The following is a 144,179-nucleotide window of genomic DNA, read 5'->3' as shown; positions in this document are numbered from 1 at the left end:
TGGGGAAAATGATCTTCCCCAAAGTGACTAAGACAGAGAACACCCTTCAGGGAGTCTTCACCTTGGTGGTCAGAGGTGTATAAGAATTGTTCAGGCGTCAAATAACTGGGGTGGGTGAGAGGCATGGTAAATTCTTATAGATGGAGAAAGGGTCTTCCTTTGCATGTGACATTCAACTTCAAAGAAATCCTTGTATGATGCGTGCCAAAGTAGGAGTCATCCCTGAAAGTGGTAGTATGCTAACACCAATAAGAGCTTTGGTATTAAGTGCAGAAAAGATGTTGGTATTTTTGAAGAGAAATAGCAGAATTTTATTTCTGGGACTAATGGTGTCACCTTGATCAGAATCTGTGTGGATTTAGCTAGGTCTGAGGAAACAGTAATCATGTAAATACAGTAGAAAAGGGGCCAGTGGAATTATGACTTATTTGACTTCTAAGACCCCTGAAAAATGGCAGAGGAAATAGCCATCTGGAAAGTGTCCTCAGTGAGACAAAAAAAAAAAAAAACCTTAAGAAAACCTCTGGACGACAGGGTTACTGGGGACTGAAACAGGTTTACTCCTTCTCTGATTCCAAGCTCCCAAAGAGCCCACAGTGCTCACCCTCAGTGTGCTGTGCCGATCTCAACTTTCTGGGAAAGAACAGCCTCTAAGGTGACAGTGTCGCCTCTGAGCCTCTCTCTTTTCCTGTCTTTTTCCCTTGAAATTTATTGTATTTCTTTTTGTGGCCTTGGGTCTTCACTGTTGTTCCTGCTTTTCTCTACCTGGGGCAAGGGGGCGACTCTCTAGTCATGGTGTGCAGGCTTCTCACTGAGGTGGCTTCTCTTGTTGCAGAGCAAACTCTAGAGTGCTTGACTTTCAGCATTTTCGGCTCCCAGGATTTAGAGCACAGACTCAACAGTTGTCTCAAACGGATTTATATGCCTCATGTCACATGGGATTGTCTTAGACCAGGGATCAAACCTATATCTCCTGCATTGGCAGTCAGATTTTTTACAACTGAACCACAGGGAAGCCTTCTTTTACTATCTTAATATCACCCAGAGTAACGTATTTAAATTTCCCTGTTTCTCAAAATATAAAAGTGGAAAAGAAACCTTTATTTTCCATTGTTGGGATCATTCATGATGTCCCTTTAGGAATGCTCAGCCCCAAACTGTCCAGAACCACTCTTACTCTCACTGAGGTTTTGACCTGTTCACCTTCAGAGAAGGCTTGGCTTAGGCCTGGAAAACCAGTCACATCCCCCAGTGCTCTTCCCTTGTTTCCTGGATATGCTCAGAAGCTCCTGTGTTTCCTACCTAATACCTGCGTTAAAATCTCATACAGGAACGAGTGTATTGTGTTTTCTTTGATGACAACACCACTGTTTTCATGAAGTTGTTTTAGTTCAGGGATATTTTGCTAATTTTGACTTGACCAGATTTCCCCCAACAATGATTCTGCCAACTTTTGTTCTTTCTTGTCCAAGGGCAATAATCCCTTTCATGCTTGACCCACAAGAATATAACTGTTCATAGTAGTGTAATACAGTCAATATTTGTGAAGTGAATCAGTGAATAGGTCCTTGATTCCCTGACCACCCCATCACTCTCTGTTTGGTGATGTGTATATGATTCAATCAACTAATCTAGAGAAGTATGATGATCCAATCAGGGTCAATCCAATGGTCCTCTGTAATCTAATCAGATACACTATTCCAGTTGGGTTAGCAGTGGGGCAGAGGGATGATAGAACCAGAAAGACTTATAAAAGTCTCAAGCACTGGAGAAGAGGTGCAGAATTTCCTGGCTCTGAAGACATCAGAGGGGTTCTCACAGGGTTTGAGGTGTGAGCACCCCACCAGTCACATTAGAGCAGTAAGTTACCACCCTTATATAAGGACGCTCTTCTCTTACTATTGGTTAGCTAATCTTGAAGGGTGGAATGTATCTTTAGCACATGGAGAGTTATTGAAAAATCAGTTCTTTCTGATGAACATATTACAGGTTTGATATTGCCTCCCAGTGTAGCTTTGCCTGAACTCAAACATTTTAATTAGTGCTTTAACTTCTATCATTTAAAAATATCTTTTAAAGACATTTAAAGTATGTATTTAAAATATCTTTTGGAATTTTGTTTCATGAATTTAAAATATATAATTCTTACACAAATGGCATTCACATTAGGGGTAACTGAGAATGGAGGCTGTGTTGGTGCACATGGCCTTCCTCTTCTTATTGATTTAGGGCTCTAAATGATGCTCTGACATCATCCTCTCATGAAGATTGGAGTGAGTTTTCAGTCTTCCTGCTACCCACTTCCAGGTGGGACTTGGATTAGTCAAAGCAGTGTATGGAACCGAATGGGCTGGAGGTTGCCTTTCCTCTGGATTGGTACTTGTCAGATGCTTGTTCTGAATGCAATAGGGAAAGAGCTATAGCTTTGTGCCCATTGAGGCCTGAATGGCATGTGGCTTAACTGAGGCACATCCACCCCTGCCAGAGCAGTGCCTTAGTCCTGAGTAGGTTCCTCTGAAGGGTTGGGAGATTGTCTTAGGTGTGCTCCTGCTTGGCCTGACATGGATGATATGCTTATTGGCATTTTCCACAGGATTCCTCCTTAAGCAGAATCAGGATGAGTGTCCGAAACCCCCGTAGGCTCCTGGACCTTGAGGGAATCCACCTGCTCAGGGAAGATGCCTTGGTCTATTCTTATCTGGAGTTTCTGCCCAGGGAGCTCTTCCCACCCCTCTTCATGGACGCTATCCAAGGGAGACACATCAAGACCTTGGGATCATGGTGCAAGCCTGTCCCTTTGTCTGCCTGGCTCTGGGGGGCCTCCTTGCCCTGCCTCATGTGGGACCCTTATGAGCAGTGCTGGAAGCACTTGATGTCCTGCTGGCCCAGAAGGTCCACTCCAGGTCCAGAGATCCAGGGAGCTTGACAGGGTCCTGGGCATCCCGGAGGAGACCTCTGGGGTGGGCCAAGGGGGTGACCCAGGGACGGAGCTGAGGGTGGCAGTGAAGCAGCTCGGATGCCTGGGATCACCATGGGAAATGCCTCCTGATGTGCAGGGGTGCCTGAGACACAAGGGCAGTGAGAGAACACGCCGTGTCTCCTTCCCGTGAGCCTAATCCTACTAGAAGCAGAGACCTGGGGAGGAGAGGGAGAGAAAGGGAGCTGAGACAGAGGCTCAGAGGGGAGCCGGCGAGGCAGCAGGTGAGGAGAGAGACCTGAGGTAAACACAGGGGGCGGTCTGTGGTCTATTTCTGAGGCTGTGGCTGCAGTCTGTGTGGATGGTAATGCATCCCTGTCAATCTCCTGTTCCTCATAGGAGGTGCAAACTGCAGGTGCTAGGTTCACAGAATACTGGCCAGAATTTCTGGAGCATGTGGGCTGGAGCCAGCACTCAAGGGTGCTCACACTCAGGAATGGCACCAGTGGTGGAGCAGAGCTCAAGGACACACCAGGCCTTGGCTCCCTTAAAGGTAAACAAAGAACGTTGCCTGAAGAAAAGGACTCTGGATAACTTCCTCCCTTACCTCCCCACGTGGGTGGCGCAAAGAAAACCCTGCACACACCTGTGCTGTAAGAAGCTGACGATCTCTGCAATGGCCCTGGACAGTATCACAAAGGTCCTGAATATGCAGCTGGACTGTATCCAGGAGGTGCAAGTGACCTGGATCTGGCATCTGTCCATCCTGACCACGTTTGCTCCTCTCCTGGTCAGACAAGCAATGTGCAGAGACCCCGTCTCTCCCGCATTCACGGTGTGCCCGTGAGGAGCAGCAGCAGGAAATGGTCCAGTTTCCCCCTCAGTTTCTAAGCTCACCGTCTCCAGTCTCTCTATCTGGACTCTCCCTCCTCGTCTGAACCTGCCTGGACCAGACGCTCAGGTGAGGGTGGACCGCTGCCTGGGAAACAGTGAGCACAGCACTGGCACGTCAAGCACACCGGGTCCTCCGTGGCTCTGTCCTGCGCGGTGGTATCACTTCACCTCGGAAATCAAGGGGGAGGAGCAGAGACAACACACGAGAGATCTCTGGGTGGGGCGGTTTGGATCCAGTGAGGGCGGGCGTGGGTTCTTCCTTAGGAAGGGAAAGCTATGTCAGATGACTAAGAACATAGGTAAGTGAAGAGGGCATTAAAGAAGGACACCACCTCAGACCCCAGCAATTTGAAAGAAAAGGTCTGAGGGATTCCCTGGTGGTCCAATTGTGAGGACTCTTCTCTTTCAGGGCTGAAAGTCCAGGTTTGATCCCTGGTGGGGGAAGAATTTTCACAACCTATGGGTTGTGGCCCGAAAAGAAAAATGAAAAGAGAAAATTCGGGATAGAGACAGAGAGAAAAGCTCTGTGCTTACCAGATTCCTGAACACAATGAACTTGTCTCAAATCACCAGTCCCTAAAAGATTGCCTTTTGCTCCTGATAAGTTAGTTAATAATTAAGAAATGCATAATTCTGAGAGGATTGTAGGGGAGCAGGAGCCAGAGATCATACAAAGCTGCAGGTGCTTTGCAGGTGATGCAGAGAGGAACTGCCAGGCCAAAATGAGACGGGTCATTCTGGGTACTGACCTTCAGGAGGCGGTTAGTAGGATCTTGTCTATGGGCAAATCCCCTATCTGACAACTTTAGCTCAGCTGCCACCCTGATTTCTCAGACCTAATTGCTTGCTTTCTCTCCAGATGCCCAAGGACCCCCTTAGCCCACCCGGCAGTAACTAACTGACATCTTACAGAGTCAGACTTGCCCCATCTGTCCCAGAGCCCGACATGCATCAGCTCAAAGGCCTGGATCTGAGTGCAGTCACTATGACAGACTTTAATCCTGAGATCCTTCACATTCTTCTGGAATAACTTGCAGCCACACTCCAGGAACTGAACCGGTGTTGGATCACAGAGTCCCAACGTGAGTCCATCTTGAGTGAGCCCATGCATCAGGAATGGAAAACCAATCCATGATTCAGACATCAGCTCAACGTGAATGGAAAGGAAAGATGATACTGCGGGGGTGCAGGACTGCAAGGGGAAATGCAGACTCTGGTTGGTGATGGGAACTTCAGAGACATGGGTTTATAGCATGACAAACGTGAATTAATTTCCGGAAGGAAATCTTGTATGCACATGTGGCATTACCCTTGGGTGGGGACTGGAAATAAATGCTCACAAATAAGGAAACCTGCATTGTATTTGTCTCCAGTGCCCTTCAAGATACATTATCGTGTTTGTCTGTTTTCACCTCAGGAATCTCCAGGTAGTGATGAAAACAAACACACAGCGTTGTCTATGCTCAGAAATCCCACTATTCCCACTAGTTTTCTATTCTGTCTTGGACATCTGCCACCTCCTAGCTTACTGCAGTGGCTGTTCAGTGGCTTGCTGCTCACACAGCAAGGGGAACATACTCAGTGGCCGAGGAGTCATTGGAGTGAAGAGCTCTACATTAGGGTACCCATGGCCCTGGACGTGAGCTGGGCCCAGGGTTCTCCTGGTGGGTCCATAGGTCCCAGTCCTTGACCTTTGTGTGCTAGGAAAGGGCCTCACCACACAAATCAAGACCCTCCCTCCTAGAAGCATCATCCACACTGCAGATGAGCTCAGTCTCTTGTCCTCACCAACCCATCCTTGTCAAGCGTGTGTAGTGGTCCTCCTTGAATAAGCTATAGTAAACATATACAGTAAAGTTATATAATTTCTTTTGAGCATAATACTAAAATCATACAGGCATATAGCATGGCTTTAGTATTTCTAAGCTACATTAAGAAAATGCATCCTTTTGTGGGAGTAGGTCATGTCTTTGGGAGAGTGACATTATTCCCGTAACACCTACTGTCTCTCCCTATTCAGGGGAGAATAGCAGCATGTTTTACCATCAACATACCAGCCTGTTGTCAAAAACACTCCCTATATACATTTTATAATTCATAGTCAACTCTCCCTACACTCACTTCCACATCCTAAGACTTAAGCACCTGCAGATGGGGTACGTTTATTCTAGAAAAATGTCCTAGAGTAAGAGAATCTGAGCAGTTCAAAGGTGTGCTGGTCGAGAATGATGTGTATATGCATTAGAAGGGATTATTATGGGAAGGGGTTCAAACAGGGTACAGTGATGGAGTCTCATGATCTGCTTTCTCTAAAGGAGAGGACCAGCAAATCCACTTTGATAATTCAGGCCAATGCTTAGGACTGAAAATGGGGGGAGCTTGTGATATAACTCCAAGCGGGAGACTAAAGGCCTGAGAACCCAGGCACCACTCGGGTATGTCCTGGAGTCTCGTCTCAAGAGCCAGAAGTGGCTATGTCCATGGGCAGGAAGAGAATGAGGGAGAGAAGACAGTACCTTGTTCCATTTAGGCCCCCAGGAATTGGATGAAACCCAACTGTGTAGGTGAGGGCGGATGTCTTCACTCATTTGATGGGTTTAAATGCTGGTCTCTTCCTGGAACATCATGTCAGAAACACCCACTCTTAATATCACTTAAATATAACCAACACAGAGATAATAAACAAAAGAGACCCAAATGAAGGTTCCTGCTGAAGATTCAAGAGCTGGTATTCTTGGCTCTGGGGATGGAGTGGATGTTGGGCTGGGGAGAATACAGCAGTGGGTTGCTATTCCCTTCTCCAAGGGATCTTCCTCATCCAGGGATCGAACCCGGGTCTCCCACATTGTAGACAACTTCTTTATCGTCTGAGTCACCAGGAAAGTCTTATCCTGGAAATCAATAAGATGAAACATGTTAAGGTCTTGGCACTGGACCTGGTATACAGCATGAGCTCAATAAATGAGTACTTGCCTTCTTTTCCCTTGCTAGCAGATACCCCTGGGAGTCTTCGTTCCTCAGGCTCACTCTATGTTTCTATGACAGGAAGGAAAGAAGGAGGGCTCAGCATTACATGAGGCCTGAATGAATCAGAATTCCCCCAAGCTGCTTTAGTAGCCCTCACAGGAAGGGGCAGGAGTTGGTCATAGGAAACATTCCCCTCCTCTCTGGGGACAGACATCCTGAGCCTCAAGACTCCGAGGCGACCTGCTGGTACATCAGCCCAGAGGACATGACCTAATGTTGCAAGCAGGGCTGTGGGGCTCAGCATCCTATAAACATCTGCTGTAATGTCAATGCATTTCTTCTGTGATTTTATATAAACATAAGGACTTCCCTGAAGCTCAAATGGTAAAGAATCTGCCTGCAATGCAGGAGACCACGGTTCTATCCCTGGGTCGGAAAGATCCTCTGGAGAAGGGAATGACAAGCCACTCCAGTATTCCTGTCTGGAGAATCCCATGGAGAGAGGAGCTTGTTGGGCTACAGTCTATGTGGTTGCAAAGAGTTGGGCATGACTGAGCGACTAACACACATAGTATAAACATAGAAGATATACAGTGTCTTTTAAAATTATAAAGAAAATTTAGTGAAAGGATGCATGTGGATTTGGAGTCTCCAAAGAAAAATATCTTTAAAATGGATTTCAAAGATCCTTCAAAAAACAGTTTAAAAATATTTAGAATAAGATTTCAGAACTGGATTGCAATTATCCTTTTTAAAGTAGACTTTACATTGAAGAGCAGTTTTGTGTTCAAAGTAAAATAGAGGACATGGTGCAGAGTTTCCACTAAATCCTTCTCCCTCCACACACATCGCCTCCCCAGCTGTCAAATTCCTCACTTTACAGTATATTTGTTATAACTGATGGGCCTACATTGACATATCATCATCACACAAAGTGAAGAGCTTATATGTCACTTCCCTCTTGGTGTTGTGTGTTCTATGACTTCTAACAAGTATATAAGGACATTGTAAAATCACACAGAGTATCGCTCTGCCTATCCCTCCTCCACCTCTACCCCTAGAAAAAATTCTGATTATTTCATTGCTCTCTAAGTCTACCTTTTGTAAAATGTCATGTAGTTGGGCTCACTGTTTGTAGGCTTCTCGGATTGGTTCTTTCACTTAGTAACAGACATTGTGATTTCCTCCATGACTTGTCATAGTTTAATACCATTTAATTTTCTGTATATATCACAGTCCATTGGTTCTTTCACCTACTAAAGGACAGCTTGGTTCCTTTCAAGCTTTGGCAATGAGGAATAAAGCTGCTCTAAGCTTCCATGTGCATGTGTTTGCATGGACAGAATGTTTCAAGTCATCTGAAAGGAGAAAAATTACTGGATTGTAAATTACCAATATGTACTAATTTTTTTCTTTTTCTTAACAAACTCCCAAGTTAGATGTTGTCCAATAAATGGTAAGGAACAGTGTCCCTGTGGTCTCATAACTGATCACAGAGACTGGCAAAGCAGTAAACGGTTACAAATGCATGGTCCATTGAAAACTTTATCATCAGTCTTTGGTGAAATATTATTATTTACTAAAATGCCAACTTGGGGAAAATCAATGATAGCCCAGGTGCCAATACCACAAATATAAACATATAGAAGAAATAACTCTTCTGGTCAATATAAATGTCCATGAAAATTACTTATGAAAGAAAACTCCATTTTTTCCCCATACCTTTTTAGTTTTTCCCAAATAAAAACACTTTCTAATGCTACAGATAGAAGAAGCATCTCTCCTGAACTTCTTTCTCATTAAGTATGTGTGTGTGTATATATATATATATATATACACACAAACATGTATATATGTATTATTATGCCATGAAAAGAAAGATATCCTACCACATTCCACAAAGCAGGATGAATTCTGAGGGCATTATGCTAAGTGAACTATGTCAGAGAAAGTAAATACTGTATATTCTTCTTTAACTGTGAAATCTAAATAACTGAGCTCCTCTTTCTCTTTCTTCATACGAGCTGCTTAAACCCTGTCTCTATTTCTCCAATTCATTGTATGTTTGCTCTAGATTTTCTAAAAAGGATTATGCCTTTATTTTCAATGCTGGTCATGGAAAAGAATCTGATAATAGAGAATATTCAATAAAATACAGAAAGTTGAGTGGCAATACAATAAAAATTCCCAGAACTTTGTAATCACCAGTGTTTTCATCTTAATGATGACCCTCTGGACATTTCAGCATGCTGATCATGATGCTCACAGATGTGAATTTCCATCTTTATGGTAATTACAATATCTGTTACTACATCTGTTTCATTTTCCTGAGAGTGAGCAAGAAAAGCAATAAAGTTCTGAGGTTTGACGAATAGATGAGGCTTCTTGGACAGAAAGCTATGGCAAACCTGGTCAACATATTAAAAATCAGGCACACCACTATGGCTACACCACTTTGTATACTCAACCTGTGATTTTTCCAGTAGCCATATACATGGCTATGTGAGAGCTGGGCCATAAGAAAAGCTGAGCACTGAAGAACTGACCCTTTCAAACTGTAGTACTGAGGAAGACTCTTGAGAGTCCCTTGAACAACAAGGAGATCAAACCCATCAATCCTAAAGGAAATCGGTTCTGAATATTCATTGGAAGGACTGATGCTGAAGCTGAAGCTCCAGTATTTTGGTCATTTTATGCAAACAGCTGACTCATTGGAAAAGTTCCTGATGCTGGGAAATATTGAGGGCAGAGGGAAAAGAGGGTATCAGAGGATGAGATGGCTGGATGGCATCACCAGTGGAATGGACATGAAACTGGGCAAAGTCTGGGAGACAGTGAGGAACAAGAAAGCCAAAGAAATAAACAAAGGGTTAAGAGATGCTCTTAACAGAAGAAAGAAAGTGCAGGAATGGTAAAGTTTTGGATCATAAACAACACAATGCTTTCTTTTTAAAAATCAGTAACTGGAGATTGCTGAGGTATAAGCTGAAAAAGAGTACTAAATCAGGGAAGGCAGCAGTTGGTTTTCAATGAAAGTTTCTTTATTTCTGACAATTGCTTTACAAACATCTACCCAGGGAAAATGCCAACATGTGGGTCTCAAACCCACATGCACCTGCAAAAATTGAGGTGCATATTTGATTGTATAAATACATATCCCCCAAATTTGCAACACCTCCCAGAGTCTACATTTCCCATTGCAATCCAGCCTCCCTGCAGGATTGTCTTTCCTTTCTGTTTACGTTGAGCTGATGTCTGAAACCATGGATTGGTTTTCCATTCCTGATGCATCTACTGCCTAGATTTTAGTTTGCAGGTGACCAGAAGTAAATTTTGACAGATGCATCCAGCTAGGAGGAGGGTAACAGTGCTATAGACAGGGCTCCTCGGGATAGAATCTCTCATTGCCTCAGTGAGGACACAGGCTGGAGCTAAGCCAGATGGACCTTGGATGTCCTAAATCCCACATGATCTCAACGAGTTTATCTTGAGCTGGAATGAGTCAGCCCAGGTGGAGGGCTCCAGGAGGGCTGCAGCTCTCCTAAGGGGCAGGATCACACTCATCACTTAAGTTGCTCAGCCCAGAGGTGTGACTCAGAAGCTTCTCCAGGATGGCTAAGAGGACGTTCCAACACAGACTGAAGGTCCCAAGCTTGAACAGCAGCTCAGGGCAGAAAGGATGAACTCATATTGGGACTCTGTGATCCCACACCGCTCTAAGTTCAGTTCCTGGAGTGTGGCTGCAACTTATTCCAGAAGAACATGGAAGATCTCAGGATTTAAGTCCATCATGGTAACCGCACTTAGATCCAGGCCTTTGAGCTGACGCATGTTTGGGTGCTGTGACAGATGGGGCAAGTCTGACTCTGTAAGCTACCACTTAGTTACTGCCGGGTGGGCCAAGGGGGTCCTCGGGCATCTGGGGAGAAAGCAAGCAATTAGGTCTGAGAAATCAGGGTGGCAGCTGAGCTAAAGTTGTCAGATAGGTGATTTGCCCAAAGACAAGGTCCTACTAACCGCCTCCTGAAGGTCAGTACCCAGAATGACCCGTCTCATTTTGGCCTGGCAGTACCCCTCTGCATCACCTGCAGACCACCTGCAGCTTTGTATGATCTCTGGCTCCTGTTCCACTACAATCCTCTCAGAATTATGCATTTCTTAATTATTAACTAACTTATCAGGAGCAAAAGGCAATCTTTTAGGGACCGGTGATTTGAGACAAGTTCATTGTGTTCAGGAATCTGGTAAGCACAGAGCTTTTCTCTCTGTCTCTCTCCCGAACTTTCTCTTTTCATTTTTTTTTCCTGGCCACACCACACAGGTTGTGAAAATTCTTCCCCTACCAGGGATCAAACCTGGACTTTCAGCCCTGAAAGAGAAGAGTCTTTACCACTGGACCCCCAGGGAATTCCTCAGACCTTTCCTTTCAAATTGCTCGGGTCTGAGGTGGTGTCTCTTCTTTAATGCCCTCTTCACTTACCTATGTTCTTAGTCATCTGACATAGCTTTCCCTTCCTAAGGAAGAACCCACGCCCGCCCTCACTGGATCCAAACCGCCCCACCCAGATATCTCTAGTGTGTTGTCTCTGCTCCTCCCCCTTGATTTCCGAGGTGAAGTGATACCACCGCGCAGGACAGAGCCACGGAGGACCCGGTGTGCTTGACGTGCCAGTGCTGTGCTCACTGTTTCCCAGGCAGCGGTCCACCCTCACCTGAGAGTCTGGTCCAGGCAGGTTCAGACAAGGAGGGAGAGTCCAGATAGAGAGACTGGAGACGGTGAGCTTAGAAACTGAGGGGGAAATCAGACCACTTCCTGCTGCTGCTCATCACGGGCAGACCGTGAATGCAGGAGAGACAGGGTCTCTGCATGTTGCTCCTCTGACCCAGGAGGGGAGCAAACATGGGCAGGATGGACAGATGCCAGATCCAGGTCACTTGCACCTCCTGGTTAGAGTCCAGCTGTACCATATCCAGGACGTTTGTGATACTGTCCAGGGTCATTGCAGAGATTATCAGCTTCTTACAGCACAGGTCAATGCAGGCTCTTCTCTAGTCAAAGCAGTGGTTTTTCTAGCAGTCATGTACGGATGTGAGAGTTGGATCATAAAGAAGGCTAAGCACTGAAGAACCGATGCTTTCAAACTGTGGTGTTTGAGAAGACTCTTGAGAGTCCCTTGAGCTGCAAGGAGATCAAACCTGTCAATCCTAAAGGAAATCAACCCTAAATATTCATTGCAAGAACTGATGCTGAAGCTGAAACTCCAGTACTTTGGCCACCTGATTGGAAGAGCTGACTCATAATTAAAGACCCTGATGCCTGTACACCCATGGCTGATTCATGTCAGTGTATGCAGACACCACTACAATATTGTAGGTAGCCTCTAGTTAAAATAAATAAATTAATTAAAAATTATAATAATTAATGATAAACACCATTAAATATATACCATTATGCAAAACAAAACAAAACAAAACCCTGATCCTGGGAAAGACTGAGGGCAGGAGGTGAAGGGGTTGACAAAAGATGAGATAGTTGGATGGCAGCACCAACTCAATGGACATGAATTTGAGCAAAGTGTGGGAGATGGTGAAGGACAGGGAAGCCTGGCATGCTGCATCCCTTGTGGTCACAAGGAGACAGACAGGATGGAGCACCTGAATAGTAGCTCAGTCTACTTCCAGTCTTCTCCGAAGCTTTTGCTTGGGGATAGATATTTCACTTGTCATTTCAGTAAACAAAGGATGTTGCAGCAAAAGGCTGCTATCCACTGCAGTGCCCCCAGGACAGTGTGCCCTGAGGGGAATTCAAGGAGAGGAAAACAGGATGGTGTCCTGAGGGAGTTAAGATGCATATCATAAACATGACTTCAATAAACCCAGACTCTTGCCTCTTTTCATAGAGAAAATCATGAAAAGGAACTTCCCTGATGGTCCTGTGGCTAAGAATTCACTGGTCAGCACCAGGGATACAGGTTGGATCCCTGTCCAGGAAGACCCCACAGACTATGGAGCAACTAAACCCAAGCACCATGACTACTGAGCACCTGACTGGAGCCTGGGGGCCATGACCACTGACACCCACACCCAGGTCCCACGCTCTACAATGAGAGATGTCGCCAAAAGGAGAAGTCAACACATTTCAACTCGAGAGTAGCCCCTGCTCGCCACATCCAGAAAAGGCTGCGCTCAACAAGGAAGACCCAGCATAGCCAAAATAAGCAAACAAATAAGATTATAAAAATAAATAAATAACAATTGTTTAAAAACATGAAAATCATTAATTTGAGATGTATCGTGTTCATAATCTGCAATAATCTTTTGATGCTTTCTGAATGTTTTTTCAGCCCTTGACCTTATGTACTCTGGCTCTCCTTTTTTTGAACGGTTCCTCAGAGACACCTGAGAAGACCCCTTTCTGGCTACCATCTTCTGTAAAATCACTGAAGAAAGCATATTTGCATGTTTTAGTTTGTTCATTTTTTTGTCATTTGACCTGCTCTTCCAAGACCTTTTCCCAACCCACAGAGTCTTGCCCCCACTCACCTGAGTTCCAGGGATTAGATGAAAACTGTCGACTAAAACATGAGTCACCACCTGAAAGCAGAGTCATTTTATTTCATGGTAGTATTTAAGAGTGAAGCCCAGGCTTCTTCGGTGGCTCAGAGGGTAAAGAATCTGCCTGGAATGCAGGAGATCTGGGTTTGATCTTTGGGTTGGGAAGATCTCCTGGTGGAGGAAATGGCAGCCCACTCCGGTATTCTTGCCTGGCGAATTCCTGGAAAGTTATCTGAGTGTCCACACAAAGACAATCCACCTGTAGCAGATGGGGGAATGCTGGAAGACCAGCCCTAAACTCAGCAGGGAGCTGCTCACGGGCCCTTCCTTCTGAGAGGACAGGGAACCTGCGGGCCTTTCCAGGGCAATCCCCGGTCCCAATCCCCTTCCTTACCTCTGCAGGAACTCAAACTTGGACAACTCCACATGGTTTTCTCCAGAGAGGGAGCTTTTCTGTGAGGCCCCAAGAGGGCACCCGTACTTGGAGAATTGGTCGGGAAAGCACAGAGCTCCTCTCTGTTCAGCCAGAAGTCAGCCTTGGAGGCTCTGTGGGGAGGTGTGGTGGGCGAGCCTAGCACTGTCCTTCTCTCCTTTCTTTACAGGGTCTGCACCCCTCATCGCCAATGTCCCAGGGGTCCTGGGGGATGCCAATTCCAGACAGAGCTGGCAGAATTCTTAGGAAGAAGTCTAGGGTCCAGAAGTTAAAGAACTCCTGCCCTTCATTGAAAGAGAAGCTGCAGACAAGGAAAGGGGAGACCGAGAATCCTGAGAGGTGAGTCCCTGACCCCCGCTTTCCTCCTGCTGCTGCCCCGCACCTGTCCTTCTACAGTGAAGGGGTCGGAAGTGCAGGCTGGGCAGGTTCTGAGAAGGAAGGTTTAATGACGTGGAGCAGCTGGGTCCCACAGCCAAAGAGGCAGACACATCTCTGGGGTTGAGTTGCTAGATTCCTGGCTTCAATCCCATTTCTAGAGTGAAAAGGAGAAGCTGTCTGGCAGGCAGTGAGCAGTGCTTCCTGCTTTCCTCCCTGAGTCTTTTCAACCAAAAAATATGTTTAGATTTTCCTAAAGGAAAGAAATCCACTTCACATTTTGCGGGTGTGAATGAACTGTGAGCAAGTCGTTTTGGAAGCACTAAATCTAATCTTAAATTAGATCCTCTAAGGCTGGAGTTTTATTCCCAGTTCATTTATAGCTGAAGCAACAGATAAATACATATTTTAGTATTTTAACCAATGTTGTCTTCTTCTATTAGAAAATTCAGAATTTTAGCCTATATTCATCAAGTATGTGCATTTTCTGGCCTGTTTCTTTAAACAGTTTTTATTTGTATTGCAGTATAGCCAGTTATAATTCTGTGGTAGGTCTTCCCTGCTGGTCTAGTGGTTAAGAATCTGCCTTCCCATGCAGGGGACATGGGTTTGATTCCTGGTTCCAGAAAATCTCAAAGGCGCTGGAGCACCAAAGCCCATGTGTCAAAACTACTGAGCCACTGCTCTAGGGCCCTGCCCCCAAATCAGGGAAACCACCCCAGGGAGAAGCCCGAGCACTGATTTGCCCCAGGCCCCGCAACTGGAAACATCCCCTGCATTGCAAGAACACGAAGCTCAGTGAAAACCAAGTAAATTAATCTGTTTAAAAAAAAAAAAATGAGAGAGAGAAGAGAGAAGTGATACTATTGTGGTAATGTCAGGTAAAGAGCAAAGGGGCTCGCCGTAAATATACTTGTGTCCATCCTTTCCCACACTTCCCTCCCATCCAGGCTGCCACACAAAATTGAGCAGAGTTCCATGTGCTTTACAGTAAGTTCCCAGCTGTATATTCATGAAGAATAAAATATTCCACTAAGACATCGTGGATGAAGAGGAACTCTCCAAATTCAACACTTTTCATATACAAGAACAATACTTGTATGATACTAACTGTCCATGAGAATTAAAAAATGAAAATAGCCAGGGAAGTTTAGAAAAAAAAAAAAGTTTAATGAGATGGCAATAGCTTTAAATACACTTTCAAATACATCAATAAACCAAAATAAAAATGTGTCATAGTGGTAGATGAATTCCCAAACTGTTTAGTAAGTGTGAATTAAAATATTGACACACAAATATATAAGTCATAATATAATACAGTTTGAGTCTGTGGTAAAAACATGATTCACTTACAACCTGGAGCAGGAAGAAGGGGTTGGGACAGAAACCTGCAGAAATTCAGACATGGCCTGCAAACTCAGGGCCACTGTGTCAAAGGAGGCTGGTTTTAAGGAAAAGCTGATTCAGGTGGAGGGTTACACATTTTTAATTTCGAGGTTTTGATCAGTGAGAAATCTCACAGGCAGTTAACGGGATGCACACACACATGGAAATGCTGCTGCCCACATGCTGGTCCCACTTCCAAGGTAAGGAAGGGCCAGCTCCTCACCTCAGAGAGACGGGGCAGAGACATCAGGTCCGGACAGTTTTCTTTAAGGCAAATCTCCTACTTCCAGTCAATCAGATCTTCCCTCCCCAGCTCACTGCCTGAGTCCTGAGGGACAAGGTCACAGAGAAGGGGGCTCACAGACCCTTGGAGCCCCTCACATGTCTGGTAGGCAGAGGGTAAGGAGAGCAAACCTTTCCAGTTCAGGGAGCTCAATCTAGTCCAGGGTGCCTCGCAGCCCTGTCAGCTCAGGGTTAATTTCAGGGGGCGTCATTGCATTGACTTTCTCTCGGGGTGAACTTGGGGTAGATGGAGAGGCCAGAAATTACAGCACAAGATGCCTTCTTTCCAACAGGTCCCACTTTGTATGAAGAGGGAAGGAAAGAAGGAAGGCAATGAAAAGGCATAGAGAGAAGAGCCGATGAACTTTTGCTGAAAATTCTGTCCATTCAGGTTGTGAACTAAACTCAGTCGGAATCCGAGTCAGAGGAGTCCCCTGAGGATGAGGAGCTGGAGCTGCGCTCCTCTGGCTCAGAATCTCCATCTTCATCCTCACTGCTGGGGGCTGAGGAGCTGTCTTCCTCCTCTTCCTCATTTTCTTCTGATCTCCCTGAGGCAGGAGAATGTTCTCCAATCGTGTCTGATGATGCCAACTCTGCAGCCTGAAGCCCCGGGTCCTCTCTAAGCATTCCTTGAGGATTTCCTGATGATGGGGACTGCAGACCCATCCTTCTAATCTTGGGGTTCGGGCCCCCCGTCATGCTCATGTTCTTACGCTTAGCACAGGTCGCCTCTCTGTAAGCAGCATATTCTTCAGGAGACAGAGTCCTGAGCCAGAGATCAAGGTCCACCTTGTACTGTGTCTGCAGTCCCTCCGCCTGCTTCTTATAAAGCTCCTTCTGGTCCTGGGGGACCCGCTGCCAGCGTCTACTGATCTCCACCATGCGCTCCCTCGGGGGCACCACTTTCAGCTCCCTGCTTGACCAGAGATCCTGGTGGAACTTGTGATAGCCATTCATCGGGGGCTTCTTGGGCTCTCCCTGGAATTTCCACTTCATGGGTAAACTTTTTTCTTGGGGAGACTTCACTTTTTCAACAGTCTCCTGAAACTTCTCTGGCACTTTCATTTCACTTCTTTGGGCGACACCAGATTTCTTGGGGTTTGGGACTAGATCAGGGTGCTGTTCTCTGAACAGAGCTATTTTCTCCCTAAAATCCTTTTTCTCTTTCTCAAGATCCTGAGTGTGTTTCACCCTCAGCTGCTCAGTCACCTTCCTGTGTTCCTCAGACAGATCCCTGGTCAGCTCCTGGTTGCTTATCTTGGGGTGTTTTTGGATGTACTGGGGTCGCATCACTTGGGAAATGTGGCGGTAAGCTGTCAGGGACTTCTTGAACAAATAAGCTTGCTTCTTGTGTTTTCTGGTGTTTTCTTGTGTTTTCTGTGTTTTTTTGTGTTTTTTTGAAGGATTGCTAACATTTTCCTTAGCTTCCAGGACTAATTCTTTCAGTGTGCGAAACTTTCTCACCTTATGGGAAACCTCTAACCATTTGAGTTTGCACATTTCCCCAGAAAAATCTTTAAAAGCTACTTTTTCCCAGTCCATCACTGACTGGGTTTTTTTGAACGTGTGCCCGTCACTGGATGGAATGTTTTTCTCCATACATTCCAGTAACTGCACAATGTCTTCCTTGGACCAGTCATCTTGGCGTTTAGGCATCGCCATTTCTGGGTCTTTGGGACACTTATGTGATCCCAGCAGTTCGGACACCTCAGCAGAATCTTCAGCTTCTTCACTCTCAAGATTCAGTAGGTGAGTTATTTCTGAAGTCCTGCAATGTGTGCGATCCTCCGTTTCTGTGGAGAAAGAAAAGGGAAGTTACTCTCCTATGTGACACAGGCGAGAAGCACCGCCCGCCTGGCATACGTCCCTTCTGTCATTTCATTTACCCTCAAGAACGTAAATGAAAACCCGCCCAACCTCTGAGTTGAGAGTCCTGTGAGCATTATGAAGCTTCTTTTCACAATTGAAAATCCTCAGGCCTGACCCCAACTTGCCTTCCAGTCTCACCACAGTGGGTTTTACATAGAAATGAACAAAAGCTTGGGGACTCACTCAAGGGACAAAGGATGAGAGAAAGGGAAGGGAAGTTAAAAATAAAAATGCCTGACAAGCAAGAGGGCTTTAAAATAGCAATGAGATACCACAGCACATGGACAAGAATGGTCAAAATCCCCAAGAAGGACCAAGTGCTGAGAAGTTGGAATATCAGGAAATTTGATTCGTTTCCTAAGGCGATGAAAACAGTGTACACCTTCTGAAAGACAATAAGGCAATTTGTGACAAAACTAAATATCCTCCTACCACGTAAGTCAGGACTCATGCTCCTTTGTATTTGCCCAAATCTTTTGAAAACCTATATCCATTAAAACAAGAAAAAGACCTGCAATGGGATGTTTATAGCCACATTGGTCATAATCACAAAACCTGGAAACAACCAAGATGAATGGATAAACAAACTCTGGTACATCAAGGCCAAGAAATAGTACTCAGGTCTAAAAAGTAATGAGCGATTAAGCCAGCAAGAGACTCAGAGTGTTCTTTCATTCATATCTCTAAGTGAATGAAGATAAGCTGAAAAGCATACATGATTTATGAGTCCAACTATAAGACATTCCAGGAAAGAGGAATATATGGAAAAAAAGAGAAATATATGAGGACAGTGAAATAAACTTTGCTTCCCAGCAGTTAGGGTGACGGGGCTGATGAATAGGTGATCAGAAATGACTTTCAGCAGTCTAACACTTCTGGATATTATAAAGCTAGATATGTGTCACTGTGTATCAGTGAAAACTAACAGAATACACAACACCAAGAGTGAACACTAATGTGAAACCATAGACTTTGGGTGATAATGAAATGTCAGTGGAGGTTCCTAAATCATAATAAACACACGACTCTGAGACATAATGTGATAATGGGGGCGGGGGGGGGGGTGAGGGGAGAGGGAAACACACGCTTATTCTGGGGAGGCAGGATGTAGACAGGAATTCTGTACTTTCTGCTCAGTGTTACTGTGAATGCCATCTTCTCTAGAACAGTAACACTCCTTAGGATTCTGAGCATCGCTCCCTTCTAAGAAAAGTCCAAATGACCATAGACTGAATGTGCAGTTGAGATGATGATACAATTCATCTAAGAAACACGTAATAGATATAATTCATCTAAGAAACCGGCCACATAAGTACAAAGGGAAGATGAAGAGAAGGGTAAACACATGTATATAAGGATTCAAAAAGAGTTTAAGTGGTCAATATTTCATTTCTGGTGAGGTCAATAGACATTATAATAAGGCATATTAAATACAACTCTATACAACAAGACCCTATCCTTGTGACTCAGCTGGTAGAGAATCCACCTGCAATGCAGAAGACCTGGGTTTGATTACTGGGTTGGGAAATACCCTGGAGAAGGGAAAGGCTACCCACTCCAGTATTCTGGCCTGGAGAATTCCATGCACTGGATAGCCCATGGGGTCACAAAGAGTCAGACACGACTGAGCAACTTTCACTTCACTACTTCACAATAAGCCGAGGACTCTCTGTTTTGGCTGAGATATAAAGATGACAAAACATGTCTCATTGGAAGCTCATAGAAATGAACAAATAGGAACACTGACCTATGGAGGAGGTGCAGGTACTTCAGGTGCTGGCAGGGGAAGCCCTTCTCTGCACGTGTCTCCTGCACTCACACAAGAAGAGTCTTCTTACCGCCTCTGACAGAGCAACCTGAGAAACAATGACATACCACAGACAGTTTATCACACACAATGTATCTACACTAAACAAAGGTACTTACGTTCAATGTTCTATTTTATTCTATTAAAACTCAGTCCCTTCTATCGCTAAGAAAAATGACTCTTAAGCATAAAAGTAATATTTCTTTAACTACAACTTTCAGTTCTGAGAACTCTCCAGGGGCCCTTGAAACCCACAGATTGAACCTGTGTCTCCTGCAGGCAGCTTCTTTTCCCCTGAGCCACCAGGGAAGCCAGCCATCTAATATACCGTGCTTCAAAATAAATGACTGAAGTTAATAAAAGTTTTCACTTCCATATCAGAATGAGTGCAGAATTTCTTTTTCTTTCAGCTATTTTGGTGTGTTACTGATGTTGTTTTGAGAGCCATCATCAGGTCTGGGTTGCTATTGGACAATTTAAAGGCGGAAATCCCAACTTTTCCTTACAAATATATTACTCTTCATGCTCTATAGCACAGTTTCTCAATCAAATTTTAGGTATCATGCTAAATGGATAAACTGTCTAGGACTTCCCATCAAGAAATTCATATTTTCCTTTTATATCATGAAATCATAAGTTCATAGAATCACTCATGTTCATTCACAAATTCCAATGATTTGAAGGTAAGCCTGTAGTTTCAGAGTGAATTCTAAGTAATAACATAATCTTATTAACTAGTGGTTTTCATTTGCTTAAAACATTCTTAAGTTTGCTACTGCTAAATTAAAATTATTATTTTTAATTTTTGAGGGAAAGAAATATGAATCCATCTACTCAGAAAAATTTACTCACCAGAAAGTTGTAGATTTGGTCTCCTCAATGCTGTTACAAAATCAGTCCCGTTCAGTCAGGAGTTCTATGTTCTTTGGACGGGTCAGCAGCTGTAGCTTTCAGAACTGTCCACGGTCCAGCCAACTCAGAACTAACTGTGAACAGAAGCAACAGTGCATCTGAGATCCACCTATCAGGACCCTGAGGCCCCTTTCTGATTAGATTACCACAGTTCCCTTGGATAAACCCAATCAACACTAAATGCACTAAATCTTTCTAATCTCTATATGTTAATGGAATCCACAACTGAAGTCCCAGTCCTCATCACGGATTTTTATATTGAATGCCCATTCCTCTCTGATTTTAAAGATCTTGCATTCTCCTTAAAATCCCTCCATATTTGATTATAGTTTGCTAACATATTTCAATATGTATCCTTCCATGATTTGATAATTTCTGCCCTTTATTCACAAGCTCTAAGGTCTAATAACATCAAATTTACAATGGTCATTAAAACCCCTTCAGTTCTAATCCAAATTCTACCAGTGTATAGAATAGATAAAAATATAAATAATTATTGTAGATTAATTTGGGAATATGAGAAAAAGAGGCTCCAAATTCTGGCATCCATGATTAATTTAATTCTGATTTTAGAGTGATTAAACAGGAACATTGCATTTATTTTTGTTGTTGTTGTTTTGTTTTTTTTTCCATTTATTTTTATTAGTTGGAGGCTAATTACTTTACAATATTGTAGTGGGTTTTGTCATACATTGACATGAATCAGCCGTGGAGTTACATGTATTCTCCATCCCGATCCCCCCTCCCACCTCCCTCTCCACCCGATTCCTCTGAGTCTTCCCAGTGCACCAGGCCCAAGCACTTGTCTCATGCATCCCACCTGGGCAGGTGATCTGTTTCGCTATAGATAATATACATGCTGTTCTCTCGAAACATCCCACCCTCGCCTTCTCCCACAGAGTTCAAAAGTCTGTTCTGTACATCTGTGTCTCTTTTTCTGTTTTGCATATAGGGTTATCATTACCATCTTTCTAAATTCCATATATATGTGTTAGTATGCTATAATGATCTTTGTCTTTCTGGCTTACTTCACTCTGTATAATAGGCTCCAGTTTCATCCATCTCATTAGAACTGATTCAAATTAATTCTTTTTAATGGCTGAGTAATATTCCATGGTGTATATGTACCACAGCTTCCTTATCCATTCATCTGCTTATGGGCATCTAGGTTGCTTCCATGTCCTGGCTATTATAAAAAGACAGTTGCTTTGTTGAGAACAATATGATTCAACCCAACATGGTCAAAAGTATATCTAGCTTGAAATGACTAGTTATTAGGCCAAAGAATGTTTTCAATAACAAATTTCATAACTGTCTTAAAATTGACTTCTTCCATTTCCAAAATTAACTATCAATATACTTTGCAACTAGTACTTGTGACACATGTAACAGTAGGATATTATTTGGAAAACCTAAATCAGTGAAATATTTTGATACTTAGATTCAAAACACAGTAAATAATTATGGCATCGTTTTGGGTATAGACTTTTACTTATGGATGTGCACAGGCAAAGCTGAAATCACATATCAAAACATACACTGGACTGCTCATCTTTCTGGAGGATTCCATGGTAGTTAGTAGAAAGGATTTGCTAAAAATAAATGTTTCATCTCTCTATATATAAATCATAGCTTTTGATGAATCACTCTTTAAAAAGCACAGCTAGCCTACAGACAAGCTTTTTATAGTAGGCACAAATACTTTTTAGGGAATGCAGCAGATATAAGTAAATATATGCATGAATAAGGTTATTCACTCTGTAATTTCTCTCCTGTCATTCTATTATATTGGTTAAGAAGAATGGTCTTATATATGCTATTGGGCATAATGTTGCAGAATAGTTCAGGCTATTTCCATATTAGAATCAACTGTTCTATTGAGCATAGCTTCTTTCTTTATTTTCTTTTCTTTTTTTTTTACTAAGCAGACACACTGTGATTACTTGATGAAACCATAAATTAATTATTACAGAGAATCAATTAAATTCGTCTGTAATTAAAAGTAACTTTAAAAAAAATCAGTCATTGTGAGTTTATTTTGACTTTAATGCAAGAACTTGATTTAATGATGTAAATAACTTTGCTTACTATTGCAAAAGAATTAAAAAAATTGAAACAAAAAATAAAAATAAAAAGCACAGCTATTTTTATTACATATATGACATTCACATGAATAGTTTGCAGAGGTCTGTAGTTCTAGTTAGTTTTAATATAATATTTTATCATCCATAAAATTTAAGGGAATCAATAAATGTTGCATTATTTATAATACAAAAATAAGATTAAATATTAGTAGATTCACTATTAGAGAAAATAAAAAATTTCCAAAATGTTCAGGTTCCAAATAGGGAAAGGAGTACATCAAGGTTGTATATTGTCACCCTGCTTATTTAACTTATATGCAGAGTATATCATGAGGAACTGTGCTAGATGAAGCACAAGCTGGAATCAAGATTGACAGGGGAAATATAAATAACCTCAGATAAGCAGATGACACCACCCTTTATGGCAGAAAGCGAAGAACTAAAGAGCCTCTTAGATGAAAGTGAAAGAGGAGAGTGAAAGAGTTAGCTTAAACACAACATTCAAATAAGGAAGCTCATGGCATCTGGTCCCATCACTTCATGGCAAATAGATGGGGAAACAGTAACAGACTTTTTTTTTTTTTCTGGGCTCCAAATCACTGCAGATGGTGACTGAAGCCATGAAATTAAAAGACACTTACTCCTTGGAAGAAACGTTACGATCAACCTAGACAACATATTAAAAAGTAGAGACACTACTTTGCCAACAAAGGTCCGTCTAGTCAAAGTGATGGTTTTTCCAGTAGTCATGTATGGATGTGAAAGTTGAACTATAAAGAAAGCTGAGCTCTGAAGAATTGATGATTTAGAACTGTGGTGTTGGAGAAGACTCTTGAGAGTCCCTTTGACCGCAAGGAGATCCAACCAGCCGATGGACTTTAGGATGTTTTGTATATATGCATTCAAATCCTTAAAAAGTATATTTGCCTTTGACCCAGTAATTCTAACCTTGAAAAAACTTCAAAGGAATTCACTGGACAAAACCTCACAAATCTGAAACCTTGCTTTAACTATTTCTCTATTGCATGGAATCTACATACAAAGCAAAGAAAAAATATTGAGGTTTTTACTCCCCCCAGCAAAATCTGAGACTCTTGAATTTAGGACAACATTCTTTCATTCTGTTCTTGAAGTAGAAAGTTAATGTGCCTATTGTGTTAGTTGCTCAGTCGTGTCCGGCTCTTTGTGACCCCATGGACTGTAGCTGTCAGGCTCCTCTGTTAATGGGATTCCTCAGGCAAGAATACTGGAGTGGGTTGCCATGCCCTTCTCCAAAATGTGCACTCTACCCTCTCCCAAATTATGTCCAAATCCCAACAGCCAGTATCTCTGTGACTTTATTTTTAGAATAAAGTCTTTACAGACATAATAGAGGTGAAGGTACCATGATGAGACCATCCAGGGTAGAGAGTAGACCCCAAATCTGCTGGCAGCTGTCCTGATGAGAGAAAGAAGAGGGATGTTTTAGATGCAGCAGAAAAGGTCCTGAAAGGAGGCAGAGATTCAAGTTAAATGTCATAATTTGAGGATTGCCAGGATCCACCTGGCACTGAAAGAGACAAAGACAAATTCTTTTAGAGCTTTTGGAAGGAGTACAACCCTGCCAACACCTTGGTTTCCAGCCTCCAGATCTGTCAGAGAATACACTGGCTTTAAGCCACCCCGTGTGGGGTCGGATGTCATGGGAACCCTAGGAAACTGATAAAAATAGTGATCTCCAGGGACAATGGTGGCAGAAGGAAGTGGCAACCCACTCTAGTACTGTTGCCTGGAAAATCCCATGGATGGAGGAACCTGGTAGGCTGCTGTCCATGGGGTCGCTAAGAGTTGGACACGACTGAGTGACTTCACCTTCACTTTTCATTTTCATGCACTGGAGAAGGAAATGGCAACCCAGTCAAGTGTTCTTGCCTGGAGAATCCCAGGGACACGGGAGCCTGGTAGGCTGTCATCTATGGGGTCGCACAGAGTTGGACACGACTGAGTGACTTAGCAACATCAGGGACAATGGCTAGGCCTTCATTTTCTCAACTTTGAGGTCCTTCACCACCCCTTCAGTTCAGTTCAGTCGCTCAATAGTTTCTGACTCTTTCTGGACTGCAGCATGCCAGGCTTCCCTGTCCTTCACCAACTTTGGGAGCTTGCTCAAACTCATGTCCATTGAGACTTGGATGCCATCCAACCATCTCATCCTCTGTCATCCCCTTTTCACCCTGCCTTCAATCTTCCCTGGTGTCAGAGTCTTAACTAATGAGTGAGTTCTTTGCATCAGTTGCCCAAAGTATTGGAGCTTCAGTTTCAACACAAGACCTTCCATTGAATATTCAGGATTGATTTCCTTTAGGATTGACTGATTTCATCTCCTCTCAGTGCAAGGGACTCCCAAGAGCATTCTCCAACACCACAGATCAAAGGCATCAATTCTTCAGCACTCAGCTTTGTTTATTGCCCAACTCTTACATCCATACATGACTAGTGGGAAAACCATCGCTTTGACTAGACAGACCTTTGTTGGCAAAGTAATGTCTCTGCTTTTTAATATGCTGTCTAGGTTGGTCATAACTTTTCTTCCAAGGAACAAGCGTCTTTTTAGTTCATGGCTGCAGTCACCATCTGTAGTGATTTTGGACTCCAAGAAAATAAAATCTGTCACTGTTTCCATTGTTTCCTTATCTCTGTGCAATGAAGTGATGGGACCAGATGCCATGATCTTCATTTTCTGAATGTCGATTTGTAAGCCAGCCTTTTCACTCTCCTCTTTCTCTTTCATCAAGAGGCTCATTAATCCTTTACTTTCTGCCATAAGGGTGGTGTCATCTGCATATCTGAAGTTAGTGATATTTCTCCAGACAATCTTGATTCTGGCTTGTTCTTCATCCAGCCTGGCATTTCACATGATGTACTCTGCCTATAAGTTAAACAAGCAGGGTGACAATATACGGCCTTGACATACTCCTTTCCCAATTTTGAACCAGTCCATTCAATGTCTGGTTCTAATTTTTGCCTCTAGACCTGCATACAGGTTTCTCAAGAGGCAGGTCAGGTGGTCTGGTATTCCCAACTCCTTAAGAAATTTACACCATTTGCTGTGATCCACACAGTCAAAGGCTTTAGTGTAGTCATGAAGCAGAAGTAGATATTTTTCTGGAATTATCTTACCTTTTCTATGATCCAATGGATGTTGATCTTTTGTTTCTCTGCCTCTTACAAATTCAGCTTGAACCTCTGGATGTTGTCGGTTCATGAAGCCTGGCTTGGAGAATTTTGAGCATTACTTTGCTAGCCTGTGAGGTGAGTGCAATTTGTGTGGTAGGTTGAACATTTTTGGCATTGCCTTTCTTTGGAATTGGAATGAAAACTGATCTTTTCCAGTCCTGTGGCCACTGCTGAGTTTTCCAAATTTGCTGGCATATTGAGAGCAGCACTTTAACAGCATCATCTTTTTTTTTTTTTTTTCCAGCATAATCTTTTGAGATTTGAAATAGCTCAGCTGGAATTCCATCACCTCCACTAGCTTTATTTGCAGTGATGCTTCCTAAAGTCCACTTGACTAAGCACTCCAGGCTGTCTGGCTCTAGGTGAGCGATCACACCATCATGGCTATTAGAGTCACTAAGATATTTTTTTGTATAGTTCTTCTGTGTATTCTTGCCACCTCCTCTAAATATCTTCTGCTTCTACTAGGTCCATACCATTTCTGTCCTTTATTGTGCCCAACTTTCCATGAAATGTTCCCTTGATAGCTCTAATTTCCTGAAGATTTCTACTTTTTCCCATTATGAATTTCCTCTATTTCTTTGCATTGATCACTTAGGAAACCTTTCTTATCTCTCCTTGCTATTCTTTGGAGCTCTGCATTCAGATGGATATACCTTTCCTTTTTTTTTTTTTTTTTTCTTTGAGTTTTGCTTCTCTTCTTTGCTCAGCTGTTGGTAAGAAGTGACCATGTTTCTGTAGAACTATTGATGGAAGTTCATAACATTGTACAGGAGGCAGTGGTCAAAACCATCCCCAAGAATACTGGTTTTAGGCAATGGATTAATTCCTGTTATATGAATTAACCATTTTAGTATTCTCAGCAATATTCATTAATTTTTAACCCCAGTTTATAAACAGGATACTTGACATACTGCGGGTAAAATGTTACTTGTCTAAAAATCAGAGATGAATTCTTTTTAATTGCCGAGTAATATTCCCTTGTGTGTATGTACCATAGCTTCCTTATCCATTCGTCTGCTGATGGACATCTAGGTTGCTTCCATGTCCTGGCTATTATAAACAGTGCTGCAGTGAACACTGGGATACACGAGTCTCTTTCGATTCTGGTTTCCTCAGTGTGTATGCCTAGGAGTGGGATTGCTGGGTCATATGGAAGTTCTATTTCCAGATTTTTAAGGAATCTCCACACTGTTCTCCATAGTGGCTGTACTAGTTTGCATTCCCACCAACAGTGTAAGAAGATTCCCTTTTCTCCACACCCTCTCCAGCATTTATTGCTTGTAGACTTTTGGATAACAGCCATTCTGACTGGCATGTAATGGTACTCATTGTGGTTTTGATTTGCATTTCTCTGAGAATGAGTGATGTTGCTTGCATATTTTTGAGATTAATCCTTTGTCTTTTGTTTCATTTGCTATTATTTTCTCCCATTCTGAAGGCTGTCTTCTCACCTTGCTTATAGTTTCCTTTGTTGTGCAAAAGCTTTAATGAGATGAATGAAACTGGAGCCCATTATACAGGGTGAAGTAAGCCAGAAAGATAAACACCAATACAGTATACTAATGCATATATATATGGAATTTAAAAAGATGGTAACGATAACCCGATATGCAAAACAGAAAAAGAGACACAGATGTATAGAACAGACTTTTGGACTCTGTGGGAGAAGGCGAGGGTGGGATGTCCTGAGAGAACAGCATTGAAACAAGTATACTATCAAGGGTGAAACACATCGCCAGTCCAGATTGGATGCATGAGACAAGCGCTCAGGGCTGGTTCACTGGGAAGACCCAGAGGGATGGGGAACACATTTAAATCCATGGCTGATTCATGTCAATGTATGGCAGAAATCACTACAATATTGTAAAGTAATTAGCCTCCAACTAATAAAAATAAATAAATAAAATAAAATAAAAATAAAATAAAACTTCTCATTCTGTAAAAAAAATAAATAAATAATAAAAATCACATATGGGACTAATGTTTGCTTCAGGGCTTAAAAATACATATCACTGGAAGACCAAAAAAAATTAGCTTTTCTATCCATGATTACCATTAAAGTTTCATTTTTAACTGAACATAGCACAAATTCATCATACCTGGATCAGAACTTACCTCATTACTGTTTCAGAAGTCTTCTCTCTTGTTTAGTAAGTAACTCTGTTAAATTCAGTTCAGAGTTTAGGTGCTCACTTCCTGGTGGCAAACAGGATCAAGTCTCCACAGTCCAGTCAATTCCAAAGGCAACAGCTCTGGGCTCTGGAGAAGAATGAGCTTGGATCTTTGCTGGATGCTTTATATATCCTCTGAAGGCCAGGTCCACTTCCTCAAAGTGATAGGGTTATCAACCCTGCAGAAAGGTATAGGAGCACGTGATTAGATTTTTCAAGAATTGTAAAGACATCTAGATGCTAAGGATTGAAGTCCAACCTTCCAAAATTTACTTAATCCAATTACCATAATCCAATCTCCGGTAAAGAGTCACAGATTGAGTTCACATTTCCAATCCATGAAGTTTGGTTAATAAATCAACTCCCCAATTATAAATTTCATATCTTCATTTATAGAAGTTTATTATAGTCCTAATTGAAGTGACCCACTAGTTTCGGTTACCTGTCTGAATTTGCCTGGATTACTTCCTGGATATTTCTTCAGGAAGAGGAATTCTTCACATCCTGTTCTTCAACCCAGAACAGTCAAGCTCCCCAGTAGGTAAGCTCGCCGCTTACTACTCTTGCCTTCTGCTGTTTGATGGATGTCCTCAACCCTTCAAAACTAAAGTCTCTCAAAACTAAATTTTACTCTTTTCTTTCAGTTTTCCATGAAATTCTTCCCTCCGAGGCTCATTTTGGTTACACACTATTGTTTTGCTCTGGCTATAATTGCACACAGAACAGCGGTTGGTGGTTATTCTCTAAGACTCTGTTCCTTTTAGACATTCCCTGAATATCATCTCATACACTTTCATTCTATTATTCAATATGTATGTACTTTTGAAATACTGATGCTAGATTGTGAAGTTAAGAATTATTGCTTAGTTGTACACTGCAGGATAGACTAAAGAAATCATAGACTATCTGTGAAAGAAATGTGATGCTGTCTATGACTTTTGGACACCTATCTTTTAAGATTTCTTTATTTTGACTCTGTTTGCATTCTATTCCTCAAAACATTTTCCTATTTAACCTAAGATGGGTCATAGTGCCCCACTCAGGGAAAGATACTAGACGGCAAAACTTCTTTACTTATTATTTTTTTTGAAATATAAAGTTGATGTACAATATTGTATTCATTTCAGGTTTATAGCAAAGTGAATCAGATATCAGTTCAGTTCAGCCGCTCAGTCGTGTCTGACTCTTTCTGACCCCATGTATATATATATATATATATACTTATATCTATACTCTCACCTCTGTTTTCCATACTGTTCATGAGGTTCTTGAGGCAAGAACGCTGAAGTGGTTTGCCATTCCCTTCTCGAGTGGACCACGTTTTGTCAGAACTCTCCACCATGACTCGTCCATCTTTGGTGGCCCTGCCAGGTATGATTCATAGCTTCCTTGAGTTACACCAGGCTGTGATGCATGCAGTCAGTGCAAGAAGGCAAAGTGCTTGTCTGAGGAGACCTTACAAATAGGTGGGAAAACAAGAGAAGCAAACAATAGAGAAAGGGAAAGAGATACCCAACTGAATGCAGAGTTCTAGAGAATGGCAAGGAAAGGTAAGAAACGCAAAGAAACAGAGGAAAATGGGAAAGACTAGAGATCTCTTCAAGAAAATTGGGGATACCAAGGGAACACTTCTTGCAAAGATGGGCACAATAAATAACAGAAATATCAAGGACATAACAGAAGCAGAGAGATTAAGGAGCAGTGGCAAGAATACACAGAAGAACTATACTAAAAAGGTCTTAATGACCTGGATCACCACAATGGTGTGGTCACTCACCTAGAGACAGACATCCTGGAGTGTGAAAAAAAGTGGGCCTTAAGAGAGATTACTAGGAACAAAGCTAGTGGAGGTGATGGAAGTCAGGCTGAGCTATTTCAAATCACTGAAGATGATGCTGTGAAAGTGCTGCACTCAATATGTTAGCAAATTTGGAAAATGTGTAGTGTCTATGGGACTGGAAATGGCCAGTTTTTCTTCCAATCTGAAAGAAAGAAATGGCAAAGAATGTTCAGACTACTGTGCAACTGCAATCATTTCACATGCTAGCAAGATTATGCTCAAAATCCTTCAAGTCAGGCTTCGGAAGTTTGTGAACAGAGAACTTCCAGATGTGCAAGCTGCATTTAGAAAAGGCTGAGGAATCAGAGATCCAATTGCCAACATCTGTTGGATCATAGGAAAAGTAAGGAAATTAAAAAAAAAAAATTACATGTGCTTCATTGACTACTCTAAAGCCTTTGACTATATGAATCAAATAAAACTGTGGAAAATTCTTAAAGAGATGGGAATACCAGACTACCTTACCTCTTTTCTAAGAAGACTGTATACAGGAAAAGAAGCAAGAGTTGTAACCAGACTTGGAACAAGAGAGTGGCTCAAGATTGGGAAAGGAGGATGTCAAGCCTGTATATTGTTACCCTGCTTCTTTAACTTATATGCAGAGTACATCATGCCAAATGCCAGGCTGAATGACACAAGCTAGAATCAAGATTGCTGGGAGAACTATTAACAACCTCAGATATACAGATGATACCACTTTTACAGCAGAAAACAAAGAGGACTTAAAAGCTTCTTGATGAGGATGAAATAGGAGCGTGAAAAAGCTGGCTTAAAATTCATTCAAAAAATGAAATCCTGGCATCTGGTTCCATCACTTCTTGGCAAATAGATGGGGGAACCTGTGACAGATTTTATTTTCTTGGGCTCCAAAATCTCTGCAGCCAATAACTACAACCATGAAATTGAAAGCTGCTTGCTCCTTGGAAGAAAAGCTATGACCAACTTAGGCAGCATATTAAAAAGCAGAGACATCACTTTGCCAACAAAGGTCCCTATAGTAAAAGCTATGATTTTTCCAGTAGTCATGTGAGAGTTGGATCATAAAGAAGGCTGAGTGCCAGAAAATTGGTGCTTTCAAGTTATGGTGCTGGAGAAGACTCTTGAGAGTTCCTTGGACAGGAAGGAGATCAAACCAGTCAATCCTAAAGAAAATCAACCCTGAATGTTCATTGGAAAGACTGAAGCTGAATTTGAAGGTCCAGTACTTTGGCCACCTGCTACAAAGAGCTAGCTCATTTGAAAAGAACTTGATGCAGGGAAAGACTGAAGGCAGGAAAAGGAGGTGAAGGAAGATGACACGGATGAATGGCATCATTGACTCAATGGACATGAGTTTCAGCAAACTTCCGGAGATAGTGAGGGACAAGGAAGCCTGGCGTGCTGCAGTTCATGGGGTTGCAAAGAGTTAGACAGGACTTATTTCCTGAATAACAACAATAACTCTTTTTTAAGATTTTTTTTTATACATCATTCCCAAGTATTCACTTGAGTTTCCTGTGCTATACAGTAGGTTCTTATTAATTACTTACTTCATATAAAGTAACATGTATGTGTCAATCCCAGACTCCCAATTAATCCCTCACCCCTTCTTAGCCCCAAGTTACATGTTATTTTTTCTACACCTGTGATTCTGTTTTTTTTTTTTTTTTTTTTCAGTTGTGTGGTTTTCTTTTTCATTACTGCATGCTTAAGCCACAGGTCTGGTGTCCCTTCTGTGAGCACAGGTCTCAGCCCCGCTCCCTGTCAGGGGCTCCGGGGGCCATCCGCCGGGCCGCCTAGCTGTCGTACCAGTCGAGGAAGAGCAGGGAGCAGGAGCACATCACTAGGAAGAAGAGCACCCACACCCGGAAGCCGGCGTTGTTCTTGATGGCCTCTCTGATGTCTTCATCGCCCTCCTTGATATTCTCAGTTGCTCCAACTACTAACTGGTGAATACTGTCAATCTCGGCTTCCTGCTGTAAAACCTTCTCTGTGAAGATCTCTTGGAGTCTGGAGATTTCAACCACTTTCCCTTCTATTTGCCTCACTTCGTCAAACAGACTGTTCATTTCACCAATCAGGCGCTGATTTTCTTGTTCAAACATTTGTATTTCTTCTGAGGATAACTCATCTTCACCTTTGCCATCTCCCCAGTTTCCCAATTCAGGTTGTGCTTCAACTGGAATCTTTTCTGTATATTCTTCAGGGACAGGTGTTTCTTCAGAGTCTTTTGATGGGCTCTGTGAAACTTTCTCAGAAGACATGGATTCTCTTGTCTTTGCGTTTGGTTCTGGTTCCAGTTTAGACAATCTCTTCTTGTCCACCACTCGCTTGACTCGGATGGCTCTCACTCAGTATGAGTCTCCAGTTCCTTGCATGTTGCCACACATGGCATTTTGGTTCTTTTTCTGGCTGAGTAATATTCCATTGAATATATGTAACACATTTTCTGCATCCATTCATCTGTCTTTGAACATTTAGGTTCCTTCCATGTCTTGACAGTTGCAAACAACTTGTCAATGACCATGGAGGTGCATGTATCCTTTCGAACCTCAGTTTTCCCTGAATATTTGCCCAGGAGTGGGATTGTTGGATCATATGGTAGCTTTATTTTTGTTTCTTAAGGACACTTTAACTGTTCTCCACAGTGGTTCACCAATGTATGTCCCCATGAATAGAGCAGGAAGATTCCTTTTTCTCCACACTCTAGAGAGAGTTAAAGCTTAGGCAGTCCAGGTTGCCTTTAAGGAGGAGGTGAACACTCTCACTCATGCTTTCCTTATGTCTTGTGCAACAAGGTAACTTGCCTGAGAACTGGCCTCTCTAGTTACTAATGATCACACAGCACATCTTACTGGTGGAAATGCTTTTCTTAGGTTCTGTGTTAATGATTATAATTTTAACAGATCTTGCCCAGGAACCTGTTTCTCAAGACTCGTGCCCCTGAGCCATTGCCAAGTACTGTTCTCCCTGGCTAATCTTGTGCTGAATTTTCTCAGGATGTGTGCCTTGGGAAAGGCTCTCATGGAACTCTTACAACCTTGAGGTCTTCTTTTTATCTATTCTCAGCAGCCAGCTGAGAAATACATAAGGTCCCACTTAAACTAGTGAGGCAGCCACTCTTCTCTCTCCTCCAGTGACTTTGCTGGAAGCTTTCTCCAGCAAGCTTTCACTGTTACTGTAATAAACTTTATTGCACAAAGCGCTGAGTGACTGGACCTGCGTCTTTTGGTCCAGGGCTGAACCCATGTCTCTGGAGGCCACGATCATACACGTGTTAGCAGTCTCAGCGCTGAGCTACCACTCTTCCCAGCATTTACTGTTTGTAGTAGCTTTGATGATGGTCATTCTGACTTGTGTGATGTTAGATCTCACTGTAGGTTTGTATTTGCATTTCTCCAATAAATATTGATGTCAAGAATCTTTTCATGTGTTGCTTGGCCATTTGTATGTTTTCTTTGAAGAAATGTCTGTTTAGCCCATCTGCCCATTTTTTACTTTTTTTTAATGAGCTCTTTATAAATTTTTGGAGACAAATCTCTTGTTGATCTCATCTTTTTCAAATATTTTCTCCCATTCTATAGGTTTTCTTTCTGTTTTGTTTACAGTTTCCTTTGCTGTGGAGAAGCTTTTGAGTTTAATTAGGTTCCATTTGTTTATTTTTTTTAAATTTCCTTTACTCTAGGAGAAGGCTCAAAAAAAAATCTTGCTATGATTTATGGTAAAGAGTATTCTGTCTGTGTTTTCTTCTAAGAGTTTTATAGTACATAGTCTCACATTTAGGTTTTTAACCCATTTTTAGTTTATTTACATATATCATAGCAGTCAATCCTAAAGGAAGTTAGCCCTGAATATTTATTGGAAGGACTGTTGCTGAAGATAAAACTCCAATACTTTGGCCATCTGATGCAAAGAGCCAATTCACTGGAAAAGACCTTGATGCTGGGAAAGACTGAAGGCAAAAGGAGAAGGGGGCAGCAGAAGAGATGGTTAGATAGTACCACTGACTCAATGCATATGAATTTGAGCAAACTCTGGGAGACAGTGGGGGACAGTGGAGCTTGGTGTGCTACAATTTTGGGGGGTTGCAAAGTGTTGGATATGACTTAGCGACTGAATGGTTAAAGAATGTTCTATTTCTTATTTTCACTTGGAGCTATGTGTTCTCCCAGAACCTCTTGTTTAAAAAGCTGTATTTCCTCCATCTAAAGATATGAAGATATTTTAAACTGGTAATTTAGGCTAATATATGTTTGTGTGTGTATAAGCTGCTATTTATTAACATTTTGAGACTAATACATTTATTGAAAACAATGGGAAAAAATGACTTCATACACTAAAGATTATAAAATTGAAGATTAAAAGGCTGATGTAAGTCAAGTTCACATAAGGTGATTTAAGATGCTAACATTTCATTTATTATCATTGCTAGCATTTCCATATCATTGACATTGAAATTAGAAATGCTTACTAAAATGATGTATTTATTGAGAAGCAAAGTGCATATTCCAGTCATTTTCAGAATAGGCAATCACTTATGTAAGCAGACAGTAAGAGAATATTTATAATTTTATGCCAAATGGCATGTGGCCTTGTCATATATTTTTTTGTTACATCTGAAATAAGGACAGCAAGAAGAGATTAGCTGGTTAGTTGGTTCTAAACAGAAACTTTAGTTGTCAGTGTAGCAGTCCATCATGTAAGTTTATTCAGTTTATTTCGTTTCTGAAATTTTAAATATGGCATTGCTTGGTTTTATTTGTTCTCTATTACTGTTGTATTTGTTATCCATTGTACACAAGTATTTGTTATTTTTTTAATTACTAACATTTGAGAAAATAGATGAAAATTGTCTTAGGCAGAATAAATGTAATGCTGTTCAGTTCAGCTCAGTTCAGTCACTCAGTCATGTCTGACTCTTTGTGACCCCATGAATCACAGCATGCCAGGCCTCCCTGTCCATCACAAACTCCCGGAGTTTACTCAAACTCATGCCCATTGAGTCGGTGATGCCATCCAGCCATCTCATCCTCTGTCGTCCCCTTCTCCTCCTGCCCCCAATCCCTCCCAGCATCAGGGTCTTTTCCAATGAGTCAACTCTTCACATGAGGTGGCCAAAGTACTGGAGTTTCAGCTTCAGCATCAGTCCTTCCAATGAACACCCAGGATTGATCTCCTTTAGGATGGACTGGTTGGATCTCCTTGCAGTCCAAGGGACTCTCAAGAGTCTTCTCCAACACCATATTTCAAAAGCATCAATTTTTCGGTGCTCAGGTTTCTTCACAGTCCAACTCTCACATCCATACATGACACTGGGAAAACCAAAGCCTTGACCAGACAGACCTTTGTTGGCGAAGTAATGTCTCTGCTTTTTAATATGCTGTCTAGGTTGGTCATAACTTTCCTTCCAAGAATCAAGTGTCTTTTAATTTCATGGCTGCAGTCACCATCTGCAGTGATTTTGGAGCCCCCCAAAATAAAGTCTGACACTGTTTCCACTGTCTCCCCATCTATTTGCCATGAAGTGATGGGACCAGATGCCATAATCTTAGTTTTCTGAATGTTAAGCTTTAAGCCAACTTTTGCACTCTCCTCTTTCACTTTCATAATGCTGTTAGATAATATCAAAACAACAGAAAGGCAAGGGGTATGTGAACATGGCTTGTCAGAACACCCACTCAAAAGCTTTCAAACAAGACATGGATGAATTTCTCTCAAATATTTATATTTTGAAAACTTAAGAGGTAGTGACTATAGTCCCCAAAGTACCCATGTAATAGTAAAGTGCTGTTTATATATTAAATACTATTAAAGACATATAACACAAATATATTTACTAAAGTAGTGAAAAGATTAAATTTTATGTGTTCTTGAAGCAAGCTGTCAAGATTTTGACATTGCCAGATTTCACAGAGTTCATGATATATCTGTATTTTTTCTTTACTTTTTCTACATGATTTGAGGAGTTTCCATATGCTATAGATAAAATAATAGCTGTTGTTCTTCATAGAAACACTTGTTTGAACTCCTTTTTGTATTCATTTCCTGTTTTCTTGGAGGAAAGAAAATGAAGACTCATTGTGTAGAGAGCCTCTACCTCTCAGGACACGGAAATCTCACATGCTGATCTGATTTTTGCCCTTTCTGCAGTGGATAATGTTCTGAGTCAGACAATGACCGCTCACAATATAAGCCTTTCTGAGATGACTGCCATGGCCTGTCCAGACAGCCCAGGGTGGAGAGACTCTTGTGGTGTCTGGAGCTCAGGCCTTCCACTTCCGGGAGGCAGTACTGAAAGGCGGATGTGATCCACTTCTCCAACTGGATTGTGGGAATCTGTACAAACAGCTTGACAGGTGATACGGCTATCAGTATTGATTCTGAAGCAGCATTTCTTCTATTTTCTATGAAGGTGAATAATTGTTAGTTTCTGCCCCCCAGCATCCTACCCATAGTTCAGTATGTGAAAAGGCCTCTGGATTGGATTGGAGTGTTTCTGGATCATGACAATGGAGCTGTGAACTTCTGGTGTTTCCCGAGGATCCCTCATATATAGCTTCCTTCTATCCCCCTTCTCCTCCCATCTGGAGCTTTCGGTTGTCTTAGGTCTCCATGAATTGTCAAGTTCTGTGATGGTTTATTTGATGACCTTCTTGTCTGAGGAAAATACAGCCCTGAAACACCACCTGCGGCTACAGGATGATACCTGACTTGTCTCTGATCTCACTGTGATTTAATGGAACATTATGACAGTGTGTTTATAAAGAAGCGTAACCAGGTTGAAAGTATAACTTTGTTAATTAAATTATCTATTAATAAAACTCTTGTGGGGCATTTCTGGAATATAATTAATGGATATTCTGTTTACTTTTAATAGTTTTATCAGAATACAATTTGCATGCCATAAGTTTCATGTTCACTTAAAGAAATGTGTCTTCCTTGCATAGTTGAATCCTATTTGAGAAGAAGAATGAAGTGGTATATATTGCAGCCTCATAAACTAAACAAACAACTCAGTTTTTCTTCAAGTGTGACCTACTTGTGTGGATTCACATATTGACAGACATTGTGAAACCCTTTCTTCTTGTCAAACATTTAGACTTTCTCTAAACCTAGTCATCCACCATATCATAGATCATGAACAGCTTTTACAGGAAGCTTTTCCTGACTCTCCAGGCCAGTTTGCTTTCTATTAAAATATACCCTCTGGTCAGATACCATTTCATCATAATATTCAACATAATCTCTTTAAATAACTAGGTGCATTTTACTAGGAGAATGCAAATTCTGAGAGAATAAGAACAGTCTTTGCCTTATTTACTTCTCTATTCCCACTATCCAGTTCAGCACTTAGAACATGCCACACAATAAATGTAAGACAAATGAATAAAGAAATACATGAGTGAAAGAGTTAAAACTCTGAAATATTACTCTATGATTATTAAAGTTTTCCAAAATCTGCCTAACATATTACACATAAAATACTAATGAATAATGTCTTCAAGAGACAGGAAATTGATTTTCAGAGTCATAACCAATAAAAATGTCATTAGTTTGAGATTTAAAATGTCTATCGTGTAATATTATTATATGGGGCTTCCTAGGTGGCACAGAGGTAAAAAATTCGCCTGCTAATGCAAGAAATACAAAAGATGTGAGTTTGATCCTTGATCAGGAAGATCCCTGGAGAAGGAAACAGCAACCAGCTCTAGTATTCTTGCCTGGAAAATTCCATGGACAGGGCTGCCTGGCAGACTAGAGTCATTGGGGTGTCAAAGAGTCATAGATGACTGAACCCGTGTGTGCACATGCGTGTGCACACACACACACACATACACACATGTGCACACACACATATACACACATGTGCACACTCGTATACACACACACTGAACATTGCCTCAGATGATGAAAGAGTCACTCGTGATGTCCCTTTGTTTGAAGATCTGAGATGTCTGTCGGCTTGGTTCTGATCATTCTGGTGTCGACAGATCTCCACCAAGATCTAACTATGTTCTTGCCTGGGGAGCTGAGTCATTTACTTCAGGTCAATATTATTGGGAAGTGAACATGACGGGCTGTTGTAAGTGGGCTATGGGATTTTGTAATGGTTCTTGATCCTGGGAGAATGACATGGTCCTTGACTCGGAGGGAATTTTTCTGTTTCTTTGTATCAAAGAGAACACTCAGTGCAGGCTATTACCCCCTCCCCACAAGCATCATCACAATCTGTCAGAAGACCTCTGGGCCCGGTGGGGGTGTTCCTGACATATGATGGTGGTGCTGTGAGTTTGCCTGTGTGTCCAAGAATTCCCTCATTTGCAGTTTCCTCTACTGCTCCTTCTCTTTTCCTCTCAAACTTTTTCTTTTCTCTGGACACCACTGATGAGGGAGAGGTCAAAATTCTGACCTCAGGGGCAGGAATTCAAATAATGGAGATTGTTAATTTAGTGCTCACTTGAATTTCTGTAACTTCACCGTCTTTTATGAAATTCATTTTTAATGTAATATAAGTATACAAATTTGTTTGTTTTCTTGAAATAAGTGTAATCTCTCTGGAAATATTTTGCAATTGTTATTCTGTCTTGTCTGTTCATTTGATTCCTAAGATAGCTGGAGGTCAAAGCATATCACTTACGTTTCCCCAGCTTAATGGGTTAAACTAGCAACACAGATTTTTCTCACTGGCAGATTTAGAATTTTCTTCTCCGTGCTATGCATCTCCAACATCATCTTCCTTCAGCATGTCTAAGTTTGAAAGTCATTATTTCACAGATTTATTTTTAAAGTTACTGACTGAATGAGATCATTTTTTTGGATAGACTTGGCACATCTCGTATTTTTTTCTGTTTAGTGCTCACAACCTAATATTGGCCATCCCATTTAGTTTACCTATTAGAAGAACATGTGTATCTACAGTCTGTACAGATAAATTCTACACAAGTAGCACAAATCTATCTGTCTAAACTATATGTGTTTGAGTAAGTTAATAGAGGTAGCAGGTCATATATAAAAACATAATCTACCAATATATTTTTAAAGTAACTTAGTTTTATTTTCTGCTGTAACCAGCACTGAAGCATCCCACTCCTCAAGCAGCCCGGAAACAAAGCAAGCGAACCAAGAGATACCGAAGGCCAGTGCAGGCAACAAATGAGACTCAAACAACGAGGTGGCGATTCCTCTTCAGTGTGAGCTCCCTGTGTCCCCAGAGCCGGGGACAGGATCAGGCCTCAGCCCCTTTCCCCAGCCTCGGCTTCGGGGAGAGGGGAGCCCCAGGCGCCGAAAGTTCCGGATCACCAGGGAAAGCTGATGGAGGGACGGCTGATGGAAATGCAGAAGAAAGCAAGGCCTTCAGCATCCACCGACACTCACATCACGGCCATTCCCTGTAAATTCCTCGCGATCACTCCTCGGTTGCCGTGGGCGGCTGGGATCAGAGATCTGTGCCCTCGTCCACCTCCAGGGACGGGAAAGGCGCTGAGTGTGAGCTCTGGTCCACGTCCCGGCCTGATGGCCGCGGCGCCGCACCTGCACCAGGCCAGGGCCCCGCCCGCTCCCCGCTCGAGCTGCAGCGGCTCCGCCTCCTCTGCGGGCCCCGCCTCCTCTGTGAGCCCCGCCTCCTCTGTGAACCCCGCCTCCTCTGTGAGCCCCGCCTCCTCTGTGAACCCCGCCTCCTCTGTGAGCCCCGCCTCCTCTGTGAGCTCCGCCTCCTCTGTGAGCCCCGCCTCCTCTGTGAGCTCCGCCTCCTCTGCGGGCCCTGCCTCCTCTGTGAACCCCGCCTCCTCTGTGAGCCCCGCCTCCTCTGTGAGCCCCGCCTCCTCTGTGAACCCTGCCTCCTCTGTGAACCCCGCCTCCTCTGTGAGCCCCGCCTCCTCTGTGAGCCCCGCCTCCTCTGTGAGCCCCGCCTCCTCTGTGAGCCCCGCCTCCTCTGTGAGCCCCGCCTCCGGGGCCGGACCGTCCTCACCCTCAGCCGCTCCAGTGGAGGCGCCCCGGAGCCCAGGGTCACCTCGGCCTCTCCCCCGGGCCCCCCTGAGGCCGCAGGGACCGCAAGGCTCCTCCGGACACCACACATCATCCACTGACTTTCAAACCTGAGTCAGCAGGAGGCATCCGGCTCCCTGACCTCAGACTATACTAGTGATCAGGAGAGCAGGGTACTGACCCAGAAACAGAAATGCAGATCAAGGAGACAGGGCAGAAATCCCAGAGAAAACCCACACACCTATGGTAACCTTACTGTTGACAAAAAAGGCAACTATATATGGTGGAACAGACAGCCTCTTCAGTAAGCGGTGCTGGGAAAACTGGACAGCTAGCTGTAAAAGAATGAAATCAGAGCACGCCTTAACACCATAAACCAAAACTCAAAATGGATTAAAGACCTAAATGGAAGATCATACTCTATAATATTCTACAGGAAAACATAAGCAGAACCTACTTTGATGTAAATGGCAAGATACTTTTTGACCCACCTCCTAGAGTAATGAAAATAAAAACAAAAATCTTGAAAGTTTTAATGAATAGTACCTTCCTACCACATGGTCCTGAATTGGCATACTTTCCCTCAATTTCACTTCTGGGTCTTTATTAGGAAACAATCAAACAGACTACATGAAAAATATATATGCACTCCAATATTCATCATAGTGAATATAATCTCCTGTGTCTTCTGGGCTCCTTTTTCCTGTGGCCCTCTTTTGTTGCAGTGGTATCTTTTGAAGGCTTCAAGACATAAACTGCTAAACATTTGCTACCTATGCTTTTAAGATTCAAATTCATAAACTTCTTCAAGTTTGTAGGCTAATTTCCCCCAGGTTGTAGGTAATAGAGGCAAGTGCCTCTGAGAGTCAGGACAGTGGAAGCAGACAGGAAAAAAGAAAAATTAGGAAGATTTTCTAAGAATGATACAAATTCACCTGATGTTTCTGCCTGATTCATATAATATGAGAAAAAGTTCTGATGAACATTTTCAGCTTAATATGTGTTAGTAAACACTGCTGAAGCCTGAGGCACCAAAAGAGGAACTCGTTGCTAATCCTCACCGCAGTAATGAGTCAGTCTTGCTGTCCTGTGACCCCGGAGCACATTTCAGGAGCCATCACTGGGCGATGGTCAAGCTCAGCTGCTTGCTGTGAACTTGCAGCAATACACAGGTCACAACTTTCCTGTGCCGTGGAAAGTAATCAGAAAAACGTAGCTATGATTTCCCTATCCTTTATAATCTCAGAATTTTTACAGTATTTCCCAGTTTCTCCTGTAGATTTGCTGGTTTGGCTTGATACTGATATTTTATAGTCAGAACTACCAGAAAGTCATGGCCTGTTATTTTTTTCCAGAAAGAATGTAGGTGAAGGCTGTTCTATGAGAGAAAATTTTATTGTTAAAAAGGATTTTACTGGATTCTCCTCTGGTTTCTGTGGTGTAAAGTTCTGAACAGTACAGGCCCGCGCCCTCACCTGGGCTCCTGCCTCTATGTCATCTGAAAGTGGAAGTCACTCAGTCCTGTGCAACTCTTTGCCACCCATGGACTATACAGTCCATGGAGTTCTCCAGGCCAGAATACTGGAGTGGGTAGCCATTCCCTTCTCCAGGGGATCTTTCCAATCAAGGGATCGAACCCAGGTCTCCCACATTGCAGGCAAATTCTTTACCAGCTGAACCACAAGGGAAGCCCAAGAATACTGGAGTGGGTAGCTTATCCCTTCTCCACTGGATCTTCCTGAGTTAGGAATCGAACCGGGAACTCCTGCATTGCAGCTGGATTGTTTACCAACTGAGCTATCAGGGAAGCCCCTATGTCATCTAGGTTTTTGGTTTATTTTTCTTCTCCTGATGGTTCAGTGGGTAAAGAATTCACATAAAATATAATGCAGGGGACACATGAGACACGGGTTTGATCCCTGATTTGGGAAGATTGCCTGGAGGAGGAAATGACAACCTAGTCCAGTATATTCTTGACTGAAAAATTCAATGGACAGAGAAACTTGGTGGGCTACAGTCCAAAGGATCCCAGAGTCAGCCATGACCAAGGACACATACACTGTGCACACCAAACAAGTATTTGAGAAACTTTCTTAAATTTCCTAAACCCTCCATGGCAATTAGTTTTTAACTCCAATACATCTGATTAATTCAAGCTTCTCTTACTTTAAAGAACTGTGGTCAATTAAGCAAAATGAAACTTGGAAACTAAGACAAAAATCTCTTAAATCTTCCATTACAGAGCTGTAACTTCCTAGACAACCTGCTCATGTTGGTGGTAGGAATGGTACAGACAGGAAACTGAATGAGAGAGTGGAATTGTTGGAGGAAGAAAGGAACGGGACCAGCGTGGTTTCAAATCTCACTAGACCCCTTTGATACAAATTCCTCTCATGTGTGTATACACATACACACACAAAAGTATGCATACATATATACATACACATATGTGTGTGTATTTCATATATATGTCTTTACATATTTCATTCTGGTGAAGTCACACCATGGTTTACCCTTGTTATCCATGAAGTTATTGTTTGGAAATAATTCAACTCCCCAAATATGAATTTCATACCTTCATTTCATGAACAATATAATAGTCCTAATTTCATTGACCCATCCAGGCTCATCACCCACTAGATTTAGTTGTCTGTCTGAATTTGCCTGCATTCACTCTGTGACACTTCTTCAGAAAGCAGAGTCCTTCAGATTCCATTTTTCAACACGGGACACTCAGTCTCCCCCAAATACCACTGACTGTGCTGAGATAGCCCTCTAGTCTCTGATAGGTATTCTCAACCTCATCTGAACTAAAATTCTTCACATTTTATTCTTTTCATACAGTTCTGCATGAAATTTTACCTTAAGAATATTTTTTATTTGCTTTTTTTTGTTGTTATCCTGTTTAGGTTACACACTATTGCTTTTTCTCTGTATGTCTGTAACTCCACACACAATAGCTGTTGGTGGTTTTTGTCTAAGACTCTATACCTATTCCTCATTCTTTGCATATGACCTTATACCTTTTCATTCTATTATTCAACATGTATGCACAGTGGAAATATTGATGCTAGGTTGTGGAGTTAATGATTATGTCATTGTTTTGTACAATACAAGACTGACTAGAAAATAATAGACAATTTGTGAAAGAAATATGATATTGTCTGTTGAGTTTGGGCAACTGTCTTTTCAGGTTTTCTTTATGATACTGTGTTGGCATTCTAGTCCTCAAAACATTTTTCTATTTATTCAATGATGGGCCATGACACTTCGCTCAGGAAAGGTTACTAGATGAGAAAATGTATTTATTTTTCAATTTTCTTTAGAATATCCTTGATTTTCATGGTTGTGTTAGTTTCTCTTGTACAACCTGGTGAATCAATTATATAAATGTGTGTATCCACTCTTTATTTAAAGATTTTTTTCCCATACAGGTCATTACAGAGTATAGAATAGAATTTCCCATGCTACACAGCAGATCCTTATTTATTACAGCTTTATGCATAGGAATGGGTGTATGATCATCCAGATCTCCACTTTATCCCTCCCATCCTCCACCCTGTTTCTTAGCGCCTGGTACCTTAAGCTTGCTTTCTCCATCTGTGTCTTTCTTTTGTAAATAACCTCATTTGTACCATTATTTTAGATTCCACATATGGTCAATATCACATGATATTTATGTCTCTTTTTCTGGCTCAGTCGCTTCTCCCCTGAGTTCACCCTGACAGAGAGCCACCCTCGGGGCCTCGCACAGGAAGATTCGGCGGGTGGCAGGTGCAATGCGGGGAACCTGCCGGGTTCAGGCGCCTGCGGAGCTCCTGAGAGCCCGATGAGGCCGCAGCCGCGGAATCCCCACGAACCCCCTCGGCTCAATGGTCCAGCACCCCTCTTTGCAGCAGTGAGTCTCACCAAGGCCCGCACATGGTGCCCGCGGATCTGAGTTCTTTTCTGACACTCGGGCCATGTCCATCGGGACACAGTATCCTCAGGACGGACCGGACTCCGGGGCCCCGTCAGGCACTTGCAGACAAAAGATCTTGGGGTTCCCTGGAGCAGCCCGTTTAAAATCCGGGAATACGGCCGTCCTCCCATCGCCACGCACGTCCTCCTGACTCCCTACTGGGCCTGTGGACTCCTGGGTGAACAGAAGCCAAGATCCTTCCCAGAAACGTGGGTTCTGAGCCCTGCAGCCGTGCGGACTTGGCGTCCCTCCCGGAGCCCCCGAAGCGGGTGTCCTAGCGCCCCCAGCCCCGCGCCCCCCTCGGGCGGGTCCCTCACCGGCGGGGCCGGAGCCCACTCTCCACCAGGACCGCCCGGGCTCAGACCCAGGCAGACTCGGTTCTCCTGAAAGACACGCTGCTCTCGGGGAAGGCAGGTCTCTGTGGAAGGAGGTGGCTCCATCAGCGGGGATGCCAGAGAAAGGGCAGAGTCTAAGGTCTCCCCAGGACTCCAAACGCCCATCTCCAGGGGGAAGCCTTGACCCTGAGTCGGGGTTGGGGCTGCTTGTCTCTAGCCCTGCGGGTCAGAGAGGCCTGAGGACCGCTTTCTGCTCTCCCTCCCGCTGCAGTGGCCGCGGAATTCTGGGCTGCAGGAGTTCAGACTATGGAGCTGAAGCTGTTATATACTATTTTTGATTCAATATTTTTCTGTAGCAACACTTACATTTTTTGCTAGATGTTTACTTTTTAAAAGAAACATTCAGTAATGATGATTTCAAAACATCACACTTGTATCATCCTCTGAAAGGCTCACATTGTGAATGTTAATTTTCTGACTGAGAATGTTATCCAAGGGAGAAAGAGGAACATCAGGTCAGTTAATGGCATTTCCGTATCCTCAGAGAGAAAGTTTCTCTATTCAGTGAGTTAGTTCAGTTTCCGTTCTCCAAGGAAAGACAGAGCACAAACTGCAGAGAGTTCAGACTGACTTCTCTAGGAAGAATAGAAGTTATTAATATCTCTACAGCATATAAAAACACCTCCAATCACGTAGAGAAAGTAAAACAAAAGCAAGAGAGGTATATTATGAACTGTGAAGTCTGATTTAATGTCAGTCTCTTGATACTTTTGGGCTTCCCAGGAGGCTCGGTGGCAAAAAAAAAAAAAAAAAAAATCTGCCTGCCAGTGCTGCTGACACAGGAGATCAGGTTTGATCTCTGGGTCAGGAAGATCCCCTGGAAAAGGAAATGGCAACCTCCTCCAGTATTCTTACCTGGGAAACCCCATGGACAGAGGAGCCTGGCAGGCTATAGTCCACGGAGTCACAGACACAACTGAGCACACACACACTCTGTAATCTTGATCCTTTATTTCAGGACTCAGCCAAAACACTATTTTTATCTTTTAGTAGAAAGTTTTTCTTGTGTCCCTTTTGTTAAACTCATGGAGCATGATGGCACTTTGCTATCATGTGGATATTTATTGGGGGGGCTTTCTCTACCTATTACATTTTCAAAGGTCCAAAAATTTGATAGTAATTCATCAGTGAATATAGAAAACTTCAAAAAGGATGTTCCGGATAACCATGTTCACATATCTCTTGCCTTTGAGTTACTTGATATTGATATAATATTTAGATTCCGCATATGATCCTTACAATTATTCAGCCTAAGACAATTTTAATCTTTTTTGTCAATTCTTCCTGATTTTACAAATAATAAATATTCTTTGTGCAATGAATAAAAGATTCAGTTATAATACAGAGAAAATTAAAAACCAGCAATGGCACCTTTGGGAATATAAAATCTTACCATATTATGTTTTCAAAATACAAATTATATCCAATTTAAACTTTCCTATTTTTCTCAGGCATTATTTCAATTTTGAACTTCATTCCCTTCCCCTATTCCATGTTAGGTAAGGCAAAGATCACTGCATTTTAGAGAACAAGTAGGCTTGCTGTGGTGGAACAAGCTGAGTCCTAGAAGGAACAAGCTACTCCTAGAAGGAAAATCATAGTCCCTTTTCTCATTTGTGGGCTTCCCAGGTGGCGCTAGTGGTAAAGAATCTGCAGATTCAGGACACATAAGAGCTTGAGGGTTCCATCCTTTGATTGGGAAGATCCCCTGGAGGAGGGCATGGCAATCCACTCCAGTATTCTTGCCTAGAGAATCCCACAGAACAGAAGAGTCTGGTGGGCTACAGTCCATGGGGTCGCAAAGCGTCTGACACAACTGAAGAGACTTGGCAGGCATGCATTCTCACTTGTTACTGGTGAGATTATTGGTGGCTGCAATTAGGGCTATCATATAGTTTGTAAAATGAAGATATGAAATTCAATCCTGGGGAGTTCAGTTATTTCCAGACAACAACTTCTGGCTATCTTGGCCAGAGCAGTATGTGGTATTTTGGGGGAGCTTGAGTACCCAGGTTGAAAAATAGAATGTGAGGGACTCCTCATTCTGAAGAAATAACACCAAATGAATGCAGGCAAATTCAGAAAGGCAAGTAAATCTAGTGGGTGATAGGTCTAGATGGGTAGGTGCTATTACACTATAATATAGTTCAGTAAATGGAGATTTGAAATTCGTACTTGGATAGTTTATTCCAAAACAAAAACTTCATGAATTACAAAGGTAAATTCATGGTGAGACTTTTCTCAGAGGTTGGGTTTTGGAAATTGGATTAAGTAGGTTTCAAACGTTTGAATTCAATCATTGGCATCCTCATGTGTTTCCAACTCTGCAAAATCTAATCATGTGCACCTATACCTTTTCATGGAGTTGATAACCCTATCACTTGGAAGAAATGGGTGTGGTCATTGGAGAATATAAAGCATCCAGCAAGAACCAAGCTCAATCTTCTCTGGAGCCCAGAGCTGTGGTGTTTGGCTGAGCTGTGAAGACTTTTGAAAGTTTCTGCCACCAGCAGTGGAGCACCTAAATCCTGAACTGAATTTGAGAGTTATTTACTGAATAAGAGTGGAAAGTTTTATTAACTACAACCAAAGGTGAGTTCTGACCAAGGTACAGTGAAATTCTGGTATTCAGTTAAAAATAAAACTTTAATGGCAGTCCTGGACACAAAAGCTACTTGTATTTATTTTGTCAGTACTATCTATGTTTGAGCACTTCCTCAAGCATTGATTCCATGTGGGATTTGCAGACAAGTAACTTATTTTTACCTACACTATACTAAGTAACTGCCTTACAAAATGTGGGTAAAAATAGAAAATTAGTAAATATTGTTGAGACAATTAAAGCAGTTAATCCATAAAAAAGGATTTAATTCAATGAGGAATACTAGGCAACACATATTAAGTTCTGCTATTATTGTTTTAATATTATCATGGTCATTGATGCTATCAATCTATAAATGATTATATTCATGTTGACTATTGTTCCCTGATTATCGTGATACTTGAACATTCACCAGTTCAAAATATGACATGCTCTGATGATATGAACCGACTCCAGGAAAACTTGCTTTCCTGAACTAGAAGTGACATTTTTTTTTTTTCCTTCTTCTTTTTGTCTTGAAAGGAGCAGTTTTGTTATTTAAGTTGGAAATAAGCTCTGAACTCTTTAGGGTTAAGACATCAGATTAAAGCCAACACTGATTGTATGAAGTTTCAGTTCTATGTAAACAAATTCTTTTGTCTTTAGAAAAGCACTTCTATCACTTTGATGACAGAAGGAGCTGAGGCCATGAGGAGAGAAACGAAGGGTGTGCTAGTGTGGGTTCCAGTCAGGGAGTCGTGGAAATCGAGAGAGAGACAGACTGAGGTTCTGTGTGTGCTTCTGTTCAAATCAGCTAATGAAGTAACTCTGCAGTCATCCCAGCACTTACCCTCTGTTCTTATCTTTAAGGGGCTTCCCAGGTGGTTCCGTGGTAAAGAATCCACCTGCCAATGCCGAAGATGCGGAAACATGGGTTCTGCCACTGAATTGGGAAGATCCCTTGGAGAAGGGAATGGCAACTCTTTCTAGGATTCTCGCCTGGCAAATCCCAAGGGCAGACGATTCTGGTGGGCTACAGTCCATGGTGTAGCAACGAGTCAGACAGGCCTGAGCACACTTTAAGTTTAAGCTTCTCCATGTCTTAATAATTTTAGTATGACTGAAATCCGGGTTTATTTTAAACAAAAAAAGTTGCTAAGGACTCTTTATTGTAATTCATCTTTTGTATAATAGTTCAAATCCAAGGTGTATATAGTCACCATTTCCAGGTTTGTTCTGGGGAGGTAAGCAAATAGGGGAGTTAGAGTTCAAGACAGGACTTTGTCTAAAGGGTTTATTTTTCCTGATGAGGGAAGAAGAAAGACTTTTTCTCTTACCCTCTCATCTTTCTGTCTTTAATTTTCAGAAACATGGATTCAGACACACTGCAGGTCTTCCAGAGTGAACTCACCTGCTCCATCTGCATGAACTGCTTCCTGGACCCCGTCACCATAGACTGTGGGCACAGCTTCTGCCGTCCCTGTCTGAGCCTTTGCTGGGAAGAAGGCCAGACTCCAAGGAGCTGCCCTGAGTGCAGGGGAATAGCAGAGAGGCCCCATTTCAAAACCAATATTGCCCTCAAGAGGCTGGCCTCCCTTGCCAGACAGGCCAGAGCTGACCACGACCACCGCTCTGAGGAGCAGATCTGTGAGACACACCAGGAAGCCAGAGGCCTCTTCTGTGAGGCTGACCAGACCCTGCTCTGCGGGCCCTGCTCTGAACGCCCCGAGCACGCAGCTCACAGCCACAGTCCCATACACAGGGCTGCTGAGGAGTCCCGGGTAGGTGATGCCTCTAGGGCAGTTTGGGATCGAGAGGCTCCTAAGTCAGAGAGGAAGACGAGGGTGCTATGATGGTGATGGGATGGAGACAGTGGAGGTGGGATTTCTGAATGTGGATCCTCACGTATAATGTGTCCTGTTAGGGTTGTTGCCCAGTTGTCCACATGCGTGGAAACGCAGCCTCCCGGGGCGGGTGGCACCAGGGACACAGGCTTCTGATGGGAGCATGAGGCTTTCTTAATCAAACTATATAAATATGTGAGTCTCAGTTTCTTAGGGATTAGATTTCATGATCTGTAACATTTCCCCAGTTCTGTAGCATACACTTTGTCACTATCATCTTGGTGTTAGATTCAGATTAATGTGGGAAAATCTGACCACAACATTCTAACTCAAGGTTTCTGTGTAACCAACAAGGGCCTTTGTTCACGAATAAGGGGATGAAATTTACAGTGTCATCTTCTGTGTCTAAATCCCCTGGGTATTTTGCAGGAGAAACTTCTAAAGAGAATGGGCTCTTTATGGAAAATCAGAGAAGAAATGAAAATCATTCTGAACCAGGAAGCTAAAAAAACAAGGTCACTTAAGGTAAGAATAAAAATGCTCCTATTTATTTCTATAGACAGTGATATAATTCTAGCTTTTAGGTCTATTTACATTCCCATTCAAGGATATTGATCTCTTCCCTTGAAAAGGCATGGTTTCAAAGGACCTATCAGTAATCACAGGTGGAACAGGTCAATACATGCTAGTTCAAGGAATCCTAGTACATGGGAAAACCTCAGCATGAAAAGAGTTCCTAGGCCAAATTTTGAGGATTTGAATAAAACTCAGAAATGGGAGTATAAGACAACACTACACCAAGTGTTACTCTGTAGTAAAAGAGAGGAATATAGAAGTACCTAGAGGGAAAATAGAGCATCTTTTAAAACTATACAAAATGGGGTTTACCCCATTAAAGAATATTTAGAAAAATCAGGTCAAGGAACAAGAGAATAACACAATCCAAATTAAAGAGAACATAACTGATAGAGTAAGAACCCTGAAGAATCCTTCTAAGGGGAGAGCTTGGGACCCCTCAGATGGCTTGATTCAAACAGGGAAAGACACTAGGAACTCAGAGAAACCATGAACAGGAAGATACTTGAGGCCAACAGTTTGTCGAGAATGTTCTTGATGACATCAAGGAAATAATATTTGAAGTTTTCTTTTGAATGTGAGCATAAGCAATACTTCGTATACACTGTCCCCACAGAACTATGTGTCCTTAAGGAAGAAGATGATTATAGCTGAATATCAGAGGATGCTTCTGTTGCTCCGGGAAGAGGAGCAACTGCATCTGGAGGCCCTGGAGCAAGAAGCCAAGGAGATTTGTGAACAACTCAAGGAAAGTGTGCTCAGAATGACTCAGTACAGAGAACATCTGAAAGACATATACAGAGAGCTGACTGCGATGTGCTGCAAGCCGGACAGGGAGCTGCTCCAGGTGAGAAAGGAGGGTCCGTCCTCAGAGAAAGAAACACTCTTCTAGACGAGCTGCTATGACACTGAAATATTGCCTCATATATGGTTACTCTCAGCTGAGGGATGGTGCTCCTTGACCCCCTTTATTCTATTTGTCCAGCCCCCTAGTTCAACATATTCTGGTAATCTTTGCAAGACTTTTGTCCATTTCTTAGCTAAAATAGGACTATATTTTTCCAGTGTGATCAGGAGTACTATCCAGACAGATGATCTAAAATCAGCAAAATTCTGTGACCAGTGGAAAGTTAACTTTCTTGGAGTAAATCTCAGTATGTGTTCCCCTAAACATTTATCACTCCCCGTTATCCCAAGTTTTCCAGAGACACTGAAGTTTCGCCTGTTCTCTAGACAAGGCTGTTAAAACTAGTCCTCAGTTTCACTCTATAATTAAATACGGTTCCCTGTTTTCGCTATTACTTTGTTAAATGGTGAGCTCTGTCCTTTAGAACAGCACTGGCAGAGGGTGATACTGGAATCCTAGATGTTGCCGCATCATTACACAGACTCTTCTGACCTCCTCCCTTCCATAATGTGCCCTGAGGAAGTCCCCCAAGTTTTAGCTTAGGCTGTGTTATTAGGATGCCTTCTGAGTATTCCTTAGAAGATGATTTAAAAGACAATATCTTATGGAATAAAGAATAGAGAGGAATATGCAAAATGACAGAAGTCTCATGATTAACATGATCTTTGTTTTTCTTTGCAGGTCTTGGTAAATGTATTGGAAATGTGAGTATACACTAATTTTTTTTTATTTCTGGAAATGTTGTTCTCTTTTTGGTGAAGTAGATTCATGGTACCATGGTAGATTGTTTTGGGGTCCTCATCAATATTTAAATTCCAGGATGCAGGATTCCTTATACAAAATGCCATAGTATTTGCAGTTAACTTACAAGTATACACTTTGTCATCTCTAGATGACTTATAACAACTAACACATACAATGTAAATTAAATGCGTTGTAAATAGTTCCCTGGTATGAGGCATTTTCAAGTTTTACTTTCTGGAATTTTTTTCTGAATATTTTCCATTCAGAACCAGGAGTAAGGATGGGGGAAATGGATAGGCTGGGACTCTGGAGTTGACATACATACACTGCTGTATTTAAAATATATTTATACAGTTGGTCCAAGAAGCACCTCCCATGAAATGAATAAATGTGTAAATAAACAAGCACATAAACCAACAACTGAGAATTTATAAATTGAATCCATGTGTGAATCCATAGGTGCAGCACCCTCATATATAGATGACCGATATTGTCTTTTTGGCTATTTTCTGTTTTATTTCAAAAGAATTTCAATCCTTGGCCTCAGAAGTTTCCTTTTCATTTGGCTGAAATCCAATATACCTGAAAACATTCTGACATTCTGGGCTTTATTTTACCCACTCACTCCATCCTCTCCAACCTCACCAAGTTAAGCTTAGTGAAGGGATTTTCTAAGATATCACAGAGGAAACTCCTATGCTAATGAGTTGGAAAGTAGAAAAGGCCTGAAAGAGGCAAATTCCCTAAGAATGAGAAAAGAACTGTCCTTTTGTTTTGAGGAGTAGCAGTGACTCAGCTTGTTCCATCATTGCAAGCTCCCTTGTAGGGAACCTCAGAGGGAGTGGCTTTCTGCTGCCCACTGAGCAGGTAGACTTTTTGGACCAAAATAACCAGGTTGGATTTGAAGTCCTTTGCTGGGCTGACAAGAGCAAACAGGTCTGGCTCAATGAACACTTCCTTGTAGACACTGAATGTATCCTTGGTGACTACTTACTGACTAAAGTCTCAAAGGCCTAGCCAGAATTTTCTGTCTGTAAAATGTTCAGTATCTTTGCATTACCTGATATGGAATAGAGGAAGGTAATGAGGTGAAATGATTTGAAAACTGGAATAATATCTGAAAACAATGGGGAAGTTTAAATTTGATATAATTTATACTTAGGAAAAAATCTGGTAATGTTTTTATATTCCAAACTGTGTAGAATATATTGTATATGCAATTAACCAAAAATAGAATTCTAACAAAATTTCCTGGGTTAAAAACTGCTTTTTTTGTAATGGTCATGTGATTGGCCTTTGACCTTGACATGTCTGTATGTCATTTGTCACAGGACTGACTTGGCAGAGATGCAGAAGCCTCAGCCAGTGAACCCAGAGCTCACTTGCTGGCCTGTCACTGGAATCCTAGACATGCTGAACAACTTCAGAGGTGAGGGTCAGCCCTGTGGTGATCAGGACTGAATTTCCTTAGAGCTTCCTAGGAAGGAGCCTCCTTTTAATGTTATTTTATTTTTATCTGAAATGATGATACTATATGATTTTGTTGCAAGTTGTTGCATCTTTTCTGCCTGTACATTTGTATTGCAAAGATCAAGGCTGCACTTTCCAATCTATACTTTAATGAAACTGCAAAGTCATATACATATATTTAGTTTATATCTGACATAGAGTGAAAGAGAGCAATCAAGATGCTCATATGGTTATAAAGAAAGAATATTCAGTTTTCAGAGTGATCATCAAGAGATTGAGATTAAATCAGACTTCATGCAGTTCATGATATATCTTTTTCTTTTTTGATATGATTTGAGGTGTTTCTATATGCCATAGAGTAGTAACTCTTCCTCTTCTTAGAAGGGCAGTCTGAGCTCACTTTGCTGTCTTTGTTTTGGGTTTCCCTGGAAGAGGGAAAATGAAAAAAAAAAAAAAAATCTCAGTGGGTAGGGAACCTCTGCCTTCTGCCTCTCAGAGACGTGGAAATCCCACTTGCTAACCTGATTTCTGCTCTTTCTGCAGTGGATAACATTCTGAGTCGGACAATGACCATTCACCACATGAGCCTTTCTGAGGATGAAGATGATGCAAGTGTGATGTTCAGAGATGAGCACCACGGCGTGTCCAGACAACCTCAGATTGTGGACAGTGTCGTGTCCTGGGGAACTCGGGCCTTCACCTCTGGGAGGCATTACTGGGAGCTGGATGTGACGCAGTCCTCCAGCTGGATTCTGGGCACCTGCAAAGATATCTCGATAACTGAAACTAATATCAGCATTTATTCTGAAGAAGCATGTGTTCTGTTTTCCAAGAAGGTGAACAATCATTATAGTCTCTTCACCAACACCCCACCCTACATTCAGTATGTGAAAAGGCCTCTGGGTAGGATTGGGGTGTTTCTGGATTATGACAATGGAGCCGTGAGTTTCTATGATGTTTGCAGAGGATCCCTCATATACAGTTTCCTTCCTTCCCCTTTTTCCTTCCCTCTGAAGCCTTTCCTTTGTCTTAGGTCTCTATGAATTGTCAAATTCTGTGGCCATTATTTTTACTTCTCCTCTGAGGTAATTGCTTTCCAAAACCTCATGTGAGGCCACAGGATAATCCCTGACTATCTCTGAGCACGTTGTAATTTAATGAAACATAGTGACTGTATGTTTATATAAAATGGCATGACCATGTTGAATGTATAAGTTTGTTAATTAAATTTTCTTCTAATAAAAATTTATTATGGAGTGTTTCATAGAATATAATCAATTGCTTTTCTCTTTTAAATAATAGTCCTATTAACATAAAAGTTACATACCATAATGATTACCCCATTTAAAGTACATAATTCAGTGTTTTTTAGTACTATACAAAAATTTGTGAAACAAGAACTGTCTAATTTCAGAACATATCCATCACTCCAAAAAGAAATCAATGCACATATTTACTCCCCATATCCCTTCCCCTGTCTTGTCACCCCCTTAATCCAGTTTTATTTTTCACGAATTTTTCTATTATATAGTTTCAATTAAATGGGTTCACACAATTTATGACTTTTTATATCTGGTTACTTTCACTTTATGCTTTCAAGGTTCATATACATTGTAAGCTGTGTGCTTTACTTGCATAAATGAACCAGACTGGGGTGCAGGAATGAAGTGGTATACTTATTTATATCAGGTTAGTAAACAAAAGGAATGATGTTTAGTGTATAGTTCAAATCATGGTGGAACTTGTGATATCCACTCATTGGGGTCTTCTTGGGCTTTCCAAGGAATTATATAAATCTTTTGACCTAGCAACATCATCTCTAGCATTCTTTCCAATAGAAATTATAACAAACAAGGATACATGGACCAAAGAATGTACTACATAGCATTTTCAATAACTAAATCAGTAAATAGAAAATCAGTCAAAATTTCTTAAATGTGGGATATCATTGAACAAAATATGCTACATATTAAACTATATAAGTAACAATAGTTTGTACTTAGTCTATGATGTCCTGTATATTTTTTAACTAGTTAATATTCTAAAACAGTTGACTCCATATGACAGCAAAAAATACTGAAAAACAATTCACCATACTGAATGTTATAAGGTGAAAAATAGAAATCCACTGAAATCAGTCAAGTTCACAACAGTAATCTTAGTGGACAAAATTTTAGCTTCTTTCTCTTGCATTCAGAAATGTGTATGATCAAATATGATCCATTTATTGAGTTCCAGGCTATCTACCTAGTACAATTACTCAGTGTGACCTTCGCAGTAAACTTAAAATGGAACAAGGAGGTGTTTTTATATTTGATAAATTCTTTGGCATATAAACTCACCATGACTTCGTGACATGCCAACTTGGCAGGGCTACATGACAAAGGGGAAGTGAGGGCAGAAGCCAAGTTGAAACATGCCCACTGGGTCACACGTCTATGATTATTCACACAAGCACTAAGCGAATCCAAAGGCTATCCTGAAGGGAGTTTGCAGACATAAGTCTCTTATCCTGATTCTAAACTAGAGAGCTTACACTAATTTATCTTCCTAGCTGCTGTCTGAACAGCCGACTTTTTTAAAGTATATTTTTAATTGGAGGATGTGTGTATATATATATATATATATATATATATATATATATATATATATATCCCCTCTCCCTTAAACCTCATTCCCACCCACCCCACAGCAGGCACAGACTTTTCATTGAACATGCACTTACAGGCCTAATGTCATCCACTTCTGAGAACTCTGGGCTAACACTGTCAACAAACTCTTCCACTAAGGAGATACAGAATACCCATGTCTTCCAAAGAGAAACTATACTTGTGTCTGGTGCCCTGATTTTTGTGACTGCTGCAATTTGTAAATACAGAAAAACAGAAAGATAATATAAAATCACCTTTATGTCAGCATTCCTAAAAACTCTTTATGACTAATTTGGAACACAAAATATTATTGTAGATAGTAACCTATACTGCCATACTTCACTTACTAAAGAACGGTGCTAGGGAAATTGGTTAAGAATTGAAAAATAATGACCTGGTGGATGCTTATAACAATTGTGGGACCCCATAAGACAGTGGTTGTGCTTTTGCAATTCAAGATCATTTTCATCTTTAAAAAACTTTTTATTTTGCATTGGAGTGTAGCTGATTAACAAACAATGTCGTGATAGATTCCAGTGAACAGCAAAGGGACTCAGCCATACATGTACGTGTATCCATTGTCCCACAAACCCTCCTCCCATCCAGGCTGCCACATATCATTGAGCAGGGTTCCGGGTGCTATATAGTAGGTCCTTGTTGGTGATCCATTTTAAATGCAGCAGTGTGTACCTGTCCATTCCAAACTCCCTGACTATCCCTCTTCCTCCCATTCTTCCCCCTGACATCCATAAGTTCATTCTCTAAGTCTATGAATCTTCAAGATTATTTTTAAATGCACATTCATAAACATTTAGGAGCATCAACGCCTTACCTGCATGCATGTTCCATCATTTCAGTTGTGTCCGACTCTTTGTGACCCTATGGGCTGCAGCCCTCCAGACTCCTCAGCCCATGGAATTCTCCGGGTAAGTATACTGGAGTGGATTGCCATTTCCTTCTCCAGTGGATCTTCCCGACCCAGGGGCCAAATCTGTGTCTCCTGTGCCCCCTGCATTGCAGGTGGATTCTTTACCACCTGGGAAGTCATCAAGTCCTTAAAATGTATAGAAATAGTACAGGTGTCTTGAAAGAGTTAAAAGCAGGGTCCTGATTCCCACTCTTTCCAAAAGTTCTGCATTCTCCAGCTGATTGTCCAATGGGAAATATATCAGGACAGAAAGGTGAGGATATGTGTTATTTCTTCAAAATATGTCTTTGTCCTAATTTTCCCACTGTGGTCACTAATGTTTGCTTTGTTGCAAAGCAACCTTCTAATGTCATTGGCCTGAAGGGGGTGTCTAAGCTGGGGCCTTTCTCTACTGTCCCGCATGAGCTGGGTGGGGAGCACCAGGCAGAAACCCCTGTGCTGTTGTTGCTGGGGGGCACAGGGGGCTTGAGGGGCAAGAGATGTTTCCATTCTGCACTGGTGACCACAGGAGTTCTTACATTACAGTGTTCCTTTAAAATCCAAAGATCAATCGATTGATAAAATAAAGCTCCTCCTCCATGACAGAACATATTTAAACTAACTTCAAAAAAACAGATTTTCAAGATTTCCAAGACGTTAACTAAACTCTCTAAGTGATGAAATAATCTTTCCAACTTTTTTGGTAAGTTAAAAATAAAAATGATTAATATTCAGAAAGTCACACATCAACGTATTTCAGGGTGGGTTTGTAGTACAGACAGTGACTCTTGATAAAAGGATGTTTGCAGAGACATGTTTGTGAAGATAAGCCAAGGTGTTAAAGCAATCTTATCTTGCTTCAGGGAATCTCATCATCCATATCCCACTGGAAGACTGATGAAATACACTCATTTGGAACAAATGGGTGGGGTTCAGAGACTCAGTATAAGGAGACTCCAGGAGCCAAAGTTTTCTCCAGTACTTGAGAAGGAGTGTTTGGAGCGCACCTGGATCTTGAGACTTCGGAAAGCTCTCATGACCACACTGGAACTCTTGATCCCTAAGCCAACTTTACATTATTCTCCAGGGCAAACTGTTTCTACATCTCCTTAGGTGAGTACAAAGTTCATCACAGAGCAGCTCCTGGGAATCTCTTGAGAAAGGGGGAGAAAACAAACAACAACAACAAAAAAAACACAATTTACTAATTTTAACAGAAAACTGAGGTTGTTTCATTGAAGTAACTGTGTGTGCCAACTTAGTAAAATTATTGTATTTCTATATTGTTTAAATGGCATACATGTTGGAATTAATGGTGACTAATTTTAGTTCTCTAATTTTGTTCATCTCTTAGTTATTCCTATGCATTAAGAAAGTGGTATAGATCCTAAAAAGAATTTTCAGAGCTATTTATCTCCATGTGTAATACCTACAATGGTCTACTTTAAAAATGGAGTGTGCCTGTGTACACAGGAGAGATAATACTGTCCTCTCTTGTATTCTATTGAACTAGGTAAGGAATGTATTAATTTGAGAAAAATATTACTTTAAATTAAGTGAAGTAAATGTTTTCTCTTCAGAAATGTGAGTTTTTGTGGTTGAAATTTTAAAGAAACTAGGAAATAATTTAGCAGGCAGAAAAGTGACACTTGAGATATCTGAGGAATTTCTGTACTTAACTAGTACAGACACAAGGATCTGATATTTTAGGAAAGTCAGTTTTAAAGAGTATGATTTTTTTTTTTTTTTGGTGCTGATTATCACCATTACATGCAAACTGCATCTTACCACAAATGAAAGGGATATCTGATAATAGTTTTAAAGACTTGGAAGATATAATCCTATGGTTTCATTTTTGGTTGATTAATAAGTGTGATACGGATTAAACAGGAAAGTAAAAGTAACCAATCAGTATATGGAATTAGTATATGTTACAACTCATGAAGGGCTTCCCTGGTGGCTCAGAGGTAAAGAATCTGCCTGCAACACAAGAGACGGTCAGGCAGATTCTGTGGAGGAAGGTACAGCCACCCACCGCAGTATTCTCAACTGGAGAATCCTGGCGGGCTACAGTCCATAGGGACCCTAAGAGTCAGACATGACTGAAGCAACTGAGCATGCATACGCACACAATTAAATGCAATTAGTTTATGTCAATAATTTCTGTTACATAGGATCCTGTTTGACAAAATTTCGTCTCATCTTCATTATTTCTGAATGTATTCAGAAAGTGTTTTGGAGAGGAAAGAGTGATTGTGGATGTGAATTTAGACTGAGATAAGACAAAGGACATCCAATCACAGGAATACTGACGATCACAGGAGGTAATAAAATACGAGCTTAGTCAAGTGTCTTGTGCTAAATCAAGGACTGGCACAGAGTATTGTGACTGATTGCTTAGGGCAGTCAAGACCCGCAACAAAGAGCTATAAATTAGGTCAAACTCCTGACGCTCATGCTACTTAGAGGAAAATAAGTCCTCAACAAAATTGAGGTTCTCCTCTAGGTAGAGGAAAGAGGGCAGGAAGTGGACAGTGTTTGTCTGGCAGTCGAGAAAATTTCCTGCAGCTCTTGAGAGATCTCTCTGTCTCAGTTTTCCATTTATGTGAAAGCAAACTCCAGTCTCTTCTGTTCCCAGTGCAGTTCCACAGGTGAGTCATCCCCCACGTTTAATTTGCTTGTTCCTTTATGTCTTGGGGAAAGAGGAATAAACTCCTGATATTCTTCCCTCAGGAAAATGGACTCAGAAATCCCAGAAGCCTTCCAGAAGGAGCTCACCTGCCTCGTCTGCCTGAATTTCCTTCTAGACCCAGTCACCATAGGCTTTGAGCACAGCTTCTGTAGGTCCTCTCTTTGTCTTTTCTGGGAACAAGCCGAAGCCCCTGCCAGTTGTCCAGTGTGCAGACAACGATCAGAACAGACAAACCTCAAAACCATTTTTTTTTTTCTGAAGAATCTGGTGTCCACTGTCAGAAAAGCCAATCTCAGGCAATCCCTGAAGTGTGAGGAACAGCTGTGTGGGACCCACAAGCAGACAAAGATGATCTTCTGTGAAGCTGACAAGAGCTTGCTCTGTTTGGTCTGCTCTCAAGGTCAGGAGCACAAGACTCACAGACATTGTCCCGCTGAAGAGGCTGCTGAGGAATCCTGGGTGAGTGATGCCTCTGAGGGCACTTAGGAAGCTTGGGGATGGTATAACTAGAGATTGAAAGGATATTATGATCATGATGATGATTAAATCTTCTCTTTACTGAGTGCCAGCACAGATCTAGTGAGCAGTGATAAAGTTGTGAAGAAAATGCCATAGTTCACCTGTCTTTAAGGAACTTGTATCCACTGGCTTGGTTATGAAGTCAATTTGTTGTAAAGTCATGTCTGACTCTTTGTGACCTCGTGGACTGTAGCCCACAAGGCTCCTCAGTCCATGGCATTTCCCAGGCAAGAATACTGGAGTGGGTTGCCATTTCCTTCGCCAGGGGATCTCCCTGACGCAGGGCCTGAGCCCACATCTCCTGCATTGGCATGTGGATTCTTTACTGCTGAGCCACCGGGAAGCCCCCATGATTATTTGGATGATGCATTATTATGCTCAAGGCTCTGTAAAGCCTTCATTTTGAGAAAAAGTCTTTGACTCTAAGATCTACAAGCGTAAAAAGTCTTTTCCATTGGATTGGTTCCCTAACCCTGGACAAAGAAGGGAGATACAGGATGTTGGATTTAACAGGGGACAAGCATCACTAGAATCACACTCTGATACAAGATGCCACAGTATCTGAAAATTAGCTATCTTCAACAAAACTTTGCTCCTTTCCCTAAACGGATGATTCCCTGGGTGTGGTTCTGTGGTGCGGAAACTCCTGAAATTGATCATTAGTGAGGAAGAACAGGGAAATGTGGTGATCTGTCATAGGCTTGCTAGTCTTCCTCCAGTTTCTGTATCTGACATTCCCTAGTACACTCCCTCATTTGAAGTCTGAAACCTCATTCTTTTCTGGCACTAAAATTTAATTCTTTTACAGGAGAAGTTGGCAAACCAAATGAGATCTTTATGGGAAAAGATACAAGATGTTGAAAGAAACCTCAAAAAATATGATGAATGAGCTGATGCTTGGATGGTAAATAGGAGAATGCATTTGTCTTTGGAAAAGTTCGAGGCATACATGCTAGAAACTTGTCCCTTAATAGATTGAGGTGAAATAATCATGTGCTAAAAAATTCAGAGTATGGGTTGAACACTATTTAGAATAATATCCCATGTGTCATTTCAACCTACATGCCCAAGAGGCTTGGGCTTTTTTGGAATCTAATGGATCAGGAACTACAGCAAAAGATCCATTAGAAGCATGTGGTACAATTGCTAAGATGGAGACACAGGATGGGACGTGGACAACTCCATACCCGGGACTCAGGATCTCAGGGAAACGTCTCAGGTTTAAGATCAGTTCTCATTCTGAAGATCAAGGGGGCATTTAAAAATTCCTGGGTTATTTCAGGCACAGATTTCTGTGTAAGTCATGCATTCTAGAAAGTAAGGGAAATATTATTGAGAAACACAGGTATTTTCAATCTGATTAGTACATGAGCTCGGGTGGATACAAAGGAAATTGAACCGCAATGTAAGGGGTGTGACTATCATGGTGAAGAGTGACAGCTCACTATCTAGCGAGTAAGCAGAAAATGTGACATGTTAAAGAAAAACTTCAGGAGGGAAAGGAATAAAGAGAAACAGATAAAGAGTGAGAGAGTGAATTCATCAATACTGGGAAGGAATATGCAACGGAATGAGGATGAATGCCCTTCTAAACAACGTGGGTAGGAAACTGTGACCTTACAGAACCTGTTTGTAGAAAAAAAGAGGGCAGAAAGAAAAGACTGGGAGGATGAGCATCTGTTTGAGGGCAGTAGATGAAAATCTGAAGATCTTTCCTTAGGATACCAACCCCGAGGGTAAAATGGAACATAGCTGCTCAGAGAGAAGTCAGGCTAGGGAGTTTGGGAGGTTTGAGATGAGACATCAGTTTACTTCTTAATATTGAAATCAGGATACTGCACATGACGCATGAATTACCCATAGATTTCAATTGCTTGCACGGGTCTTTCAGATTTGTTAGGAGGCATATGAAAGAAATGACCCATGAAAAGATTTTCTCCAGCTGTTTCAGAAACATCTGTATGAAATGGATGGAAGTTATTTGAGAAAAGGGTGGGTTTGACTCTTGACCTAGTCAAAAACCATGAAAAATAAGTGAAGGAAAGAAGAATAAGTTTGATTTCTGAGAAGAGGGAAGATATGAATTTAAGATGGATGTAGTTTCTTGGGAGACAGAATGAGCCAGAGCAAACTAAATGCTGTTGAAACCCCTCTCCCAACAGTTTTACGTGAATGGATACAGAGACATGATTAGGAAAACTTATCAGATGGTAACTCCAATTCTTCAGGAGGGAGAAAATTACTACAAAGGGTTTATTACAAAAGAAGGTCAAAAGATTTGTAAGCAAATCAGAAAGAGACAAAAGGAACTGAGTGGAAAAAAGACAGATCTCAAAGTAATATACACAGAAATCAAGAAAATGTCCTATAAACCAAATGTGGAGCTGCTCCAGGTAAGGACCGAGGACTGAAAATGTATTATCTGAAGCTCACACCTTTGATGCCCATTAGACGGTTAGATGCCTAGGGGTCTATGTTTTCATCCTAAGGTTGGAGTCTCTCCTAGTGGGAAATATTATAGAGAAAGTACAACTCATACAAATCATGATTGAGCAAGCTTTTCAAAACTGTGATAATGGAGACTCCTCAGGGAATATTCCCTTCTCAAAATCTTCTTTTGTAAATTGATTCTGTAAAAACCAGAAAGGAATAACTTTTGTACTGCCATTCAATGTTTTGATCTCCAATTGGGCAAGGGGAGAAATTTTAGATACATTCATAAATTTTCACCTCCTGTTGGAATATCCCAGGTTTGAGTTGCCTGGTGCTTATTAAGCCTTTAGGACAAGCCCTAGGAAACATCAATTTACAGAGAGCTGAGGGTTGTCCAATCACTACCCTTGTACTTTCTTTCTCTTCTTCTCCCTCCGAATTTCTTAATTTATCGAGAATTTGGATTCTCTCAACAAGCTGTGCCAATTCCCTTTGGGGAGAAAAAAGAAAATGGTTTCCTGACTGTTTTCTCATGGTGGTGATAAGAACTTTTCTGAAATTTTCCTAACCCAAATACAGGTTGGCTATTTATGAAGAAGTCTAGTCTTATGTTTCCTTATTTTATTTTTGACAGGAATTGGGAGACAAACTGAAATGGTAAGTCTGATCTTGCGATGCTGATGATGGCACTGTGAAGGCTGTGTAAGAGATCAAGTTGCATTTAGCAAAGGGAACATGTAGCGTGTCAGACAATACTACATTACTTGTGTGTATATGTATCTATGGGCTTCCCAGGTGGTGCTAGTGGTAAAGAACCCGCCTGCCAATGCAGGAGACACAAGAGATGCAGGCTCAATCCCTGAGTTGGGAAGATCCCCTGGAAGAGGGCATGGCAACCCACTCCAGTATTCTTGCCTGGAGAATCCCATGGACAGAGAAGCCTGGCAGGCTACAGTCCATAGGGTCACACAGAATTGGACGCAACTTAACACACACATATCCATGTCTGTTTTGTTGAATATAATTTCCTGTTACACTTGAGTGGAAGTAATTAATAGCATATTTTGCTCCTGTGGCTGAGGGAGGTATGTGTTGCCATGCCCAATGCAGACTTTTCCAAAAGACCAGTTTTTACTGATTTAAAATTTCAAGATCATAAACATGTTGAAGCTCAAGGACTAGTATTTCCAGGCATTAGGTGAGAAAAGTAAGTACCTCTGGAGGATAGGAGTGAAAACAGACAATGAGAAAAAAATGTCCCAAGAAGAGCCTGGTCCTATCCCATGCTTGTGGGGAAAAGGACTTAGATGAAGAGTGTTGAGCTGAAGGATGCTGTCTTATCGTAAAGGCTGTGTTCACGAAGCCCTGGGCAGCAGAAGGATGGACTGCATCTTCCTCTTACAGGGGTGAGTCAGCACAGCTGCACGTGCCTCAGCCTCCGCTCCCAGGACTCCCTGCGCGACCCGTGGCCGGGCTGATGGACTGGCTCCACCGCTTCCGGGGTGAGCGTCACCCCGCCGGTGCGTCTTCCCTGCAGGGTCCCTCAGTGTTGGTTTCTGCAGACAGTCTTTCCCGCTTCATCTCGCAGCTTGTGCAGAACAGCCTGCAAATAGGCAGGTACAGACATGTGCGGTCACAGAGTCACGAAAATCCTCTACAGGATACACACAGGCTGGTGCAGGGGCTGACGCGATTCATGCCTCATCGATTACTTATAAATTTGAATAATCTGTATAATGAAGAAACGGACATACTCCAAAAATGGCTCCTGGGTCCCTAGAAATATCATCATGTACCTTGTCAGTTGTTCCACTGAAAACTGGTTATTAATCCAGGATATTCCAGTTTCAGAGTTTAAGTGCAGTTACATAGAGAAAGTTTCTTAGCAATTGAATGTATGATGTTTTCCCATTGATATAATCCAGAAAAACATATAAGCCTCAAAAAAGTATGGAAACCACAGGGAAGCAAATGGTTGGTGGATGGGCCCCACAGACCTCCATGATAAACCTCCTCCTGGAGGGTAACTTGTCAAGAAGTGGAAGACTAGACCTTAGGCTGGAACCACAGATCAAAAGCAGAAAAGTCTATAAAGAAATCACTTATAAGAAGCCATCCTTAGGTTTTGTTTCCTCAGTGTCCATTTGCTAATTTAACTGAAATGGAAGAATGATCATCAATTCTCTATTCTACAATGTATATATATATATTTTTTCTCTTCAGCAGGAGTAATGGAGGTGGAGGTAAGATATACTGTCATGATTTTGGAGATGATCAATGCCTGTTGTCCAGTCTTTTAGATGTAATACAAAGTACCTAGGCAGAAGTAGACATGACCTCCCTATTGTTTATAATCTCTGAGTTTTTAAGCAGTTTTTTCCATGGTAACTAATAATCTATTTCCTTGGCAGATATCCTGGCAACGTTTGAATTCAATGTTTTCCAGTTAAAAGTACATTTCTAATAACCTTAAGACTTTTCACCCAGTGAGACTCTAGATAAACCCTCTTCTCTCATAGATCATTTTATTTTAATATTCTTTTTGACTATCATTTTCTCTCATCTCTCCACAGTCAACTTTTCATTCGACAATGAAGTAAGCAGTCAGCACATCAGGCTGTTCGATGATGCAAGATGTCTGACGTATGAATATGCCAGCCTCCATGCATTTTTGGATGGTGGAACATCGAAGTATTTTGCTGCATGGGGAGCCCAGAGCTTCACCTCTAGCAAACAGTACTGGGAGATGGTCGTGGACAGCTCTTGGGACTGGGCTGTAGGCGTCTGTAAGGATTCCTGGATAAGGAAGGACGACAGCATACTGGACAAGTCCAACAGGGACAAGTTTCTCCTTCTGTGTGTGAAGCAGGATGACCATTACCAACTCTGGACCACCGCCCCAACCACGCCTCTGTACATAGAGAGACCTTTGGGCAGGGTTGGGGTGTTCCTTGATTGTGGCAGTGGGAGTATTAGTTTTGTGAATGTTGTCAAGCCCACCCTCCTTTGGAGATATGATGATGGCGTGTGCACTTTCCCTGTCAGGCCCTTCATCTGCACTGGCCACAGGTGAGGAGGCTGAGTCACGGCCCAGACTCCTGCTCTGAGGGAGCCCTTGTCCAGTGCTGCAGAAGAATCCTTCTTTGTCTTTAGGCTCTTTCTACTGTAATGGACCCTCCTTTTTACTGCTGTGTTATAAAGCAGGTGTCAACTGCAAACTTTTGTTGGTTTCTACTATCATCTTGACAGTGAAATTTTCCTTTATAGCCATTTGTCTGGAATATATGAAATATATTCACCTGTGTTGTGAGCTTGCTGGACTCAACAAAATATGACCTTGTGCTTCCCATTTCCTGCCCCCCAGGGCTTAAACAACATGGACAGACCTGGTCCCTAACCAGATCCAGGTCAGCCTCCAACCTTCTTCTCCTTCCTCACAAACTACTCTGTCCTACACATCTATTCACCCTCCGGGCGAAAACCGATTTGCAGGGAAATCTCCACTGACCCTGGAGACTGGGATAAGCATTTCTTTCAGAGAATCCAGAATTAGCAGGTCCTTTTTTGGTACAATAATAAAAAGAAAGTGCTTCTTGAGAGGCACTGGAGAAATCTTTGCCTGAAGAAATTAATAAATAAATACTCCTGATTGGAAAGGAGTTTTGCAGTAAAAGTTAGGGACGAGAGTCTAAAAGTTTAAGTTTTCAAGATTTGAAAGTGGATGTTAAAAACTAGATTACACACGTTGAGCCTAAGTGAATTTGTATGCTGAAGGCTCTGTTAAGTGTAGATATTAGAAGTGTGGGGGTGATTCTGGGCATTGCAGTCATACTGGTGGTATGTTACTCTTTCATATTATTTTAATTTAGGATTATCACCTAGGCATGAAGGATGGCATGGTATGGCAGGGAGCATGTCTGTTCCCATTTTCCAATCATACAATAGAGCTTTTATTTATTTATTTTTTTAATTTAAATATTTTTGCCTCACACTGAATTACATATTCACCATTGTATTTCTAACGTTAAAGATAGTTTCTAAATATATATTGATAAGTTTTTCAGTACTGGTTAGTTAAACTTACTCTCTAGCTCATGTTGAAATGTTGCCAAAACCAACACTCGAGAAACCAAGCACCACCTTGGGAGAGTTGGAGAATCAGGTTTATTACACCGGCGGGTCCAGAGGAGTTAACATTCCAAGCTCTGAACCCAGAACAAAGGGGTTACAGAGTTTTTATAGATAGACTGTACTGGGCAACACTAGCTGTTAATAAGCTGGTTTAAACTAGGGGTTTCACATGTGGGAATAATGGTCAACATGGGGAGGGGGATGTCTGACCTGGACAGGCATGATTAAGCAGGATTGCAGGGGCTGGGTGACTGTAAAGAGCAGGGCAAGGGTGAGTGAGATAAACTCCAGTTCCTAGTATTGCAAGTCCCCACTTTCTGAGACTACATGACCTATGTGATCTAGACTTTGCAAGGGGCAAGCGGAGTTACAGAGGCAGAAGGAGGAGGAGGTTATGTAAAATTTTAACTTTTCTTCTTCAATAAATCTTACTACATCTTAGTAACTAGAGTCTCCTGTATTACCTGCTATTTGAAATAAAAAGAATCATGCCTTTGGTGCTAATTTTACAAATTTCATATTGAGCAGAGAAGCAAATTATATAATTTGCAGCATGGTTTTCCAAATACATTCAGCATTTCAACCATTTAGAATTCATTTAAGTACAGACATTTCCTCATATCCATGAGAATGAAAGTGTGTTTTTCTATTTACTACAACACCAAAAGCACCTACAAGAATCTGGAGGGGGTGGGGGGGGTGGGGGCGGAGAAGTACTTCATTTTACTTTTTCAGTGGCTGCTTCAAGTTCTCTTACTTGGAATACACAGAAAAAAATCCACAAGTGAGAAGTTGTGTTCTATGGTTATGTCTTTTAAACAATGTTTTGTATTTACAATTTTTTCCCTAATTAAAAGCACCAGCTGCAGATACAGTCTGCTAAAAACATAAGACATTACAAACCCATTAAAAGACAGCTTGCCAAACGTGACTCAATGGACATGAATTTTAGCAAACTCCAGGAGATAGTGAAAGATAGGGAAGCCTGGAGTGCTGCAGTCCACGGGGTCACAAAGAGACACCACAGTGAGTGAACAGCAATAACAATGCCAAACATATAGGGTTGGCCAAAAGATTTGTTCAGGCTTTTCCATAAGCTGTCATGGAAAAACCCAAATGAACTTTTTGGCCAACCCAATACTTATTAAAAAAAACCTTTAAGGAGACAAAAACAATGCAGCGAGCAGATTTACCCACTGCGTCAGGCAGCCCTTTCCAGTTTCCCTGTCTGTATTCCCAGTAAGTTGGACAAGAAGTGCTGACCCCAGAAGGGGGCCCTGGCCTCACTCATGGTGACTGTCAGGACCCAACAAGGCGGGGAGGGGGGCAGCTCTGGGTCTGTGACGACGGAGCATGACACCTCCTGGACCAGCACCCCCAGAACTGCAGGCCCTGAGGGCCACCCCAACCAATTGGAAGAAGTGGGAGGTGCACGCAAAGGGCCCAACTAGCTCTCAATGGTTCACCTGCCCACAAGGATCTTTCTGCCGCTTCCTCACATTCCTGTAAAGTTTTGGAGTTTTGTTTATCTGGTTTTCCTAAACACTTAGTAAAGAGAACAGCTACTCACTCTAGTATCCTGGCCTGGAGAATTCCATGGGCAAAGGAGCCTGGTGGGCTACAGTCCATGGGGTCGCAAAGAGTCAGACATGACTGAGCGACTTTCACTTCACATTAGATGTATGAGACTAGCTGTAATGGTTCCCTGAGAGCTTGCTTGCTGGCTGTTTTAAATTCTTATGATTAAAAAACTGTGAGGCACTGAACTGGGACTCATCAGGTGGTATTTATGACAGCTTTACATAACTGAAAGGTGAAGAAAAGGCTCAAAGTTCACACAAATGCATGCATGCATGTACACTTGGATTGGCCTCCGTGAAGCTACAGTGGAATGTTAAATATCAAGTACTGAATTTGAGGAGGGGGGAGGCTTCCCAGGTGGCTCAGTGGTAAAGAATCCACTTGCCAATGCAGGAGACATGGGTTCGATCCCTGGATCGGGAAGGTCACCTGGAGGAGGAAAAAGCAACCCACTCCAGTATTCTTCCTGAAAAATTCCAGAGGATCCTCATGGGCTACAGTCCACAGGGTCACAAAGAGTTGGACACAACTGAGTGGCTGAGCACACAGGCACACACTGAATTTCTTTCTTTTTTTTTTTTTCCCATTTATTTTTATTAGTTGGAGGCTAATTACTTTACAATATTGTAGTGGGTTTTGTCATACATTGACATGAATAAGCCATGGATTTACATGTATTCCCCATCCCGATCCCCCCTCCCACCTCCCTCTCTACCCGAACCCTCTGGGTCTTCCCAGTGTACCAGGCCCGAGCACTTGTCTCATGCATCCAACCTGGGCTGGTGATCTGTTTCACCATAGATAATATACATGTTTCAATGCTGTTCCCTCAAAACATCCCACCCTCGCCTTCTCCCTCAGAGTCCAAAAGTCTGTTCTGTACATCTGTGTCTCTTTTTCTGTTTTGCATAAAGGGTTATCATTACCATCTTTCTAAATTCCATATATATGTGTTAGTATGCTGTAATGGTCTTTATCTTTCTGGCTTATTTCACTCTGTATAATGGGCTCCAGTTTCATCCAAGTCATTAGAACTGATTCAAATGAATTCTTTTTAATGGCTGAGTAATATTCCATGGTGTATATGTACCACAGCTTCCTTATCCATTCGTCTGCTGATGGGCATCTAGGTTGCTTCCATGTCCTGGCTATTATAAACAGTGCTGTGATGAACATTGAGGTGCACGTGTCTCCTTCAGATCTGGTTTCCTCGGTGTGTATGCCCAGAAGTGGGATTGCTGGGTCATATGGCAGTTCTAGCTCCAGTTTTTTAAGAAATCTCCACACTGTTCTCCATAGTGGCTGTACTAGTTTGCATTCCCACCAACAGTGTAAGAGGGTTCGCTTTTCTCTACATCCTCTCCAGCATTTATTGCTTGTAGACTTTTGGATAGCAGCCATTCTGACTGGCATGTAATGGTACCTCATTGTGGTTTTGATTTGCATTTCTCTGATAATGAGTGATGTGGAGCATATTTTCATGTGTTTGTTAGCCATCTGCATGTCTTCTTTGGAGAAATGTCTGCTTAGTTCTTTGGCCCATTTTTTGATTGGGTTATTTATTTTTCTGGAATTGAGCTGCAGGAGTTGCTTGTATATTTTTGAGATTAATCCTTTGTCTGTTGCTTCATTTGCTATTATTTTCTCCCAATCTGAGGGCTGTCTTTTCACCTTGCTTATAGTTTCCTTTGTTGCACAAAAGCTTTTAAGTTTCATTAGGTCCCATTTGTTTATTTTTGCTTTTATTTCCAATATTCTGGGAGGTGGGTCATAGAGGATCCTGCTGTGATTTATGTCGGAGAGTGTTTTGCCTATGTTCTCCTCTAGGAGTTTTATAGTTTCTGGTCTTACATTTAGATCTTTAATCCATTTTGAGTTTATTTTTGTGTATTATGTTAGAAAGTGTTCTAGTTTCATTCTTTTACAAGTGGTTGACCAGTTTTCCCAGCACCATTTGTTAAAGAAGTTGTCTTTTTTCCATTGTATATTCTTGCCTCCTTTCTCGAAGATAAGGTGTCCATAGGTTCATGGATTTATCTCTGGGCTTTCTATTCTGTTCCATTGATCTATAATTCTGTCTTTGTGCCAGTACCATACTGTCTTGATGATTGTGGCTTTGTAGTATAGTCTGAAGTCAGGCAGGTTGATTCCCCCAGTTCCATTCTTCTTTCTCAAGATTACTTTGGCTATTCGAGGTTTTTTGTATTTCCATACAAATTGTGAAATTATTTGTTCTAGTTCTGTGAAAAAGACCATTGGTAGCTTAATAGGGATTGCATTGAATCTATAGATTGCTTTGCGTCGTATACTCATTTTGACAATATTGATTTTTCCAATCCATGAACACCGTATGTTTCTCCATCTATTTGCATCCTCTTTGATTTCTTTCTTCACACACTGAATTTCTAACTGCACACTTAAGAGCTTATCCCTAACTTTACATGTATGCAGATAACAGAATGGTCACCACAAGCAGTTTAATATCAAGACAGATGTTAACTGTTAAGGTTCTTATTTAATCGGCTCTACATACAAAATGCCCTAGAAGAAAAGAAAGGCTTAAACATAGATAAACATGATGGAAAGCGTGTCTCACCTCCTTGTATCAGCTCTGGAGGAAGGAGAAGAGCACACACAGGTAGAAAAGCCACACACTCAGAGGTAGTAGGAGCTGGCAGCCAGGCTGTGGTCTGGACTGACCCTCTCCAGCGAACTGTTCGGTTCCCTATGGGTGTCTGTTTCCCTCCTTTACATACCTGCTCACCAGGTTGGTGACGATGAAGGCCCACAGCTCTCAGTCACTGGTGAGCCTCAAAGCTGTGGTGAACTGGGCTTCAGCGCTGTCCATGCCGTTGGCAGAGACACAGGCCAGGCCCGGCAGGATACGCAGCTGAGCTGTGTGGCTAGGAGGGTGGGAAGGCAGGGGTCGCATTGCTGGTGCAGCCAACAGACCTGGGAGATCTCCTGCAGCCCAGTGGCTCATATCCTCTGCCCAGCCTGCACGTGCTGGGGTACTCACACAGGATTCTTTGGAAGGAGGACAGGACGGGCTGGAATCGAGCATTTTAAGCTTCTCCAGCCGCAAGAGGACAAGTCTGCGTGCTTCTGCGCCTTCTCTCAGTAGCTGGCTTGCATGGAGTGCGTCACAGTCTCCACGTTGACAAGTGTGCATGCGTGCTCCTTGGGAAACGGGTGGAAGAGGTCGGCGGGTTTGCTGGATCTGCAGGATCAGCAGGATCTCTTCGAGCACAGTGTGGTGACGGTCTAGATGCACTGCTGTTGCTGCTTCTTACTCTTTATCTGCCTGGCATCAGGAGCATCTACCTGGAGCACCAGGAAGAAGATACACAGAGCCTTTCTGAGTGGGGTTCCCTTGTGGGTGCTCTACTATCTGTTCACCGAGGATCAACAGTGGGTGGACTTCCTGCAACAGTAGCCACATCCCTTGCTGAGCAGAAACAGCACCCATGTGTACTCAGATCCCACCACCCGGGCGTTCGTGGCCCCACACGCAGGAGGTAGCAGGCTGACATGGGGTCCTTCTCAAGTGTGTGCAGTCATGTAACCTGGAAGACCAAGCTTCAGTGCCAGGACAGGCTCTGCGGTGAGATCTAGGTTGCTTCTCACAGCAGCGACTTTCTTGAATCAATGGACGTCTCTTGACAGCATAATTCAGACAAAAGCCTTGCTGCTTCGGATTTAGCATCTTTGAAACAGCGGGTTTTGCTGCGATGTCAGCCTGCCCTCTCCAGGTGGCTACTTGCCTGCTCTCTGTTCTCAGTGTGAAGGCAGAGCAGGGAGCCAAGCTGCAGGTGCGTTTGGGCTTCAGTGGGTTGCAGTGGCTTGAAGGAGAACATGGTCTTCAAGCAGTGCATGCACAGGGCTGAAGTGCTTCTTGAAGCCCAAGACTCCAGGTACCACTACTCAGCCTCCAGGCATCATCAGTGGAAACCCTGCCTTAATGCTTTGGAGCATCAGCTTTAAAGTCACAATCAGGACAATAACATAGCTTCACTATAAACATCACTTTAGACATATGGCAAGACATAGTGTGAAATAAATTTCAGGTATAACAAGTGTAAATATTATCATTATTTCTGGTATTATAGTTGTTTACTGAGAAACACAGTTATGAACAGTAAAATAAACCTCTAAGATTTCTAGCAACAAAATTAACACTCAAACCTATTTTTGCATATATAAAAGATGCAACTATTTAGTAAATGCAAGTTTTCATGAAAAAAAAAAAAAAAAAAGAAAAAACCCAGGAACTTTTAGGGGAAAAAAAAGAAAGAATAATGAGAAGACATTAACCCTAAACAGGTTTTCAAATATATCCTGGTTCGCAGGAGGAGGGATTGGTGGTATTGGAGGTTGGAACAATGCTAGTTCGTATTTACAGTCATTCTCCCAGCAGTGTCCCTTCCTCTCATGTATATAACTTGATGCAGTGAATACTTCTCAAGTTCTCTTCTTCCCAACCTATCCCACTTTATATGGAGGAGGAAGGGAAAGGAAGGAAACAAAGAAGGAAGTAAGGAAAAGAAGGAAGGAAACTGGCAAGGAGGAGACTCCACTCCCTTTGACATAGATTCCCTAGAGTTTTGTTGGAAAGTCCTCTGGAAAGTCCACTATTTAAGGGATAAAAAATGAATTTTGGAGTCTGAGTCAGAGGAGTCCCCTTAGAAAGGTGAGTTAGAGACAGTGTTCTCAACATCACAATCTTCATCTTCATCCCCACTGCTTTCAAATTTGCAGACTTCATCTTCTCTGCACTAGTTTGAAGAGTTAGTGGCATCCTCCTCTGCATCTTTCTCATTATCTTCTGATCTCCCTGAGGCAGGAGAATGTTCTCCAATCGTGTCTGATAATGCTAAGTCTGCAACCTGAAGCCCAGGGGCCTCTCTAAGCATTCCTTGCAAATTCCCTGATGAGGGGGACTGCAGACCCATCCTTCTAATCTTGGGGTTCGGGTCCCCCATCATGCTCATGTTCTTATGCTTAGCATAGGTCGCCTCTCTGTAAGCAGCGTATTCTTCAGGAGACAGAGTCCTGAGCCAGAGATCAAGGTCCACCTTGTACTGTGTCTGCAGTCCCTCCGCCTGCTTCTTATAAAGCTTCTTCTGGTCCTGGGGGACCCGCTGCCAGCATCTACTGATCTCTACCATGCGCTCCCTCAGGGGCACCACTTTCAGCTCCCTGCTTGACCAGAGATCCTGGTGGAACTTGTGATAGCCATTCATCGGGGGCTTCTTGGGCTCTCCGTTGAATTTCCACTTCATGGGTAAACGGTTTTCTGGGGGACACTTCACTTTTTGCACATGTTCCTGAAAATTCTTTGGCACTTTGCTTTGGCTTCCTTTGGGGACATCAGGTTTCTTGGAGTTCTGTACTAGTTCAGGGTGCTGTTCTCTGAACAGGGCCATTTTTTCCTGAAACTCCTGTTTCTCTTCCTGGAAATCTTGACTGTATTTCAGTTTGAGCTGTTCTGGCAGCTTCCTGTATTCCTCAGACGGAACTTGGTTAGCTCCTGGTTGCTCATCTTTGGGTGTTGTTGGAGGATCTGAGGTCTCATCTCTTTAAAAAAGTGGCGGTAAGCTGTCAGGGGCTTCTTGGATAAATCAGGATGTTTCTTGTGTTTTCTGCTTTTGGAAGGATTGTTAACATTTTCCTTAGCTTCCAGGACTAGTTCCTTCAAAGTTCAAAGCTTTCTCAAGTTATAGGAACTCTCTAACCATTTGAGTTTACACTTTTCCCAAAAAAAATTCTTTAAAAGCTACTTTTTCCCAATCTATCACTGACTGGGTTGTTTTGAACGTGTGCCTGTCATTGGGTGGAATGCTTTTCTCCATATTTTCCAGTAACTGCACAATGTCTTCTTTGGACCAGTCATCTTGACTTTTAGTCAGCATCATTTCTAGGTCTTCGGGACACTTATCTAGTCCCAGCAGTTCAGACATCTCAGCAGAATCTCCAGCATCTGCACTCTCAAGATTCAGCAGGTGAGTGTGATGATTCTGTGAAGAAAGAAAAAGAAACCTTCTCTCCTATGTGACACATGAGAGGAGCACATCCCACTTGGGATATGTCTCTTCTATCATTTTATTTACCCTTAAGAACGCAAACAAAAACTGGCCTAGTCTGAATTGAGATTCATATGGAACGTTATGAAGCTTCTTTCACAGAGTTAAGTATCTTCAGACCCCATTCACTCTGCCTTCCAATGAATTCCAGCAGAGAGTCTTTAACATACAAATGAGCAAAATAAAGACTGGCTACTCACTCAAGGGACAAAGAATAAGAGAAAATGAAGGGACTTTAAAAAAGTAAATGCCTGAAAAGCAAAGGACTTTAAAATAGCAATGGCAAACCACAGCACATGGATAAGAATGGTCAAAATCCCAAAGATGGCTGTCACCACATACTGAGAGGATGGGGAGAATCAGGAACTTTGATTCATTGATCATGGGAATTCAAAATACTACAAGCCTTCTTAAAGACAGGACAAAGGAATGGCAGGCCCACTCCAATATTCTTGCCTGGAGAATCTCATGGACAGAGGAGCCTGGTGGGTTACAGTCCATGGGGTCACAAAGGGTTGGACTTGACTGAATGACTAAACTTTCTGAAAGACAACATGGCCGTTTGGTACAAAGTTAAATATCTTGCTAGTGTGAAATTCCATAATCATGTTCTTTTATGTTTGCCAAAATCAGGTGAATCCATTTAAAAAAACTGGAGTCCCCTACTTATAGCAGCTTTGCTCATGACTACAAAACTTGAAAGCAACCAAGATGTCTTTAGGTAGATGAATGGATAAAGAAACTCTGGTACATCCAGGCCATGGAATAGTACTCACTGCTAAAAAGAAATGAGTGAGCAAGCTAGCAAGAGACATGGAGTACAGTTGAATGCATATCACTAAGTGAAAGAAGTTAATCTGAAAAGGATACGTACTTCGTGAGTCCAACTATAAGACATTCTAGAAAAAGAAAAATATATAGAGAGTGAAATGATCCTTGGTTAACAGCAGTTACGGTTGGAGGACTGATGAATAGGTGATCACAAAATATTTTTAGGGCATAGAGCACTTTTGTATATTATACAGGTGGGTACCTATCACTATCAGTTCAGTTCAGTTCAGTCACTCAGTTGTGTCTGACTCTTTGTGACCCCATGAACCACAGCATGCCAGGCCTCCCTGTCCATCACCTACTCCTGGAGTCCACCCAAACCCATTTCCATTGAGTCGGTGATGCCATCAGCCATCTCATCCTCTGTCGTCCCCTTCTCCTCCTGCCCCCAATCTCTCCCAGCATCAGGGTCTTTTCAAATGAGTTAGTTCTTTGCCTCAGGGGGACAAAGTATTGGAGTTTCAGCTTCAACATCAGTCCTTCAAAAGAACACCCAGGACCTGATCTCCTTTAGGATGGACTGGTTGGATCTCCTTGCAGTCCAAGGGACTCTCAAGAGTCTTCTCCAACACCACAGTTCAAAAGCATCAAATCTTTGTTGCTCAGCTTTCTTTATAGTCCAACTGTCACATCCATACATGACCACTGGAAAAACCATAACTTTGACTAGACAGACCTTTGTTGGCAAAGTAATGTCTCTGCTTTTTAATATGCTGTCTAGGTTTGGTCATAACTTTCCCTCCAAGGAGTAAGCTTCTTTTAATTTCATGGCTGCAATTACCGTCTGCAGTGATTTTGGAGCCCAGAAAAATAAAGTCAGCCACTGTTTTCACTATCTCCCCATCTATTTGCCGTGAAGTGATGGGGCCAGATGCCATGATCTTAAGTTTTCTGAATGTTGAGCTTTAAGCCAACTTTTTCATGCTCCTTTTTCACTTTCATCAAGAGGCTCTTAGTTCTTCTTCACTTTCTGCCATAAGGGTGGTGTCATCTGCATATCTGAGGTTATTGATATTTCTCCCAGCAATCTTGATTCCAGCTTATGCTTCCTCCAGCCCAGCGTTTCTCATGATGTGCTCTTCATATAAGTTAAATAAGCAGGGTGACAATATACAGCCTTGACGTACTCCTTTTCCTATTTGGAACCAGTCTGTTGTTCCATGTCCAGTTCTAACTGTTGCTTCCTGACCCGCATACAGGTTTCTCAAGAGGCAGGTCAGGTGGTCTGGTATTCCCATCTCTTTCAGAATTTTCCATAGTTTATTGTGAGCCACACAGTTGAAGGCATGTAGCTAGAAACAAAACCTAAATGACATACAGTCAAGAGACCAGGTGAGGGCGTTCTCAATCCTGGTAACAGAGTGGACCCCAACAAGAAGAAAGACTACTTTCCTGACAATTAAGCCAATGAAAAACCAAACAATTTTTCCTTACCATAGCCTTTCCCCTTCTTTTTCCTCTCTAAAGGAGAGCTTTTCTTAAACAATAGTAAACTGTTATTTTTTGCTGTAGCTAATGAGGACGACCTCATGCATGGAGTTTCCAGGCAACCAGTCAGATTCTTGACTAAGCCCTTATCATTTGTGTCCAGTATAAAAGAAAGGCCTGGCAGGGACACTGAAGGACTCATCTGAGTAGAAGGAATTCCTGGTGGCATTCAAGAAACCACACCTCTCCTTCAACATCTAGCAATACACCAACCCTCCTGCTCACAAGTTTTGCTATCGAATGAAAAACACATTGGATGGGGGGGGGGGGGGGGGCGGTCAAAAGACTGTGGGAAATCTTTATCACAGGTAAGAAATGAGTCTGGATTCAGTGTTCCATCTTTCTTATCTCTGAGTCCTTACCCAAGGCTGGAGCTTGGTCCCAGAAACCCACTACTTCCTGCTCCCACTGATGTTGTGTAAAGGTGAAGGTCTGCATTCCTCCTGGAGCTACTAGTTAGAGCACTGAGAATTCAGAAATGCATCTTGATGGTCATGTCTTCACCGATAACTTCTCACATTGTCAGACAGCCTATGAGTGTAGGTGGTTACTTGATTTTAGGAACTTGACACTGTTGAAACAGAGTAAGAGTCCAATAAAAGTCAATTTTAAATGTCAAATTGTCTTTGACATAAGAGCTTCTTCCTAGAATCTACATGGATAAGAAAAGCAGGCTTAGACTCATAGACAGTTCTGGCTGGAAAATGTCAGACCCAAGCCCTACAAGCAAAACTGCAGTAGAAGCTACATCTAATCCCAGACAACAAACTTGCTAACATTTAGAGATTTTATAATTTCTAATGGTTTATAGGACTGTTTGTCTTTTGTTTGGTTTCATTACACAGTATTGCTTTTGCTCTGGCTGTAACTGAACACACAATAGCGGATGGTGGTTATTCCCCAAGACTCTGTTCCTTTTAGTCATTCCCAGCATATCATCTCATACCTTATCATTCTATTATGCAATCTGTATGCACATTTGAAATAATGATGCTAGCTTGTGAAGTTAAGGATTACGGCATAATCGTACACTGCAGGATAGACTAAAAGAAACCATAGACAATGTGAAAGAAATGTGATACTGTCTGTGAAGTTTGACCGCCATCTCTTAAGATTTTCTCTATTTTGACTGTTTCCATTCTATTCCTCAAAACATTTTCCTATTTAATCCTGTTGTACCCGGATCATGGAATCCCACCAAACACCACAGGAGCCGCGGATTGATGCAAAAGCAGTGAGGAACTTTATTACAAGCTCGAGCAGGGACTCTCTTCACACAATGGCAAAGGAGCCCCGAGTGAAAGCAGCGAATCTTTTTTATACTGTATAGCAGGGGAAGTGGGAAGGGAAGCTTAAGGGGATTGGTTAATTCATATTGTGCAGCAGGGGAAGCGGGAAGTCTTGGTGGGGTGAGGGACTTTCCCGCCCTTCTTAGATTGCCTAGGGGTGGAGGGCAACTTGTCTCCTTCTGATTGGTTGGTTTGAAAAAGTTTTTTTCTTCTTCTCGGGAGGGGTTTTCACTCAGAATGGCAGTGCTATCTAAAATGGAGTTGTTTTGAATTTTTCTTTCACATTTCCCCCTCTCTTTGTTCCTATGGAAGGCCCAATCATGGGTCTTCTATATCGTCTGTGGGGACAGTCGAATACTGAGATCTGAGTAACATCAGGTGAATGGTATTGAATCTATCCTTTACAAAGGACATAATTCTATTTAATATGCAAGGACCTATAGTTAAGATTAATAACAGTAGAATGAGGGGTCCTAATAGAGAAGAAATCAGGGTAGTCAACCAAGGGGAAGTATTAAACCAAGACTCAAACCATGATTGTTCATTTTCTCTTTCTTGTTTTTGCCTGCTTAGGCCTTCTCTAACTTTTTGAAGAGATTTCTGTACTACTCCTGAATGGTCAATATAAAAACAGCATTCTTCTCATAGGGCTGCACATAGTCCTCCTTGTTGTAAGAACAGCAGATCTAAACCCCTTCTATTTTGTAACACTACCTCAGCCAGAGAACTTAAGGATTCTTGGAGGTGGGAAATGGATTTTTCGAGCTGTTCAATATCTTCATCTATTGCAGCCCTTAGCTGGCTATACTGTTTATCTTGGAGCGTTAAGGCTGCAATTCCACTTCCAGTTCCTATAGCCCCCAATCCCAACAGGACGGTTAAAGTTAGGGCAGTGACGGGTTCTCTTTTTACCCTATACTGACCTGGTGTCTCTAACCTTGGTTGCAGTTCTTCTTCTGAATAATAGTTCAGCCGGGGGATTAGATGGACTAGGACACAGAAATCTTGGGAGGTTTTTAGTGCTGCCTGATAAGCACACGGAGTTAGTCTGGCGGAGCAAGCCCACCACCCATTTTTTGGTGGGATGATCCACTGGTGAGTGGAATTAGTGAGGTTAGTCATAGAGACTGTGTGATTACATAGGTGTTGATAAGTCTCAGCATAGAAACATAAGCTCCTATGCAGGTGCCTATATCCGTAATGGAGCTTACTGTCAGGCGGCCCGTACCAGGTTGTTGCTGCCATCTACAGGCTGAGACATCGGCAGTCATATTGAATCCTGAAGAAAAAGCAACTGCCTCATAATAAGGAGGCCTAATATTATATCAGAGCCAGCAACCATTTGTTAAGTCCAGACGAGAGGCATTAAGGGTAAGGTAAGCTGAGGAGATCATTTTTATAAGGGGGTTCTGTGGGGGGGGGGGGGGAACATGTCAACTATGGGGGGAGCTATGGGGGGAGTGTGTGGAGTAGGTCCAGTATACGACTTTGGTTCTGGGAGGGAGGTTTTGGGGTTGTCATCTGGGAAGGTTTTGGGGCTATCACCTGGTTTGGTCCCAAAGCTACCGTGGGGGCCAAATAGAGTGGTCCCAGCTGTAATTTGATCTCAAACCGGAATCCATTATCGAATCCAATCTGATAAAGACGTAGGCCCCAGGCTCTGCCTACATCCCACCTGGTAAACTTTTTCCCCTCATCAGTGAACTTAATCTGTAATGGAAAACATTGTCCAGGTTTAGACGACAGCGTCTTACATGGTGGGAAGTCTTGGGGTAATTTTACCTGAATGAGGTCTTTGACGGGATCGGTGAGCCAATGGGCCGTTCCTGTAGTTTCACATCCCCAGGCGGCGCAATAAAAAGAATCAACTCCCCCACATTTTGCGATTTGGTTCCGATCCCTTCCTCCCCCCGGGCAGACATATACGGGTGTTGGTTTTGTGCATGGTGTGTCTCCCTGGAAGGCCCAGTCAAAAAGGCCGAGGGTCCCAAACTGAGGGCTCCCGATGAAGTCACTCAGTTGACTGGGACCATGGAAGCCGTTGATGTCGGCTGCCAGGACGCATAAATCAAAGGTCAATACAGGCCACCATGTCCCTTTGGGGGCTACACTGGAACTCGAATTAAGTAGTTCTCTGGTCTCAGGGTTGTAGACCACCCAAGTCATGTTAACTGGATGATGGGAATTGGCTGAGGTAAGCCCTTGGATGGCTGCCCAGAGCACAAAGTACCTTAAGAGGGAGATACTTCTCTGGGGCGTTTCTGAAGTTTTAACTTGAGTGGATTGTCCGAATGCTTGGAAACTCTCCATTGTGGCAGAACCTCGTGGATGTCAGTGAAAGGATCAGCAGGCCTCACATGCGAGAAGTGGACCCACGTTGATATACCGTCTACTTTGAGGGCCGTTGGTGTGACCAAGATGACGGAGTAGGGTCCTTTCCAGCGTGGTTCGAGGGTGCCTGAGTGGTGTCTTCGCACATAGACCCAATCTCCTGGCTGGAAACGATGCGGTTCCGGCGGTGGCTTGGTGAGGTGTAGGGCTTCTAGCCGTTTCCAAATGTCTTTGTGCACCTGTTGGAGGAGTCGGAGAGAGGAAAACAGAGCATCAACAGGCAAGTCGGCTATTAAATCAGTCTTTAAACTAGATACAATAGGGGGAGGTCTCCCGGACATAATTTCAAAGGGGGTTAGCCCCAACAAGTAAGGTGAGTTCCGTACCCGGAACAAGGCAAAGGGGAGGAGCGCCACCCAGTGCCCGCCAGTCTCTAGCGTTAATTTGGTCAAGGTCTCTTTTAAGGTTCTGTTCATTCTTTCTACTTGCCCTGAATTCTCGGGTTGATAGGCACAATGTAATTTCCAATTTGTCCCCAGAACCGCCGCCAGTCCCTGACTTACCTTGGAGACAAAGGAGGGACCGTTATCGGAACCTACCTGTGTAGGGAATCCGAAACACAGGATCTCTTCTAAGAGTTTTTTTTGTTACTACCTGGGCTGTCTCTTTTTTCGTTGGGTAGGCCTCTGCTCATCCAGAAAAAGTATCAGTGAAGACCAGCAGGTATCTATATCCGTATTGTCCCGGTTTTACCTCAGTAAAGTCTACTTCCCAGTAGGCTCCAGGGCGTGTTCCCCTTTCTCTGGCTCCTTTGGTTGCTCCTGAAGTCTTTGTTGGGTTAGTTAGCAGGCAAGCCTTACAGTCTGAGGCAATTTTTTCTATTTTCACCCGGTAGTCTTTGATGACAATCTTTGCAGTTCTAACGAGATCTTGCATTTTTTTCACCCCTAAATGGGTTGCATTATGAATTTTCCAGAGCAGTTCTGTCCCCAGTTTTTCAGGTAGGATAGGCGCTGACTTAGTGTCTTTCCACCAGCCATTTTCAAATTGAGTCATAGGTAAGGAGTTAATCCACTTTATATCTGTTTCACTGTATTCAGGGTTATTGGGTAGAGTCATGGTCCCTGGGTCAGGGAGTTGAGCTGCCAAAACTGGGGTAACAGATGCTAGAGCAGCCTCCTTGGCCGAAAGATCAGCCAGTCGATTTCCCCTTGCCACGGGGGAGTCGACTCTTTGGTGGCCTGGGCAGTGGACTATGGCCAGTTTCTTGGGCAGCCAGAGGGCCTATAGAAGCTCAAGAATTGTCTCTTTATTTTTTATAGTTTTTCCTTCAGCCGTCAGGAACCCCCTCTCTCTATAGATGGCCCCGTGAATGTGTGCTGTGGCAAAGGCGTATCTGCTGTCAGTATAAATGGTCAGGTTTTTTTCTCTACCTCTTTTGAGGGTTTCAGTCAATGCTATAAGTTTGGCTTTTTGGGCCAATGTCCCATGGGCCAAAGGGGCAGCCCATATGACTTCTGTCTCCGTGGTCACAGCAGCACCCGCATACCTTTGTCCATTCTGTACGAAGCTGCTCCCATCCATGTACCAAGTCAGTTCAGTATCCGGAAGGGGGACGTCTTTCAGATCAGCTCGGACCCCACATACCTGAGCCAGGATGTCAGCACAGTCATGTAGTGGAGCGTCCAGGTCTGGATCCGGCAGGAGTGAGGCTGGGTTCAGGGTAGTTGGTGGCTGAAAAATGATCTTGGTAGGGTTTAGTAGTAGTCCCTGGTAATGGGTCTGTCTAGCGTTACTGATCCATCGATCTGGAGGTTGTCTCAATATACCATCTATGGCATGAGGGGTTGTTATTTGCAGTTCTTGTCTCAGGGTTAATTTGCCAGCATCTTTTACTAACAAGGCCACAGCAGCCACCATACGCAAGCAGGGGGGCCATCCACTAGCCACTGGGTCCAGTTTTTTTGAAAGATATGCCACTGGTCTTTTCCAAGGTCCCAGTTTCTGGAGTAACACCCCTTTGGCTACCCCTCTGCTCTCATCTACATAGAGAAGGAAGGCTTAGTGATGTCAGGCAGACCTAGGGCAGGGGCTGACAGGAGGGCTGCCTTAATGTCCTGGAAGGCTTTATCCATTTCCTCTGTTCAGGCAAATGGTATAGTCTCTTTTGTTGCCAGGTATAGTGGTCTTGCCATTTCAGCAAAACCTGGGATCCATAATCTACAGAATCCAGCGGACCCCAGAAATTCTCTAATTCCGCGTTGACTCTGGGGCTTAAGGATCTTTAACACAGTCTCTTTTCTAGCTTTGGACAGCCACTGCTGTCCTTTTAATATGTATCCCAGGTAATGAACCCCTTGTCTGCCAATTTGTGCTTTCTTTGCGGAGGCCCGATATCCCAGCTCACCTAAAGTATATAGCAAGTCTCTGGTTGCCTCCAGACAGGTTTGTTGGGATTCTGTGGCCAATAAAATGTCGTCCACATACTGTAGCAAGGTAACACGTGGGTGTTGGATACGTTACTCACCCAGGTCCTCATGTAAGGCTTCGTGGAAGATCGTGGGCGAGTTCTTGAATCCTTGTCGTAGTCTCGTCCAAGTTAGTTGCCCGTGAATGCCTTCCTCTGGATCTGACCATTCGAAGGCGAAAATATTCTGGCTTTTGGGTGCCAGGGGGAGGCTAAAAAAAGCATCTTTCAAGTTCAGTACCGTATACCACTGGTGATTGGGGTTCAAGGAGCTCAAAAGAGTATAGGGGTTTGGTACTGTGGGGTGGATGTCCATCACCCGTTGGTTAGCTTGTCTCAAATCCTGCACTGGCCTGTAGTCATTGGACCCCGGCTTTCTGACTGGGAGAAGGGGGGTATTCCAGTTGGATTGGCATGGGCGTAGGATGCCCTGAGCCAACAGCCTGTGTATGTGAGGGCGAATACCTCTTTGTGCCTCTTGTGGCATCTGATATTGCTTGACTCTGACGGCCTCTGCTCCTGGTTTTAGTTCAATATAAATTGGGGGCCGATGTTTGGCTAAGCCTGGACCTCCGGTTTCTGCCCAGGCTTGTGGGTATTCATTAAGCCACTGTTGCATATCATTCTCAGAGGCTACTTCAGGGGAGCCTTGGTGTAATCTGTACTCATCTTCTAATTGCATGGTTAGAACTTGTACCTGCCTGCTGGCCGGGTCCGTCACATTTACCCCCTCAGGTGAGAAATGGATCTGGGCTCCTATTTTGGTTAGCAAGTCTCTCCCAAGCAGTGGGTAGGGGCAGTCTGGTATGACCATGAAAGAGTGGGATACCCGGCCCATGCTCAGATCTAGGTTTCTTCAGGTAGTCCATGAATATTTTTTTCATACCAGTGGCCCCTTGCACCCATGAAGTCTTTGAAAAGAGTTTTCCCCGTGGGTCAAGCAGGACAGAATGTTCGGCCCCGGTGTCCACTAAAAACTCAATTGGGGTCCCCTCCACTTTTAAGGTTACCCTGGGCTCGGGGAGGGGTTCTGGGCCCCGTCTCCCCTAGTCGCTCAGGTCCCCCAGAGCCAAAACGTTGGTTCCTTGTTTGAACTTTTTACGGCAATCTTTAGCCCAATGTCCTTCTTTCTTACAATATGCACACTCTCTTCAGGTGTCTCTTGGTTATTATAAACTTTTTTTGCTACTGCCACCAGATCCTGAATAGATTTTTCACCTAATCTATCTATCTTCTGTAACTTTTTTCTTACATCTGGGACTGACTGATTAATAAAATGCATCATTAAAGCTGACCTAGTATCTTCTGCCTCAGGGTCCATGGGAGTGTACTGACGGAATGCGTCCATCAGTTCCTCTCCAGGAACACCGCAGGACTCTCTTCTCTCCCTTGCTGTACATTACCTACCTTAGCCAAATTAGTGGGCCTGCGAGTGGCCGCTTTGAGACCCCCTCAACAGAGTCTGGCGGTAGACCCGGAGCCGCTCCTTACCTTCTGCCCTGTTATAGTCCCACTGTGGCCTAGATAAAGGGAAGGAAGAGTCAATTGTCGCAGGGTTGGCCGTGGGTTACCCATTATCTCCCGGCACCAGTTTCCGCACCTCTAGCTGGATCCTTTCTCTTTCTTCTGTGGTGAATAACATCTGGAGTAGCTGCTGACAATCGTCCCATGTAGGTTGATGAGTGAACAGAACAGTTTCTACCAAATTAATAAGCTCTTTAGGTCTCTCTGAAAATGGGGCATTCTGGGTCCTCCAATTGTACAAATCACTAGTAGAAAAGGGCCAATATTGAAGGGGCTGATTTCTATCAGCATCAGGGGGACCCAGAGCCCTGAGAGGAAGAATAGCTGCTGAAGTAGAGTCGGCAGGCCCCCCAGGGGAGGCGGCCCTACGATTTCTGGTGTTCATTGCAGGTCCTCTCCCAGCCGCTTCTGGGGAAGGTTGGGGGAGTGGGGGTTCGGGCTGAATAGGAGGAGGGAGAGAGTATGGTGGAGGTGTGATAAGGAGATCGAGAGTCGAATCTTCCTGCAAAACAGGGGCGGAGGGGGCAGCCGGAGGCTTTTTCTTTTCTTCAGCCACTAGGATCTCCGTGGCTGCCGCTGCCTGTGGAGGTAAAAAGGGTTGGATCCAAGGGATCGGGCTGACTATTAAATCTTCCCAAACCAGGATATATGGGACCTGGTCTGGATGTCCGCTCTGAGGTCTGAGGATGATTTCTCGGACTCTCCGGACAGTCCTTAAGTCGAAAGTCCCTTCAGGAGGCCAGCCTACGTTTAAGCTGGGCCATTCAGCGCTGCAAAAGATAACCATCCGAGATTTTTTAATTTCTATACTCAGACTATGAGCTCGAGCTCTAACTTCTTTGAAATGGTCAATTATTAAGGCAAGCGGAGAGCATCCAGATTGGGTCTGTCCCATCGTCAGTCAGTCACACAATGAACAAACAAGACAACACACCAGACAAATGACAGCGCGCAATCCCGAGAAAAAAAGTACAGAGTAGTCCCCCGGGACTACAGAGTGGGAGCCAGAAGAGACATCTTCTGCTGGAGACTGTTATCGGCGTCCGCCTAGGTTTAATTCCAGCTACAGATACAGATTGGGGCCCCCCTACAGATACAGATGCAGCTGCTGCTACTGCTTACCGGCCGTTCGTCCTCCGAAGCGCGGATCCTGAAGGGCTCGGGGGATCCCGGACGAGCCCCCAAAATGTTGTATCCGGATTGCGGAATCCCACCAAACACCACAGGAGCCGCGGATTGATGCAAAAGCAGTGAGGAACTTTATTACAAGCTGGAGCAGGGACTCTCTTCACACAATGGCGAAGGAGCCCCGAGTGAAAGCAGCGAATCTTTTTTATACTGTATAGCAGGGGAAGCGGGAAGGGAAGCTTAGGGGGATTGGCTAATTCATACTGTGCGACGGAAGGGAAGCTTAAGGGGATTGGTTAATTCATACTGTGCAGCAGGGGAAGCGGGAAGTCTTGGTGGGGTGAGGGTGGGGTGAGGGACTTTCCCACCCTTCTTAGATTGCCTAGGGGTGGAGGGCAACTTGTCTCCTTCTGATTGGTTGGTTTGAAAAAGTTTTTTTCTTCTTCTCGGGAGGGGTTTTCACTCAGAATGGCAGTGCTATCTAAAATGGAGTCGTTTTGAATTTTTCTTTCACAATCCAAGATGGGCCATCATGCTCCACTCAAGGAAAAGTGAAAGTGAAAGTGAAGTCGCTCAGTGGTGTCCGACTCTTTGCAACCCTGTGGATTGTAGCCTACCAGGCTCCTCCATCCATGGGATTCTCCAGCAAGAATACTGGAGTGGTTTGCCAGTTCCTTCTCCAGCTCAAGGAAAGATACTTTATTTTTTAAATTCTCTGAACTATGGTTGATTTACAATATTGTGTTTAGCTTCAGTTGTAAAGCAAAGTGAATCAGTTTATATATTGTATATATACAAGTATATCTCCACTCTTTCTTCATACTGTTCATGGGGTTCTTGAGGCAAGAACACTGAAGTGGTTTGCCATTCCCTTCTCCAGTGGACCACATTTTGTCAGAATTCTCCACCATGACCTGTCCATGATTGGTGGCCCTGCAAGGTATACCTGCAAGGTATGACTCATACCTTCCTTGAGTTACACAAAGCTGTGATCCATGTAATCAATGCAAGAAGGTAAAGTGTTTCTGAAGAGGTTTTACAACAGCTGAGAAAAGAAGAGAAGGGAAAGGCAAAGGAGAAAGGGAAAGATATTCCCAACTGAATGCAGAGTTCCAGAGAATGGCAAGGAGAGATAAGAAAGCCTTCTTAAGTGAACTGCAAAGTGATAGAGGAAAACAATAGAATGGGAAAGACTAGAGATCTCTTCAAGAAAATTGGGGATACCAAGGGAACATTTCATGCAAAGATGGACCCAATAAAGGACAGAAATGGCTAGGTTTTATCTTTATGCTTATAACCAATTTAACTTGATTTTTTTGTGGATGATTTATGCTATTTATTGGAACTTTCTGAGTTTTTTGCAGTTAGTGTTTCAGTATAAATTTTTGAAAAGATTATGCTTTCTCCAATAGATTCCTTTCACCTTTATTTTAAAAAATCCATTTTCTCATATACAGAGGTATATTTCTGAGCTCTTTCTTTTTGTGCCATCAATTTAGTTATTTCTTTGCACACCAACACCACTCAGTTGTGATTACTGTTGCTTTAAATAAGTTTTGACATAGGTAGTGTCACTCCTCCATTTATGTTCTTTGCAATAACACAATATATTGTCACTGGGAGTCACATTCTATAAATGTCCATTAGGACAATTTGGTTCATACTGTTGTCTGTACTTCATGATCTTCTATTTAATCTATGGGTCAATTTGATCTACTGATCTATTAATCTATGGATTTCAGTGTTCCAAGAGATATTAAAATATCTATTGAAATCTCAGGCTACAATTTCCATTTATCTTGGCAGTTCTATCAGTTTTAGCCCTATATAATGTGAATCTCTCTTATTAGGTGCATGAACACTTAGGAGTCTTAAGTCCTCTTGAAGATTTGATCCCTTTATCACTTTGAAATGACCTGGTAATAATATTTTTATTCTGAAATTTATTTTTTCTAATATTAATATAGGCACTCCTGTTCCTCTTAGAATAGTGTTAACATGTACGACTATTTAGTTGTTTTAATTTAGCCAATTTGTGAATCTATATTTTGAGATTTTAGACAACATATAGTTGTACCTTACTTTTTTATCTATCTGAAAACATTCGCCTTTAACTGGAATGTTTCTACCACTTATATTAAATGTGATTATTGATATGGTTATCTGTCAGTCTATCATTGCTGCCATTTGTTTACTGTTTTCCCACATGTGGTCCCCCTTTCTTCTCTCTTCCTGTCTTTATAACATATTGTTCATGATTCCATTTTGTCACCTTTGTTGGCTCATTAGTTGTAACCCGAAATTTAAAGTTATTTTAGTTGTTTATAAAAAGTTTATAATATATATCTGTAATTTATCATAGTCTATATATATATATGATATCTCACCACTTCACAAATACTAAAATAACCATATTTTATGTGTAAATAAATATACATGTATTTCTCCTTCCAAACTCTGTAATATGTTTGTCATATATTTTACATTTATATAGATAGTAAAAGCTTCATAATATTGTAAAGTTTTTAATAATTGTCATATTGCTATTTTATTATCATAATGTTTTTATTTTTAAAAGATATTCCATTATCTTAAGGAGTTTCAAATAGCAAAATAAAGCCTTATATATTTACCCACATAATTATAATTTCTGGTGCTCTCCATTTTTGTGTATTTATTTTCCTTGTTATGTGCTTATACATCTAGAAGCCATGATTTCTTGCAGTTTTGGTATCATACAAGAAGAAAAACCTAGTCTCTGTTTCTCCATCTTTAGTATTTAGTATTACTTATCATCTTTAGTTTTATTATTTTAAAAGTTAACTGCTTTTGGATTGCTAGTGAAAATATCTTACCTTGCTTATTTGGGACATGAACACTTAAGAAAATATTAAATTAAGATGCACCAGTGGGAGACTGGAAAACATTGTGATTTTTAACAATGACTTCTATCTGGGTGAAATTATTACAAACAAATGGGCAGCTATGTAGTTTGAAAAACATGCGGGAAAATACGTTTATTTTTCTTTATTGTTTTATACAATCCCTTTGGTCTATTTGAAAAGTATTAATGTTAAACATTTAATTGTAAATGCGCCAGAGTTCTGAGGTCACTGAAACACTTCTTTTTTCATTTTTTAAATAAAGCTAATTTTTTAGAACAGTTTAAGTTTACAGCAAAACTGAGCGAAGTAAGGGGATTCTGATACACCCCCTCCTTCACACATGCATAGCCTCCCCCAGAAGCAAAATCCTGCAGCAAAGTGGAACCTTTGTGGCCTTTGCAGACTGGCTTCCCTCACTTTCTTATATACAATCAGGCTTCCTTCCTGTCATCCTGTGGTTTGATAGCTCCTTTCTTTTGAGCACCGAGGAACACGCCGGGGTCTGGATGCGCCATGGTTTACTCATCCCTTCACCTAGTGAGGGACGTCTTGGTTGCTCCCATGTTTTCACAGTTACGAACAAAGTTGCTACAGACGTCTGTGTACAGGCTTTGGGTAAGCAGACATTTTCTACGCCCTTGTGCAAATAACAAAGAGTGAGATTGCTGGACAAACACAAGTTTAGATTTGGAAGAACTGCCAAAGTTTACTAAGTGTCTGCGCCATTTTGCATTGCCAAGAGTAATAAATGAGTTTCTGTTACTCCACGTTCTTGTTGGCATTTGACATGTTTTCTACTCCTTTATATTTTGCATGGTACATGCAAATATAGGACTTGGTACATGTTTATTTGAAGAAATAAGTTTAAACAAACAGCATGATACTCAGAGTTGAAAGCAAACAAACAAACCGGAAATCCCAGCTGTATTTACCTCAGAGGAAAAAGGCCAGTGCTAGGAGCGCACCAGGGCTTCCCAGGAGGCTCAGTAGTACGGACTCTGCCTGCCAACGCCAGACACAGAAGACACGCCGGTAGGACGCGGGGTAGATGTTTGACCAGGGACGATCCGCTGGAGGAGGAAACGGCAGTCCCGTCTGGAATTCTTGCGTGGAAGATTCCTTGGACAGAGGAGCCTGGCGGGTTGCAGTCGTCCTCGGGGTCCCGAGGAGGAGGAGGAACTGAGCGCACACAGGAGCTCCCGGGTTCGCTGTCCACGGCCGGCTGCGCCTGGCCTGGGGGGTCCGGCAGCCCCGGGGATCCTCCTCTCAGGTCGCCCTGGACACAGAAGTCCCCCGCGGCCTCGCTCCGCACCCGGGCCCTCGGCGTCCTTGCCCGCGGAGCCGGAAGTGAGGTCACGGCCACAAAAGTCCGCGAATCTCCTCTCGGCTTAGTGGCCCGGCGCGCCCCGTTTCCAGCACAGGGCCCGCAGATCCCGGTTTTCTGACGTGCGACCCGCCTCCCTCCCGCGACAGCATCCCCGGGGACGCAGGCCTCCTCGGCGCCACCGGGCACTCGTGGACAGAAGGGGCCCGGGGCCCGTGAGGAAGCCGCCGTCTCCCACCAGGACTCGGTTGCTCTCCGTCGCCCTCCGCGGCCTCCTCATTGCCTGCGCGGCTTCGGCGGGACGGAGCCGGACACCTCCCGCAGCCTGGCCCGGGACATGCTCCCCGGGCGCCCTCCCGCGTCCTCCCCGGGATCTGGAGCCGCGCGCCCCGCGCTCCGTTTCTGCGCTCCTCCCGGCGGCGGGCGCGCTCGGCGGGGCGCGGAGAGGAGCCCCCAGCCGCCCGGCGATGGCACGGAGCTCAGATTCGCAGACATCTCTTGGAGACGCGCCTCTCTCTGGGAAGGAGGAGGCTCCTTCCAGAAAGTGTGTGAGAACCAGGGACAGACTCTAAGCTCACAAGAGCTCTGTCCCCAGCAGTGACACGGAACCAGAGGCGGGGCTGAGGCCGGGGGTCTCAGACCTGCAGAGTCAGAGGGCCCCCGGGGCCGCCCCTGCTCTTGCTCCCGCCCCTGGGGCCGCGGAATTCTGCGCTGTAGGGCTTCAGTCTAGGGCCCTGAGGCGTTTGTATACTATCTTTGATCCAATGTTTTCCTGCAGCACCGCTTACTTTTTTTTCTAGATAACGTTTGTATTTTTTATTCCTATTTTTGTTCAAAGCTGAATCCCTTGATATTTTAAAAGATAATACAAGAAATACAGTGAAAACTTTGTTTCTGATAAAAATAAATGCAAATTATAAATCTAACCAATTTACAAAAAAACATACAGTATCACAAATTCATGAAAGAGGAAACTGGAATTGTTTATAGTAAGACAGAAATGAATTTACTCATTTTTATATAGTCTAAAAATAATACTATGTAATGAACAAATGAAACTAATGTGGAAATGCCCTCAAATTTTATATAACTCAGATTCATTTAACCCAATTACTGACTGTGCCACTTTTAAGTCATTTCAGACAAAACTTGTACTTGCCTTTGCCCTTCCATGCATTCTCGCATCAAGTCACGTGTACCAAAGGGCTCTGGAGTTACTGGTCTAACTCTATTAGACATAAACGGGCCACAGCTTCATCCAAACAACTGTTTTCCCATCAATAGAATTTCTGAAACAATCAGCTGATTTAAATTCCCTGTCTTAGACTGTATATTGTACATGATACCAAGATTAAATATTCTCAAACTGTACAAACAGCAAAGAGGACAGTAGCTAGTAGTCAGTCTCCAGAGTAAGTGTTGCCAAATCTCTCCTCCTATTGATCCAGAAAGGAAAAATACAACAGGGATTTCTTTTCTGCTCCCCCGCACTAAGGTGGTTGTCATTTTTCTGGGAACTGGCAGTGAGAGTTTCAAGCAGACAGGACAGAGAAATTGGGAACACTGGGTCACAGCCAGGGAAGGGAAGGACTAGGACCACCCCTGGAGTGTGTACGCTGTCCTGGCCCATTAACGTCTGTGACAGACTGTTCCGCCTCTCCTGCCTCATTCTCATTATTACTTTCATTTCATCTTGGCTTCTATATCAGTCACCCTTTGTATATTGTGACCCTACATATGCTTTGCATGGCTTTCTCAATGATAATTCTTTCTATTACTGATTATACTTACTGTTCAATCTTCAGTGAAATACTATAAAGTCAAGAAATGTAAATTTTAGGCTTCTTTCCTATGCAACAAGACATGCTTACAAAATTTGTTCAATCTTCAAGGATAGAATGACATACTATAAAGTCAACAATTGTAACTTTTAGGTTTTATATCCTCTATAACAAGACATGACTTAGAAAGCAGTAGATGCTGAATGAATTAGAAAATGTGTGCTTTAAATTCATAAGAAGAGCCCCACTTGACTGGATGTCTCACTGTCTATCTTGGGTTATAAGACTTAATAGCACTTCATGGCAAAAATAACATATGAGAAAGTCTCCTGATTTTAGGTAAGAAGAATTGTAACTTAGACCTAGTTTTGCAAATTAAAGCCAAGTAGGGAAGCAAGTGACACAAACTGATAAGAAATTTTCCATAAAAATTCAATGTTTTAGTCACCTATTAATAAAAGAATATAAAATTGAAAATTTCTTGAAGCTTTATGAAATCAAAAGCATTTATGTACAGTGCATCCTAAAAGCATATATTAAAGAGCATACCAGTGTATGAAACTTCATGCACAGCATTCCATGGGAAATAAATGTATTGGTCATTTTTTGAATACCAAATGCCTTGTGCACTACTTAACTGCTTGATATTAAAAAAAATCAAAATCATCTTTCACAAATATTTAATAAAGTAAAATGTAAAAATACTTCGAAGAGTCTGAAATAACTAGCTATCTGCCTATCTACCTAATATGTATCTATCTGATTCAAAGACCTTTATGTTTTAAAATAAAAATATTTTCATATAGCAATAGTGAAAACTATGGGCTTGGTTAATAATAATGGGTCCACGTGGGTTCACAAGTTGTAAAAAAAAAAAAAAATCTGCTGCATAAGAGAGACAACTTACAGAAAGTGTGAGAACATGAGCATGGGGGAATCCCTGAGCCCAAGTTCAGGCAGATCTGCGGTCCCCATCTACAGCATGTCCTTCAGGACACTGACTAGAGCCGAGGACCCAGGTCCACCTCGCACTGTTTCTGCACCTCCTCAACCTATTTCTTACAACGCTGTTTCTGACTCTCCAGGATGCCTTGGCAGGACCTGCCAATCTCCAGTCTCCTGCAGGGAGATTGTTGCAACTAGACTTGATCACGAATCCTCATGGAAAATCTGACCTCTGTACTTGGAGGGGTTTTTAGACTCTCCGTGGAACTGAATCCCTCATGGAAAAATAGTTTTCTGGGGGAGATTCAACTCTTGTACATTGTCCTAAAACTTCTCGTGGGCTTTCATTTGGATTTCTTTGGGGACATCTGATTTCTTGGAAAACTGGATACATAATCTCTTGGAATATGCTTTGGGAACATGCGTTGTCTTGGAATATTGAACACTCAATCATGTTCCCTGAAATGAACCACTTTCTCCTGGGACTCCTATTTCTCCTTGAAATCTTGAATGTATGTTTTATGTTTTATGTATCTTTTATGTTCAGAGCTTTATGTTCTCTGATAACTACTTGTCTTTCTCAGACAGAACCATTGTCAGCCCCTGATACTCAGTTTGGGGTGTTTGGGGAAGTATTAGGGCCATAAGTTCTTTAAAAAATGGGTAAGCTTTCAGGGGCTTCTTGGGTAAATTAGAGTAGTGTGTGTGCACGCGTGCACATGTGTGTTTTGTTTTTGTGAGGATTTTTTAAATATTCCTTAATTTCCAGGAATAACTCTTAAAATGCACAGGTTCCTCATCTTATAAAAGTTTCTAATCATTCCATTATACACATTTCCCCAGAAGTATCTTATAAGTAAGATACTTATAAGTATATTATAAGTAACTTTTCCCCTGTCTATCAGGTATGGAGGTATTTTGAATGTGTGGCCATCATTGAGTAGGGGACTATTCTCCATGTCTTCTAGTAATTTCACAAGATCTTCCTTGGACACTGGAAACGCCATTTCTAGAATTTGGAGCCACTTACAAGGTACCAGTGATACAAGCACCACCCTAAGAGCTTGACCATCCTCATAGCAAAGACATGGAAGGTTAATTCTTTCTTGAAGTTCTGTAGTGTGTGGGATGCAATGATTCCACAGGCAAGTGAAGGAAAATTCCTTTCCTTGTATTTCCTAAATGAGAAAATCATACCACACTGGTTATATATCATTTCTATAATCTAAGTAGACCCTTAAAAATAAAATGAAAATTGTTGCAAATCCTGAATTGGTTATGTTTGGATTTCAGATGCAACATCTGTACTCTTCAAAATTCCCTTATCTCTTCAGCATGTTTTCCACCCAGTTTTATAGGGCTTATCCTAGATGGAACTTAACAAAAAAATGAGTTATTCAATCAAGAGAGTTAGAATCAGAGATATAATCTAGGAAAGTGAAGTAAAAAGGTGAAAATGAAAAGAGAAATGGCTGAAAGGAAAGGCCTTGGATTCCATACCACACAGAATGGCCTTCTGTGAACTGAAGGACCGAGGGTCCAAGAGAGGATCCAGAGATACAATGAGATAAACAGAGAAGCTGGTTTTGAGATCTGTCAAAAAGAGACTGATTGTCTTAGGGGAAACTCAAAATCAACAGCTTATGTAATAGATATTTTTAACCTCAAAATAGTGGAATTTCCTTAAGCTGTGAATCTGCAGCTCAGTTTCCTCTCTACTCTTGCCTTTATCCCTAGTACTTTACATCTATTATGTTAGCTATCTTTTGGAAAATTTTGTCAATAGAAGAATAATATTTTGTCTATTCGGTTCAGTTCAGTCTATCAGTTGTGTCCAACTCTTTGCAACCCCATGAACCACAGCACGCCAGGCCTCCCTGTCCATCATCAACAGTGGGAGTCCACACTAACCCGTGTCCATTGAGTCGGTGATGCCCTCCAACCATCTCACGCTCTGTCGTCCCCTTCTCCTCCTGCCCTCAATCTTTCCCAGCATCAGGATCTTTTCCAATGAGTCAGCTCTTCATATCAGGTGGCCAAAGTATTAGAGTTTCAGCCTCAACACCAGACCTTCCAATGAACACGCAGGACTAATCTGTTTTAGGATGGACTGGTTGCATCTCCTTGCAGGCCAAGGGACTCTCAAGAGTCTTCTACAACACCACAGTTCAAAAGCATCAATTCTTCAACACTCAGCTTTCCTATAGTCCAAATCTCACATCCATACATGGCTACTGGAAAAACCATAGCCTTGACTAGACAGAACTTTGTTGATAAATTAATGTCTCTACTTTTTAATATGCTGTCTAGGTTGGTCATAAATTTCCTTCCAAGGAGTAAGTGTCTTTTAATTTCATGGCTGCAATCACCATCTGCACTGATTTTGGAGCCCAGAAAAATAAAGTCAGCCACTATTTCCACTGTTTACTATTCTATTTGCCATGAAGTAATGGGACTGGATGCCATGGTCTTAGTTTCCTGAATGTTGAGCTTTAAGCCAACTTTTCCACTCTCCTCTTTCACTTTCATCAAGAGGCTCTTAGTTCTTCTTCACTTTCTGCCGTAAGGGTGGTTATCTGCATATCTGAGGTTATTGATATTTCTCCAGGCAATCTTAATTCCAGCTTGTGCTTCCTCCAGCCCAGCATTTCTCATGATGTACTCTGCATATAAGTTAAATAAGTAGGGTGACAATATACAGCCTTGAGGTACTCCTTTTGCTATTTGAAACCTGTCTCTTCCACGTTCAGTTCTAACTGTTGCTTCCTGATCTGAATAAAGGTTTCTCAAGAGGCAGATCAGGTTTTCTGGTATTCCAATCTCTTGAAGAATTTTCTGCCATTTATTGTGATCCACAGAATCAAAGCCTTTGGCATAGTCAATAAAGCAGAAATAGATGTTTTTCTGAAACTCTCTTGCTTTTCTGAGTATTCAGCGAATGTTGGCAATTTGATCTCTTGTCCCTCTGCTTTTTCTAAATCAGCTTGAACATCTGGAAGTTCACGGTCCACATATTGCTGAAGACTGGCTTGGAGAATTTTGAGCATTACTTTACTAGCGTGTGAGATGAGTACAATTGTCCGGTAGTTTGAGCATTCTTTGGCGTTGCCTTTCTTTGAGATTGGAATAAAAACTGACCTTTTCCAGTCCTGTGGCCACTGCTGAGTTTTCCAAATATTCTGGCATATTGAGTGCAGCACTTTCACAGCATCATCTTTTAAGATTTGAATTAGCTTAACTGGAATTCCATCACTTCCACTAGCTTTGTTCATAGTGATACTTTCTAAGGCCCACTTGACTTCACATTCCTGGATGTTTGGCTCTAGATGAATGATCATGCCATCGTGATTATCTGGGGCTTTTGTCTATATGAACTCTTTAATTCGTGTGTTTCTTCACTGATTCACCAAACACTTCTATGTGTTCTGTTCTGAGTACTGCACGGAGAGTGGGAATGTAACAATGATATGAAATAAGATAAGAATTGTCTGAACTATCACAGGAATTTCCCTCAAGTAGTCAAAATATCTACTAACTTGAGAAAAGTTTGCTGAAGAGTGTGACGAAATGGTATATGCTAGAGTCAGTAAATGGTACTAGGCATTGGTTCCTTTTGAAGGTCACCCATATGTCCTGCAATGAAACAGTCTTGGTTTTACAATTTTGTATATTTCTAAAACCATTGATTATGTAGTTTAAAGGTAGTGACCTTTATGGTACATAAACTTTAGTTTAATATAATCCTTATTTTAAAAAGAAAAGCAATTGACTATATTCTATGAAATACTTCATAATGAATGTTTATTAAAATTTAATTAACAGATTTATGCATACAACACATTTATGCCATTTTGTAAACATACAATCACTATGTCACATTAAATAACAATGCGCTGATGGACACAGTCAGGTATCCTGTGGCCTCACATGAAGTGAAGGGCAGCATTATCCCCAGACAAGAAGCTCCAGTAAATGGTTCAAGAATTGGACAATTCATGGAGATTTAAGGCAAAGAAAAAGTATCAGAGGGGAGGAGAAGGCGGAAGGAAGGGAACTATATATGAGGGAACTTCTGAAAACATCATAGAAGCTCACAGTTCCATTGTCATAATCCAAAAACACTCCAATCTTACCCAGAGGCCTTTTCACAAAATGAACTAAGGGTGGGGAGGTGGTGGACAGAATATACTGACTGTTCCCCTTTGTAGAACACAGAAAAAAATGCTTCTTCAGCACCAATGATGATACTGGTATCACGTGTGAAGATGCTTTTACAGATCCCCAGAACCCAGCTGGAGGACTGTGCCACATCCAGCTCCCAGTAATGCCTCCCGGAGGTGAAGGCCCAAGCTCCCCAGGACACAGCACACGCCCCGCCCCGGGGCTGTCTGGACCCGCCAGGATGGTCATCCTCAAATAGCACACTTGCATCATCCAGGATCGTATGGTGAACGGTTGTTGTCCGACTCATAACATTATTCACTGCAGAAAGAGTAAAAATTGTGTCAGCCAGTTGAATTTCCATGTCTCTGAGAGGCAGAGGCTGTCTACCCAATAAGCTTTTTAATTTTCCTCCTCCAAGGAAATCAAAACAAAGACAGCAAAGGGAGTTAGAGTGACTCTTCTCTGAAGAATAAAAGTTATTACTATCTCTGTGGCATACAGAAGTACATCAAATCAAAGAAAAGACATATATCATGAACTGGGTGAAGTCTGACTTATGTCAGTCTCTTCATATTTATTTTAGGACTCACGTAAAAACACGTATTCTTATATTAGAAAACTTTTCTTGTGTCGTTTGTAGTTAATACTATGGAAATTGCAGATGGCACTTTGTTATCACATGGATATTTATGGGGGTATAATCTCTACCTATTACATTTTCAAAGGTTAAAAAATTGATAGAAATCCATCTATGAATAATTTGGACGCTTCAAAAAAGATGTTCTGACTAACAGTGTTCATGCATCCCTTGCATTAAAGTTGTTGTGAGATTGAGAGCATTACAATTCTTCTGCCAAAGCCCATTTCAGTTTTTCTGTCATTTATTCCTAATTTTAGAAATAATAAATATTCTTTGGGCAATGTGTAATAAATATAGCTATAATGAAGTGAAAGTGAAAGTGTTAGTCCCTCAGTCCTGTTTGACTCTTTGAGACCCCGTGGACTGTATGTACCCGCCATGCTCCTCTGTCCAGGAATTCTCCAGGCAAGAATACTGGAGAGGATTTCCATTCCCTTCTCCAGGGATCTTCCCAACCCAGGGCTCCAACCTGGTTCTCCTGCATTGCGGGCAGACTCTTTATCATCTGAGCCACCAGGGAAGCCCATACAGTAAATTAAAAGCAACAATGACGGATTTAGGCTCAAGAGTGAAATAAACTGAGTAAACAACATATTGATGGTCATTCACAGAACTAAAATACTGTCTCTTTATAATCACAGTAACAGCCTTGTTGCTTTCCTTTTTCTCATCCTATGTCAGATATATATATATATATATATATACATACACACACGTGTGTGTGTGTGTGTGTATGTGTGTGTGTATCTGGATTTGCATTTTCAGGAAATTATAGGTGGCAAACATCAGACTTGGTGTTTATAATCTGACTATAGAGGCAATAAAAGAGTCCGAAATGCAGTACTTGTATGCAGTCTCAGAAACAGAATGATCTGTTCATTTCCAAGGCAAACCATTCAATAGCACAGTAATCCAAGTCTATGCCTCAACCAGTAATGCTGAAAAAACTGAAATTGACCAGTTCTATGAAGACCTACAAGACCTTCTAGAACTAACACCCAACAAAGATGTCCTTTTCATTATAGGGGACAGGAATGCAAAAATATGAAGTCAAGGTATACCTGGAGTAGCAGGCAAATTTGGCCTTGTGGTACACAGTGAAGCAGGGCAAAGGATAATAGAATTTTTCCAAGAGAACTCACTGGTCATAGCAAACACCCTCTTCCAACAACAACTTCTCTACATGGATCACCAGATGGTCAATACCAAAGTTGGATTGATTATATTCTTTGCAACCAATGATGGAGAAGCTTTACACAGTCAGCAAAAACAAGACCGGAAGCTGACTGTGGCTCAGACCATGAACTCCTTATTGCTAAATTCAGTCTTAAATTGAAGAAAGTAGGGAAAACAACTAGAACATTCAGGTATGGCCTAAATCAAATCCCTTATGATTATACAGTGGAAGTGACAAATAGGTTCAGGCGATTAGATCTGATAGAGGGAATGCCTGAAGAACTATGGACAGAGGTTCATGACATTGTACAGGAAGTAGTGATCAAGACCATCCCCAAGAAAAAGAAACACAAAAAGTTATATGGTTGTCTGAGGAGGCTTTATAATTAATAGTGAAAAGAAGAGTACTTAAAGGCAAAAGAGAAATGCAAAGATATACCCATTTGAATGGAGAGTTCCGAAGAATAGCAAGGAGAGATTAAAAAAAAAAAAAACAACCCTTCCTCGGTGATCAATGCAAAGAAATAGAGGAAAACAATATAATGAGAAAGACTAGAGATCTTTTCAAGAAAATCAGAGATATCAAGGAAATATTTCATGCAAAGATGGGCTCAATAAAGGACAGAAATGGCATGGACCTAACAGAAGCAGAAGATATTAAGAAGAGGATGTAAGAATACACAGAAGAACTATACAAAAAAGATCTTCATGACCCAGATAACTAAGATGGTGTGATAACTCACCTAGAACCAGTCATCGTGGAATGCAAAGTCAAGAGGTCCTTAGGAAGCATCACTACAAACAACCAAAGTTAGTGGAGGTGATGGACATCCAGTTGAGCGATTTAAATCCTAAAAGATGATGCTGTGAAAGTGCTTCACTCAATATGCCAGCAACTTTGGAAAACTCAGCAGTGGCCACAGGACTGGAAAAGGTCAGTTTTCATTCCAATCCCAAAGAATGCTCAGACTACTGCTCAATTGCACTCATCACACATGCTAGTAAATTAATGCTCAAAATTCTTCAAGCCAGGCTTCAACAGTATGTGAACCCTGGACTTCCAGATGTTCAACCTGAGTTTAGGAAAGCCAGAAGAACCAGAGATCAAATTACCAACATCTGCTGGATCATTAAAAAAAAAAAAGAGAGAGTTCCAGAAAAACATCAATTTCTGCTTAATTGATGACACCAAAGCCTTTGACTGTGTGGATCACAACAAATGTGGAAAATTCTTCAAGAAATGGGAATACCACACCACCTGACCTGTCTCTTGAGAAATCTGCATGCAGGACAAGAAGCAACAGTTAGAACTGGATTTGGAAGAAAAGACTGTTTCCAAGTCCGGAAAAGCATAAATCAAGGCTATATAATATCACCTTGTTTATCTAACTTAAATTCAGAGTACATCATGAGAAATGCCAGACTAGATGAAGCACAAGCTGGAATCAAGAATGTTGGGAGAAATATAAATAACCTCAGATATGCAGATGACACCACACTTATGGCAGAAGGGGAAGAACTAGAGAGCCTCTTGATGAAAATGAAGGGAGAAAGTGAAAACGTTGGCTTAAAACTCAACATTCAGAAAACTAAGATCATGGCATCTGGTCCCATCACTTCATGGCAAATAGATGGGGAAACAATAAAAAACAGTGATAGACTATTTGGTATTGGGGGATGGTCTAAAATCACTGCAGTGGTGACTGCAGCCATGGAATTAAAAGATGCTTGCTCCTTGGAAGAAAAGTTATGACCAACCTAGACAGCATATTAAAAAGCAGAGACATTACTTTGCTAACAAAAATACATCTAGTCAAGGCAATGGTTTTTCCAGTAGTCATGTATGGATGTGAGAGTTGGACTATAAAGAAAGCTGAGCACCGAAGGACTGATACTTTTAAACTATGGTGTTGGAGAAGACTCTTGAGAGTCCCTTGGTCTGCAAGGAGATCCAACCAGTCCATCCTAGAGAAAATCAGTCCTGAATATTCATTGGAAGGACTGATGCTAAGGCTGAAACTCCAATACTTTGGCACCTGATACGATGAACTCACTCATTTGAAAAGACCCTGATCCTGGGGAAAATTGAAGGCAGGAGGAAAAGGGAATGACAGAATGAGATGGTTGGGTGGCATCACTGACTCAATGGACATGAGTTTGAGTAAACTCCAGGAGTTGGTGATGGACAGGGAGGCCTGCTGTGCTGCAGTCCATGCGGTCACAAAGAGCCAAACAAGACTGAGCGACTGAACTGAACTGATAGAGGTAGAAAAAATGTTAACAACTTCAGGAATTTATGCACCACCTTCATATCCAAAAAAAGAAAAAATACAACAAAAATGAAAGAAGGGTTGTTCCCAAGAAGCTCTAACGAAATGTAGTCCTGATTGCCAAAAGACTTACTCTTACTTCTGAAGTTGTTCAGCATGTTTAGGAATCCAGCGACAGGCCAGGAAGGGAGCTCTGGGTTCACGGGCTGAGGCTTCTGTATCTGTGCCAAGTCAGTCCTCTAACGAAGGACATGGGTTCCATGTCAAGACCAATGGCTAATCACACGAGCAATGCAAAACAGCAGACTTCACTACAGGATCTGATATGTTCTCAGGATTCTCCTACTTTTGGTGATCTGCATGTAGAATACATTCTACTCATTGAGAATATAAAAATGTTGCCATATATTTTACTAAATATAAATCACATCAAATTTCATTTTCCCCATTTTTCTCAGACAATATTTCAAACTTGCACTCACTAAACTTCATTCCCTTCGTCAATTCCATCAATTCAAAGATCCTGGTCATTTTACAGACAGCAAAAATTCAGGCTAAGCTTTTGAGACTTCACTCACAAAGTAGTCATCAAGGATGCATTCTGTGTCCAAACAGAAGTCCTCACTGACCAGACTTGTTTACTCTTGTAAGTCCAGCAAGGTGACACAGGTCCAACCTGGCTGCCCTGGTCTTGAACGTCTCACTTCCCATTGGGCAGCAGAAAGCCACTCCCTGTGAGGTCCTGCCTGCAGGGGGCTTGCTGTGATGGAACGGGCTGAGTCACTGCTACTCAGTATTAACAAAATCACAGTCTCTCTTTTCATGGTATGGAGTGTGCCTCTTTCATGCCTTTTTCACCTTTCAACTCACTAGGATAGGTGCTTCCTCTGTGATGTCTTAGAAAAATCCCTTGCTAAGTTTTATTGCGGTCAGGCTGGAGAGAATGGGTTGAGTGGTGGAACAAAGCCCAGAATGTCAGCAGGTTTTCAGATATATTTGATTTCAGTCAAATGGAAAGGAAACTACTGAGACCAAGGGTCAGAAACCCTTGAAATTCCTTTGAAATAAAATAGAAAATATCCAAAAAGACAATGTTGGTAATCCATATGCTAGGGTTCTGTACCTGTGGATTCACACATGGATTCATCTGTACATTCTGGGCTATGTATTTGCTCATTTATTCCTTTATTTCATAATAGGATCAGAGCTACTATTCTACCTATACTTCATATACAGTGTGCACCAGTCAATCCCAAGTTCCCAGTGTAAACTTCCTTCCCCTTTGCCTTTGTTCTGAGTGAAAAAATTCACAAAAAATTCCAGAAACTTCCAAAAATGTAAAAATTGAAAATGCCACATACCAGGGAATGACTTATGCAGCATTTACTTTACACGGTATATGTTGTAAAGTTGTCTTGAGATGACAAAGTGTACAGGAGCATGCGTATTAGTTATCTGCAGACACTGTGGCATTATGTCTAAAGGATCCTGTATCCTGGGATTTAGATATGGGGGAGGACCTGAAATCAATCCCCAGGTCCCAAGCAAGAACTGTGGGTCCACCTCATCAAAAAGACAAAAATATTTCAGAAATCAAAAAATGTCAGGGTATACTCATGTTTCCAGCACATTGTCCAAGCCCTGCAAAGGGAAAAAAAAAAATGTTAATCATTAGGGTTCTGTCCTTTTCCATCTCCTTTCCTATTCCTGTTTCAAAATAAGACATGGTTTTACAATTCTTTTCTAAGTAACACTCAGAAGCAATCTTCATAACAGACCCTAACCTAAAACATGATGGGCTTCCTCAGGTCTCATTAAAGAGGGAAAGAGGGCAGGAACAGTCTGCACAATGATGCAGCAACATCTAGGTTTCCAGTGTCACTCACTGCCCACTGCTGTCTTCAAGAAGTCATCTCACCATTTATGGTAACGATTAAAGTAAACCAGACAATTGCATAAAAATAATTATATATTGCATTAAAATTGATACCAGTTCTAAACATCTTGCCTGTGTGACAGGAAGAACCTCGGTGTCTTCAGGAAGTGTGGATGGCAGAGAGTGCTGAGGGTTTAGTGGGATGTATACTGAGATTTACTCCAAGAAAATTAACTTTCCCCTGGTCACAGAATCTTGCTGATTGTGTTACCATCTGTCTGGATAGGTAATATTTCAGTGTCACAGCAGCTCGTCTAGAAGAGTGTTTCTCTCTCTGAGGACGGACCCTCCTTTCTCATCTGGAGCAGCTCCATGTCCATCATGTGGCACATCTCCGTCAGCTCTCTGTCCATTTCTTTCAGACTTTCCCTCTGTTGAGTCATTCTGAATACAATCTCCTCGAGTTGTTCACAAATCTCCTTGGCTTCTCTCTCCAGGGCCCTCAGATGCAGTTGCTCCTCCTCCCGGAGCAACAAAAGCATCCTCTGATACTTAAGCTTGATCATCACCTTCCTTAAGGCCACATAGTCCTAGAGATAGTGGATCCAAAGCATTACTTATGTTCACATTCAAAAGAAAGCTTCAAATATTATTTCCTTAGTGTCATCAAGGAAGTTCCTGACAAACTGCCACATGCATCAAAGAGTCTTGAATATATTTTGGTCCTTATTGCCCATGCTTTTTCTGAATCCTTAATCTCTTTCCCTGTTTAAATCAAGTCATCTGAGGGACCCCAGGCTGTCTCCCAAGGAGGATTCTTCTGGGTTCTTATTCCATCAATTATTTCCCCTCCCCCCTAAGTCTTTTTTTCTCTTGTTCCTTTCTCTGATTCTTCTCAATATTCCTTCTTGAAGTAAACCCATTTTTTATTTATGTATTTTTTTTTTCCTGCATGCTCTCTTCAGTTGTGCCCAACTCTTTGTGACCTTGTGGACTATAGCTTGCCAGGCTCCTCTGTCCATGGGATTCTCCAGGCAGGAAGAATGGGGTGGGCTGCCATTTCCTCCTCCAGGGGATCTTCCCAACCCAGGGATGTACTCCATGTCTGTTGTGGCTCCCACATTGCAGGCAGATCCTTTACTCCTGAGCCATCATTTTCCCTCTAGGTATGACTCCCTTCCTCTCTTCTCCTTCACAGTCACAGTTAGTGTGATGTGTCTAATACCCCATGTTTGAAAAGGCTTATTCCAATCTTCAAAATGTGGCCTTGGAATACATTTCATGGCTTGGTCTCTCAATATACTAGCATTTTTGAACTAGCATATATTAGCCTGTTCTAATTGCACTTACCGATTAGTCATTTGAAACCACTCCTCCAGGGAAGAGACCAGTAGCCTTTAACGGGAACTTACCTAAAAAAATTGACCTAAAAATATCTAAGCTAAAATTATATCAATATTTATACAAATAAGTATGAACATTTTTATTATTATCTCAAAGAACTGAGTTGTGTTAGCTTCCTGATTCAGGCTGATTTGCATTTCTTCTCTCATTTTCCATAAAGAGCTCATTCTCTTCAGGAGTTTCTCCTGCAAAATACCCATGGGATTTAGTGACAGAGAAGATGACACCATAAATTTAATCCCCTTATTCATGAGCAAAGGCATTTATTAGTTATACAGAAACCTTGACTTAGGAGGCTGTTGTCAGAATTTTCCACATTAATTTAATTTGATGTTAATATTTGAATATCAAGGAATAGAACTATATACTAGAGAACAGGGGGAACTTTACAGATAATGGAATACATTCCCCAAGATACTGAGACTCAGACTCTAATAACCCGAGTAAGAAAGCCTCAAGCTCCCATCAGAAGCCTGTGTCCCTGGTGCCACCCGCCCCGGGAGGCTGCGTTACCTCACATGTGGACACCTGGGCAACAACCCTGACAGGACACATTATATGTGAGGATCCACATTCAGAAATCCCACCTCCACTGTCTCCATCCCATCACCATCATAGCACCCTCGTCTTCCTCTCTGACTTAGGAGCCTCTAGATCCCAAACTGCTCCAGAGGCATCACCTACCCGGGACTCCTCAGCAGCCCTGTGTATCGGACTGTGGCTGTGAGCTGCGTGCTCGGGGCGTTCAGAGCAGGGCCCGCAGAGCAGGGTCTGGTCAGCCTCACAGAAGAGGCCTCTGGCTTCCTGGTGTGTCTCACAGATCTGCTCCTCAGAGCGGTGGTCGTGGTCAGCTCTGGCCTGTCTGGCAAGGGAGGCCAGCCTCTTGAGGGCAATATTGGTTTTGAAATCGGGCCTCTCTGATATTCCCCTGCACTCAGGGCAGCTCCTTGGAGTCTGGCCTTCTTCCCAGCAAAGGCTCAGACAGGGACGGCAGAAGCTGTGCCCACAGTCTATGGTGACGGGGTCCAGGAAGCAGTTCATGCAGATGGAGCAGGTGAGTTCACTCTGGAAGACCTGCAGTGTGTCTGAATCCATGTTTCTGAAAATTAAAGAAATAAGAGAGGGTAAGAGAAAAAGTCTTTCTTCTGCCCTCACCAGGAAAAATAAATCTTTTGGACAAAGTCCTGTCTTGAACTCTAATTTCCCTATTTGCTTTCCTCCCCAGAACAAACCTAGAGGTGATGGCTATATACACCTTGGTTATGAACTATTATACAAAAGATGAAATACAATAAAATAGTCCTTAGCAACTGTTTCATTTAAAATAAACCAGGATTTCAGTCATACTAAAATTATTAATACATGGAGAAGCTTCAAGATTAGTGTGTGTGCGCTCAGTCCTGTCTGACTTGTTGCTACGCTATGGACTGTAGCCCACCAGGTTCGTCTGCCCTTGGGATTTCCCAGGCAAGAATCCTGGAAAGGGTTGCCGTTCCCTTCTCCAAGGGATCTTCCCAACTCAGCAGCTGAACCGGTGTTTCCTGCATCTTCTGCATTGGCAGGTGGATTCTTTACCATGGAACCACCTGGGAAGCCCCTTAAAGATAAGAACAGAGGGTAAGTGCTGGGATGGCTTCAGAGTTACTTTATTAGCTGATTCAAACAGAAGCACACACAGAACCTCAGTCTGTCTCTCTTGATCTCCACGACTCCCTGACTGGAACCCACACTAGCACACCCTTCGTTTCTCTCCTCATGGCCTCAGTTCCTTCTGTCATCAAAGTGACAAAAGTGCTTTTCTAAAAACAAAGGAATTTGTTTACAAAGAAATGAAACTTCATACAATCAATGTTGGCTTTAATCTGATGTCTTAACCCTAAAGAGTTCAGAGCTTGTTTCCAACTTAAATAACAAAACTGCTCCTTTCAAGACAAAATGAAGAAGAAGAAGAAGAAGAAAATGTCACTTCTAGTTCAGGAAAGCAAGTTTTCCTGGAGCCAGTTCATATCATCAGAGCATGCCATATTTTGAACTGGTGAATGTTCAAGTATCACAATAATCAGGAAACAATAGTTAGCATGAATTGTAGACTTAACATCATTTGTAGACTGATAACATCAATGACCATGATAATATTAAAACAATAATAGGAGAACTTAATATGTGTTGCCTAGTATTCCTCATTGAATTAAATCCTTTTCTATGGATTAACTGCTTTATTTGTCTCAACAGTATTTACTAATTTTCTATTTTTACCCACATTTTATAAGGAGGTTACTTGATATAGTGTGGGTAAAAATAAGAGTTGTCTGCAAATCCCACATGGAATCTGTGCTTGAGGAAGTGCTCAAACATGGATAGTACTGACAGAATAAATACAACTAGCTTTTGTGTCCAGGATTGCCATTAAAATTTTATTTTTAACTGAACATATCAGAATTTTATTGTACCTTCATCAGAATTCACCTTTGGTTGTAGTCAATAAAATTTTCCACTCTTTTTCAGTCGGTAACTCTCAAATTCAGTTCAAGATTTAGGTGCTCCACTGCTGGTGGCAGAAACTTTCAAAAGTCTTCACAGCTCAGCCAACTCCAAACATCACAGCTCTGGGCTCCAGAGAAGATTGAGCTTCGGTCTTGCTGGATGCTTTATATTCTTCAATGACCACGCCCATTTCTTCCAAGTGATAGGGTTATTAACTCCATGAAAAGGTACAGGTGCACATGATTAGATTTTGCAGAGTTGGAAACACATGAGGATGCCAATGATTGAATTCAAACGTTTGAAACCTACTTAATCCAATTGCCACAATCCAACCCGTGATAAAAGTCTCACCATGAATTTACCTTTGTAATTCATGAAGTTTTTTTAAATAAACCATCCAAGTATGAATTTCACATCTCCATTTAATGAACTATATTATAGTGTAATAGCACCTACCCATCTAGACCTATCACCCACTAGATTTACTTGCCTTTCTGAATTTGCCTGCATTTATTCAATGATATTTCTTCAGAATGAGGAGTCCTTCACATTCTATTCTTCAATCTGGGTACTCACACTCCTCCAAAATACCACATACTGCTCTGGCCACCGTAACCAGAAGCTGTTGTATGGAAATAACTGAACTCTCCAGGTGTGGAAAGTTCAGCGGAGTAGACTCTGAAAAAAGGACACAGACAGCCTCTGTGGGCGACTGACAAAACTTGACTTCTATATCGAGTCTCGTTTTATACATGAGAGCAAGGAAAGAGCTTACAAAAATCAAGGTTACACAGATAGAGCTTGAGCACATACAAAGTTGATAACAGCAAGTTTACAAAGTTCATGAGACACATAGACTCTATTTTCTCAGGATCAAAAGACAATCTGTTTTACTCAAGGCAAGCTTGTTATTCTCAGCACTATTCTCATGCAGTCTTAAAAGCCATAAGTTCTTCCTCCCCCGGGACTTGAGCTCCCAAGGGTCATTGTTCCCGCCAGCCAGAGAAGGGAGGTGGTCCTATCTTAACAACCCAAGCCAAGGCCAAGTCTCTGATTGTCTGTGCTGGGGAGGCTCCCTCCTCCCTCCTTTCTTCCCTCCCAGCTCCCTTAGGATGGGGTCGCAGATGTGTTTATCTTGTAGGAGGAGATGGGGAGGGTTGGTGGGCAGCCATCTGAAAATAGCTAAAGGGTATGGAGTGTCCATGGGGTCTTAAGTCCTGGCTTTGACACCTAGGATAAGAGTGTTGTGTTTTGGTCCTCGTGGCTTTCAGATATCCAGTTGGAACCAGATGGACAAGAGTTCATTAGGTGCGAGGTCTGTTCGTGCTCTAAACTTGTGTGATGACCAGCTAGAAGATGCAGGAAATGTTTCCCAGGGCAAAACATCGAGACATGCCTGGGGCCCTGGCCCTTTGCCAGTTCCTTGTGAGGACCTTCTCCTCAAGGCAGTCAGGTAGTTTCCCTCAACAGCCAGGATTGAATTTCGTATCTTCATTTCACAAGCTATATGATAGCCCTAATTGCAGCAACCAATAATCTCACCAGTAACAAGTGAGAATGCGAGCCTGCTAAGTCTCTTCAGTTGCATCAGACTCTGCGACCCCACGGACTGTAGCCCACCAGACTCTTCTGTCTGTGGGATTCTCTAGGCAAGAATACTGGAGTGGATTGCCATATCCTCCTCCAGGGGATCGTCCCAAACAAGGGATCGAATCCTCAGCTCTTATGTGTCCTGAATCTGCAGGTTTTTTACCACTAGCGCCACCTGGGAAGCTCACAAGTGAGAAAAGGGACTGCGATTTTCCTTCTAGGAGTAGCAGTGACTCAGCTTGTTCCATCACAGCAAGCCCACTTGTTCTCTAAAATGCAGAGATCTTTGCCTTACCTGACATGGAAGAGGGGAAGGGAATGAAGTTCAATGAGTTCAAAATTGAAATAATGCCTGAGAAAAATAGGAAAGTTTAAATTGGATATAATTTATATTTTGAAAACATAATATGGTAAGATTTTATATTCCCAAAGGTGCCATTGCTGGTTTTCAATTTTCTGTATTATAACTGAATCTATTATTCATTGCACAAAGAATATTTATTATTTGTAAAATCAGGAAGAATTGACAAAAAAGATTAAATTTGTCTTTGGCTGAATAGTTATAAGGATCATATGCAGAATCTAAATATTAGATCAATATCAAGTAACTGAAAGGCAAGAGATATGTGAACATGGTTATCCAGAACATCCTTTTTGAAGTTTCCTGTATTCACTGACGAATTGCTGTCAAACTTTTGGACCTTTGAAAAATGTAATAGGTAGAGAAAACCCCCCAATAAGTATCCATGTGATAACAAAGTGCCATCTACATGCTCCATGCGTTTAACAAAAGGGACACAAGAAAAACTTTCTACTAAAAGATAAAAATAATGTTTTGGGTGAGTCCTGAAATAAAGTATCAAGACCACAGAGCATGTGCGTGCTCAATTGTTTCTGACTCTGTGACTCCATGGACTAGCCTGCCAGGCTCCTCTGTCCATGGGGTTTCCCAGGTAAGAATATTGGAGGAGGTTGCCATTTCGTTTTCCACAGGATCTTCCTGACCCAGAGATCAAACCCGATCTGTGTCAGCTGCATTGGTAGGCAGATATTTTTTTGCCACTGAGCCTCCTGGGAAGCCCTCAAGAGGCTGACATTAAATCAGACTTCACAGTTTATATTATACCTCTCTTGCTTTTGTTTTACTTTCTTTATGTGATTGGAGGTGTTTCTATATGCTGTAGTGACACTAATAACTTTGTTCTTCCTAGAAAAGTCGGTCTGAACTCTCTGTGGTTTGTTCTCTGTCTTTCCTTGGAGAAGGGACACTGAACCAACTCACTGAATAGAGAGACTTTCTCTCTGAGGATATGGAAATGCCATTAACTGACCTGATATTCCTCTTTCTTCCTTGGATAACATTCTCAGTCAGAAAATTACCATTCACAATGTGAGCCTTTCAGAGGATGATACAAGTGTGATGTTTTGAAATCACCATTACTGATTTTTTCTTTTAAAAAATAAACATCCAGCAAAAAATGTAAATGTTGCTACAGAAAAATTTTGAACCAAAAAATAGTATATAACAGCTTCAGCTCCATAGTCTGAACTCCTGCAGCCCCGAATTCCAGGCCACCGCAGCGGGAGAGCAGAAAGGGGTCCTCAGGCCCCTCTGACCCGCAGGGCTAGAGACAAGCAGCCCCAACCCCGACTCAGGGCCAAGGCTTCCCCCTGGAGACAGGCGTTTGGAGTCCTGGGGAGACCTTAGACTCTGTCCTTTCTCTGGCATCACCGCTGATGGAGCCACCTCCTTCCACAGAGACCTGCCTTCTCCGAGAGCAGCGTGTCTTTCAGGAGAACCGGGTCGGTCGGGGTCTGAGCCCGGGCCGTCCTGATGGTCAGTGGGCTCCGGCCCCGCCGCTGAGGGACCCGCCCAAGGGGGGCGCGGGGCTGGAGGCGCTCGGACATCGCTCCGGGGGCTCCGGGAGGGACGCCAAGTCCGCACGGCCGCAGGGCTCAGAGCCGGCGTTTCTGGGAAGGATCTTGGCTTCTGTTCACCCAGGAGTCCACAGGCCCAGTAGGGAGTCAGGAGGACGTGCGTGGCGATGGGAGGACGGCCGTATTACCGGATCTTAAACGGGCTGCTCCAGGGAGCCCCAGCATCTTTTTGTCTGCAAGTGCCTGATGGGGCCCCGGAGTCCGGTCCGTCCTGAGGATACTGTCTCCCGATGGACGTGGCCCGAGTGTCAGAAAACAACTCAGATCTGCAGACACCATGTGCAGGTCTTGGTGAGAGTCAGTGTTGGAAACAAGGGTGCTGGACCACTGAGCCGGAGGACATTCGTGGGGATTCCGCAGCTGCGGCCTCATCGGGCTCTCAGGAGCTCCGCAGGCGCCTGAACCCTGCAGGTTCCCCGCATTGCACCTGCCACCCGCCGAATCTTCCTGTGCGAGGCCCCGAGGGTGGCTCTCTGTCAGGGTGAACTCAGGGGAGAAGCGACTGAGCCAGAAAAAGAGACATAAATATCATGTGATATTGACCATATGTGGAATCTACAATAATGGTACAAATGAGGTTATTTACAAAAGAAAGACACAGATGGAGAAAGCAAGCTTAAGGTACCAGGCGCTAAGAAACAGGGTGGAGGATGGGAGGGATAAAGTGGAGATCTGGATAATCATACACCCATTCCTATGCATAAAGCTATAATAAATAAGGATCTGCTGTGTAGCACAGGGAATTCTATTCTATACTCTGTGATGATCTCCATGGGGGAAAAAATCTTTAAAAAAAGAGTGGGTACACGCATTTATATAATTGATTCACCAGACTGTACAAGAGAAACTAACACAACCTTCAAAATCAAGGATATTCCAGTGAAAATTGAAAAATAAATAAATTTTCTCATCTAGTAACCTTCCCTGAGTGACGTGTCATGGCCCATCATTAAATAAATAGAAAAATGTTTTGAGGACTAGAATGCAAACACAGTATCATAAAGAAAACCTGAAGAGCTAGTTGCTCAAACTTAACAGACAATATCATATTTCTTTCACAAATTGTCTATTATTTTCTAATCAATCCTGTATTGTACAAAACAATGATATAATCATTAACTCCACAACCTAGCATCAATATTTCCACTGTGCATACATATTGAATAATAGAATGAGAGAGTATGAGGTCATATGCAAGGAATGAGGAACAGGTATAGAGTCTTAGAGAAAAACCTCCAACAGCTATTGCATGTGGAGTTACAGACATAAAGACAAAAAGCAATAGTGTGTAACCTAAACAGAATAACAAAACAAAAAATAAGCAAATAAAAATATTCTGAAGGAAAAATTTCATGCAGAACTGAATGAAAAGAAAAAAATGTGAAATAATTTTAGTTCAGATGAGATTGATAATACCTATCAGAGACTAGATGGTTATCTCAGTGCAATCAGTGGTATTTAGGGGAGCCTGAGTGTCCCATGTTGAAAAATGGAATCTGAAGAACTCTGCTTTCTGAAGTGTCACAGAGTGAATGCAGGCAAATTCAGACAGACAACTAAATCTATTGGGTGATGAGCCTGGATGGGTCAATTAAATTAGGACTATTATATTGTTCATGAAATGAAGGTATGAAATTCATATTTGGGGAGTTGAATTATTTCCAAACAACAACTTCGTGGATAACAAGTGTAAACCATGGTGTGACTTCACCAGAATGAAATATGTAAAGACATATATATGAAGCACACACACATATATATATACACATATTTTTATGTATGTATATATTGATGCTTACTTTGTGTGTGTGTGTCTGTGTGTGTATACACACATGAGAGGAATTTGTATCAAAGGGGTCTAGTGAGATTCGAAACCACGCTGGTCCCGTTCCTTTCTTCCTCCAACAATTCCACTCTCTCATTCAGTTTCCTGTCTGTACCATTCCTACCACCAACATGAGCAGGTTGTCTAGGAAGTTACAGCTCTGTAATGGAAGATTTAAGAGACTTTTGCCTTAATTTCCGAGTTTCATTTCACTTAATAGCTTCCCATTTTGACCACAATTCTTTATAGCAAGAGAAGTTTGAATTAATAGGATGTATCGGAGTTAAAAATGTATTGCCGTGGAGGGTTTAGGAAATTTGAGAAAGTTTCTCAAGTACTTGTTTGGTGTGCACAGTGCATGTGTCCTTGGTCATGGCTGACTCTGGGATCCTTTGGACTGTAGCCCACCAAGGTTCTCTGTCCGTTGAATTTTTCAGTCAAAAATACTGGACTAGGTTGTCATTTCCTCCTGCAAGGGATCTTCCCAACCCAGGGATCAAACCCATGTCTCACGTGTCCCCTGCATTACATTTTATATGAATGCTTTACCCACTAAACCATCAGGAGAAGAAAAACAAACCAAAATCTTAGATGACATAAGGGCTTCCCTGATAGCTCAGTTGGTAAACAATCCGGCTGCAATGCAGGAGATCCCAGTTCGATTCCTAACTCAGGAAGATCTGGTCAAGAACGGATAGGCTACCCACACCAGTATTCTTGGGCTTCCCTCGTGGCTCAGCTGGTAAAGAATTCGCCTGCAATGTGGGAGACCTGGGTTCGATCCCTCGATTGGAAAGATGCCCTGAAGAATAGAAAGGCTACCCACTCCAGTATTCTGGCCTAGAGAACTCCGTGGACTGTATAGTCCATGGGTGGCAAAGAGTTGCACAGGACTGAGTGACTTCCACTTTCAGATGACATAGAGGCAGGAGCCCAGGAGAGGGCGCGGTCCTGTACTGTTAGGAACTTTACACCATGGAAATCAGAGGAGTATCCAGTAACACCCTTTTTAAGAATAAAATTGTCTCTCATAGAACAGCCTCCATCTACATTCTTTCTGGAAAAAAACAAGAGGCTATGACTTTCTGGGAGTTCTGACTGTAAAAATATCAGTCTCAAGCTAAATCAGCAAATCTACAGAAGAAACTGCGAAATATTGTAAAAATTCTGAGATTATAAAGGGTAGGGAAATCATAGCTATATTTCTCTGATTACCTTTCACAGCACAGGAAAGTTGTGACCTGTGTATTGCTGTAAATTCATAGCAAGTGGCTGAGCCTAACTATCACCCAGTGATGGCTCCTGAAATGAGCTCCGGGGTCACAAGCCTGCACAAGGACAGCAAGACTGACTCATTACTGCGGTGAGGATTCCTGCAACAGTTCCACTTTTGGTGCCACAGGCTTCGTCAGTGTCTACTAATACACATTAACCTGAAAATGTTCATCAGAACTTTTTCTCATGTTACATTAATCAGGCAGAAAAATCAGGTGAATTTGTATCATTCTTAGAAAATCTTCCTAATTTTTCTTTTTTCCTGTCTGCTTCCACTGTCCTGACTCTCAGAGGCGCTTGCCTCTGTTACCTGCAACCTGGGGAAAATTAGCCTACGAGCTTGAAAAAGTTTATGAATTTGAATCTTAAAAGCATAGGTAGCAAATGTTTAGCAGTTCATGCCTTGAAGCCTTCAAAACATACCACTGCAACAAAAGAGGGAAGCGGGAAAAAGGAGCCCAGAATAACTTCAGATTCAGAGACACAGGAGATCATATTCACTATGATGGATATTGGAGTGCATATATGTTTTCCATGTAGTCTGTTTGATTTTTTTCTAATAAAGACCCAGAAGTGAAATTGAGGGAAAATATGCTGATTCAGGACCATGTGGTAGAATGGTACTATTCATTAAAACTTTCAAGATTTTTGCTTTTATTTTCACTACTCTTTGAGGTGGGTCAAAAAGTATATTGCTGCGATTTATATCAAAGTATGTTCTGCTTATGTTTTCCTGTAGAATTTTATAGAGTATGATCTTCCACATAGGTCTTTAATCCATTTTGAGTTTTGGTTTATGGTGTTAAGGCGTGCTCTGATTTCGTTCTTTTACAGCTCGCTGTCCAGTTTTCCCAGCACCGCTTACTGAAGAGGCTGTCTGCTCCACTATATATTATTGCCTTTTTTGTCAACAGTAAGGTTACCATAGGTGTGTGGGTTTTCTGTCTGATTTCTGCCGTTTCCTTGATCTGCCTATCTGTTTCTGGGTCAGTACCCTGCTCTCCTGATCACTAGTATAGTCTGAGGTCAGGGAGCCGGATGCCTCCTGCTGACTCAGCTTTGAAAGTCAGTGGATGATGTGTGGTGTCCGGAGGAGCCTTGCGGTCCCTGCGGCCTCGGGGGGGCCCGGGGGAGAGGCCGAGGTGACCCTGGGCTCCGGGGCGCCTCCAGCTGGAGCGGCTGCAGGTGAGGAAGGTCTGGCCCCGGAGGCGGGGCTCACAGAGGAGGCGGGGCTCACAGAGGAGGCGGGGCTCGCAGAGGAGGCGGGGCCCGCAGAGGAGGCGGGGTTCACAGAGGAGGCGGGGCTCACAGAGGAGGCGGGGCTCACAGAGGAGGCGGGGCTCACAGAGGAGGCGGGGCCCGCAGAGGAGGCGGGGCTCACAGAGGAGGCGGAGCTCACAGAGGAGGCGGGGCCCGCAGAGGAGGCGGAGCCGCTGCAGCTCGAGCGGGGAGCGGGCGGGGCCCTGGCCTGGTGCAGGTGCGGCGCCACAGCCTTGAGGCCGGGCGTGGACCAGAGCTCACACTCAGCGCCTTTCCCGTCCCCGGAGGTGGATGTGGGCACAGATCTCTGATCCCAGCCGCCCACGGCAACCGAGGAATGATCGGGAGGAAGTTACAGGGAATGGCAGTGACCTGAGTGTCGGTAGACACTGAAGGCCTTGCTTTCTTCTGCATTTCCATCAGCCGTCCCTCCATCAGTTTCCCTGGTGATCTGGAACTTTCGGCGCCTGGGGCTCCCCTCTCCCCGAAGCCGAGGCTGAGGAAAGGGACTGAGGCCTGATCCTGTCCCCGGCTCTGGGGACACAGGGAGCTCACACTGAAGAGGAATCGCCACCTCGTTGTTTGAGTCTCATTTGTTTTTGTTTTTTTCCATTTATTGTTATTAGTTGGAGGCTAATTACTTTACAATATTGTAGTGGGTTTTGTCATACATTGACATGAATCAGCCATGGATTTACATGTGTTCCCCATCCCATTCCCCCCTCCCACCTCCCTCTCCACCCGATTCCTCTGGGTCTTCCCAGTGCACCAGGTCCGAGCACTTGTCTCATGCATCCAGACTGGGCTGGTGATCTGTTTCACCCTAGATAATATACATGTTTCGATGCTGTTCTCTCAAAACATCCCACCCTCGCCTTCTCCCACAGAGTCCAAAATTCTGTTCTGTACATCTGTGTCTCTTTTTCTGTTTTGCATATAGGGTTATCATTACCATCTTTCTACATTCCATATATATATGCATTAGTATACTGTATTGGTCTTTATCTTTCTGGCTTACTTCACTCTGTATGATGGGCTCCAGTTTCATCCATCTCATTAGAACTGATTCAAATGAATTCTTTTGAATGGCTGAGTAATATTCCATGGTGTACATGTACCACAGCTTCCTTATCCATTCGTCTGCTGATGGACATCTAGGTTGCTTCCATGCCCTGGCTATTATAAACAGTGCTGCGATGAACATTGGGGTGCACGTGTCTCCTTCAGATCTGGTTTCCTCAGTGTGTATGCCCAGAAGTGGGATTGCTGGGTCATATTGCAGTTCTAGTTCCAGTTTTTTAAGAAATCTCCACACTGTTCTCCATAGCGGCTGTACTAGTTTGCATTCCCACCAACAGTGTAAGAGGGTTCCCTTTTCTCCACACCCTCTCCAGCATTTATTGCTTGTAAACTTTTGGATAGCAGCCATCCTGACTGGCATGTAATGGTACCTCATTGTGGTTTTGATTTGCATTTCTCTGATAATGAGTGATGTGGAGCATCTTTTCATGTGTTTGTTAGCCATCTATATGTCTTCTTTGGAGAAATGTCTGTTTAGTTCTTTGGCCCATTTTTTGATTGGGTCATTTATTTTTCTGGAATTGAGCTGCAGGAGTTGCTTGTATATTTTTGAGATTAATCCTTTGTCTGTTGCTTCATTTGCTATTATTTTCTCCCATTCTGAAGGCTGTCTTTTCACCTTGCTTATAGTTTCCTTTGTTGTGCAAAAGCTTTTAAGTTTAATTAGATCCCATTTGTTTATTTTTGCTTTTATTTCCAATATTCTGGGAGGTGGGTCATAGAGGATCCTGCTGTGATTTATGTCAGAGAGTGTTTTGCCTATGTTCTCCTCTAGGAGTTTTATAGTCTCTGGTCTTACATTTAGATCTTTAATCCATAGCCAAAGTAATCTTGAGAAAGAAGAATGGAACTGGAGGAATCAACCTGCCTGACTTCAGACTATACTACAAAGCCACAGTCATCAAGACAGTATGGTACTGGCACAAAGACAGAAATATAGATCAATGGAACAGAATAGAAAGCCCAGAGATAAATCCACGAACCTATGGACACCTTATCTTCGACAAAGGAGGCAAGAATATAGAATGGAAAAAAGACAACCTCTTTAACAAGTGGTTCTGGGAAAACTGGTCAACCATTTGTAAAAGAATGAAACTAGAACACTTTCTAACACCATACACAAAAATAAACTCAAAATGAGTCTCATTTGTTACCTGCACTGGCCTTCAGTATCTCTTGGTTCACTTGCTTTGCTTATGGGCTGCTTGAGGAGTGGGATGCTGCAGTGCTGGTTACAGTAGAAAATAAAACTAAGTTACTTAAAAAATATATTGGTAGATTGTTTTTATATATGATCTGCTACCTCTATTAACTTACTCAAACACATGTATTTTAGACAGATAGATTTGTACTACTTGTGTAGAATTTATCTGTACAGACTGTAGATAACATGTTCTTGTAATAGGTAAACTAAATGGGACAGCCGATATTAGGTTGTGAGCTTTAAACAAAAAAAATATGAGATATGACAAGTCTATCCAAAAAATGATCTCATTCAGTCAGTAACTTTAAAAATAAACCTGTGAAATAATGACTTTCAAACTTAGACATGATGAAGGAAGATGATGTTGGAGATACATAGCATGGAGAAGAAAATTCTAAATCTGCCAGTGAGAAAAATCTGTGTTGCTATTTTAACCCATTAAGCTGGGGAAACATAAATGATATGCTTTGATCTCCAGCTATCTTAGAAATCAAACGAACAGACAAGACAGAATAACAAAATATTTCCAGAGAGATTACATTTATTTCAAGAAAACAAACAAGTTTATATACTAATATTACATTAAAAAATAGATTTCATAAAAGAAGATGAAGTTACAGAAAGTCAAGTGAGCGCTAAATTAACAATCTCCATTATTCGAATTCCTGACCCCTGGGGTCAGAGTTTTGACTTCTCCCTCATCACTGGTGTCCAGAGAAAAGAAAAAGTTTGAGAGGAAAAGAAAAGGAGCAGTAGAGGAAACTGCAAATGAGGGAATTCTTGGACACACAGGCAAACTCACAGCACCACCATCATAAGCCAGGAACACCCTCACTGGTCCCAGAGGCCTTCTGACAGATTCAGGTGATAGTGGGGAGGGGGTAATAGCCTGCACTGACTGTTCTCTTTGATACAAAGAAACAGAAAAATTCCCTCAGAGTCAAGGACCATGTCATTCTCCCAGGATCAAGAACCATTACAAAATCCCATAGCCCACTTACAACAGCCCGTCATGTTCACTTCCCAATAATATTGACCTGAAGTAAATGACTCAACTCCCCAGGCAAGAACATAGTTAGATCTTGGTGGAGTGTTGTCGACACCAGAATGATCAGAACCAAGCCAGGAGACATCTCAGATCTTCAAATAAAGGGACATCACGAGTGACTCTTTTGTCATCTGAGGCAATGTACAGTGTGTGTGTGTGGGGTGTGTGTGTGTGTGTGTGTGTGTGTGTGTGTGCACGTGTGTGTATATGTGTGTGTGTGCACATGCGTGCGCACATATGGATTCAGTCATCTCTGACTCTTTGACACCCCAATGACTGTAGCCCGCCAGGCAGCCCTGTCCATGGAATTTTCCAGGCAAGAATACTAGAGCTGGTTGCTGTTTCTTTCTCCAGGGATTGTCCTGATCAAAGATCGAACTCACATCTTTTGTGTTTCTTGCATTGGCAGGCGGATTTTTTACTTCTGTGCCACCTTGGAAGTCCCATATAATAATATTACATGATAGATATTTCAAATCTCAAGCTAATGAAATTTTTATTGGTTATGACTCTGAAAATCAATTTCCTGTCTCTTGAAGACATTATTCATTAGTATTTTATGTGTAATATGTTAGGCAGATTTTGGAAAATTTTAATAACCATAGAGTAATATTTTAGGGTTTTAACTCTTTCACTCATGTATTTGCTTATTCATTCACCTTATATTTGTTGTGTGCCACATTCTAAGTGCTGAACTGGTTAGTGGGAATAGAGAAGTAAATAAGGCAAAGACTGTGCTTACTCTCAGAATTTGAAGTACCCTAGTAAAATGCATCTAGTTATTTAAAGAAATTTTGTTGACTATTATGATGAAATGGTATCTGTTGATGAGCTATGATATAGTGGATGACTAGGGTTTAGAGACAGTCTAAATGTTTGACAAAGAGAAAGGGCCTCACAATGTCTGTCAGTACGTGAATCCACACAGGGAGGTCACACTTGAAGAAAAACTGAGTTATTTATTTACTTTACTAGGATGAGGTATATACCACTTCATTCTTCTTCTCAAATAGGATTCAACTATGCAAGGAAGACACATTTCTTTAAGTGAACATGAAATTTATGGCATGCAACTTGTATTCTAATAAAACTATTATAAGTAAACCAAATATCCACTGATTATATTCAAGAAATGCTCCACAAGAGTTTTACTAATAGATAATTTAATTAACAAAGTTATGCTTTCAACCTGGTTATGCTACTTTATAAACACACACTCATAATGTTCCATTAAATCACAGTGAGATCAGAGACAAGTCAGGTATTATCCTGTAGCCTCACGCAGTGTTTCAGGGCTGTATTTTCCTCAGACAAGAAGGTCATCAAATAAACCGTCACAGAACTTGACAATTCATGGAGACCTAAGGCAACCGAAAGCTCCAGATGGGAGGAGAAGGAGGAAAGAAGGAAGCTATATATGAGGGATCCTCGGGAAACACCAGAACCTCACAGCTCCATTGTCATGATCCAGAAACACTCCAATCCTACCCAGAGGCCTTTTCACATACTGAACTATGGGTAGGAAGCTGGGGGGCAGAAACTAATGATTGTTCACCTTCATAGAAAATAGAAGAAATGCTTCTTCAGAATCAATACTGATAGTGGTATCGCTTGTCAAGCTGTTTGTACAGACCCCCACAATCCTGTCAGAGGAGTGGGTCATATCTGCCTCCCGGAAGTGGAAGGCCTGAGCTCCCCACACCACAAGAGTCTCTCCACCCTGGGCTGTCTGGACAGGCCATGGCAGTCATCTCAGAAAGGCTTATATTGTGAGTGGTCATTGTCTGACTCAGAACGTTATCCACTGCAGAAAGGGCAAAAATCAGATCAGCATGTGGGAATTCCATGTCCTGAGAGGTAGAGGCTCTCTACACAATGAGTCTTTTCATTTTTTTTCCTCCAAGAAAACAGGAAATGAATACAAAAGGGAGCTCAAACAGGTGCTTCTATGAAGAACAACAGAAATTACTTTATAACACATGGAAATTCCTCAAATCATGTAGAAAAAGTAAAAAATACAGACATATCATGAACTCTGTGAAATCTGGCAATGTCAAAATCTTGACAGCTTACTTCGAGAACACATAAAATTTAATCTTTTCATTACTTTAGAAAATGTATTTGTGTCATTTGTCTTTAATATTATTTAACATATAAACCACACTTTACTATTACATGGATATTTTGGGGACTATAGTCTCTACCTCTTAAGTTTTCAAAGTAAAAATATTTGAGAGAAATTCATCCATGTCTTGTTTGAAAGCCTTTGAGTGGGTGTTCTGACAAGCCATGTTCACATACCCCTTGCCTTTCTGTTGTTTTGATATTATCTGACAGCATTACATATATTCTGCTAAGACAATTTTCATTTGTTTTCTCAAAAGTTAGTAATTATGAAAATAACAAATATTTGTGTACAATGCATAACAAATGCAACAGTAATAGAGAACAAATTAAAACCAAGCAATGCCATATTTAAACTTTCAGAAATGAAATAAACTGAATAAAGTTACATGATGGACTGCTATACTGACAACTAAAGCTTCTGTTTAGAACAAACTAACCAACTAATCTCTTCTTGCTATCCTCATCTCAGATGTAACAAAAAATATATGACAAGGCCTCATGACATTTGGCATAAAATTATAAATATTCTCTGATTTTCTGCTTACTACATGTGATTACCTATTCTGAAAATGACTAGAATATGCACTCTGTTTCTCAATAAAACATCATTTTAGTAAATATTTCTAATTTCAATATCAATGATATGGAAATGTTAGCAATGATAATAACTGAAATGTTAGCATCTTAAATCAACTTATGTGAACTTGACTGACATCAGCCTTTTAATCTTTAATTTTATAATCTTTAGTGTATGAAGTCATTTTTTCCCCTAGTGACCATTGTTTTCAGTAGATGTATTAGTCTCAAAATGTTAATAAATAACAGCTTATACACACACAAAACATACATTAGCCTAAATTACCACTTTAAAATATCTTCATTTCTTTAAATGGAGGAAATACAGTTTGTTCAACAAGAGGTTCTGGGAGGACACAATAGCTTCACGTGAAAATAAGAAATAGAACATTCTTTAACTGTTCAGTTGCTAAGTGATATCCAATGCCTTGAAACCCCCCAAAACTGTAGCTCACCAGGCTCCACTGTCCCCCACTGTCTCCCAGAATTTGCTCATATTCATATCCATTGAGTCGGTGGTACTATCTAACCATCTCTTCTGCTGCCCTCTTCTCCTTTTGCTTTCAATCTTTCCCAGCATCAAGATCTTTTCCAGTGAGTTGGCTCTTTGCATCAGGTGGCCAAAGTATGGGAGCTTTATCTTCAGCAACAATCCTTCCAATAAATATTCAGGGCTAATTTTCTTTAGGATTGGCTGCTTTGATACACATAAAAGAACTCAAAATAGATTAAAGACCTAAATGTGAGACTATATACTATAAAACTCTTAGATGAAAACATAGACAGAACACTCTTTACCATAAATCATAGCAAGATTTTCTTTTTGAGCCTTCTCCTAGAGTAAAGGAAATTTTAAAAAAATAAGCAAATGGAATCTAATTAAACTCAAAATCTTCTCCACAGCAAAGGAAACTCTAAATAAAACAGAAAGAAAACCCATAGAATGGGAAAAAATATTTGAAAAAGAAGAGACAAACAAGAGATTTGTCTCCAAAAATTTATAAAGAGCTCATGTGGCTCAGTATTAAAAAAAAAAAAAAAGTAAAAAATAGGCAGATGGCCCAAATAGACATTTCTTCAAAGAAAACATACGAATGGCCAAGCAACACATGAAAAGATTCTTGACATCAATATTTACTGGAGAAATGCAAATCAAAGCTATGATGAGATCTAACCTCACTCAAGACAGAATGACCATTATCAAAGCTACTACAAACAGTAAATGCTGGGTAGAGTTGTAGCTAACCATTGAGACTGCTAACATGTGCATGATTGTGCCCTCCAGAGATATGGATTCAGCCCGGGATCGAGGACGTAGGCTCAGTCACTCAGCACTTTGTGCAATAAAGTTTATTACAGTAACAGTGAAAGCTTGCTGGAGAAAGCTTCCAGCAAAGTCACTGGAGGAGACAGAAGAGTGGCTGCCTCACTAGTTTAAGTGGGGCTTTACGTACTTCTCAGCTGGCTGCTGAGAATAGATAAAAAGAAGACCTCAAGGTTGTAAGAGTTCCACCAGACCCTTTCCCAAGGCACACATCCTGAGATAATTTGGCACAAGATTAGCCAAGGAGAACGGTATTGGGCGATGGCTCAGGGGTACCAGTCTTGAGAAACAGGTTCCCAGGCAAGATTTGTTACAATTAGAATCATTAACACAGAGCCTAAGAAAAGCATTTCCACCAGTAAGATGTGCTGTGTGATCATTAGTTCCTAGAGAGGCAAATTCTCAGGCAAGATACCTTGCTGCACAAGGCATAAGGAAAGCATCAGTGAGAATGTACATCTCCTCCTTAAAGGTGACCTGGATTGCCTATGCCTTAACTCTCTCAAGAGTGTGGAGAAAAGGAATCTTCCAACTCTATTCATGAGGATATACATTGGTAAACCACTGTGGAGAATAGTTAAAGTTTCCTTAAGAAACAAAAATAAAGCTACCACATGATTCAACAATCCCACTCCTGGGCAAATATCCAGGGAAAAGTGGTTCAAAAGGATACATGCACCTCCATGGTCATTGACAAGTTGTTTGCAACTGTCAAGACATGGAAGGAACCTAAATGTCCAAGGACAGATGAATGGATGCAGAAAACATGTTATATATATACAATGTAATATTACTCAGCCTTAAAAAGAACCAAAAATGCCATGTGTGGTGACATGTAAGGAACTGGAGACTGTCATACGGAGTGAAGTAAGTCAGAAAAAGTAGAGAAGTATCATATGATATTGGAATCTAAGAAAATGATGCAAATAGTGATTTATAAAACATAATCACAGGTATAGAAAAAAATAACATGTAACTTGGGGCTAAGAAGGAGTGAGGGATTAATTAGGAGTCTGGCATTGATACATACACATTACTATATATGAAGTAAATAATTAAGAAGAACCTACTGTATAGCACAGGAAACTCAAGTGAATACTTGGGAATGGCGTATATAAAAATAATCTTAAAAAAGATTTATTGTTGTTATTCAGGAAATAAGTCGTGTCCAACTCTTTGCAACCCCATGAACTGCAGCATCCCAAACTTCCTTGTCCTTCACTATCTCCACTGTCTCCGGAAGTTTGTTCAAACTCATGTCCATTGAGTCAATGATGCCATTCAACCGTGTCATCCTCTCTCACCCCCTTCTCTGTCCTTCAATCTTTCCCTGCATCAAGGTCTTTTCAAATGAGCTAGCTTTTTGTATCAGGTGGCCAAAGTACTGGAGCTTCAGCTTCAGCTTCAGTCCTTCCAATGAACATTCAGAATTGATCTTTTTTAGGATTGACTGGTTTGATCTCCTTGCTGTCCAAGGAACTCTCAAGAGTCTTCTCCAGCACCACAGCTTGAAACCACCAATTCTTTGATACTCAGCCTTCTTTATGATCCAACTCTCACATGACTATTGGAAAAATCATAACTTTTACTATAGGAACCTTTGTCGGCAAAGTGATGTCTCTGCTTTTTAATATGCAGTCTAGGTTGGTCATAGCTTTTCTTCCAAGGAGCAAGCAGCTCCCAGTTTCATGGCTGTAGTTATTGGCTGCAGAGATTTTGGAGCCCAAGAAAAATAAAATCTGTCACAGGTTCCAATTTTCCCCCATCTATTTGCCATGAAGTAATGGAACCAGATGCCAGGATTTAGTTTTTTGAATGATGAGTTTTAAGCCAGCTTTTTCACTCTCCTGGGGCTTCCTGGTGGCTCAGAGATTAAAGCGTCTGCCTGCATCTGCCTGCAATGCGGGAGACCTGGGTTCGATTCCTGGGTCGGGAAGATCCCCTGGAGAAGGAAGTAGCAACCCATTCCAGTATTCTTGCCTGGAGAATCCCGTGGACGGAGGAGCCTGGTGGACTACAGTCCACTGAGTCACGAAGAGTCGGACACGACTGAGTGACTTCACTTTCACTTTTCACTCTTCTATTTTATCCTCATCAAGAAGCTTTTAAATTCGTCTTTGTTTTCTGCTGTAAAAATGGTATCATCTATATACTGAGGTTGTTGATATTTCTCCCAGCAATCTTGACTCTAGCTTGTGAGTCATTCACCTTGGCATTTGGCATGATGTACTCTACTTCAGTATTCTTACCTGGAAAATTCCATGGATGGAGGAGCCTGGTGGGCTACAGTCCATGGGGTCGCAAAGAGTCAGACGCGACTGAATGACTCCACCACCACCACTGTGCATAGAAGTTAAAGAAGCAGGGAGACAATATACAGTCTTGACATCCTCCTTTCCCAATCTTGAGCCACTCTCTTGTTCCAACTTGTTCTGGTTACAACTCTTGCTTATTTTCCTGTATACAGTCTTCTTAGAAAAGAGGTAAGGTAGTCTGGTATTCCCATCTCTTTAAGAATTTTCCACAGTTTTATTTGATTCACATAGTCAAAGGCTTTAGAGTAGTCAATGAAGCAGATGTAATTCTTTTTTTATTTTTTTTGGAATTTCCTTACTTTTCCTATGATCCAACAGACGTTGGCAATTGGATCTCTGATTCCTCAGCCTTTTCTAAATGCAGCTTGCACATCTGGAAGTTCTCTGTTCACAAACTGCCAAAGCCTGACTTGAAGGATTTTGAGCATAATCTTGCTAGCATGTGAAGTGATTGCAGTTGCACAGTAGTCTGAACATGCTTTGCCATTTCTTTCTTTCAGATTGGAAGAAAAACTGACCATTTCGAGTTCCGTAGCCACTACAAATTTTCCAAATTTGCTGGCATATTGAGTGCAACACTTTCACAGCATCATCTTCAGTGATTTGAAATAGCTCAGCCTGAATTCCATCACCTCCACTAGCTTCGCTCCTAGTAACATCTCTTAAGGCCCACTTTTTTCACACTCCAGGATGTCTGACTCTAGGTGAGTGACCACACCATTGTGGTGATCCAAGTCATTAAGACCTTTTTAGTATAGTTCTTCTGTGTATTCTTGCCACTGCTCCTTAATCTCTCTGCTTCTGTTATGTCCTTGATATTTCTGTCCTTTATTGTGCCCATCTTTGCAAGGTGTGTTCCCTTGGTATCCCCAATTTTCTTGAAGAGATCTCTAGTCTTTCCCATTTTCCTCTGTTTCTTTGCATTTCTTACCTTTCCTTGCTATTCTGTGGAACTCTGCATTCAGTTGGGTATCTCTTTCCCTTTCTCTATTGTTTGCTTCTCTTGTTTTCCCAGCTATTTGTAAGGCCTCCTCAGACAAGCACTTTGCCTTCTTGCACTGACTGCATGGATCACAGCCTTGTGTGACTCAAGGAAGCTATGAGTCATACCTGACAGGGCCACCAAAGATGGACAAGTCGTAGTGGAGAGCACGGACAAAACATGGTCCACTGGAGAAGGGAATGGCAATCAGTGTTCTTGCCTCAAGAACCTCATGAACAGTATGGAAAACAGAGGTGAGATTTTATATATATGTGTGTGTGTGCGTGTGTGTGTGTGTGTGTGTGTGTGTGTGTGTATACACACACAAAGAGTGTGTGAGTCACACACTGACTCACAAAGAGTCAGACACAACTGAGTGACTGAACTGAACTGAACTGATATCTGATTCACTTTGCCATACACCTGAAACTAATACAATATTGTACATCAATTTTATATTTCAAAAAAATTAAAAATAAGTAAAGAAATTTTCCCATCTAGTATCTTTCCCTGAGTGGAGCACCATGACCATTCTTTGATTAAATAGGAAAATGTTTTGATGAATAGAATGCAAACAGAGTCAAAATAAAGAAAATCTTAAAAGATAGTTGTCCACTACATAATGATGAAAGGATCAATCGAAGAAGAAGATATAACAATTATAAATATATATGCACCCAACATAGGAGCACCGCAATATGTAAGGCAAATGCTAATGAGTATGAAAGAGGAAATTAATAGTGACACAATAATAGTGAAAGACTTTAATACCCCACTCACAACTATGGATAGATCAACTAAACAGAAAATTAACAAGGAAACCCAAACTTTAAATGGCAAAATGGACCAGCTAGACCTAATTGATATCTATAGGACATTTCACCCCAAAACAATCAACTTCACCTTTTTTTCAGGTGCACATGGAATCTTCTCCAGAATAGATCACATCCTGGGCCATAAATCTAGTCTTGGTAAATTCAAAAAAACTGAAATCATTCCAGTCATCTTTTCTGACCACAGTACAGTAAGATTAGATCTCAATTACAGGAAAAAAAAATTATCAAAAATTCAAACATATGGAGGCTGAATAACCAACAAATCATAAAAGAAATCAAAAAAGAAATCAAAATATGCATAGAAATGAATGAAAATGAAAACACAACAACCCAAAACCTATGGGACACTGTAAAAGCAGTGCTAAGGGGAAGGTTCATAGCATTACAGGCTTACCTCAAGAAACAAGAAAAAAGTCAAATAACCTAACTCTACACCTAAAGCAACTAGAGAAGGAAGAAATGAAGAACCCCAGGGTTAGTAGAAGGAAAGAAAAATTAAAAATTAGGGCAGAAATAAATGCAAAAGAAACTAAAGATACCATAGCAAAAATCAACAAAGCTAAAAGCTGATTTTTTTTTGAAAAAATAAACAAAATTGACAAACCATTAGCAAGACTCACTAAGAAACAAAGAGAGAAGAACCAAATCTACAAAATTAGAAATGAAAATAGAGAGATCACAACAGACAACACTGAAATACGAAGGATCATAAGAGACTACTACCAGCAGCTCTATGCCAATAAAATGGACAACTTGGAAGAAATGGACAAATTCTTAGAAAAGTATAACTTTCCAAAACTGAACCAGGAAGAAATAGAAGATCTTAACAGACCCATGACAAGCAAGGAAATTGAAACTGTAATCAGAAATCTTCCAACAAACAAAAGCCCAGGACCAGATGGCTTCACAGCTGAATTCTACCAAAAATTTAGAGAAGAGCTAACACCTATCTTACTCAAACTCTTCCAGACAATTGCAGAAGAAGATAAGCTTCCAAACTCATTCTATGAGGCCACCATCACCCTAATTCCAAAACCAGACAAAGATGCCACAAAAAAGAAAACTACAGGCCAATATCACTGATGAGCATAGATGCAAAAATCCTTAACAAAACTCTAGCAAACAGAATCCAACAACATATTAAAAAGATCATACATCATGACCAAGTGGGCTTTATTCCAAGAATGCAAGGGTTCTTTAATATCCACAAATCAATCAATGTAATACACCACATTAACAAATTGAAAGATAATAACAATATGATTATCTGAATAGATGCAGAGAAAGCCTTTGACAAAATTCAACATCCATTTATGATTAAAACTCTCCAGAAAGCAGGAATAGAAGGAACATACCTCAACATAATAAAAGCTATATATGACAAACCCACAGCAAACATCACCCTCAATGGTGAAAAAGTGAAAGCATTTCCCCTGAAATCAGGACCAAGGAAAGGGTGCCCACTCTCACCACTACTATTCAGCATAGTTTTGGAAGTTTTGGCCACAGCAATCAGAGCAGAAAAAGAAGTAAAAGGAATCCAGATAGGAAAAGAAGAAGTGAAACTCTCACTGTTTGCAGATGACATGATCCTCTACATAGAAAACCCTAAAGACTGTACCAGAAAATTACTAGAGCTAATCAATGAATATAGTAAAGTTGCAGGATATAAAATTAACACCCAGAAATCCCTTGCATTCCTATACACAAACAATGAGAAAACAGAAAGAGAAATTAAGGAAACAATACCATTCACCATTGCAACAAAAAGAATAAAATACTTAGGAGTATATCTAAAGAAACAAAAGACCTATACATAGAAAACTATGAAACACTGATGAAAGAAATCAACGAGGATACAAACAGATGGAGAAATATACCGTGATCGTGGATTGGAAGAATCAATATTGTGAAAATGTCTATACTACCCAAAGCAAACTATAGATTCAGTGCAATCCCTATCAAGCTACCAACGTATTTTTCACAGAACTAGAACAAATAATTTCACAATTTATATGGAAATACAAAAAAAACCTTGAATAGACAAAGTAATCTTGAGAAAGAAGAATGGAACTGGAGGAATCAACCTGCCTGACTTCAGACTATACTACAAAGCCACAGTCATCAAGACAGTATGGTACTGGCACAAAGACAGAAATATAGATCAACGGAACAGAATAGAAAGCCCAGAGATAAATCCATGAACCTATGGACACCTTATCTTTGACAAAGGAGGCAAGGATATACAATGGAAAAAAGACAACCTCTTTAACAAGTGGTGCTGGGAAAACTGGTCAACCACTTGTAAAAGAATGAAACTAGAGCACTTTCTAACATAATACACAAAAATAAACTCAAAATGGATTAAAGACCTAAATGTAAGACGAGAAACTATAAAACTCCTAGAGGAGAACATAGGCAAAACACTCTGACATAAATCACAGCAAGATCCTCTATGACCCACCTCCCAGAATATTGGAAATAAAAGCAAAAATAAACAAATGGGACCTAATGAAACTTAAAAGCTTTTGCACAACAAAGGAAACTATAAGCAAGGTGAAAAGACAGCCCTCAGATTGGGAGAAAATAATAGCAAATGAAACAACAGACAAAGGATTAATCTCAAAAATATACAAGCAACTCCTGCAGCTCAATTCCAGAAAAATAAATGACCCAATCAAAAAATGGGCCAAAGAACTAAACAGACATTTCTCCAAAGAAGACATACAGATGGCTAACAAACATATGAAAAGATGCTCCACATCACTCATTATCAGAGAAATGCAAATCAAAACCACAATGAGGTACCATTACATGCCAGTCAGGATGGGTGCTATCGAAAAGTCTACAAGCAATAAATGCTGGAGAGGGTATGGAGAAAAGGGAACCCTCTTACATTGTTGATGGGAATGCAAACTAGTACAGCCGCTATGGAGAACAGTGTGGAGACTTCTTAAACAACTGAAAATGGAACTGCCATATGACCCAGCAATCCCACTTCTGGACATACACACTGAAGAAACCAGATCTGAAGGAGACACGTGCACCCCAATGTTCATCGCAGCACTGTTTATAATAGCCAGGACATGGAAGCAACCTAGATGTCCATCAGCAGACGAATGGATAAGGAAGCTGTGGTACATATACACCATGGAATATTACTCAGCCATTAAGAGAATTCATTTGAATCAGTTCTAATGAGATGGATGAAACTGGAGCCCATTGTACAGAGTGAAGTAAGCCAGAAAGACAAAGAACATTACAGCATACTAACACATATATTTGGAATTTAGAAAGATGGTAATGAAAACCCTATATGCAAAACAGAAAAAGAGACACAGATGTACAGAACAGAATTTTGGACTCTGTGGGAGAAGGCGAGGGTGGGATGTTTCGAGAGAACAGCATCGAAACATGTATATTATGTGTGGTGAAACAGATCACCAGCCCAGGTGGGATGCATGAGACAAGTGCTCCGGCCTGGTGCACTGGGAAGACCCAGAGGGATCGGGTGGAGAGGGAGGTGGGAGGGGGGATCGGGATGGGGAATACATGTAAATCCATGGCTGATTCATGTCAATGTATGACAAAAACCACTACAATATTGTAAAGTAATTAACCTCTAACTAATAAAAATAAATGAAAAAAAAAAAAAAAAAGATAGTTGTCCAAACTTCCTGGACAGTATCACATTTCTTTCACAGATTGTCTATGATTTCTTTAGTCTATCCTGCAGTGTACAACTATGCAATAATCCTTAACTTCACAACCTAGCATCAATATTTCAAATGTACATACATATTGAATAATAGAATGAAAGGGTATGAAATGATATGCAGGGAATGACTAAAAGGAACAGAGTCTTAGAGAATAAACACCAATCGCTATTCTGTGGGCAGTTATAGCCAGAGGAAAACAATGGTGTGTAAACAAATGAGCCTTAGAGGGAGAATTTCATGGAAAACTGAATGAAAAGAATAACATTTAAGAGACCTTAGTTCTGAAGGGGTTGAGGATATCCATCAGACAGCAGAAGGAAAGAGTAGTAAGTGGCATTATTGGGAAGCTTGACTGTTTTGGGTTGAAAAATGGAATATGAAGAGTTCCTCTTCCTGAAGAAATATCCAGGAAGTAATCCAGGCAAATTCAGACAGGTAACCAAAACTAGTGGGCTACTTCAATTAGGACTATAGCAAACTTCTATAAATGGAGATATGAAATTTATAATTGGGGAATTCATTTATTAACCAAACTTCATGGGTTGGAAGTGTGAACTCAATCTTTGACTCTTTACCCTAAGATTCAATTATGGTAATTGGATTAAGCAAATTTTGGGAGGTTGGACTTCAGTCCTTGGCATCTAGATGTGTTTACAATTCTTGAAAAATCTAATCACATGTTCCTATACCTTTTTTTTTCCCCTATACGTTTTTGCAGGATTGATATCCTATTACTTTGTGGAAGTGGACCTGGTCTTCTGAGGAATATATAAACCATCCAGCAAAGATCCAAGTTCATTCTTCTCCAGAGCCCAGAGCTGTTGCCTTTGGAATTGATTGGACCGTGGAGACTTGAACCTGTTTGCTACCAGGAAGTGAGCACCTAAACTCTGAAGTGAATTTAACAGAATTACTTACTAAACAAGAGAGAAGACTTCTGTAACAGTACTGAGGTGAGTTCTGATCCAGGTATGATGAACTTGTGCTATGTTCAGTTAAAAATGAAACTTTAATGGTAATCATGGATAGAAAAGCTAACTTTTTTGTCTTCCAGTAATTGGAAGGACTGATGCTGAAGCTGAAACTACAATACTTTGGCCTCCTCATGCAAAGAGTTGACTCACTGGAAAAGACCCTGATGCTGGGAGGGATTGGGGGCAGGGGGAGAAGGGGACGACAGAGGATGAGATGGCTGGATGGCATCACCAACTCGATGGACATGTGTTTGAGTAAACTCCGGGAGTTTGTGATGGACAGGGAGGCCTGGCATGCTGCAATTTGTGGGGTCACAACAAGTGGGACAAGACTGAGCAACTGAACTGAACTGAACTAAATATCTATTTTTAAGCCTTGCATCAAACATTTGTCCCATATGTGATTTTTAGAAAAGTAACATTTTACCCACAGTATGTCAAGTATCCTCTTTATAAGCTGAGGGTAAAAATTAGTGAATATTGCTGAGAATACTAAAATGGTTAACCCATATAACAGGAATTAATCCAATGCTTAAAAATAGTTTTCTTGGGGATGGTTTTGACCACCGCCTCCTGTAAAATGTTCTGAACTTCCATCCATGGTTCTACAGGAACATGGTCACTTCCTAGCAACAGCTGAGAAAAGAAAGGAGCAAAAGGCAAAGAAAAAAAGGAAGGATATATCCATCTGAATGCAGAGCTCCAAAGAATAGCAAGAAGAGATAAGAAAGGCTTCCTAAGTGACCAGTGCAAAGAAATAGAGGAAATTCATAATGGGAAAAAAATAGAAATCGTCAGTAAATTAGAGCCATCAAGTGTACATTTCATGCAAAGATGGTCACAATAAAGGACAGAAACGGTATGGACTTAACAGAAGCAGAAGATATTTAGAGGAGGTGGCAAGAATACACAGAAGAACTATACCAAAAAAAGACCTTAGAGACTCTAATAGCCATGATGGTGTGATCACTCACCTAGAGCCAGACATCCTGGAGTGCTTAGTCAAGTAGGCGTTAGGAAGTATCACTGCAAATAAAGCTAGTGGAGGTGATGGAATTCCAGCTGAGCTATTTCAAATCCTAAAAGAAGATGCTGTTAAAGTGCTGCTCTCAATATGCCAGCAAGTTTGGAAAACTCAGCAGTGGCCACAGGACTGGAAAAGATCAGTTTTCATTCCAATTCCAAAGAAAGAATACCAAAAATGTTCAAACTACCACACAAATTGCACTCATCTCACAGGCTAGCAAAGTAATGCTCAAAATTCTCCAAGCCAGGCTTCATGAACCGAGAACATGAACCGAGGTTCAATCTGAATTTGTAAAAGACAGAGAAACAAGAGATCTAATTGCCAATATACATTGGATCATAGAAAAGGCAAGAGAATTCCAGAAAAATATCTACTTCTGCTTCATTAACTACACTAAAGCCTTTGACTGTGTAGATCACAGCAAATGGTGAAAATCTTAAGGAGAAGGGAATACCAGACCATCTGACCTGCCTCCTGGGAAACCTGTATGCAGGTCAAGAGGCAACAATTAGAACTGGACATTGAATGGGCTGGTTCAAAACTGGGAAAGGAGTATGTCAAGGCCGTATATTGTCACACTGCTTATTTAACTTATAGGCAGAGTACATCATGTGAAATGCCAGGCTGGATGAAGAACAAGCCAGAATCAAGATTGCCTGCAGAAATATCACTAACCCCAGATATGCAGATGACACCACCCTTATGGCAGAAAGTAAAGAAAGACTAAAGAGCCTCTTGATGAAAGTGAAAGAGAAGAGTGAAAAAGCTGGCTTACAAATCAACATTCAGAAAACGAAGATCATGGCATCTGGTCCCATCACTTCATGGCATAGAAATAATGAAACAATGGAAACAGTGACAGATTTTATTTTCTTGGGGTCCAAAATCACTGCAGATGGTGACTGCAGCCATGAAATTAAATGACGATTGCTCCTTGGGAGAAAAGTTATGACCAAACTAGACAGCATGTTAAAAAGCAGAGACATTACTTTGCCAACAAATGTCTGTCTAGTCAAAGTGATGGTTTTCCCACTAGTCATGTATGGATGAGAGAGGTGGGCTATAAGCAAAGCTGAGTGCCGAAGAATTGATGCTTTTGAACTGTGGTGTTGAAGAAGACTCTTGAGAGTCCCTTGCACTGAGAGGAGATGAAATCAGTCAATCCTAAAGGAAATCAATCCTCAATATTCAATAGAAGGGCTTGTGCTGAAACTGAAGCTTCAGCACTTTGGGCAACTGATGAGAAGAACTCACTCATTAGTTAAGACTCTGACACCAGGAAAGATTGAAGGCAGGATGAAAAGGGGATAACAGAAGATGAGATGGTGGGATGGCATCCCAGACTCAATGGATATGAGTTTGAGCAAGTTCCCAAAGTTGGTGAAGGACAGGGAAGCCTGGCATCCTGCAGCCCATGGGGTCACAAACAGTCAGAAACTAATGAGCGACTGAACTGAACTGAAGAGGTGGTGAAGGACCTTAAAGTTGAGCAAATGAAAGCTTAGCCATTGTCCCTGCTGCTGCTAAGTCGCTCAGTCGTGTCCAACTCTGTGCGACCCCATAGATGACAGCCTACCAGGCTCCCCCATCCCAGGGATTCTCCAGGCAAGAACAATTGACTGGGTTGCCATTTCCTTCTCCAATGCATGAAAGTGAAAAGTGAAAGTGAAGTCGCTCAGTGGTGTCAGACTCTTAGCGGCCCCATGGACAGCAGCCTACCAGGCTCCTCCATCCATGGGATTTTCCAGGCAACAGTACTAGAGTGGGTTGCTCCTGCCTTCTACCGCCATTGTCCCTGGAGGTCACTATTTTTATCAGTTTCCTAGGGCTCCCACAACACCCGACCCCACACGGGGTGGCTTAAAACCAGTGTAATCTCTGACAGATCTGGAGTCTGGAAATCAAGGTGTTGGCAGGGTTGTACTCCTTCCAAAAGTTCTAAAAGAATTTGTCTTTGTCTCTTCCAGTGACAGGTGGCTCCTGGCCATCCTCAAATTATGATATTTAACTTGAATCTCAGCCTCCTTACAGGACCTTTTCTGCTGCATCTAAAACATCCTTCTTCTTTCTCTCATCAGGACAGCTGCCAGCAGATTTGGGGTCCACTCTGTACCCTGGGTGGTCTCATCATGGTATTTTCACCTCGATTATGTCTGCAAAGACTCTAACCTAAAAATGAAGTCACATAGATACTGGCTGTTGGGATTTGGACATAAATTGGGAGAAGGTAGGGGGCACATTTTGGAGAAGGGCATGGCAACCCACTCCAGTATTCTTGCCTGAGGAATCCCATTAACAGAGGAGCCTGGCGGCTATAGTCCATGGGATCACAAAGAGCTGGACTCGACTGAGCAACTAACACAATGGGCACATTAACTCACTACTTCATGAACAGAATGAAAGAATATTGTGCTAAATTCAAGAGGTCTCAGATTTTGCAGGGAGAAGTAAAAACCTCAATATCTTTTCCTTGCTTTGTATGTAGATTCCATGCAATAGAGAAATAGTTAAAGCAAGGTTTCAGATTTGCAAGGTTTTGTCCAGTGAATTCCTTTAAAGTTTTTTCAAGGTTAGAATTACTGGGTCAAAGGCAAATATACTTTTTAAGAATTTGAATACGTATATGCCAAACATCCTAAAGTCCATCAGCTGGTTGGATCTCCTTGCAGCCAAAGGGACATTCAAGAGTCTTCTCCAACACCACAGTTCAAAAGCATCAATTCTTCAATGCTCAGCTTTCATTATAGTCCTACTCTCATATCCATATATGACTACTGGAAAAACCATCGCTGTGACTAGACAGACTTTGGTGGCAAAGTAGTGTCTCTACTTTTTATTGTTGTCTAGGTTGGTTGTAACTTTTCTTTCAAGGAGTAAGCGTCTTTTAATTTCATGGCTGCAGTCACCATCTGCAATGATTTTGGAGCCCAGAAAAAAAAAAAAAAAAAGTCTGTCACTGTTTCCCCATCTATTTGTCATGAAGCGATTGGACCAGATGCCATGATCTTCATTTTTTGAATGTTGCATTTAAGCCAACTTTTTCACTCTCCTCTTTCACTTTCATCTAAGAGCTTCTTTAGTTCTTTGCTTGCTGCCATAAAGGGTGGTGTCACCTGCGTATCTGAGGTTATTGATATTTCTCCCGCCAATCTTGATTCCAGCTTCTGCTTCATCTAGCACAGTGCTCCTCATGATGTACTCTGCATATCAGTTAAATAAGCAGGGTGACAATATACAGCCTTGATATACTCCTTTCCCTATTTGGAACTTGAACATTTTGGAAATTTTTTATTTTCTCTGATAGTGAATCTACTAATATTTAATCTTAATTTTGTGTTATAAATAATGGAACATTTATTGATTCCCTTAATTTTTATGGATGATAAAATATTATATTAAAACTAATTAGAACTACTGACCTCTGCAAACTATGTGAATGTCATGTATGTAATAAAAATAGCTGTGCTCTTTCAAGTGCAGTTCATCAAAAACTATGATTTATATATAGAGAGATGAAACATTTATTTTTAGCAAATCCCTTCTACTAACTACCATGGAATCCTCCGGAAAGTTTAGCAATCCAGTGTATATTTTAATATATGATTTCAGCTTTGCCTGTGCACATCCATAAGTAAAAGTATATGCCCAAAATAATGCCACAGTTATTTACTGTTTTTTGATGCTAAGTATCAAAATATTTAACTGATTTAGGTTTTCCAAATAATATCCTACTGTTACATGTTTCACAAGTACTAGTTGCAAAGTATATTGATATATAATTCTGGAAATAGAAGAAGTGAATTTTAAGACAGTTATGAAATTTGTTATTGAAAACATTCTTTGACCTAAAAACTAGTCATTTCAAGCTAGATATACTTTTGACCATGTTGGGTTGAATCAAATTGTTCTCAACAAAGCAACTGCATTTTAAAAAATGTAATATTCCTTTTTAATCACTCTAAAATCAGAATTAAATCAATCATGGATGCCAGAATTTGGAGCCTCTTTTTCTCAAATTCCTAAACTAATCTACATTAATTATTAATATTTTGATTTATTCTATACACTGGTAGAATCTGCATTAGAATTGAAGAGGTTTTAATGACCATTGTAAATTTGATATGTTATTAGGCCTTAGAGCTTATGAATAAAGGGACGAAATTATCAAATCATGGAAGGATACATATTCAAATATCTGTAGCCTGGTGGGCTACAGTCCAAGGGGTTGCAGAAGAGTCACGTGGGCCTCAGGGAATAAACAACTACAATATTAGATGGAACTTTGTGCTTATTGATTGATGGATTTGATGTATTTGGCTGCACCAGATCTTTCTTGCACCTCAAGGGATCTTTAGATGGGGCATGCAAACTCTTAGTCACCACACAGGAACTTTGTATCTTGGCAGGTGAACACTTAGCTGTGGAATGTGGGCTCTAATTCCCTGACGAAGGACCAAATGCTGGGCCCGTCCATTGGGAGCATGGAGTCTTAGCCACTGAAGCTCCAAGGAAGTCCCAGAATTGGTCTTATTGTGACTTGGAATGTGTATGTTTCCAAATGGGAAAACTTTTCTGATAGTAGAGCAAATCTGATATGATTGGGAGTATGCTGATGTGCTAATCAAAGAAATGGATTCCCCTTACATTAAGGTCACTTAAATTGAAGAGTGTCATTGTCAAAGAGAAGAGAAAATTCAATTGTTAGAGTTCTCAGAACTGGAAGTTGTAGTTAAACAAAGATTACTGTTATGCTTAAGAGTCGTTTTTATTAGAGATAGAAGGGACTGAGTTTTAATAGAATAAAATAGAACATTGAACTTAAGTACCTTTGTTTAGTGTAGACACACTCTGTGTGATACACTGTCTGTGATATGTCATTGTTTCTCAGGTTGCTCTCTCAGAGGTGGTAAGAAGACTCTTCTTGTGTGAGTGCAGAAGACACGTGCAGAGAAGGGCTTCCCCTGCCAGCACCTGAAGTACCTGCACCTCCTCCATAGGTCAGTGTTCCTATTTGTTCATTTCTATGAGCTTCTGATGAGACATGTTTTGTCATCTTTATATCTCAGCCAAAACAGAGAGTCCCTAGTTTATTGTGAAGTAGTGAAGTGAAAGCCGCTCAGTCGTATCCGACTCTTGGCGACCCAGTGTATGGAATTCTCAGGCTAGAATACTGGAGTGGGTAGCCTTTCCCTTCTCCAGGGGATCTTCCCAACCCAGGGATCAAACCCAGGTCTTCTGCATTGCAGGCGGACTCTCTACCAGCTGAGTCACAAGGAAAGGGTCTTGTTGTATAGAGTTGTATGTATTTAATATGCCTTATTATAATGTCTATTGACCTCACCAGAAATAAAATATTGACCACTTAAACTCTTTTTTCAATTCTCACATACATGTGTTTACCCTCTCCTCTCTTCATCTTCCCTTTCTACTACTGTGACGTGTTTCTTAGATGAATTATATCTATTATGTGTTTCTTAGACGAATTATATCAGTTATCATCTCAACTGCACATTCAGTCTATGGCCATCTGGACTTTTCTGAGAAGGGAGCTATGTTCAGAATCCTAAAGAGTGTTACTGTTGTAGAGAAGATTGCATTCACAGTAACATTTAACAGAAAGTACAGAATTCCTGTCTACATCCTACCTCCCCAGAATAAGCATGTGTTTCCCTCCCCCCCACCCTCCGTTATCACATTATGTCTCAGAGTCGTGTGTTTATTATGATTTAGGAACCTCCACTGACACTTCATTATCACCCAAAGTCTATGGTTTCACATTAGTGTTCACTCTTGGTGTTGTGTATTCTGTTAGTTTTCACTGATATACAGTGACATGAATCCACCTTTATAGTATTTAGAAGTGTTAGACTGCTGAAAGTCATTTGTGATCACCTATTCATCAGCCCCGTCACCCTAACTGCTGGGAAGCAAAGTTTATTTCACTGTCCTCATATATTTCTCTTTTTTTCCATATATTCCTCTTTCCTGGAATATCTTATAGTTGGACTCATGAATTATGTATGCTTTTCAGCTTAGCTTCATTCACTTAAAGAGATGAATGAAAGAATTCTCCCTGTCCCTTGCTGGCTTGATCGCTCATTACTTTTTAGAACTGAGTACTATTTCTTGGTCTTGATGTACCAGAGTTTCTTTATCCGTTCATCTTGGTTGTTTCCAGGTTTTGTGAATATGACCAAAGTGGTTATAAACATCCCATTGCAGGTCTTTTTCTTGTTTTAATGGATATAGGTTTTCAAATGATTTGGGTAAATACAAAGGAGCATGAGTACAGACTTACGAGGTAGGAGGTATTTAGTTTTGTCACAAATTGCCTTATTGTCTTTCAGAAGGTGTGCTTAGGAAATTAATTGAATTTCCTGATAGTCCACCCTCTCAGCACTTGGTCCTTCTTAAGGGTTTTGACCATTCTTCTCCGTGTGCTGTGGTATCTCATTGCAATTTTAAAGCCCTCTTGCTTGTCAGGCATTTTTATTTTTAACTTCCCTCCCCTTTCTCTCATCCTTTGTCCCTTGAGTGAGTCCCCAGGCTTTTGTTCATTTCTATGTAAAACCCACTGTGGTGAGACTGGAAGGCAAGTTGGGGTCAGGCCTGAGGATTTTTAATTGCGAAAAGAAGCTTCATAATGCTCACAGAACTCTCAACTCAGAGGTTGGGCGGGTTTTCATTTACGTTCTTGAGGGTAAATGAAATGACAGAAGGGATGTACTTCAGGCAGGCGGTGCTTCTCGCCTGTGTCACATAGGAGAGTAACTTTCCTTTTCTGTCTCCACAGAAACGGAGGATCGCACACACTGCAGGACTTCAGAAATAACTCACCTGCTGAATCTTGAGAGTGAAGAAGCTGAAGATTCTGCTGAGGTGTCCGAACTGCTGGGATCACATAAGTGTCCCAAAGACCCAGAAATGGCGATGCCTAAACACCAAGATGACTGGTCCAAGGAAGACATTGTGCAGTTACTGGAATGTATGGAGAAAAACATTCCATTCAGTGAGGGGCACACATTCAAAAAAACCCAGTCAGTGATGGACTGGGGAAAAAGTAGCTTTTAAAGATTTTTCTGGGGAAATGTGCAAACTCAAATGGTTAGAGGTTTCCCGTAAGATGAGAAAGTTTTGCATGCTGAAAGAATTAGTCCTGGAAGCTAAGGAAAATGTTAGCAATCCTTCCAAAAAACACAAGAAAACACAGAAAACACCAGAAAATGCCAGAAAACATAAGGAACATGGCTATTTGTTCCAGATGTCCCTGACAGCTTACCGCCACATTTCCCAAGTGATGCGACCCCAGTACATCCAAAAACACCCCAAGATAAGCAACCAGGAGCTGACCAGGGATCTGCCTGAGGAACAGAGAAGGTGCCTGAGCAGCTGAGGGTGAAACAAGGTCAGGATCTTGAGAAAGAGAAAATGGATTTTAGGGAGAAAAAGGCTCTGTTCAGAGAACAGTACCCTGATCTAGTCCCAAACCCCAAGAAATCTGGTGTCGCCCAAAGAAGTGAAATGAAAGTGCCAGAGAAGTTTCAAGAAAATGTGCAAAAAGTGAAGTCTCCCCCAGTAAAGAGTTTACCCATGAGTGGATATTCCGTGGACAGTCAAAGAAGCCCCCAATGAATGACTATTACAAGTTCCACCAGGATCTCTGATCGAGCAGGGAGCTGAAAGAGGTGCCCCCGAGGGAGCGCATGGTGGAGATCAGTAGACGCTGGCAGCGGGTCCCCCAGCACCAGAAGGAGCTTTATAAGAAGCAGGCAGAGGAACTGTAGACACAGTACAAGGTGGACCTTGATCTCTGACTCAGGACTCTGTCTCCTGAAGAATATGTTGCTTACAGAGAGGCAACCTGTGCTAAGCATAAGAACATGAGCATGATGGGGGGCCCAAACCCCGAAATTAGAAGGATGGGTCTGCAATCCCCATCATCAGGGAATCTGCAAGGAAGGCTTAGAGAGGACCCAGGGCTTCAGGCTGCAAAGTTAGCATTATCAGACATGATTGGAGAACATTCTCCTGCCTCATGTAGATCAGAAGAAAATGAGGAAGAGGAGGAAGGCATCTCTTCAGCCCCCAGCAGTGAGGATGAAGATGGAGATTCTGAGCCAGAGGACCGCGGCTCCAGCTCATTGTCCTCAGGGAACTCCTCTGACTCGGATTCCAACTGAGTTTAGTTCACAACATGAATGGACAGAACTTTCAGCAAAAGTCCATGAGCTCTTCTCTCTGTGCCTTTGCATTGCCTTCCTTCTTTCCTTCCCTCTTCATACAAAGTGGGACCTGTTGGAAAGAAGGCCTCTTGTGCTATAATTTCTGGCCTCTCCATCTGCCCCACATTCACCATGAGAGAAAGTCAATGCAATGATGCCTTGTGGAATAAACCCTGAGCTGAGTGGACTGCAGGGCACCCTGGACTCGGCTGAGCTCCAGGTTGTAACTGAATCGTATTTTTACCATACACTCAAATTGCATTATATTATGACTTGTATAGTTTGTGTGTCAGTATTTTAATTCACACTTACTAAACTGGGAATTCATCTACCACTATGACACATTTTTATTATTTTGGTTTATTGATGTATTTGAAAGTGTATTTAAAGCTAGTGCCATCTCATTAAACATTTTTTTTTCCTAAACTTTCTTGGCTATTTTCATTTTTTATTTTCATGGACAATTAGTATCATACAAGTATTGTTCTTGTATATGAAAAGTGTTGAATTTGGAGAGTTCCTCTTCATCCATGATGTCTTAGTGGAATATTTTATTCTTCATGAATATACAGCTGGGAACTTACTGTAAAGCACATGGAACTCTGCTCAATTTTGTGTGGCAGCCTGGATGGGAGGGAAGTGTGGGAAAGGATGGACACAAGTATATTTACGGCGAGCCCCTTTGCTCTTTACCTGACATTACCACAATATTATCACTTCTCTCCTCTCTCTCTCTCTTTTTCTTAAACAGATTAATTTACTTGTTTCTCACTGAGCTTGGTGTTCTTGCAGTGCAGGGCATGTTTCCAGTTAGGGGGAGCTGGGGCAACTCAGTGCTTGGGCTCCTCCCTGGGGTGGTTTCCCTGATTTTGTAGCAAAGCCCTAGAGCAGTGGCTCAGTAATTGTGACACATGGACTTTGATGCTCCAGGGCCTGTGAGATCTTCTGGGACCAGGAATCAAACCCACATCCCCTGCATAGGAAGGCAGATTCTTAACCACTAGACCAGCAAGGAAGACTTACCACAGAATTATAACTGGCTATACTGCAATACAAATAAAAATTGTTTAAAGAAACAGGCAGGAAAATACACACACTAGACAAATATAGGCTAAAAATCTGAATTTTCTAATAGAAGAAGACAACATTGGTTAAAATACTAAAATATGTACTTATCTGTTGCTTCAGTTATGCATAAAGTGGGAATAAACCTCCAGTCTTATAGGATCTAATTTAAGATTAGATTTAGTGCTTCCAAAATGACTTGCTCAGAGTTCATTCACACCCACAAATTGTGAAGTGGATTTCTTTCCTTTAGGAAAATCTAAACATATCTTTTGGTTGAAAAGACTCAGGGAGGAAAGCAGGAAGCACTGCTCACTGCCTGCCAGACAGCTTCTCCCTTTTATTCTAGAAATGAGATTGAAGCCAGGAGTCTAGCAAGTCAATCCCAGAGATATTTCTGCCTCTGGCTGTGGGACCCAACTGCTCCATGTCATTAGACCTTCCTTCTCAGAACCTGCCCAGCCTACACTTCCGACCCCTTCACTGTAGAAGGACAGGTGCGGGGCAGCAGCAGGAGGAAAGCGGGGGTCAGGGACTCACCTCTCAGGATTCTCGGTCTCCCCTTTCCTTGTCCGCAGCTTCTCTTTTAATGAAGGGCAGGAGTTCTTGACCTTCTGGAGTCCTTCCTAATTATTCTGCCAGCTCTGTCTGGAAGTGGGGCCCACCAGGACCCCTGAGGCACTGGTGATGATGGGTGCAGACCCTGTAAAGAAAGGAGAAAAGGACCACGCTAGGCCCGCCCGCCACTCCTCCCCACGGAGCCTCCAAGGCTGACTTCTGGCTGAACAGAGACAAGCTCCATGCTTTCCCGACCAATTTTCCAAGTACAGGCACCCTCTTGGATCCTTATGGAAAAGCTCCCTCTCTGTAGAAAGCCATGTGGAGTTGTCTAAGTTTGAGCTCCTACGGAGGCAAGGAAGGGGATAGGGACTGGGGATTGCCCTGGAAAGGCCCGCAGGTTCCCTGTCCTTTCAGAAGGAAGGGCCCGTGAGCAGCTCCCCACTGAGTTCAGGGCTGATCTTCCAGCGTTCCCCCATCTGCTACAGGTGGATTGTCTTTGTGTGGACACTCAGATAACCTTCCAGGAATTCGCCAGGAAAGAATACAGGAGTGGGCTGCCATTTCCTCCACCAGGAGATCTTCCCAATCCAGGGATCAAACCCAGATCTCCGGCATTACAGGCAGATTCTTTACCCTCTGAGCTGCTGAGGAAGCCCAGGCTTGTCTCTTAAATATGCCCATGAAATAAAACGACTCTACTTTCAGGTGGTGACTCATATTTTAGTCGACAGTTTCCATCTAATCCTTGGAACTCAGGTAAGTGGGGGCAAGACTCTGTGGGTTGAGAAAAGGTCTTGGAAGAGCAGGTCAAATGACAAAAAAATTAGCAAACTAAAATATGCAAATATTCTTTATCCAGTGATTTACAGAAGATTGCAGCCAGAAAGGCGTCTTCTCAGGTGGCTCTGAGGAACCATTCAAAAGTTATAAGGGGTGCCAGAGTACATAAGGTCACGGGCTGAGAAAGCATTCAGAGGGCCTCGAAAGATCACTGCGGATGATGAACACGACACACCTCAAATTAATGGTTTTCATGCTTTTAAACAATTGTTCTTCATTTATTTTTGTGATCTTATTTATTTGTTTCCTTATTTTGGCGGTGCTGGGTCTTCCTTGCTGAACGCAGCCTTTTCTGGTTGTGGCAAGCAGGGGCTACTCTCAAGGTGAAACATATTGACTTCTCCTTTTGGCGACATCTCTCATCGCAGAACGTGGGACCAGGGTGTGGGCGTCACTGGTCATGGTCCCCAGGCTCTAGTCGGGTTCTCAGTAGTCGTGGTGCTTGGGCTTAGTTGCTCCATAGTCTGTGGGGTCTTCCTGGACCAGGGATCCAACCTGTATCCCTGGCGCTTACCAGTGAATTCTTAACCACAGGACCCCCAGGGAAGTTCCTTTTCATGCTTTTCTCTGTGAAAAGAGGGAAGAGTTTGTGCTCACTGAAGTCATGTTTATGATATGCATCTTAACTCCCTCAGGACACCGTCCTGTTTTCCTCTCCTTGAATTCCCCTCAGGCACAATGTCTTGGGGTGGGGGGCACTGCGGTGGATAATGGCCTTTTGCTGCAGCATCCTTTGTTTACTGAAATGACAAGTGAAATATTTATCCTCAAGCAAAAGCTTAGGAGAAGACTGGAAGTAGAACTGAATTGCTGTTCAGTTGCTTTTTCGTGTCCATCTCTTTGAGACCACAAGGAATGCAGCATGCCAGGCTTTCCTGTCCTTTACCATCTCCCACAGTTTGCTCAAATTCATGTCCATTGAGTTGGTAATACCATCCAACCATCTCATCCTTTGTGTTCCCCTTCTCCTCCTGCCCTCAATCTTTCCCAGGGTCAGGGTTGTTTTTTTTTTTTTTTTGCATAATGGTATACATTTAATGGTGTTTATTATTAGTTATTATAATTTTTAATTAATTAATTTATTTTAATGGGGGCTACCTGCAATATTGTAGTGGTGTTTGCCATACAAGGACATGAGTCAGCCATGGGTGTACAGGCATCAGGGTCTTTAATGATGAGTCGGCTCTTCCAATGAGGTGGCCAAAGTACTAGAGTTTCAGCTTCAACATCTGTGCTTACAATAACTATTCAGGGTTGATTTCCTTTAGGATTGACTGGTTTGATCTCCTTGCAGTTCAAGGGACTCTTAAGAGTCTTCCCAAGTACCACAGTTTGAAAGCATAGGTTCCACAGTGCTCAGCCTTCTTTATGATCCAAATCTCACATCCGTACGTGACTGCTAGAAAAACCATGGCTTTGACTAGAGAAAACCCTGCACACACCTGTGCTGTAAGAAGCTGACAATCTCTGCAGTGGCCCTGGACAGTATCACGAAGCTCCTGAATATGGTGCAGCTGGACTGTATCCAGGAGGTGCAAGTGACCTGGATCTGGCATCCGTCCATCCTGCCCATGTTTGCTCTTCTCCTGGGTCAGACGAGCAATGTGCAAAGACCCTGTCTATCCCGCGTTCATGGTCTGCCTGTGAGGAGCAGCAGCAGGAGGAAGTGGTCCGATTTCCCCCTCAGTTTCTAACCTCACCATCTCCAGTCTCTCTATCTGGACTCTCCCTCCTCGTCTGAACCTGCCTGGACCAGACTCTCAGGTGAGGGTGGACCGCTGCCTGGGAAACAGTGAGCACAGCACTGGCACGTCAAGCACACCGGGTCCTCCGTGGCTCTATCCTGGGTGGTGGTATCACTTCACCTCGGAAATCAAGGGGGAGGAGCAGAGACAACACGCTAGAGATCTCTGGATGGGGCAGTTTGGATCCAGTGAGGGCGGGCATGGGTTCTTCCTTAGGAAGGGAAAGCTATGTCAGATGACTAAGAACATAGGTAAGTGAAGAGGGCATTAAAGAAGGGACACCACCTCAGACTGGAGCAACTTGAAAGAAAAGGTCTGAGGAATTCCCTGGTGGTCCACTGGTTAGGATGCTTCTCTTTCGGGGCTGAAAGTCCAGGTTTGATCCCTGGTGGGGGAAGTAATTTTCACATCCTGTGTGGTGTGGCCAGCAAAGAACAATGAAAAGAGAAAGTTCGGGAGAGAGACAGAGAGAAAATCTCTGTGCTTACCAGATTCCTGAACACAATGAATTTGTCTCAAATCACCAGTCCCTGAAAGATTGCTTTTTGCTCCTGATAAGTTAGTTAATATTTAAGAAATGCATAATTCTGAGAGGATTATAGTGGAACAGGAGCCAGAGATCATACAAAGCTGCAGGTGGTTTGCAGGTGATGCAGAGAGGAACTGCCAGGCCAAAATGAGACGGGTCATTCTGGGTATTGACCTTCAGGAGGTGGTAGTAGGACCTAGTCTTTGGGCAAATCACCTATCTCACAACTTTAGCTTAGCTGCCACCCTGATTTCTCGGAGCTAATTGCTTGCTTTCTCCACAGATGCCCGAGGACCCCCTTGGCCCACCCAGCAGTAACTAACTGGCAGCTTACAGAGTCAAATTTGCCCCATCTGTCCCAGAGCCCAAACATGTGTTAGCTCAAAGGCCTGGATCTGAGTGTGGTCACCATGATGGACTTTAGTCCTGAGATCCTCCAAGTTCTTCTGGAACAAGTTGCAGCCACCCTCCAGGAACTGAACTTAGAGTGGTGTGGGATCAGAGAGTCCCAACGTGAGTCCATCCTGTCTGCCCTGAGCCTCTGTTCAAGCTTGGGACCTTCAGTCTGTGGAAATGTCCTTTCTGGCCATCCTGGAGAAGCTTCTGAGTCACACCACTAGGATGAGCAACATAAGTGATCAGCTCAACGTGAATGAAAGAAGGAAAGATGATCCTGCGGGGATGCTGCATTGCAAGGGGAAATGTAGACTCAGGGAGGTGTTGGCACTTTTGGGGATATGTATTTATACAATCACATATGCACCTCAAATTTTGGACCTGTATGTGGGTTTGAGACCCACTTGCTGGAATTTTCCCTGGGTAGGTGTTTGTAAAGCAATTGTCAGAAATAAAGAAACTTTCTTTGAAAACCAACTGCTGCCTTCCCTGATTTAGTACTCTATTTTTCAGCTTATACCTCAGCAATCTCCAGTTATTGATTTTTAAAAAGAAAGCACTGTGT

At 42.0% G+C, this 144,179-nt stretch overlaps 3 protein-coding genes and 4 pseudogenes across 3 annotated transcripts; 2 read left to right on the top strand and 5 right to left on the bottom strand.

The window, feature by feature from the left end:
- Positions 1-16,214: 16,214 nt before the first annotated feature.
- LOC133068647 (upstream-binding factor 1-like protein 1) lies at positions 16,215-17,471 on the bottom strand. The gene has a single exon (XM_061159754.1). It carries the CDS (start codon positions 17,469-17,471, stop codon positions 16,215-16,217), a length of 1,257 nt encoding a protein of 418 aa, XP_061015737.1.
- Positions 17,472-47,981: 30,510 nt separating this feature from the next.
- On the top strand, positions 47,982-53,195 carry LOC133068631 (tripartite motif-containing protein 64-like). Its single transcript, XM_061159753.1, has 6 exons — positions 47,982-48,392; positions 48,885-48,980; positions 49,648-49,891; positions 50,700-50,709; positions 52,014-52,111; positions 52,696-53,195. The coding sequence occupies exons 1-6, from the start codon at positions 47,982-47,984 to the stop codon at positions 53,193-53,195; spliced, it is 1,359 nt and encodes a 452-aa protein (XP_061015736.1).
- A 5,252-nt stretch (positions 53,196-58,447) lies between these two features.
- On the top strand, positions 58,448-66,936 carry LOC133068614 (tripartite motif-containing protein 43-like; annotated as a pseudogene).
- A 2,785-nt stretch (positions 66,937-69,721) lies between these two features.
- LOC133068598 (MAU2 chromatid cohesion factor homolog) lies at positions 69,722-71,831 on the bottom strand (annotated as a pseudogene).
- A 10-nt stretch (positions 71,832-71,841) lies between these two features.
- Positions 71,842-72,981, bottom strand: LOC133068582 (upstream-binding factor 1-like protein 1; annotated as a pseudogene).
- Positions 72,982-76,708: 3,727 nt separating this feature from the next.
- LOC133040593 (uncharacterized) lies at positions 76,709-84,338 on the bottom strand. Its single transcript, XM_061120493.1, has 3 exons — positions 84,202-84,338; positions 83,156-83,659; positions 76,709-79,327 (listed from the first exon to the last, which is right to left on the bottom strand). Exons 2-3 carry the CDS (start codon positions 83,462-83,464, stop codon positions 78,989-78,991), a joined length of 648 nt encoding a protein of 215 aa, XP_060976476.1. The 5' UTR covers positions 83,465-83,659; positions 84,202-84,338; the 3' UTR covers positions 76,709-78,988.
- Positions 84,339-95,135: 10,797 nt separating this feature from the next.
- LOC133068566 (tripartite motif-containing protein 64C-like) lies at positions 95,136-103,767 on the bottom strand (annotated as a pseudogene).
- Positions 103,768-144,179: the final 40,412 nt, after the last annotated feature.

This window comes from Dama dama, chromosome 2 (assembly GCF_033118175.1).
Source record: "Dama dama isolate Ldn47 chromosome 2, ASM3311817v1, whole genome shotgun sequence".
NCBI classification, from domain to species: Eukaryota; Metazoa; Chordata; class Mammalia; order Artiodactyla; family Cervidae; genus Dama; species Dama dama.
Note: the sequence above shows the minus strand (reverse complement) of the source record. Positions and strands in the feature narration are given on the sequence as shown.

Excerpts from the sequence above, each read along its gene's own strand:
- LOC133068631 (XM_061159753.1), top strand. The coding sequence starts at position 47,982 with ATGGATTCAGACACACTGCAGGTCTTCCAGAGTGAACTCACCTGCTCC. Across the intron at positions 48,393-48,884 it reads GGGCTGCTGAGGAGTCCCGG|GAGAAACTTCTAAAGAGAAT; the intron begins GTAGGTGATGCC and ends GGTATTTTGCAG. Across the intron at positions 48,981-49,647 it reads AAAAAACAAGGTCACTTAAG|AACTATGTGTCCTTAAGGAA; the intron begins GTAAGAATAAAA and ends CTGTCCCCACAG.
- LOC133040593 (XM_061120493.1), bottom strand. The coding sequence starts at position 83,464 with ATGAACACCAGAAATCGTAGGGCCGCCTCCCCTGGGGGGCCTGCCGAC. Across the intron at positions 79,328-83,155 it reads GAGAAAGGATCCAGCTAGAG|GTGCACAAAGACATTTGGAA; the intron begins GTGCGGAAACTG and ends CTCCTCCAACAG.
- LOC133068647 (XM_061159754.1), bottom strand. The coding sequence starts at position 17,471 with ATGGCGATGCCTAAACGCCAAGATGACTGGTCCAAGGAAGACATTGTG.